We start from the raw sequence: 112,101 nt of genomic DNA, 5'->3' as shown, positions 1-112,101 counted from the left end.
TGCTGGTTTCCTCTTTCTGGCGCAAAGTGGGCGATAAACAAACAAGACAGACGATCAGCTGATCATTGATCAGTTTCATGATTGAAGTAGAAACAGGAGAGGGAGGGAGAAGAAGAAACAGCTGTGCAGCAAAGACACAGAATAAATCCAGCTTTGTGTCTTTTTCATTGTAGCTGAAGTCCGGGACAAACTGTTCCTTTTCAGCTCAACACAAAACGTGGAATATTTTCTCTGAATATGAGACGATTACGTTTTTTAGGGGATGGTTTGCATCATAATAATTAACCTTATGAACAAAATAAAGTTCAACATCAGTAACATCATAGCACCCGCCCAGCTGTATAGAAACTCCGTCATGCTAGCTGAAGTTCAGCTCACCTGACAAATTGGAAATTTGGATGAACAGCTTTGACACAAAAATGAAAGTATGTGTTTCTATTTGTTGCAATAAACTGCTGAAAGTGTGTTACTGTGTTTGTTCTTTCAAACATATTTGAAAAAGGTTTGAAGTAATGATTGAAAACGTGAATAAAATGCTGTTAAGTATTCAGCAACCTCAGTGACCCGAGTTATGATTCACAAAAGTGCAAACTGGTCTGATGAGCTGTCAGATTCAAGTGAGAAGTGCACAGTAAACGTGTGAGTAAAATAATAAAAGTGTGATTTGAGAACTGCGTTAAGTGTAGCTGTGAGAATCGCACGAAAGCTGTAATGCAGTAACTCAGATAAACAATATTAAAGCAGAACACCAGGAAATAAAAGCCAAAAACAAGGGAAAAAATTCCCCAATGTGCATATTCACTGAAAAAAAGGCTTGGATTTGGTTATTCCTTTTTTATTACGTATAAAAAACACTCATTTACAGCATTATTGGGAACGTGCTTAGTTTAATCTTAGAACTAGTGAACAATAGGAGGTGCTCAGGAGACGTTACTGTCATCACCTCACTACAAGACTGTGGCACAATGAAGACGTATGCAGAGGTGTAAAAGTAGGTCAGTGTTAGAAATACAAAAATAGAGTGAAACGGCAAATTTGTATCAATTTTCCTGTAAAACAAAGAGAGGTTGTAGTGATGAGTCATGGTTACTAGAATTTCTTGTCTTTTGTCTTTTCATGTGTGCTAATGTGTGAGAGTTTTATATGAGCCATGCACATATGCCACATCTCTACCAAACAATTTTATTTATTTTTAAAAAGGTCCGCAGATAGATTTGCATCCAGTTCATGAGTTTTATACAGTTATAGTTAATGAAAAACTTTATTGAACACGATTAGGAACATGTGACCCTTTTATGTTATTACTAAAAGCTCGAACTTCCAGGTCGTGTTACTGTCAGAATAATATCCCTGTTAGGATCCAGTGAATCTTTACATTTAAATTCATTGTCATTAGTTTTACCTCCTACCATTCACCTTGAGAAAATTTGTAGAAAAATAATTGATCTGACAGGTAAAAACACCTGGAGCATCTGAACATTTGCTGAAAGGTCAATGCAAAAACACAGCGTTCAATCACAACATAGGCAGGTCCAATATGAAGGATGGAAACAAGTGTTTTTATTGGTGCATATACTTTTTTAAAAGTTTGTCTTTTAAATAAAAATGAATGGATCAAAGGAGATAAAGTAATCACAAACATTTAGCTTGTTCAAGTGTATATCCCAAATGTGTATTTTTCATGTCATGTGGTCACCTCTAGCTATGCACAAAGAAATGTCCCACCAACAACCCAGAAAACAAGGCTGCCTGGGTTTGAGTCACTTATTGAACAATAATAAATAAGTAAACACATACATGCTCTTTGTGCACTGGAACACAACCAGCTGCTGCGATCAGATCTGCAAAGAATTTACACTCTTTAACCTGCAAATAGAAAACACACAAAAAATGAATGAAGGCCCTAATTCATGTGAGTGGAATGAGATGGTCGTAATAACATAACATATTCACCAACTGGGAAATCAGTTGTACCTTTTTAATTTTTCCAAATCTGAATCTGGGCCATCAACAAAGCAAGAGAAGAGTGTGCAGGGCTCACTCTGCCTGTTCTCCCTCGTGGCTCGAAGCAGTGAAAATTAGTATGTGACACATGCGTCCATACGAGAGGCTTGACAAGAGCTGATCATACAAAAGTGATATTGACAAATGATTGTTTAAAGCAGCGGTCTCCAACCTTTTTTGCGTCACGGACCGGTTTATGCCCAACAATATTTTCACAGACCGGCCTTTAAGGTGTCGCGGATAAATACAACAAAATAAAACTAGTACTGGTACCGAAAAAAAGAAGATTTATTCATAACACACGTGAAAAGACCCAGGAAAACCGAGTTAATGATAAAAACGATAACAAAATAACGCTGAAAACCCTGAAAACTATACATTTCACACCTGAGCCTCAACTTTTGCAGCCCTGTACCAAACGACTCACGGACCGGTACTGGTCCGAGGCCCGGGGGTTGGGGACTGCTGGTTTAAAGTGCAGCACCTGATATCAACTTGAAATCAATATATACCAGTACTGTCAAGTTCCAGATTTGCCAGATTTTGCCGTCTTCACCCTCAAACATTGGAGACAGGCACAAAGCTTCGATCAGAAGTCTGAGAAATGATCATCTACCTAAATCCACAGGAAAGCTGACAAATTGTGATCATCTGTCACTCGTTCGATCTATTAATGATGATTTTGCTGGTACAGCACAACCTGTGTTCCCGTAGGATTAAAGATAAATACATAAATAAAAGGATAAATCAGCGTTCACACACCCTGGTTTTAAAAGTCTGTTATTATCTGTTTGTTGCTTGTGATCACATATTTAGAGCTCAATACAAAGCTGTCATATACAAAAGATAAAGTTCTACATTCCCAGTCGCTTTTTATTTTTTAAGACAACAAGAAAACACCAGAGCACAGAAAAATCAGATAAAGTCTCAATACACACAGAGCACGTGTGAATATTGTTTAAATGGTTGATGATTCGGCTCTGCACAGCATTTCCTGGTAATAAAAAAGAAAGAAATACAAACCTGGCAGCATTGCAGCCTGATCCTCTGACTCTGTGCACATTATTCACAAACCAGTACTGCGAAATATGCGAGCATGTTGCACCCCGCATACACATGATCACGTGTCCTGGCCTCTACTTAACAAAGCAGAAACTATATTTCATATTTATTCATCACTTTTCTCATTTGCATATATTTAGACACCATCAGTTCCTTGAGAGAGTTGCTGATGTCACTCAGACTGACAGTTACCAGTGTAGTAGTGACCAGCTCACATGTTTATGGGTACAATAGCAAAAGCAATTCACAAAACATGATTTGACAGAAATAAAAATGCTTAAATTAATATCAGTCTTATGAACGGCCTTTGTAAAAAACAATTCCTCCACTGTTATCAACACAGTGCAGAGCAGATACCTGAACTCCCACAGAAGTTGCTCATCTTGTTAATAATTTAACTTCTTCACTGCGACTCTGGATACTGTAGCTCTTCTGAAAAAGCCTCACATCAAAAGTACTGTACTCCATGATGCAGCTCTCAAACACACACCTTAAAGCAGAGGAAATGGTGTCTGGCTAATTTCATCATCATTTAGCCTGGAGAAATAGTTTGTTGCTTTATAAGAAAGCCCTCCGCAAAGCCAGAACATCGTACTACGCCTCACTGATTGAAGAAAATAAGAACAACCCAGGTTTCTCTTCAGCTCTGTGGCCAGGCTGACAAACAGTCAGAGCTCTGTTGAGCCAACCATCCCTTCAACTTTAATTAGTAATGACTTTAATAACTCCTTCACAAATATAATTTTAACCATTAGAGAAAAAACAACAATTTCATAGATGTAACATTATGTAGAGCGACTTTAGACTGTTTTTCTCCAGTTGATAGTTAACTTTAGCAATTACTTCCTCCAAAGCATCAAGGAGGCCACAGATCTGAGACAATGCTGTTTGCACTGAAGTCCAGGAGCAGAACACCGCTCTGGTTCAGATCTGCCAGGTCATTCACCTCATTGGCCCTCCAGGTCTTACTGTCGTTGCATTATGAGCATTGAAGTCTCCCACTAAGACAACAGAGTCCCCATGTGGAGCGCTCTAAAGTACCGGTCGTGTACTCTGAACTGTCACAAACGCATGAGCACAGACAACAGTCAGGACCAGCTCACCGACTGCCGTCCGTTCAGCTTTAGTGAAGGTGAAAAGTGATCTTCTTATGGATGCTGATGGTGGAGTCATCTTATCTCTCTGACTCATTTTCACTGCTATGCAAATGATACCCAACACTATCTATGTTGAAGCCAGATAACACACACCAATTAATTGAACTGCAGGAATGTCTTAAAGTTGTAAAGGAAAGCCTTTTGGGAGGACCTCTAATTTTCTGCTTTTAAGTTCAGATCAAACTGAGGTTATTTTACTCGGCGCTGAAAATCTTAGAAATATGGTATCTAAGCAGATTCTTACTCTGGATGGCATTACCTTGGCCTCCAGTAACACTGTGAGGAACCTTGGAGTCATTGTTGACCAGGACATGTCCTTCAACGCACATATGAAACAAATATGTAGGACTGCGTTCTTCCATTTGTGCAACATCTCTAAAATGAGAAATATCCTGTCTCAGAGTGATGATGAGAAATTAATTAATGTATATATTACTTTTCAGCTGGAGTAAAAACTCCCTGAAAAGCCTTCAGTTGCTGCAGCAAGAGCAACAAAAGGTGACTCAATGCACTTTATAGAGGTAAAGACCCTGACATGGTGAAAACCCCAACATATGACCCCCCCCCCGCCCCCCACGCACACACACACTTGAAAACCTCCCTGGACAGGAAGAAACCTGCCATCTGCCATGACCAGTGACCATCTGCCTGGGGACCATAAATGGAGCTATTCCAGTTCTCTATTACTAATGAAAGGAGCACCAGTGCTTCCTTTATTGCCTCCTTTAGCATCAGACTAGCATTTATGAAAGGAGAAATGAAAACAATCCACATAATAAATAAAATGGTGCCGATCATCCATCCTCTTCCACTTATCCTTATGAGAATCACGGGGGGGCGGAGCCTACCCAGCTAGCATAGGCTGAGAGATGAGGTTCCCCCGTGGACAGGTCATCAGTCTGAGCACAGCTGTCGTGGGTCAAGTAAATGTAAATGTTAACTGTGACTGCTTTTTCCATTTTATGTGATAACTTCTATACTTTCTATGACTGAGGTCAAACTTTCTTCCATTTATTACTTATCCTAACTGACCTGTAACGAAGTACAAATGAACCCTGAAGACTGCAGCAAAGCTCAGCTGTAATGAAAACTGATTATACAAACCAGTGTTATCAGTTCATAGACCATAATCTTTCAATTCAACAACCAGTTTTTACTCCAGTAGTGATGGTCAGGGTTCAGCTGTGCGTTTAACACATCTTATAACATATCAACAGGTTATGACGTTAAATAAAACGCAGTTACAATGAATATTTACATCATCTGCGCCACTTTGTTCATTATGACGAGTTGTGCGCCGCAATGAACTATGGGACTGCGTTTTCTCCTCCCCTTTCATCAAGGATAGCGCACTGTATGATAAAAGAAGAAATAAAGGAAGCGCTGAGAACTGGAACAGCTGATGTGGATACTTTCGGTAGCGATTGGTCTTAAAGATCAAGCAAAACACACAGTATTTACTTACAGCTCGTGGATAAACGTTTGTAACTTAAACAAGTGACTCTTGTAGCCTAACTGCATGTGGTGACATGATCACCAGTGTTTTTAATCACATGTATTTCCTCAGCGCGAAGTGATGACACAGCCGTGACTCGTGACACACTCATGAACTCAGGAGGACAGAAGTTTCTGGAATAAAGGAAGTCTTCTTTCTGTCATTGTTTATTAACTCCTAATATAGAACTTGTATTTTATTTACAATGATAGCACTGCTGCGTGTGTCTGCTAGAAACAATCAAATAAATGTGCTGTCTGGGACGTAACAGCAGAAAGAAACATACAGTCGAGTTTATTGTCAAGTTTGATACAGTAAATCGGTATGTGACCGGAAGAGAGAATCATAACGTTATAAATAAACTTATATAGATCGTTTTATTCTTTGCTTTCATTGTACATAACAGAATAATCTGATAATATCGATAACACAATGGCAAACCAAAACAAGGCATGTAGCACTGCGCGTTGGTGCAGAGTGCGAAGCTGCTGGAATGCAGCATTCATGACCGCTCACTGTCCATTGACTCCATAAAATATTATAAGTTCTTCGTAAATAAACAAATAGTTCAACAGCCAGGTTTATGGTTTATACTGAAGTATTTTCCCGGAAGTTGTGTATCATTTGTAGTTTGACACGGTGCACAGGTTGACTCCTCTTTGCCACGTTTCACTAAATGATGTAATCCCTCCTACGGAGCTTGACAGTTCGCTGTTGCGGTAACGACACATACTCAGCTGGAGGGAGAGAAAAGGCCGGTTAGCCAGACGTCTGCCCATATCACCTGTTTGTTCACCTTAGCGTTACCGCTGTAAAACGAAATATAGGTCTGTTTTATTCGTGAAAGCGGGTTTCGTAATTCGTGTTACCCCTGACTCGGCTGACACAGTTGGCTAATGTTAGCTGTTTCCTGGTGGACGTTGCAGCCATTTTGGATTTTTACTGAGGAACAGCTAACCGGTTTTGGTTTGGAAACCAGAGTAAGCTAGTCGTAACGAACGCTGTTTATCTGCAGACAGAAACAAAGGGGACATTCACTTGAAGAGATAAACATTCAACGAGTCAACAATGAATCCAGAATAGTAAGTATCATTCTTACACGTAAACATAAAGTTGTGTTACATTTTGGTCAGCTAGCTAAGACTAGCTCTGCGCTAACAAGTAAGTTGGCGTTTGCAAATAACTTGATGTTAGGTTGTAACCTAGCAGTTGAGCTAGGTTAGCTAGGAACATCAGCTGACCCTAGCCGAAATGTCCATGTGTGTCCAGGCCGATACTGTACTCTTAACACTCTATGTTCACGTGAAGCAATGGTGTCTTATAGATTGTCACAGTGCTAGCCAGCTGTTAGGCCAGCACCCGTAGAGACTCTGGTGTTGGTTCCCGGTGTTTCAGATGCAGGAAGGAAAAAAGTAACCGCTTTTGTTATGCTTAACAGCTTCTTTAATCTGGTTAAAATTATATTATTGAGCCATCACCCGTATTTTTGCTAAATTCATTAACTTGTCATTACGGTTCCCTAAATAATTGACCTTAGCATACATGACCTGTTGCTGATCTGGTTATTGTATACAGCACGTGCTGTGTGAATGGATCCACTGTTTACGTGCAAATTGTTGGTTTTGGTCTTTGCTGTCTATGAGTCAGTTTTCAGTCTTATAGCCTGGTTGTGCTTTAACGCTCCTTTCACAGTCCCAGTCATGTGTTGGTCACATGATGCAGGACAGACTTCCACGCTGCAGTTTTGAGTATTAGTTCCTTAAGCTTTGGATCAGTCTTATGTTTCTCATTTGTAAATGTTCACATGGGCTGATTGTTGATATTTTCCTCTTTCTAATAAGCTGTTACACAGAGCTCCTGTTAAATATTTTAAAACTATAGTTTCAAAGTGACAGTTAAGTAATAACTGTGTACACCTCAGTTGAGTCCTTAATCCTGTGATTCACTTTCTTGGTATAGGCTAGATATTTGGGTCAAGCTCATCAGTTTAAAAATGAAAAGAATGTATCTTCACCCCAGGTTACGAGGAAACTTGGAATCCTATGCATGAATACAGACTTTCTGGTTAAAATGTCAAGCAAGTACTTTAGGAAGGTCTAAATTACACAGTTTGACTCTTTTAAGCAAGGAGACTGATTGTAATGGGAGTTAATAGTTTGAACCCCAAAGTTTTTCATATTCTTCTTTCTGGTCAGTTTGCTGCCAGAGTTGTGTTGAGCAGTGCAGTTAGCCTTTCACAGGAACCACCATTGTTCATAGTCACAGGCTTAACGAAGAGGGAATGATTGGAATTTATTACAATGAGAAAGTAAAGAACTGAGATAGTCCTCAAAAGCAGGATAACACTGACTGAGATACTGAGAGAATAAAGTTCTGCATTTATGCTTTGCTGTTGCTGTTCATGAAATATGAAAAGACTGAATGTGTAAATTGTTAATAACTTTGCTAAATTTTATGTTCCACTGAATGTAAGTGTTTTATCAATAATCCACAGATTGAAAATAATATAAAGTACATTTATTGTGTGACAAAAGGAATGCCTGACTTGATATCATAAATATCATATATATAGATACATAAGACATAGATCCTTTTTGAATGTCTTTTTCCAGTGGCTTCCTGCCCTCTCCTCCAATCACTCTTGACAGATGGCCCCACCCCTCCCTGATCCTGCTGGAGGTTTCTTCCTGTTAAAAGGACGATTTTCCTTCCCGCTGTCGTCAAGTGCTTACTCAGGGGGTTGTCTGATTGTGATGGTTTTTTCTGTGTTATTGAGACTCTTTACCGTGCTAATATAAAAACACCTTGAGGAGCTTTGTTGTGATTTGGTGCTGTATAAATTGAATTGAACTGGAAGGGTACTGGAGAGTCTCTGTTAAAATGGATGAAACAAAAAAAGACTGAAGCCTCCTGTTTAAAGTTTGCTTTCAAACCTGCCTTTGTTGCATTTTTAAGATGATTCGTTTGGTTGATAGGGGTTGAATTCTCTACCCATAGTATGTCGTTTGTCATGTGCCTCAGCAGGATTTTTGGCGAATGAAAATGGAGAGTCTGTTACCCACTCTCCACAGTTAACTTCACACGGGGTGGTTCGATGACTGGCTGCGCCAAGACACTAAGCCCAAGTTGCTTTTCAATGTATCTGTCAAAGTGTGAATGTGTGTGAAAGCACTCGCATAGAAAAAAGTGCTTGTGTGAATGAGGAGCTATCTAACAACCAGTGCATTTATTGATCCTGAGAGTTGGTTTCATGTGTTAAGTCACACAGTTACATGTACTTCTTCCACTAGTACCTACTCAACGCTGCACTACTCGGCTTCACTCGTTTACCATTAAAAATAAACACCATCTCAGTGTGTGTGGGGTTGTTAAAGCAAGGCAGCCCCATGACGTAATTTGTATGTGGCAATAACACAACACAGAGGATGTTGAGGCACCTGATGCTTGGTGTATGGCTTTTTGTGCAGCCATGTCTCTCTTTGCCGGGTTTCAAAAATGGTGGTGTAAACATGCATGACGGACCCAGTGGCGTTTTGACCATCTTTATTAACCCACGGTTACGGTTGCTAAACACACACAGCTGCAGCTGTCCCGCTGCCAGCTCAACATAACAACAACGTTAGCTCAAAACTCCAAACTTTTAAGCCAGCAAGGCGTGATTGCAGATGGCGTGCAGGTGCGTCCATCGCACATCGGGGTGTGTGGCAAGGCATCGCAAACACGCCTCGCGCTGGTGCTGAGGTGGGTTCGGGGGTCGCCCACGTATCCAGCAGCAGCCCCGGAGTTGGTCCGGGGGCCACCCATGTGGCAAGCAGTGGTGCAGCAGGCGTAGCAGTGAGCCGGGGCTCACGTGCAGCTGGGCAGGCTTCAAGCAGGCCGCACCACACCAGCGTGCTTGACACCGGTCTACCCAGCCCGCCGACCTCGGACTTAGGTTGCGCAGACACCCCTGGCACGGGCACCTCCATCTCCTCACGCGGCGCCTCCACCGCTGCGTCTCCCAGTTGGATCAGCTCCTCCCACGGTGCCTCCGCCGCTCCCGCCTGGAGCAGCTCCCCACATGGTGCCTCTGGCGCTCTGCACTCTGGCTCAGGCTGAGTTGGTCTCCTCGGCCTTCTTCCGGGGCGCAGGAACGGGCACCAGCCCCTGCCGAACACCAATGGCTCCCACGCAAGGGTTGGGAACGGGCGCTGCAGCAGGCTGCGTGCTGGCTGGTCACACCCTTGGGGCTGGCACAGGCGCCGGATCCAACCTGATCTCCTCCACTCCCACGCCGTGGAGCACACTGGTGGGGTTGGCGGTGGTGCCAGCGAGGCCCCTATCTTCCGCAAGTGGAGCTCAGTCTGGACCCGTAGTTATTCCAGCTCCCCGCCTTGCCCCCCAGTTGTGGGTCTGCTGTGCCCCCCATCCTGGGTTTCAGCATCACTGTAAACATGCACGATAGACCCAGTGGCATTTTGATCATCTTTATTAACCCACAGTTACGGTTGCTAAACACATGCAGCTGCAGCTCTCCCGCTGCCAGCTCAACATAACAACAACCTTAACTCAAAACTCCAAACTTTTCAGCCGGCTGAGGCATGATTGCAGATGCCACGCAGGTGCGTCCATTGCACCTGCAGCAGCATTGCAAACCACGCCCCGCCACACGTGGTTTCATTGAATGACACCAGTGATCAGCCAGTCGGTGGCACACAGTCTGTCGGCATCACATTTTCAAGTTGGTTCCCTTTGAACCCCAGTCGAGTAGAAACTAAAACCTAGCACCTAACAGAAAACCCTAAAATCAAGTTGAGTCGAGCTGAGTTGGTACTAATGGAGAAGAGGCGTTAGCACGCTTCTGTAGATCTGGGAGAGTTCAGCAGGCATGCTTGTCATGTTTGTTTCCCTTTGCTCATAAAATGTAACCTGTCATCTAAGAAGATGTTTAGATGGAACTGAAACTGAGTGTTGGTCAGAGCAACCTTATGAATAAGAAGCATGATATCCTGAATGGTTCTTGTGTGTTTCCTTACTATGACAGCATGAATAATATCTTTGGTTTTATTTGTGCCCTTCCCTTACAGTGACTATTTATTCAAGCTACTCCTGATTGGTGACTCTGGTGTTGGAAAGTCCTGCCTTCTTCTTCGATTTGCAGTAAGTTTTGCCCCAAAAGCAAATAAAGAGTGTTTCTTTAAGTCCATTTGACTTAAACTGTCTCAGTGTCACAGTGTTGGTTTCATGCAGTCCTTTGAAAAATGTTTTCACTTGGATAATCTTAAATCCTTCTGCACAATAGTAGTTTTATTAACTTATTTCAGTTTCTTAAAAGTATTTATTTAAAAATAAAAACAACTGTCTTGTTTGTAACATTCATTGTAACATGCTCCATTTTTTGGGTAGAGCAATCATTACTCAAAGTTACGATTTTGGCTTCCAGCGTTTCTAAAAATAAAAAAGGGTGAATGTGATGAATTCATTTTGATCATAACTCTGGTTTTAGTTGATAAATTTAGCAACCTTTTCTTATGGGGAGAAATTTACCTTAGAAGCGTTACAAACGCACACTAAATGAGCCACAAACATAAACTAAGATTACACATGTGTACACTGATTTGTGTGTAACTTTTGAGGACTCACAAATGAGTGTTCCAATTCGTACACAAACACACAGCGTTTTGACCACATAAACAACGTTTTTACAAATGCATACATCCAACCTGTTTATGCACAATTAAGTAACTTCATATTCATAAATCAGAAATCCCTCCACGCATGCAAATGTCAAAGACTACATGTAACATTTCTCTCACTACAAAACCTTCAGTTTGTGTGCAGCAATCGCCTGCTACGCACAGATCGCATCACATGCCTGTGTAAGGTTTTGAGATAAATGTCACACTGCCAACTTTGCACAGATCCTCAAATGTAGGTGTGTTTATGTCCCAGTCTAAAACTGGGACACCGGAGCTTCCTCTGTCCTACAAAAGTCTTGTTTGTTAATTGTGATCCTAATATTGTCTCAAGTAACAAGTTATGATTTTTGCCATAATTGAGCAGCCATGCGTTGGCTACTTTGTCCTAGAGTTAGATGGGTGTGTGTATATGTGTGTATCCTGAAGCACAAAGTGAGCAGGATGTATGGATCATCTAATTAACTTTGTTTCTTTTTGCAGGATGACACATACACAGAAAGTTACATAAGCACTATTGGTGTGGATTTCAAAATACGAACTATAGAATTAGATGGAAAGACCATTAAACTTCAGATTGTAAGTACTCTCCTTCATGTCCGTCAGTCACCATCTTTCAGTTCATTTTCATGTCTGTGTTTGGAAATGTGTGCAACCAGAAACATGAAGAGATTAGTCTGACATAACTGTGTTAATTTCCTATTATTTTCTTCTCGTATGAAAGACGGTGCGCTCTTTAGTCTAACTTACTGCTACGTCTTGTTTCCAAGCTGCTGCCCAGTACTTTTTTTTAGATTACTGACAACAACAGTGGAAAATCTATATTAGGCTTTAGAACAAACACGCTATTTTTAATTTCATTTTGTGCATGGATACTCACAAGAAGGAAAAACAAGAACATGGCAACTTTAATTACAAACCACATGACGAGTGGATGACCTAACAACTCAGGACGCTTGTATTTTTGTATTTTTGTTGCTATTAGAAATTCTTGTCCAGTGAACTTTTCAGTGTAGAGATAATCGTATTGTTATTTTGTGTGTTGTCTTTGTCTGTGTTCATGCAAAGTCAGTTACCAACCGGATAATCTTTATGCTTTCACAGTGGGATACAGCGGGACAGGAAAGGTTTCGTACAATCACGTCCAGCTACTACAGAGGTGCTCATGGTATCATCGTAGTGTATGATGTCACAGATCAGGTCAGTCAGACGACACATAATTCACACACGTAATACGTCCATGTTTTTCAGCAGCACTGATCATTTGTGCAGAATAAACTATGAAGTTTAATCATCTACTGTCTAAATGACAAAACACAATCTGACTGCTTTGTTTCTGGGCTCCTGAGGTCCAAAGAAATAAGACAACCACTGTGTTTGCATTTCATGAGCTGAGAGTCATTAAAGATGGCGTTGATCAGAGTATACAGTGTAGCCATGCTGTCCTCAGAGAAATGAGAAAGCATTCCTCTTTGTACACATTTGATGGCTGGCTAAGTTGAAATCATGTCTATCATAGAGCGTCGTCTGTGAATAGATCTCGATCTTCTGTCTAATGTCCAAAGTTCAAACCTCACTGCTCAGGTTTATCGGTTTCTTGTCCCAGGAGTCCTTCAATAATGTCAAACAGTGGCTCCAGGAGATTGACCGCTACGCCAGTGAAAATGTCAACAAGCTACTGGTTGGGAACAAGTGTGACCTGACGACAAAGAAAGTGGTGGACTACACAACAGCAAAGGTAAAGTTTCCTCACGTAGCTTGCCAAAACCATCTTGAGGTTAGTGTAACATGCAGGACATTCATTGAATGACTACTTATTTAAGATGGATTAGCATTAAGGTAAGGCTCTAATGAGAAATGCACTTCACAGAGCCCTTGGATGTAACGGTCTCCGTGAACCTTAGCCAAGTAGTTTGGGTGCTTTCAGCTGCATAAACAAAATCCCAAATGAATAAGTGACTTATAATTGTTTCACTGAAACCGGGTTAAAGCCCCGGGGTCATAGTTTATATTAATGGTGCACATAGATAACAGGCGAAGCTTCTTACCTTCAGACACAGACAGTCATTGCATAAAGTGGGCTTGACAGGCAGAGCAGATGTGTGTGTGTGTGTGTGTGATATGCATGTATGTATATATGACACACACACTACTTTCTTAGGTAAGTGACTCTGACTCTGCCCCTCTGTTGTATCCAGGAATTTGCAGACTCTTTGGGAATCCCCTTTTTGGAAACCAGCGCAAAGAATGCCACAAATGTGGAGCAGGCCTTCATGACCATGGCTGCTGAAATCAAGAAGAGGATGGGCCCTGGGGCCACAGCCGGAGGAGGGGAGAAGCCCAACGTCAAGCTGACTCCAGGCACTACTGTCAAGACTTCATCAGGTGGATGCTGCTGAGAAAGGAACCACTTTGTTTAACCCCCTCCCCAAGAGAAAAAAAATTGGTATGTGAGAACAAGATGAAGTTGCCTGTATTTGTACTGTATATAATGTAGCCACACTACCAAAAAACAAAAAGTGCATCATTGTTGTCATACTGTCTAGTTATTGACAACAAAGTCTAAAGATCCCCATCATCCCCCCTTTCAGAGCTGTGAGACGACTCTCTCTTATTTGGTCCCCTGAATACAAGTTCATGACAGCAGTGTGGGTGGACGTGTCTTTTTCTCTGCATTCCTACAGCAAAGTTGATACATGATTGAGGTTTCTGTTTGTACCGACCTTTTCTTTCTCTTCCTTCAGTGATAATTTTGCAGTCTTTTACATAATCTGTCTGTTGCGATACAAACGTGTTTCTTGTTTTGTTTTTGTTTTTTTGTTGGTTTTTTTCCAAGTTTTCTCACAAACCTTTGCACAACAGTGTCTCAACTGTTAAGCAGCTTTAGTCTAGTGTAACAGTATATGTACATAAACATTATGTATATATCTGTAAAATCAGATTTGGTTTTGTTCCAACCATTATTGAAACAGTTTTCACTTTCTCTGCATTAAATTTGTGGCTGAAGACAACTGTAAGTTGGTTGCTCAAAATGTAACACTTAAATTGAAAATAAATATTGTATTACTGGACTGTATGAAATGGGAGGATGTGTCTGGGAGTTTGAGTAAGATGTAAAAACAAACAAAAAAAAAACGTGGCTATTTATTTAAGGTTTATGGCATATCCGCTGCCAGATACACAGGGTCTGCAAATTTCTAGGTGTAACCACAATACTGAATACTGAGTTGCATATATAAAGTACAATGTTCCTTTCATAATAAAGGCGACTGGATTCAGTTTGAAGCAAACTCTGGATAAGAAGAAGTCACAACACAATGGTCATTGTGTGTGTCGCTGGATGCACATAAATTTTAAGAAATTCCACTTGCTGTATGGAAATAACCAGTAGCCTGATCCCATGGAGCATGGGTTAATGTCGGGTGAGCCAAAGCATTTGTGCCCTAAAACATGTCATTTTAAATACTCAGCAAAGAAACAAACACTGAGGCCTTTCTGATCAGACTTCGCACAATCTGCAAACAGGAGGGAGAAATCCAAGATAATTACTCTCAGTCAAAGCTTTGGACACACTTTCTCAATGAATGTTTTTTCTTTATTTTCATGACTCTTTACATTGTATGTTCGCATTGACGGCGTGAAAACTATGAATGAACACAGATGGAATTTTGTAAACAGAAAAATAACTCAAAACATGTTTTATATTTTAGAGTCGTTAAAATATTCACCCTTTGCTTCGATTTATGCTTTGCGCACTCTTGGCATTCTCTCAATGAGCTTCATGAGGTTCCATCCATTCGCTTCCGCTTATCCTTTTCAGGGTCGCGGGGGGTGCTGGAGCCTATCCCAGCTGTCATAGGGCGAGAGGCGGGGTACACCCTGGACATGTCGCCAGTCTGTCGCAGGGCCAACACACAGGGACAGACAACCATTCGCACTCACATTCATTCACACATTCACACCTAGTGACAATTTGGGTTATCCAATGAACCTATCCCCACAAGCTGCATGTCTTTGGACGGTGGGAGGAAGCCGGAGTACCCAGAGGGAACCCACGCAAACACGGGGAGAACATGCAAACTCCACACAGAAAGACCTGATGGTGGAATTGAACTCAGGACCTTCTTGCTGTGCGGCAACAGTGCTAACTAGCTTCATGAGGTCGTCACCTGAAATGGTTTTCCAACAGGAAGGAGTTCCCTGAGATGCTGAGCACTTGTTGGTCCTTTTGCCTTCACTCTACGGTCCATCTCACCCCAAACTTGGGTCAGGCGACTGTGGAGGCCCGACTCATCAGACCAAAGCACAGGTGTCCACTGGTCTAATGTCCGTTGCTTGTGTTTCTTGGCCCAAACAAATCTCTTCTGCTTGTTGCTTTTCCTCCATCGTGGTTTCTCTGCAGCTATTTAACCATAAAGGCCTGATTCACACAGTCTCCTCTGAACAGTTGATGGTGAGATGTGTCTGCTACTGGAGCTCTGTGTGGCATCTATCTGAGCTCTAACCTGAGGAACTGTTAACTTGTGAGGCTGGTGACTCGGATGAATGTATCCTCAGCAGCAGAGGGACTCTGGGTCTTCCTTTCCTGGGACGCTCCTCATGTGAGCCTGTTTTGTTGTAGTGTTTGATGGGTATTGTGACTCCACTGCACACATTCAGAGTTTCAGCCATTTTTAGGACTGACTGACCTTCAGTTCTTAAAGTCATGATGGGCTGTTGTTTCTCTTTACTTGGCTGATTGGTTCTTGCCATAAAAGGAATTGCAACAGTCAGATATGGTTGTCAGCTGTGTAACAACCTGACTTCTGCACAACACAACTGATGGTCCCAACAGCATTAAGAAGGCAAGAAATTCCACAAATGAACCCTGACAGGCTCACCTGTGAGGTGACCATGTCAGGTGACGACATCATGAGAGAAGGCCGAGGGTTTGCAGTCCTGTCAACAAAGCAAAGTGTGGCTGCTTTGAGGAATCTAAAATATAAAACATGTTTTTATCCATTTATTTATTTAATTATTTACCAATATTTTTTTCTTTGATACATTATTCCATGTATCTTGCTTCATATAGCTGATCTCGTCAGTGTGTATCTGCAACGTTTGACTGGTAGTTTACATGGAGAGGGAAATAGCTGGATTTCAAAAGCACAATGGGAATGAACAAAATAAAATGCAGATGAAAGAATAAGATAAATGGAAGACAAATGAACAAAAGTAACCAAGGTTACAAACAAGAAGATGAGAAAAGAATAATTACAGTAGTAGGAGATAAAAACTAAAAATGGTTCCCTAAATTCTCAGAATTGAATGTGCTGATTTCTGTAAAGGTTTAGTTGATGTCTAAATCCTGCAGCAGTGCAGAGTAAAGCCTCTAGTCACAAACTGTCAGACCTTCAAGGACAGAAGTTCATTTATCAACTGCTTACTTACACAGGAGCAGCGTAACCAGGTATGTAATGGCTAAACATGTTTTAATTAAAACTCTTATATTTGCAGCCACCACTGATCGGTGAAGTGAATAATGTTTGGGGTTTAGTTGCAGTGTTCATCCAGGAACTGTTGTCTGCTGCGATTTTGTGTGAATGTTAAACATACTGTCCACTTCAGTATGGCTCAACAACAACACAGCCTGGGGTAGCTGAATATTTTCTTGTGGACTGCTGTTTTACACTGAACTCATCAATAATGAGTATAGATTACATGGTTGTGTCACTTGTCTCAAGTCTGCAGCATGAATTAGTCAGAGACATAACTTTCATGCTAATTACCATTAATATAAAGATGCAGGTCATACAAACAGTTGAGAGTTGTTCAATATTGTAACTATTTGCATTGCAGTGAGTATAAATCATATCAGGATATAAATGAACCGGCTGCTGATGTACGACACACCTTGAATGGCTAACTGAAGGCGGGCCAATCCTGATTCTTGAAGTCACTTGTTTCATACAAGTATTCCATTTTTAAATTCAATTTTATTTATATAGTGACAAGTCACAGTTACGGTTGCCTCAGTGTGGTTTATACTGTAAGGTTCCTAACCTTATAATCAGACAACCCGTGAGCAAGTGCTTTTCCTAGGGAAGGGGAAAAATCCCTTTTAAAAGGAAGAAACCTCCAGCAGAACCAGGCGTTCTGGATGTCAGGCAATCACAGCGGCTTCAACAGGTTGTGGAGGATATTTTTGCAAACCATTCCATTTGCAAAAGAATAGCTAAAACACCATGAAGATACTTCACTACACATAACACAATGTATTATGGACACGTTGTATCCAAAATAAATAGTTATTCTGCAGAAAATGTTTCCCAACATTACTGCTGAAGGCTTCTATTTAATCCTGAGTCTGAGGGATTAAAAGCATTAATAAAAACAGCTGTTGCCAGCAAACAAGTGACCGTTTAGTTCCCCGTTTAGGTTTTTTTTTTAATCATTTGCTCACTGTACTATAATGCCTTACATTCGCGGGAAAAAATCACATCCGTTATAACACATCTTTCCACTCAGAGGGGTGACCGTCCTCTTAAAATAGTTTTGTCTATACATACGATATTCTATAATGTATGAAACAGACAACCTGTTAATTATTTGTTAATTAATTAATTAATTAATTATACTTTTTGTTGCTACGTTTCAATTAATTTCAACCCAAATGTTATTATCTTCTACCCTAAATCCCACACCACCCCGTTTCACAAGTGGTTTCCTCCGAAATGGCGCGAAATTGGAAAGCTCCGCCCATTATAAAAATCTTAGCTTAAGGGCTGTAGAGACAAATGGCGGAAACTACATGAATTTGCCTTCAAAATAAAATACAACCGTAACCTCAACTTAGCTTTTTCACGGACGCACTTTTTGTTTGAAGGGCTGTAGTCCGGAAGCACATTTCACATTTCTCTCCGCTTAACAACAACACGTTATTCGGGCTGCAGAGTACTAACGTCAAACTCTTTTCGTTGAATGTTTTTTCACGTTTTAGAGAAAGGAACATTTTCGGACATACTACTCCGACATTGCACAGCTAGCATAAACACAAGCAGTCAGCTAGGTAGAGTGAGTTGTATGACTGTTTGGATAACTTGCTTGTATAATTGACGAAGCTCCGCTGTTTTGAGCAGAAACAAAACGCTTTGAAAAGCTTCATAGAAAGCTGGAAGACCCCGCGTTAGTTGGACTGTCTGCTTCGCTGCCAACAACAATGAGCTGGTAAGTGTAACGATCGCTTCGCTCACCGCAGCAACCGTGTTTCACAGAAACTTGTATTTACGGTGCAGGAAGCCGCTGCAGCATTGCCCTGAACGATACCCGTCGCTAGGTGTCGCCACTCAGCGGTTTTTAGGAGAATACAAGACCGGAAGCCAAGACTTTGTCCATTGTTTTTTTTCCTCACAAACACTGCGCCAACATCTCCTTCCGTATAAGTGTGTATCTCTGAGCTCCTGTGCTGGAATATCATTAAACAGACACGATCGTACACTCGTGACTTCAATCCAGCTGCGGCGCAACGCGCCAGTAACAAAGCTGGAGAGGTACGCGACACGTGCCACGCGTGGAGCATAAGTGCACTGTAATAACTTGGCTCAAACACCTGTACAGGTGGACGCAAATACTGCAGCCCTGAGTCTCCTAACATAATAATTACAATTTCCGATAAGGTATCATTTTCTTCTCTGTAAAGCTTCAATGCCCGTTTCTGTTACCAAGGTCACCGTGTGCCCAACTCCCACCCAGACAATAAATAAATGAACAGCATGCATCCTTCCTGTTCCTTTCTTTATCATCATTAATTAACCAGAAGGACTCACAGATGTTCACTGATTATGAAGTTTTAGATTGAAACTGTCTGAAACTGCATCCTGTATGGTAAAGTATGGTATCTACAGTCACTTTTGTGAGCTTAGTATGTTACATGCAGAGTATTGAAATACTCATGTTGTACTTCATCCCTTCAAATCAAATGTATCCTTTCACCTGGGTTACAGGGCCTAGGAAAGGTCTAAATGGCGTTTACTCACCTCTGTAAAAATGGCAGGAAAAGTTTTACTGAGTCGATTTCATTGTTCTGCTGACAGCCTAAAAGAAGAAACTCGGAGTGTCTCCCCTCACTGCCCCAAACCTGACGAGTCTGAGGAGCCGCTGGGCACAGCCATTGAAACTGGTGCTGCTGCAGGTGAGGTCTGTTTTTGATGTAGAGCTGCAAAGGAAGCTGAGACAGACGGCCAGTTCATTAGGAACAGGGCTGCGTGTCACATGCTCATTAACTAGTAAATGCTAATTACCTCATAGTAACTTGTGTCACTGAAAAGATGCTGTGTGCGTAGTCTTGTTCAGGTGGTGTCAAGGTTGTTGTTGTTTTTAAGATGAGAGTGTGAAGTCTGAGAGTATGACGGCTGAAGTGGTGATTACTAAGGAAATGGAGGAAGAAGAGAAGAAGCTAATGGAGCAAGGCGAGAGGAAAGAGGAGGAGATGATGAAGAAGGTATGTTGTTTAATTTCTCAAGGTGGGAGTTGTATTTTTTAAACTATCAAAAGCTGGCACACTTTATCAGATTAAAAACTTCTCATTATTAAACTCATCATTAGTTTTAGTTGGTTTTTGTGTGGCTGGTGCAGATGTTAGGGAGTAAAAAGCGTATAGATGTGTGTCTGTAGCTCACCGGTCCACAAGATCAGGGCGTTCATGTGACGACGAGCCACAATTGAACTGTTTCTACATCACTGATGTTCTGGATGCTTCCGAGCCCACTCATGTTAATGTACTTGCTTCCAACTTTTCCCATAAGGCCAGGGAGTCTTGGGAGAGGGACTCGCATGACATGCGGTTCAAGAGGCTCCAGCATTTGCTTCAGAAGAGCAACATCTATTCTAAGTTCCTGCTGACAAAAATGGAGCAACAACACAATGAGGTATGGTGTAACATGTGGAGCGTACAGGCTGTTTGCACCTGTCCACTCAAGGCTAACACGTCACTTCTGCTCTATAATGACCGTCTCAGGAGACACTCAGGAAGGAGAAACTTGAGAAGAAGGCCAAGAAGGTGATCGATTTCCTGACAAAGTCATCATTCAGTTACAGTCATGTTTTCAGCCAAACTCACCGCAGTTTGTTTCCTTCTAGATGCAAAAGGCCAACGGTCCAGAAGCTGTCAAAGGTGGGCCAGTAGTCTAATATTTAAACTTCCAGTATGGCGCTCAAATCTCAGTTTAGTAGCGTTTACACTCTATGGACACTTTATTAGGTACACCTTGCTAGTACTGGGACCCCGTTTTGCTTCCTGTCATAATTCTGAAGAAGATGGCCCCGCCTCTGCTACGTCACCACAACCAACCTAAACCATTAATAGAAGTGAGGATGGGGCCTTCATGTATCTCTATGCCAAACGCCAACCCTACCATTCAAATATGGCAGCAGATATTGAGACGTAGCAGACCAAGCAATGCTTTTCCAGTCTTGTGTTGGTGTTTGGTGAGCACATGCAAATTGTAGTCTCAGTTTCCTGTTTTTGGTGGGCAAGAAGTTTGTTCTTTGCTGCTGCTTCAAGCTTTGACATGCTGGTCTGGTTCTTTAGCTTCAAGGTGTTTGTTTACCTTTCTTTTTAACCCTTGAGATGGTTGTGGGGTAAAATCCCAGTAGATCTGCGTTATTTAGCCGTTCCACATTCAAAGTCACATTCGTCACCACGTTGTCTAAAGGCACTGAGGTGCTGCTGTGCGACTGGCAGATGAGATGTGTGGTTCACAAGCAGGTGGACATGTGTACCTAATAAAGTGGTTGGTGACGTGTGACTGTGTTTCCTGTCAAAGCAGAGAAGAAGAAGAGGAGAAGAGATGAAGAGTATAAAATAGCAGATGTGATGTCAAAAGAAGTAAGTCTCGCTTTAGTTTGTAGCTTTAACGTTTATCTGTTTATCTTCATCTTCTCTCACGTTTCTCTTTCAGGAAATTATGTCGCAGGCAAAGAAAGCAAAAGTGGAAGAAGTGGTGAGGATAATGTTTTTCCCCGCCGTGGTTGGAAAGCAAAAGAAGTATTTGCACGTGATGAATCCAGTGTCATACACGTGCATGTCATATGTCTGATTGCAGGAAGCAGCACCTGCCCAGAAGAAACTAGAAGCTGAGGATATTGAGAAGATGAGCGATTCCAACCAAGATATAAAGAACCGGCTGTCGGAGACGGTGCGCGACAACGCTAAGCACCTCCTGCATCCTCATAGGAAGGTGAACGGGCAGCCAGTTCCTGTTCAGCAACCGCAGCTCTTCACTGGAGGCGTCATGAGGTGGTACCAGATCGAAGGCATCGAGTGGCTGAGGGTAAGAAGAGAGGCACCACATGGCGTTGTGCGAGCAGATTGTCTTTTGTGTTTGATCTTAGCACAATAAATGACGCCTAGATCAGCGCCCCCAACCTTTCTCGCTCCACGGACGCTTTAATGTCAGACTTTATTTTCACTGACCGGCCTTTAAGCTGTGGCGGATAAACACAACAAAATAAAACGACCTGACCGAGACAAAAACTGGTGTTTTGTAAATATAATAATAAACGTGAATTGACTCTGTGCACGAGAAAATGCTAACTTCCTGGTTTGAGACCAGATGTGGGGTTGTACATTTCCGGTAGCTTTACTTTGCGGTCAATCGCTACTGCGAAGATATACTCCAAAATCATGTCCAAACATCGAAAACGGAAAGATGGCGTTAAGTTACAAAGAGCAGAAGGTGGGAACACTCACCACTGTTGTGTCATAAAAAATCTAATGATCATTTTTGACGTTTAAAGAGTTTAAATCGATCAGTTGTTTACATCACTCAACACAAGCAGAACTGCAGCAGAAGACACATCGTCCACATTCAGAAGCACATCTCTGTATAGTGACTGGTCTCATGATTTAAACAGGCAAATGTTCAGCATTCAAACTACAGGTGAAAAATAGTCAAACCAGATGTTTCCTGTTATGTTGAGATCAGCTCGTCAAGTACACACCTACACAGCATGTTAACAAACCGTGAAAAAAGACACACAAAAAATGAATGATTGCTGGTTTCTATACATTAGTATCACGAAGGGTATGTTGTGACTTACCTTCAAATTTACAGCGGTCCCTCGCTGTAACGCGGTTCACCTTTCACCTCGCTGTTTCGCAGATTTTTTAGTGCAAGTTTGCATGCTTTTTTTTGTTTTTACGTCACATTGTGTCCTGCGTCCTGATCGCTGCAGACGATCTCCTCCGTGATGTCTCTCCTGTACAGTACAGAATCGCTGCATCGATGCTAGCAGTGTGACTCTGAAGTGCAGTGCTGTATGTCCACGATGTCCACGAAACGTTTTGCACCGTCAAAAAATAAAATTGGCTACTTGATTTCACCTATCGCTGGTTATTTTTAGAACATAACACCCGCGATAAACGAGGGACAGCTGAGAAATATAACATTTGAATCCCTTTTCTCTTTTGCTCTGAGGCGCGGGGGAAAAATATCAACAAGTCGATGAACATCATTTACAGATATATTGGGTAAATGCCCGAGACATCTATAGAAATGTAAATCGCCGCTTGATTCATTCATTTGCTTAACTTGTTTTGGACCGTAAACAGGGCGCGAATAGGACACCGGAAACAAAGCTCCCCACAGGAGTTTCTGCACCGGAAGTAGCATATGCTAACGTGCACACAGTCTATTCACCGTGTAAATGTGTAACTTTATTAGCAGCGTCCTCCTGAAATGCGCCGACATTGAGAGTAACGTCCTCCTCTCTGGTTGCTATGGTAATGTGTAAATATGTCTTTCAAAATAAGACGCACAACTACAACACGGGAAAAGACCCAGGGAAACCGAGTCAACGATAAAAACCTTGCAAACCATAAATTTCCAACCTGAGCCTCAACTCTCCCCGTACCAAACGACTCACGGACCGGTACCCGTCTGTGGTACCAGTCTGTGGTGTGAAATGTGTAGTTTTCAGGGTTTTATCGGTTTTCAGCGTTATTTTGTTATCGTTTTTATCGTTAACTTTTTTCCTGGGTCTTTTCACGTGTGTTATGAATAAATCTTTTTTTCGGTACCGGTACTAGTTTTATTTTGTTGTTTTTATCCACGACACCTTAAAGGCCGGTCCGTGAAAATATTGTCTGACATTGAAGCGTCTGTGGAGCAAGAAAAGTTGGGGACCGCTGCTCTAGACCACAATAATGTAGCAGTTAGTGCTGGAGCTGCTGCAGCCACCCAGCTCTGACAGAGGCAGCAGCTGAGGCCCATCAATAAAAGTGTTAACGATTAGATTACATGACGAGCAAGTGTGGTACTGACACGTGACGATGACGACGGTTAGTCGGCTAGATGACGAGTTGCGCACGTCCCTGCTACCAGTATGCCGCAGGACCAGTAAGGATTGTTTCATCCCTCAGTTGTAAAAGGCTGATGGTGTCATCACCCTGCTGCTAAGCAACGTGGACCCAAGTTTGTGAATATGAAAACTTAAAAATGAAGCGACGAGTTTCATCATAGACGTGTCTACTTAAACATCTCAATGACCTTGACCTCAGTACTTTTAGTGGCCGCCTTAATGGCCACTCCTCTGAGAAAAACAATTATTTACAAACGAAGCTGCTACACACACGTCAGAAGAGAGAGACACGAGGGACGCTGTGCAAAGTCGTCCTGTAGTAACGTGCGTCACACAGCATCAGGTTTAAATGAGGGGATAGTGTCTGAACAGAGGGGTCACAGTTTTCCCTAAACCATAAGTTCACCAGTTAGCTGCACCATTCTCACCAGTTCGCGTGGACATCATCGTGTTTACTGTCCCATCAGTCTGTGTTGTTGCTCTGTGCTGTCAGATGCTGTGGGAGAACGGCATCAACGGGATCCTGGCTGATGAGATGGGCCTGGGAAAGACCATCCAGTGCATCGGTCACATCGCCATGATGATAGAAAAGAAGGTGTTGGGCCCCTTCCTGGTGGTGGCTCCTCTCTCCACGCTGCCCAACTGGATCAATGAATTCAAACGCTTCACACCAGAGGTTAGACAGCGCGCTGCTCAGCGTCTCACCCTGACACACAAAGTCTGATTCACAGATAAGAATGAAAACCTATAAAAGTGTCAGCGGTGAATGACAGCAGCTGACTCTGAGTCCTGTTTGTGTCAGGTGTCCGTGCTGCTTTACCACGGCTCTCAGCCAGAGAGGACCAAGCTGCTGAAACAGATCTGCCGGCCTCAGGGGCCCCTCAGCATGTGCCCTGTGGTCATCACCTCCTTTGAGATCTCCATGATTGACAGGAAATTATTACAGGTACGATCCCTGCTGCTTCTGAAATGGCAGAGGGGACGTGACCATGAGTGTTGCTTAATTAAAGATTCCTTTATATCAAAACTTCCTTTCTAACTGATAAATTGTTTTGGATAATCACTCGGCTTGTGTCTGTTCTGCAACAGCGCTTCCAGTGGAAGTACCTGATAGTGGACGAAGGCCACAGGATCAAAAACCTCAACTGTCGGCTGGTGCGGGAGCTGAAGCTGCTGCCCACCGACAACAAGCTGCTGCTGACAGGCACGCCGCTGCAGAACAACTTGGCCGAGCTCTGGTCCCTGCTTAACTTCCTCCTGCCGGAGGTCTTTGATGACCTCAAAAGGTGACGTTTTTCTGCTTTGCTGCTTTCAATGACAGCCAATCATCTACTGTGATATGCACAGAAATGTGTGTCTGTGTTTAACATCCCAGTTAAGTAAAAATCAACTTTGAAAACAGTCGGTGCAGGACTGCAGTGGAGATGGTTTAAAAAGCACTTGATGCCTAAAGGAAAAATTCCTCAAGTCTACTTATGAAGCAACGTCTGGTAGTTTGGAAGCAAAATCAAGAAAAGAGGCTCACCACTTATTTTGTTACCAACACAGAACCTCGTTTGTTACAGTGTATCTGCTTTAACCCTTTAAAACCAGTCGGAGCAGCACGCTCTGTTTTGTAATTATTTTTAAATCCCGGTAGCATAGCAACCACGTGAGCTAGCGCAATAATTTTTTTTGCATATGAAACCGGAGGAGTTGTACTTACATCTTATGCCATCAGCTTGTCCTCGGTCACAGTTTCCTTCCACATATAGCTTTGCAAAAGCTGCATAAAAAGCACTTGCAGCAACAAAAACATAATATTCCAGAAACACACTTTGCCGATCCGATCAGCTGTTTGTAACACTTCCTATCGCATGTCCGCCATGACCTGCCTGAAACCGGAAGTGATGTCATTTAGCGAAAATGTCGTTTTTTACCATCAGGGCCTCATGAGCCTATACTGGTGTTTTTAAAAGTTATCTTTGACTTTCTGACTTTCTGTGTGGTTTCTGGGATGCTTAGGACTCATATTGCACTGCTGGAAATAGTTTATTTTGATGCATATGCTGCTTTTTTGCAAATTTGCATTATAATATTTATTTTCGTTTTTCCTGCAATATATAAAAATTGGTGTATTTCAAAAATAAAACTATGAAGACACTCAAAGTAAATTTCCTGTGGTGGGAAACTATTTTGTGCAACTTTTTCATATTTACAGTTTTGAAGGATAAGTCTCTTAAATTTCTCTAACTAGAAATATATGTTAAAAAAACAAAAAACATTTTCAATTTTTTTGTAGTTTATTGCACTTTTTTGCAATTTATGTAATTACTATGCACTTAATGCAGACATATTATTAAAATTTAGGCTGTAACAGTTGTATTGATGTATATCAACTTGAAATGCTCCCAAAAATGGCTCCACAGCATGTAAAAATATAATATAAGCTCTGGCGGACTTGGTTCTATGGTAGGTCTTAAAGGGTTAACAGCAGACTCAGCTGATATCTGTGCTCGATGTTTCTGCTCGGCTTTGATCTCTGACATATCTGCCTCACAGCTTTGAGTCGTGGTTCGACATTGACACCCTTGGAGAGGCCGACAGTATGGTGGTTGCTGAACGTGAGCAGAACATCCTGAGTATGCTGCACCAGGTCAGTCCGTCCCACATCATCACGGCCGTCTGTGCTGTGACCGTCTCGTTTCTCTGCTGTTAAACGTCATCTGCAGAGATACTGAGAACACAACCACAGTTAAGAAAAGTAATTGGGCACAAAGTTTAAACTTGGCTACCAAGAAACATTTGGGTTCCTCCTGTGGAAGTAAATTTGGTGTGAGCCAGCCTTTAAGTGTTAAATGTAAGGTTTTGTCTGCTAACGAGCAGCAGGTTTACCTGGATGTTTACGTTTTTAATAAGGAAACATATCCAGTTGTTCAAAGGCATAAACAATAATCTTAATCTTAATTCATTACTTACCTGGGGCCATAGAGTTTGTGATCCCTGAAACAGCACAGTTCCTCAGTGGGTAGCACTCGAGCTAATTCAGGGTTTTCAACCCAGATCAATAATTGCAGCCCTACATTATATAAAGATATTATAAATTATCTTTAAATATTAGATATCAGTTGTCTGTATATAGACGCTGCAGGTAAGCAGACGTGTTATTACAGGTTATCTGTTGTTTCAGATTCTGACTCCGTTCCTGCTGAGGAGGCTAAAGTCAGATGTGACGCTGGAGGTTCCTCCTAAAAAGGAGATCATCGTGTACGCTCCTCTGACAGCCAAGCAGGAGGCTTTCTACACTGCTGTGGTCAACAAGACCATTGCCAAGATGCTGGGCCAGGAAAAGGTAACAAGAAGCCAGAGCTGGGAGCTTGTTAGAGCAGCAGGAGTCGGCGCTCTGCGGCGCTTTAGTGCTCATACTGCGGCTCCGTGTGGTTCAGGAGAATAAATGAGTGTTTAGCTGAAGTGTGTTTTATTTATGTTCTTTCTTTTTAACTTGTAGTTCTAAATTAGAAGATTATTGTGATATTGAAATATAAAACTAAAATTATATTATTTTTTCATCGCTCAAAATAAGCGTCACACTCACAGAAGCCGGTGTACGAAACGCCGTGCATTTATCGAGACTTTCAACCCCAGGTAGGCCAGTTACGGACCTTCGGATCCACATTATGTCGGCAGCTCCACCCTGAACTATGTTAAAAACAAACACGCTCACGCCTCACAGACGACAGCTTACAGTCCTGATCTGCAGACGCTGTGCGCAGAGGTTCAGCAGCAGAAGTCTTATTGTAAACATATCACGCGACCCGACGATGTTTGCATGAACACGCTTTTCAGCATCTCTTCATTGACCACTTTTCACACACAGCCGGCTGTAGCTTTGCAGCTCACAGCCCGACACACACCAACACAACAGCAGAGAGAGCACAGACGTTAAGGTGGCGAGGCGTGATTGCGGGTGCCGCTCAGGTGCGTCGCCTCCCAGCGGCGCTGCAGACCACGCCCCCCCACACACATTAACCTGGTAAAATACATATTTAGGCAGAATTTTGCAAATAACTATTTTTCATTTTTCAGCAGCATCGAGCTTTTTTATTTTTTAAAAGTCAGGTCAAGGCTCCAAAAGCCCAAAGGACATATAACAGTTTGTGTTTGCTGGATCATTTTAGTTCAGCTTTCCTTTTGTTATATTTCTTTAAGAGTTCAAAATGTGTTAATTACATAAATAAAATGTAATTTTCTCTGTAGCACTTCATGGATTTAATAAGCAACTGAGTTGTTCACACAAAGCATAAAAGTAAAAACAATATCAGTGTTATCTTCTGTTTAGATGTCAGAAAGTATTTGCGTCTCAGAGTTTGCTTTTGCTCCAAGTGGCTCTTTGGCTCTTAAAGGTTGTGATCCCTGTGTTACCCTCATTATTGGACGCCACACGTCCAGCTCAGCTCGTGGCGTTGTTTCAAACGCCACATATTTCAGCAGCATTTCCACATCGTTATGTTGAGTATCTGCTGATTAGTGTCATTTTTTAAAAACATTAACAAACTGGGAAATGAGTCACTGGAACATCAGAATAAAACCTGTGAGCACTGTGACCTTGTGACCCCTGTGTGTCATCATAGACCCCTGATGTCTCTGATATAAACGGGCTGTAGCTTTGACCCCCCAAGAACAAGCCGGTGGTGGATTCATCATTTCTGGTTTGATCCTGGTGAAAGTTGTTGCTTCTCCTGGTGTGTTCAGACAGAGGCTCCTGTAGCCCTGACGTCCAGCGGCAGGCCGAAGCGTCGCAGCCGGAAGGTAGTGGACTACAAGGAAACGGACACAGACACTCCGTATGACCTGGAGAAATATCTGGAGAGGGTCCGCAAGGAGCTGGAGCCGAGGTGAGACGGCCCCCAAGCAGCGAATGCTACTGTGACAGGAGAAACAACGTTACTATGTTCAGCGTTTGCAGTTACCTGCCTGTTGTCCCCACCACAACGTAACAAATCCTCCTTTACAGACGTTTGTTCACATCTTTTGTCCTCCGCTCTGCTTCAGCTTCCACCCAGTGCTGGATGTCCAAAGCCCGCTGGACGCTCAGGTCAGTCTGAAGCTGCAGAACATCCTCATGCTGTTAAAGAGATGCTGCAACCACCCGTACCTGGTGGAGTACCCCCTCGACCCCGCCACAGGGGAGTTCAAGGTAATGCTGTGCTCATCTAGAAGCACTGATAGCTCAACTCAGTGTTTCACAGTTAAATAGAATCGGCTCGTGCTTGGGTAACATGTTGATCCCAATCTTCCTGCAGATCGATGAGCAGCTGGTGCAGAGCTCTGGGAAGTTTCTCATACTGGACCGGCTGCTGCCAGCACTGAAGAGACGAGGTCACAAGGTGAAACGAACATGTGACGTAGAGCTGGGACAGAAGTGTGTGAAAGGTTGTGCTGCAAACAGGAAATGTCTGTTAGGAAAAGTGCAACATATTCATGAACCTATGAAACGATCAGCTACAGTCAGCAGTTTAAAAATGACACAAAGTAACTGTGAGCACACAGACAGGAAACGCACGCGTTTAGTGAAGATTACAGGAGGAGTTTCAAGGCCGATGCTGCCGGCGTGCTCTGGCTTCTGGACAAGAACCGGCGCTCCAGCTCTGAGTGACAATAAGGACGCAACAGTTTTGGCTCCAGGAGCACAATTTCTGCCAGAGGTGACAAAAATCAACCTGTGGCAGAAATCGTTCAGTTACAGGAGGCCTGAGCTGTAGGACGAGTTGTTACAGTGAATCTGGACTAACGGGCGTAGTTAGAGTTTAGAAAGTTCAGAAACTACACAAGAACCGTGATGGCTGACGTCTGTGGCGATCGAAACTACTGAATGTACATTAAAATGTTTTGATTTTACAAATCTTTGCATCAAAATCTAAATTTAAAAAAAACATTCTCAAAACAAAATTAATTGAACTGCGTAATGTTTTCACCTTTACAGTGTATCATCTGCCACCGTCTCACCCAGCATCCTCCTGTCATACCTCAGCATTGTCTTCTTCCACCACATCCATGAACCTCCTCGTCTCTCCTTTGACTTCCTCTCTCTGCACATCTCAGCCTTGCTTCTGTCTCCAAACAGCTCGACCTGAGCTGTGATCTCACCCTGTCCTCCTGCTCACTGCCAGTGAAAGCTTAGCATCTTCAACTCTCCAAATAATATATTAGGAGAAGACATTAGAGAAGCAAATTTTAGATGGTTTGGACATGTGCAGAAAGGAGACGTCGGATAATATTAGAGAAAGGATGTGGAGTATGGAGCAGGAGGAACGGAGGGCGTTTATGGATGTAGTGAAGAGAGTTGGAGTGAGATACAGCAGCGAAGTAGTTTGTGACCTTTGTTCAGAGAAACATTGACAGATGTTGTGCTGCTCTCTCCACACTGCTCTTTTCTTTAGGTTCTCATTTTCAGTCAGATGACATCGATCCTGGATATCCTCATGGATTACTGCTACCTGCGGGGCTTCCAATACAGCCGCCTGGACGGCAGCATGTCATATGCTGAGAGAGACGAAAACGTGAGTTTTAGGCTACGTCCACACGTACACGGGTATTTTTGAAAACGGAGATTTTCTGTTTTAAAAAATAATCCCGTCCACACGTAAAGGCAGAAATGAAGGAAAACGCTGCTAGGAACATGCCAAAGCAACAGGTGGCGCTATATTCCTAACCGTGTAGAAAAGTAAACAAAGCTGGGGCATAGAAGCAGAACCGAGTCGTATGTGTGGAGGGACAGTAACTGTGTGTGTATATGTAAGCATTTAAACACTGCAGAGACAATTAACAGTAACAGTATTGTAGAAATTCATTTCACCGAAACAATAACGTGGCGCACAGTGTGACGTCAAAAAAGGCGCACACCTTTGACGCTGCGTTTTCTGCGTTTTCTGCTTTTTTCTCGTCCACACGTAAATGCACAAACTGAGTTTTTAAAAATCTCAGTTTTTAGTGACCGAAAACGCCGTTTACGTGTGGACGAAAGGTGCAAACGCATAGAAAAATCTGCGTAGCCTTAGATTGTGAACATGTTACAAAGGTAACAACCTCGTGCATAAAAAGCACATTTTTAACTTGATGGTGCAATCTTCTCTTAACTCCAGCGTTAGCACCCAAACTGCCTCTGAGTAGATTGTTGAGTCATTCTTGTCGTTCTTGTCTCTGAAAGATGGGCAGGTTTTCCAAAGATCCCGAGGTGTTCATCTTCCTGTTGAGCACCCGAGCAGGAGGACTGGGAATCAACCTGACAGCTGCTGACACCGTCATCATCTTTGACAGCGACTGGGTCGGTGCTGATGACGAATCTACAACAGCTGTTTCTCGTACGTATCTCATTGAGTCCATGTTTGATGCTTCTGTCATCTCTCAAGAACCCGCAGGCAGACCTGCAAGCTCAGGACCGCTGTCACCGCATAGGACAGACCAAACCAGTCGTGGTGTACCGCCTGGTCACAGCCAACACCATCGACCAGAAGATCCTGGAGAGGGCGTCTGCCAAGAGGAAGCTGGAGCAGATGGTCATCCACAAGAGTGAGTGTCTTCGCCGTGATGGGATTGCAGCTGTTCACAGCTGTTTCAGTTCATTGTGCTGAAATGTTTTGACATGTGGTCGATGGTGTCTTTCCTCCACAGACAAATTTAAAGGTGGGAAGGCGGAGCTGAACCAGAATAAAAGCTGCATTGATCTGGATGAGCTGCGGGAGCTGCTCAAAGCTCGAGGCACTGAGAAGTAAGCACTGAGCTCCGAATCAAAGTGGATGAGCCTTGGAACTGGAGGCTAATCTTGGCTGTAATGTTTGTCCCACTCAGGGAGGTTAAAGCTTCGAAAGGGAACGTCATCAGCGACAAGGACCTGGAGGTTCTGCTCGATCGCAGCGACTTGCTGGGTGAGGAAACACATCGTTTCATCAGTACAAAACCCAAGTGACGATTCAATCGTAGCCTCGTTTTATGACGAGTGCACCTGCGATGTCCTTTAACCACAAAATATGTGACGTTCACGGGAGTCGGATTTAGCGTTGCTCAAGACACACAAGCCCGTCTGATTCATCGCGACTCTTTTGTTAAAACCAGTTTAACTCGTGAGACAAGAAACGTGACAGTTTCTGTTTTTTGCATTTTTCAGACAAAGGAAAGGACGCCACGAAGAAGGCGAAAGTGGGAGTGTTCAGAGTGATCGACGCCAAAGAGTCGTCGGAGATCACGCTGGGCTGAGAACACTGACGCTGCAGCCATGTCTGCATCACTCACAGCCACTGAAAACCTGAAACTGCTGTTTGTACAGTTTGACTGTGTTTGTTATGTCAGGTGCTCCCTGTAGCCTCATGGAGGGAGGGTTTTCTTTTGTTATGACGGCCCGTCTACAGCGTGTTCAACTTTTAACTTCATCAAGCAAAACCAGATTCTCTCCAGCTGAGCCAATAAAACTGCCACGAGCTAATTCACGCACTTTAGTGTCACTGTGCGGATTTTACAGAGAAATATTTCACTGAGATGCTGCTCGTTAACAAAATAGTGACGAGGTCACTGACGAGGGTTTTTTTCTTTAAGGCTCCTTTTATCATCATTCCCAGAATTGTACTTAAAACACTTTGATGCAGCTGCAGTTGGATTTGTTCTCATGTCTTGAAATAAATAAAGAGACTTAATTACTGTTTTATTTTCATTCAGTTTCTGATTAAAAGTTTTTGTTAATCAAAAAATGCATCAAGTCAGTTAAACTCTGAGATCTTGATCTGTCAGGTAAGTAGCAGACTGAGCTTGTTAAACAGTTTCAGCAGCTTTGGTGTTAAATAATTATTTATTTCAATGTTTTTTCTCTTCAAATGTGGAATTTCAACCCGGCGCCCTGTTTGGGAGATGGGCTACAGTATTTACAACAATGTGTTTTAACCCTGTTCAATGGAGGTCATGTAAACAAAAGTATCCGTTCATTACAAAGCCGAAATCCTCCTGACATCGAAAAGCTGCAGGATTATTAACGAGGCAAATCCAGCAAAACAAAATGTCAAATCCTAACCCTGTTGTGGTTGTGATAGTTGTTACTGGGTTAGCAGGGCGGTGTCTTCTCAGAACAAGTCAGCACGGTGCTAAAACTTTGGCCGAAAACTCTTCAGTGTTTAGAGGCGAGCCCCCTCAGGAGTGCTGGGATCTTACTGAAAGTAGCTGCGTTGTCTCAGCGCTGCACACAGCAAGCAGTGTTTATCAGCAGTGTTGGGGAGTAACGGAATACATGTACCGCCGTTACGTATTTAAAATACAAAATATGAGTAACTGTATTCCGTTACAGTTACCGTTTAAAAAGGTGGTATTTAGAATACAGTTACTTTGTTGAAATAAATGGATTACACGGCGGTACTTCCCTGTTTCATATTGTGGCGGGTCAGGACTGTTTGGGTTTTGTTTGACAGCTACGTTCTGTTGTTCCAGGCGGCCGCGTTACGGTTGCCATGGTTACAGGGTGACGCTCTCTCTCTGCGTGTTTCCTGGGTGAGAGAGGCCTTTTTGTTGTTGTTGTGCTAAGCTAACAGGCAGAATGCTACAGGTATAGCTCTAAAGAATGTAGCATCATAGGCAGTGTAGTCCGTGCTGCAGGGAGAATGGACTGCCATACACGTTATGTGTCTGTGAGCGAGGGAGGGAGAAAAAGGAAACGTATGAGGAAAAGGAAAAAACGGGAGCTGGAAGCATGTAAATATAATAATAACCACTGCAGCCAAGAAGAGAGCCTGACGAGCCCAGCTGTAAGTAAGCTATTAAGACTCGACTGTACACCGTGTTCGTGTTTTCCTCTGAAACAATAAGTTCTGTTGGAGCAGCCTTTCAACGCCTCTCTCTGTCTCTGCTAGCAAAGTTGACCCAGACAACAAAGTAAAGCTAGTTTTCAGCTACGAGCCCGACACAGAACCCACCGTATTAGCCAGAGGTCCCTTTACTACGGTTCGGAGCCGCGGACCTTCAGTAACAGTAATAAATCACAGCAATAGTACATTCATGTAGTTGTAAACAGCATGATAATATATTAAGTAATCCAAAGTATTCAGAATACGGTACTCTCATTGAGTAACGTAACGGAATACGTTACAGAATACATTTTGGGGCATGTAATCTGTAATGGAATACATTTTAACAGTAACCTTCCCAACACTGTTTATCAGTAATGTCATCAGTATTACTGATGGTGCAGAACCTTCCTAAGCAAAGTGGACTAAACGCAGCCCTAATCCCTGATATGGACAGGCTTAGATGGAGCCTGGTTCAGCTGCTACTCCATTCCTCCAGATTTTGATCCTGCTTCCTCTTAACCATGCCTGCCAGGGTGGGCCTCTGCCCATTATTATTCCCTTAGGCAGCATCATTAGAAGACATAGCATACATTTTCACTGCTATGCAGATGACACCCAGCTCTATCTGTCCATGAAGCCAGATAACACACACCAATGAGTTAAACTGCAGGAATGTCTTAAAGACATAAAGACCTGGATGGCCTCTAATTTAATATGGTATCTAACCAGATGCTTACTCTGGATGCCAGTAACACTGTAGTTTGTGCTTATCAGAAAATATTTTAAAAACTCCCTGAAAAGCCTTCAGCTAATCCAAAATGCTGCAGCAAGAGTGCTGACAGGGACTAGAAAGAGAGAGCAGATTTCTCCTGTATTGGCTTCCTGTTAAATCCAGAATTGAATTCAAAATCCTGCTCAGGCTTGTATGATCAGGCCCCAGTTTATCTTAACAAGCTTATAGGACCATATCGCCCCAGTAAAGTGCTTTGCTCTCAGCCTCCTGGCTTACTGCTGGGTCCTATGGTATTAAAAATAGTATGTGAGGCAGAAGCTTCAGCTTTCAGGTCTCTTTTCTGTGGAGCAGGTTGTCAGGTTGGATTTGGGAGACAGACGCCTTTTTTAATTTTAACATTAGGCTTTCCTTGTTTCCTTGTAACTTTCCTGGTTGACGATGCATATAGTTAGGACTGGATTAGGTGACCCCGAATATATTAATATATCAATTATAAGATCAGGCGAATTCAAGCCTTTAATAAATTTGTCTCCATTGTTTGGGCTGAGCAGTAATTGGACAGTTTACTAAACTAGATGTAAGAACTGAGGAGAATCTCCCTACAGCCCCCTCTGAGCCTGCCTTTAATCATATGTAGTCCTAATGTTAGGCCACAGATACACCACCTCCTTGTCACATTATTATATTTCAGATTCAAGGTTGTTTCGGGGGGAGTGGTTGGTGCAGTAAGCAGGGAAGTGTTACCAAACACGTTTGTTGTTTTGTGGGTCAATTACATTAGCTTGAATTCCTGTTCTTCCATTCAGATCTCCAGTTAGAAGCGTGATGTGATTTACCCAAGGCCTCATCCACACCAATACCAACTTCCCCCAGTGTCTATTCTTATGTGTAGACATTGTCTTTAATTTTAAAGACAGCTGTGACATCATCACATCCTGTGACAGTGACTGAGCAGCTCGTTTTGATATGTTTCAGTTAATACAAGCACACCAACATCTTTAAAAGATTGATGAAGGCAGGAGGTTCCAGCTGTTTCTCAAAGAAGACTAACATAGTGCATGTACAGTGGGACAAAACTGAATTAACATAAAAACTACTTATACATTTATAATACTGAATATAATTCATTATGTACTCTATGGAGGCATGTACTTTCTGTTATATTAGCATAGTACAAACTGTTACTGTTGCCTTCTCATTGGCTCTTTAGTGGAATAATTCATTTTTTCCAGTTCAATTCAACTCCATGGTTTTAAAGGTAACTAGCTTACAACTGTAGCTCATCACAGACTGTACAGAAACAGCTGAGACCCTAAATATGGAAACAAAATGTGCAAAGACTTCTTGGTCTTTCTTTTGTTTGTATAAAAATCCCGATACAAAGAATAAACAAGAGGATCCTTATCACGCAGGTTTTCAGCTGACATTGATAACGATGTGAGGGGACAGCTGTGTGCGACTTCACAGCCTCAGAGTTGATTCAGTTTGAACAGGTACGTATCATTTAGACCACAGAATGAAATAAAACAACATTGTTTTATGATTTTTTTAATGACAACAAACTATTAACAATATTAAACATTTACTGTCTTAAAATCATACATAACTTACACCTGCTTCCTTGTCTCAAACCATCAGTTGTGTGATTAACACTCAGGCTGTTGCCATGGTTACATTTCACTGCTGCACTGGGTCGTTCACATTTTACAAAAGAACAAATGTAGAACTAAAAGATAAAAGTTAGTATGTAACAGCGAATCCAATCATCTGAATGTAACATTTTGTAGTAACCCATGTAACTATATTTAGTAACAAAAATATAACATTTCTGTTATTTCAGTGCTGAGAGGGTTAAGAACTCATAAAGGCCCTCATTTGTCCAAAAACACCCCAAAATAACCAAAAAAACATAAATAAAATCACTTTAAACAGCACGTTACATACAAACCTCTTAGTGCCCATTTACAACTGTTACACAGCAAGTACATAAGCAACAACTTGTCTGTTATTATTGCTTATGTTCAAATATTATTTACAACAAGGACGCCTCAGGTCTAGAATCAGTGAGTCTGTAAAGGATTAAGCAGAGACACCTGGCTCTTTGTCATTTGTATATCATCCAAAACAGTTTTACATTTTTTACCTTAGATTTGAGATTAACAGACGGAATATTGCTCAAATTAAAATGCTTTTTATTACGAGTTATTTCCTTGAATTCTGTCCTCAGTAACTGTTGTGCAGTGCAAACAGATCACAGATTTGTATGATGCAGATGCAATTAAGAGATCGAGTTTGGGACACTTAATGATTCTCCCTGATATTTATTCTCCAAATCTCTAAAATCCAGCATAAGTGATGAAGAGCATTCCTCCAAATCTTACTTCATCATTGTTAGTAGCGTAATGCAGGAGAGCACTGTCTAACTCAAAGGTCCAAAACCCCCCACGGGTGTTAAAATGGCTTGAGATCATGTGACTGTGGGTGAAACGTCACATGACTCACACACAGTAAGCCCTTATGTCCACAGATGGAGTTACTGTGATCCTGGAAAAGACCACAACCATCAGGAAATGTTTCATCCCGGGTTAGATGTGATCCCTCTCCTCTTGTAAAAGTGTCAGATTCCAAGTTTTTCTTTTCACCCACCTGGATTTTCTGCTTGGACAAATGTTCTGTTATTCTTTTTTCAACATCAATGCATTTTATACTGGAATGAGCTACAGCACATTTCATGTTAAAGCTTCAGGTTCACATCTTTTAATTGTTCGATCACAATATTAGATCTAAATATGCTATTTTCTATTTTTGACGTCCCGCTCTTTACAACCAGCTGCTTGCTGACCTGAGATCAGTTAAAGCTGTGCTCCCTGTTTAGTCACACAGGCCTTCACTCAGTGGGTGTTTTTGACTTTTTTCTGCTTTTTTAAATTATATTTTGTGGTTCTCATTGTAAACGTACACGGGTTTTAGCACGTGTGCTGCATAAATAAAATTGCCATATATATCAACACAGGTAGTTTACATCCTGTTACAACTGAAAACATGTCATCTTAAGGTAACAGCATTTAAAGATCGCACTGACAAGCTGATGCAATGTGTCCAGTATCCCCAGTTTAATCATCTAAGAAGCATTGAGTGCAGATACATGCAGAAGTCTCCTCTCAGACTCGTGGCTAATGTTGTTCTCAGCTCGCTACAGATCAAAAAAGATAAACAAGAATAACTCATATTCTGATCTCTGGATTGTAGATTTGTACTGTTTTCAGTTCACATCTATTTCACTGTTACAATAAAGGAGAGTCCAGCAACTCTGTGACATAACATACATTTTGATTCTAAAATGACCTCAAATGAACACAGCACGCAATTGATTTCTATTTATACAGAAAACACAAGAGGTCGCAGCTGACTCTAATAAAACCCACTACAATTTTTCTGTGTACAGTAAGTCAAATACTGATATATTAAAAGATCTACAGATATATGCACAGAATTCTGGGGAAAACGTCAGTAGACTCGTTTTAAACTCACATTAAGTGGGGAAAATAACTTTGATCCACTTTAAAATGTAAGAAAAATGTTTTCAGTCGATGTCAACGTCTCATTTTTTAACATGTCCAGACATGGAAACTCATTCCAGGCTCCTGTCTGCTTACTAATATGTCATTAGACAGGTTTCTGACGTGGGCTGCTTCGGGACACTCGAGGTGTATAAAATGTGTATCGTCCTCTGAAGTTTCTCAGCAAATATCATGACAGAGAGTGTTTCTTCTCTACAACTTAGTCTACATATTGGATTCATTTCTTTAGGTTAGGCTAAAATAAACCAGACGCGTTTTTTTTACAGGAACAATAAAGTTTTGTTTCTGATAAACATAAATAGTCACTGAAACCTTGATGACATTCCTAACATGATTCCTCCAGATGTCACGTGTCATTATTTTGATAGTAAACTCATAAATTAGCTACGCGTCTCATGCTGACCAGCTCGGTCTGTAAGCTGAGCTCCCACAGGGCAGCACGTTTATGTAACACTAAGAAACCTTAAATGACAGCAAGTTAAAATTGTTTCCATTTGTAATTTTTTTTTTAAATTTTTTAAACATAAAATGTGACTTCAGTTGCCTTCACAGACGTCTAAATGTAGAGTGGATTCCTCAGAGTGTCCATTACCACGCTCTTCTTTGGTGGCCATCAAACTCAAAGTGCTTTGATTGGTCAGTAAGACTAGAAAAGCACTCTATAAACACCCGTCCATTTCCATCCTTTGTTATTCTCATCCGTGTTTCTCTCTGCCTCACTCCTCTTCGCGTCTGCCTGTCACGCTCCCTCCTCGGGTCAGAGGTCAGCTATCAGCAGGTCCAGCAGCTCTCTGTAAGCTCGGTAGCTCTTTATAGATGTGATGAGGTGGAAAAACACAGTTTGAGTGTGTAGGGGTTGGACCCATCTGAAATAAGAAATACACAAACAAATGCAAACTTAGCATAACAGCCTGACGGTGTGTCAACTGTGATAAAGATGTAAGGGCAAAAGGAAAGGTACGGGTTTGGCTTGGCTTCCATGTATTTGCATTTAGCTGGAAAAGTGTGTGTGTGTGTGTGTGTGTGTGTGTGTGTGTGTGTGTGTGTGTGTGTATACCATTGTCCTCAGACCAAGTGAGGACAATGGTCTAATTTCTGTCCACTATGAGATGAAGGAGAACAACAGCCTGATACCTGCAGGCCTGACAGCAGCAGATGTGTCACTGCTGTAACACCTGTAACACTCAGCAGTCGCCTCATTGTTCTGACACACAACAAAACTTTTGACTGCACTACACACTAACTACACACTAACTACACAAGATTTGTGCTAAATGTCACAAATCTCTCACATCTCAAAACTCCTAAAACTTCCCTCCTTCCTAAACAACTAAATGCCATGTTGCCATATCACTTTTTGATTGGTCCACATGGTACATTTTTCGACCAATAGGAAACGGGCGGGGGGGGGGTTGGCGTTGTCTTTGCTCACAGGCTTTTGAGGTTTTCCTTATAAAACACCGTTTTTACCGTTTCTTCCTGCAGTAAATATAAACAACGACAGTATTCAGGAAGAAAAACAAACATTGCAGATATTTTATCATAACTCTGGTTTTACTGGCCGATCAACACAATTTAAAAACTGGTATAAAGTCCACACTTTTTCCATCAATTGTTCCGTCTGTCCTGCTCACATCTGCAATGGTTGTACACGTTGACATTAACGTGGCTTCACTCCACATCAGCTGCTTTGCTAGCTAAAACACCGGTGCACTGCAAAACATTGCAAAACAGAATTGTTAAAGTTTTAATTTTAATTTCAATTCAGTTTTTTTTTTGTGCGCAACGCAGATTTTCTGTGCGCAGAGACCGTGCCAGCAGTGTGCAATTGCGCATGCGCGCAGCTTAGAGAGAACATTGGTCTAAGAGCTCTTCATGTTAAAAGAGAGCCATGCGCTGCTTGTCATATACTGGGTTGCCTGCGTCGAGCGGGTGGGCGTTGCGGCTTTACGCCACCATGACATGCTTTGCGGCAGGGCTATCTATGTGCAGTTCTTCTCTTAGCTGCCACACCCGTTGTTGTGCTGTTATAACCCATGCTGGACACATGTTCAATAAAGCAACATCATAAGAAAGCTACCGAGTGGGCATTCTACACTGCTAAAAGGACAGTCTTAGCTCTTCACTTTACTATGGCAAGTGTCCTGGAGGACAGTTTAGGATTTGATGCCATGTAAATAAAATTACATTAATTTGAGGATGTGACAGTGCAGTATAAAATGTAAAGCATGGTTAGTACTGTATTTTCTGCACTATTAGGCGCGCTTAAAATCCTTTAATTTTCTCGAAAATCAACAGTGCACCTTATGTATGAATTCTGGTTGTGCTTACTGACCTTGAACCGATTTTATGTACACGGTGCTCAGAAATCTGTCAAAAATATTTTAGTGTGACTTTGGTCGCTACGCAGCCGCACCGCTTGGATTGTCGCAGCATTACGGCTGCCTCGCGGGGTAATCTGGGTCCTAAACTCCGTCCTCTTCAGGTCCCAAAGTCAAACGAACACTGTGGCATCACTGAGCATTGAAAACTGTCTGAATTCTTTCATCTTTAATAAAATGATCAGCGTTCTGCTTTACCAGGTGTAACAATTAAGTTTAACATCCATGAAAACAGGATTTATTACATTTAACATAGTTAGAGGTTAGCAGGAAGTCCACAGTGCAGACTTTCATCCTCAAGGAATTAAACTAACATTAACTGCATTAACTGTTTAAATTTCACAAAATAATTTTTTCTACTTCAGATGTATTTTCCAGCTCCACATTCAGGAATTATTTGTGAAGTTCCCAGCATGAGACTGACAGAGTGGGCAGGGATGGATGTTTTTCTCATGGACTTACTGGGAATCCTAATCTGGTAGTGGTTGAGAACAGTAAGAACCTCCACAGCCTCTGTCTTACTGTCAAACTCCAACAAGCCGGAGATGGTCTTAGAAGAGGCTGAAAAAACAGACTGAACATTAAAAGGCAGGCGATGACCACATTCATGAGACTTCATCTGTTCAATCAAATGTCTACTTACGTTTGGCATCAAACATCTTAAATTTGACAAAGCCAGGCAGATCATGCTCCGTGCACAGCTACAGAAACACAGACAGCAGCGTGTGAGCAGTTCTGCACTAGGCAACAATTAAATATACAACTCATCAGCATTTGTTATACAATGTGGGAGTGGATTTCTTTATGGCAAAGACTGCTCAAGAAATCAGGCTCAGCTCAAGAGAGGATCTTTGGGCCTTTAAGGATATCGTGTTAATTCAGAAAAACAGGGCAGTCTTCTTAATAAAAATGGGTTTTTTTGGAATTTCCAAGATAATAATCATATTAATTCAGGAAAAAACAAGACATTATGAAGTAGATGGATTACCCTTTGAATACATCTCTGTATGATAGGATAGAAAATGTTTTAGGAGGTTTGGAATACCTTTAAACAGTTCTTCACAGTTACACAGAAAAGACGGTGAACAGACAGAAGCACTTTACCCTCAGTAAATGATCCTGTGATATGCACGGAGGAACGTTATAGTAGTGCAACACTGCAGATGGAGGCTGGATGATGTTTTTGGAGGCTTGTCCGGCACTGCTAAAGCGATTGTTTCTGGTCATAGCAAAGTCCTTATAGCTGCTGCTGCCATCCTCTAACTCAAAAACCTGGCTGGGGATTACTGCGTGCTGCTTCGACACACTGCGAAAACCAAAAACATCAACTGTGTTACTTATCTTATCAAATCCATGCATAACAAATCTACTGATCATAAAGTAGTCAAGATATATAGTCAATATACACAGAAGTAAAGAAGTATATGGTGCCAAATTGCCTCAGTGCGGTTTATGTTGTAAGATAAACACAAAAAAAAAAATAAAGAAACCCCCCCAACAATCATATGACCCACTATAAGGAAAGCACTTTGGCGACAGTGGGAAGGAAAAACTCCCTTTTAACAGGAAGAAACATGCATACATACATGCTTCCCTTAGGCAGCATCATTAGAAGACATAGCATACATTTTCACTGCTATGCAGATGACACCCAGCTCTATCTGTCCATGAAGCCAGATAACACACACCAATTAGTTAAACTGCAGGAATGTCTTAAAGACATAAAGACTTGGATGGCCTCTAACTTTCTGCTTCTTAACTCATATAAAACTGAGGTCATTGTACTCGGCGCTGAAAAGCTTAGAAATATGGTATCTAACCAGATTCTTACTCTGGATGGCATTACCTTGGCCTCCAGTAACACTGTGAGGAACCTTGGAGTCATTTTTGACCAGGATATGTCCTTCAACGCACATATTAAACAAATATGTAAGACTGCGTTCTTCCATTTGCGCAACATCTCTAAAGTTAGAAATATCCTGTCTCAGAGTGACGCTGAAAAACTAGTTCATGCATTTATTACTTCCAGGCTGGACTACTGCAATTCATTATTATCAGGATGTCCAAAAAACTCACTGAAAAGCCTTCAGTTAATCCAAAATGCTGCAGCAAGAGTCCTGACAGGGACTAGAAAGAGAGAGCAGATTTCTCCTGTTTTGGCTTCCCTTCATTGGCTTCCTGTTAAATCCAGAATTGAATTCAAAATCCTGCTCCTCACATACAAGGTCTTAAATAATCAGGCCCCATCTTATCTTAATGACCTTGTAGTACCATATCACCCTATTAGAGCACTTCGCTCTCGCTCTGCAGGCCTACTTGTTGTTCCTAGAGTATTTAAAAGTAGAATGGGAGGCAGAGCCTTCAGTTTTCAGGCCCCTCTTCTGTGGAACCAGCTTCCAGTTTGGATTCAGGAGACAGACACTATCTCTACTTTCAAGATTAGGCTTAAAACTTTCCTTTTTGCTGAAGCATATAGTTAGGGCTGGACCAGGTGACCCTGAATCCTCCCTTAGTTATGCTGCAATAGATGTAGGCTGCCGGGGGATTCCCATGATGCATTGAGTTTTTCCTTTTTCCTTTCCAGTCACCTTTCTCGCTCAGTATGTGTTAACAGACCTCTCTGCATTGAATCATATCTGTTATTAATCTCTGTCTCTCGTCCACAGCATGTCTTTATCCTGTCTTCCTTCTCTCACCCCAACCAATCACAGCAGATGGCCCCGCCCCTCCCTGAGCCTGGTTCTGCTGGAGGTTTCTTCCTGTTAAAAGGGAGTTTTTCCTTCCCACTGTCGCCAAAGTGCTGCTCATAGGGGGTCATATGATTGTTGGGTTTTTCTCTGTATCTATGAAGCGCCTTGAGGCAACTTTTGTTGTAATTTGGTGCTATATAAATAAAATTGAATTGAATTGAATTGAAGAAACCTCCGGCAGAACCAGGCTCAGGGAGGGTGGCCCTCTGCAATGACCGTCTCGGGGTGAGGGGAGGAAAACAGTGAGTAGAAGGATTTTAAATTTGACTTTGGAGATAACAGGATCAAATAATGAGAAGCCAGTATGGGCAAAATATGCTCTCTCTTTCTAGTCCTTTTCAGTAATCATGCAGCAGCATTCTGGATTAACTGAATTCTGTTCAGGGAACAGTCCTAAAAAAAAGAATTTTGGGGGGAAAGTCTGATAATAATGAATTTGCGGAAGAGGATTAGGGTCACTGGAAAAAAAGTGGGCACGTCAGAATTCAGACTTTTTTCTCAGAATTCTGGAAAAGAAGAAGAAAAAAAGACGTGCCCACTTTTTTTTCCAGTGGCTCTAATCCTCTTCCGTATGAATTACAGTCGTCCAGCTTAGACGTAATAAATGCATGAACTAGTTTTTCAGCGTCACTCTGAGACAGGATATTTCTAATTTTAGAGATGTTGCACAAATGGAAGAACGCAGTCTTACATATTTGTTTAATATGTGCGTTGAAGGACATATCCTGGTCAAAAATGACTCCAAGGTTCCTCACAGTGTTACTGGAAATTTTAGCATACATTTTCACTGCTATGCAGATGACACCCAGCTCTATCTGTCCATGAAGCCAGATAACACACACCAATGAGTTAAACTGCAGGAATGTCTTAAAGACACAAAGACCTGGATGGCCGCTAACTTTCTGCTTCTTTATTCAGATAAAACTGAAGATGATGTCCTTAGGCAGCATCATTAGAAGACATATCCGTGCATAACCAAGGTAATTCCACCCAAAGTAAGCATCTGGTTAGACACCATGCTCCCAAGGGAAGCATGTATAACGTAAACAGAATTGGTCCTAGCCCTGAACCCTGTGGAACTCCATAATTAACCTCAGTGTGTGAAGAGGACTCTCCATTTACATGCACAAATTGGAGTCTATTAGATAGATATGATAAAAACCACTGCAGCGCAGTACCTGTAATACCTACAGCATGTTCTAATCGCTCTAATAGGATATTATGGTCGAACGCTGCACTGAGGTCTAGCAGGACAAGCACAGAGATGAGTCCACTGTCAGAGGCCATAAGAAGATCATTTGTAACCTTCACTAAAGCTGTTTCTGTGCTGTGATGAACTCTGAAACCTGACTGAAACTCTTCAAATAAACCATTCCTCTGCAGATGATCTGTTAGCTGTTTGCCAACTACTCTTTCAAGGATTTTTGATATGAAAGGAAGGTTGGAGATTGGCCTATAATTAGCTAAGACTGCTGGGTCTAGAGATGCTTTTTGAGTAAAGGTTTAACTGCAGCCAGCTTGAAGGCCTGTGGTACATAGCTGATTATTAGAGATAGGTTGATCATATTTGAGATTGAATCTCAATCTTGGAAGTAAAGTATATTATCAACACGTTATTAAAGATATGCACATCTTACCAGACATTCAGTCTTTTACCAAACACCTTAATGCTGTTGAGGTGTGTGATGGCCCTGTCCACGGCATACTCATCTCCCATCTCAACCAACGCTGTGCCAGGAACACTCTTCATAAACTTAACCTATAACAAGCACATAGATAACAGCTGTTCTAAAGAGGTACCATACATTGTGAAAGCAGTGTACATGTTTTACTGATGTAAACATTCCTTCATGTTAACCATTAGAAGACACAGTGTACATTAGAGGACATTTGGAAGGCTATCTAAAGTCAGGATATTTTACACTTGTGCTTTTTTGTGACATCAGGTAGTAATTTGCACAATCCACATTGGAGAATATAGCTATTCTGACTGTGAACACTGAACGGGTTTGATGTTTGGGGAAGTTCTCTAAGTGTTACAGGAGCAGCAGAATCTATTCGTTATAAGGAAGCGATGAGCAGATCATGGAAATATTATTAACCCTCTCAAGGCAGGCGTTGCTGATTTGCAACAGTTAAAAACTAACAACCTGATTACCAGGTGTGGGTTTTTATAATCAATTTATCGATTAAAATCGATTCTAGCTTGGATAACGTAAAATCGATTCATTAAGATCCTGAATCGATTTTTAATATAAATTTATTTTGCCCAAAATGCCAGAATCTCTGGTGAAACCTCACAAAATTTCAACAACCACCAAACAGCTAAAACAGTAAATGAGAGCAGGAACACGGATTCTGCACAAAGACTTAAACACACAGCGCGACCCGCGGATCACAATCAGTTAGATGTGACTTTCTCACAGCCGGGGCTGAAAGCCGACAGCTCGCTGATTCTGATTCAGTGCTTTGTGTTTACGCCCTTTTTGCGCTGATTCTAAAGCTGTTAGTTTGATCTCTCTCCAAACAATATTGACCGAACCAGCAGCAAAAGAAGATCCAAACTAAGCTCCACATAAACATCATTGTGGATTCACTCTGACTTTTGCTGTTTTGCTTCGACCACGATGCACAGCTCTCTCTCTCTCTCCCTCTCTCTCTGTACTTCAAGAACAGTTTCCCGTCTAAAAATCTGTTTTCTGCATTATTTGCTTGCTTGTTACGCAAGTTGTTTACAGCGCTGTCGGCCAATGTTTTTTTTTTCGTTTTATATACTTCCGAAAAGAAAACCTAATTTAAAATTATGCAAATGCAAAAGGCCGTGTCTCTAATAAAACCACTGTAACTTCAGAGGTAATGTTCATATGTTGATTAATGTTTTTCTTTTGTTTTTGATGTGCTGCAGAACATTTGTATAAAATCCAGGCCAGGAAAATCACCTTCATGTTTCTCTGTGTTTTATCTTCAGCTACTTTGACACAAAGGCCTCTGCTGTGATGCTCACACCTTTGATAAAGTCTTGCGTGTGTCAGCTTCCTTTTTATAGATACAAAAATATGTAAATGTACTGATCTGAATTATAATATTTCTGACTGTCAAAATTTCCCAGATTCAAATCGAATCGAATTAAATCAAATCGTGGATCAAATCGATTCGGGACCTTGTGAATCGGGAAAAAATCGATTCTAGAAATCAGTGACAACACCCAGCCCTACTGATTACCCCACATACATATTTTATGAGTTTTTTTTACTCAGAAGTACCACTGCAGGACTTGGTTGTGCATTAGCAACAAAAAGTTTAATTTGAGCCTGAGAGGGTTAAAGTGCTGGAAGTAATTTATGGCATACCGAAAGTGAACAGGAGGAGGCAGATAATTAAATCCTAAAGTTAAAATTTCAATTGTATGAGAAAACAATGTAAACAATCTCTGACATCACATTAAAAAAGGAGAATCAGACCTATGTTTGGTTTGGTTTGCAGGGGTACATCACAGAATTCAATGACACACAGGCAACAAGAAAACGGATAGTACATTTCTAAATAATGCAGTAGGTGTTGATGTACAGAGGTCTAATCCCATTCAATATACTGTCATTTACTTGTGAGTAGGACTGAAGGGCCAGGATATGATAGACACAAACACACAATTTCTGAGTTTGCTTCCACTCGAATCTTTTTATTGTTTTTACTAGCTTTTCCCTTCCAGCACAATTTCTACAACCTAAATATTAATTAATTGTTAATAAAATTAACAGCTGTTGCCTTTGTTACTACAAAAACACGCCAAAGACACATGAAGAATACACAAACAAACACTTACCTTCTCAATGTTGCCGTAGAGGCAGAAGAGGTTGAAGATGCGGGTGCAGTTCATCTTGGATGGATGGAGGCCACTTACCATGGCAACAGAACTGGGGGCATGGCCAGAGTATGACGAGGATGACTGTGGTAGTGGATAAGACACCATGTCTGGAACGTCCAATGAGGTGAGCTTGTACCTGCTGTTGCCGGGCAGTGGCAGCAGGGGACATGGTGGACCTGGGAAGGCACACATCGAAACAGTCGCTGTCTTGCAAGAACAATGAAAGGCTGTCTGCACCAATCCAATTCTGAACCACTTCATGCACTGCAGGTGAATAAGGCTACGTTCACGCTGCAGGTCTTTATGTTCAATTCCGATTTTTTGATCAAATCCGATTTTTTTGTCTGCTCGTTCACACTACAAATAAAATGTGACAGCAAACGCGCTCTGTTTAGACCCAGACCAACAGTATTGTTTGACTGATGGCCCTTAATATAAAGACTTCGGACTTCACGTTTCCCAATTTTTGCTTTAAGTTATTTTGTTATTTACATAATAATGTAAATAACCTAATAATGATCCTTATTGCTGTTTTAGAGGAGCGCTGCTTCAAAGGATAGTTGCAGATTCAGAATCTGCAGATTATGCAGTACAAATAAAATGTTCATGTTTCTCCAACGTTGTCTTCCCAACAGTTTCACTGGATGGCCAGGAAGCGTTCGCGATGTCTTATCGGGCGCTTCTCAAGCGCTGATAATCGGCGTCTGTCTTGTGTCAGTGACGTAAAAGACGGATTTAATGCGACATGACCATCAAACAGCAGTCGCTTTCTAAAACATCGGATATGTATCGGATTCAGTACCACATACGAAAGTGACCTAGATCGGATTTGAAAATATCGGATTTGTGCCGTTCACACCGTCACACCATGATCGGATATGGGTCGCATAGGGTCAAAAAAGTCGGATTTGATGCGCTTTCGCCTGCAGTGTGAACGTAGCCTAAGTGAGCGCACACTCACAGCCAACATGTCATTGGCATGGAAGCTCTTTACTGTGAGCGATGAATCAAAGTACGCCAAAGTAAACTGTGGGGTGACCACCACAACGACAAATGTATCAACAAAACTAATCAGACACTTAAATCACCCCCAACCAAGCAGCAACATAGGGAGACAACTGAAAATGAGAAAAGGATTGATGCCCTGTTATGACTTGATGTGCCGTAGTTTTGAGATGTGTCATCATCTCTGGATCAGTGTTGGCTTAGTGATGGTGATGTGGGAATGTCAGTCTGCTCCATCAGATACAGGTATGGCTGATTGAAGGTATGCCTCTACAAGTGCACACCCTCTGTTTGGCTGCCTTTTCCTTAGCTGTAGCCTGGATCTTGTTATAAAAGCAGTGAATGTATAACAAGATCCAACATCTGCAGATGATAGTTTCGGCCTGTCTCAGCAATGCAGAGCCTCCAGCTTCCAACATCAGCATAAAGAAGAGGAAGCCACTCTCATTGCTTAGTAATGACAACAACATTGTCACCCTTCAGACAGACATGTGTAGGTGCAAGGTTTTGCTAAACCAGAAAGACTATCATGAGAAGATTTTGTCACTGCTCAGTGACAAAAATACTTATGAGCCCAGGTAGTGGTCTCAGAAGGGGGTGATTGATTGTCTGAAACCAGAAGAACAGGGCGATGCTATTGACTGGACCTCATACCAAATGCTTTATCCAGGGGAAGCTACACCAAGGCTGTATGGTTTACTGAAGACATAAACAGGGTGCACCTTTAAGACCAATTGTCTGTATGATCAACTCTGTCCTCCGTTGGAGGTAGTTCGTAAGAGATTACAAGATGACCCTGACCTCAGCAAGAGGATCACTTTCAGCACCAACTACTGTAAGTACTACATCCAGAAACATGGGTGTGCCATGGGTTCCCAAGTTTCACCAATCGTGGCCAACTTATACATGGAATAAGTCCAAAAGAAGCCTTTGTATCCTACCCTGGAACACCACAAAGTCACTGATTTTCAGCTATGTGGATGACACCAGGGTGAAAATCAAATCTCAGGACATTTAACGGATCACATTAACTCTGTGGACCAACAAATCAACTTCACCAGGGAGGATATGAAAAGTGGCAGGCGAGCCTTCTTAGACTGTGAGATTTCCATCAGTAATGGGGGACATCTAAAAACTGCCGTGTACCGGAAACCTACGCATACGGATCAGTATCTAAGGTTTGACTCTCATCATCCACTGGAGCACAAACTGGGTGTCATCAGGACAAGCGAACACCATCCCCACTGACACAGCGGCCAGGGAAGCAGAAGAACATCACATCAGGAAGGCCCAGAGAATGTGGTTATCCCAGCTGGACTTTTGTCAAAGCGGGGATAACTCCTAAAGAAAGCTCCAGCCGATCCAGGAGAGAAGGACAACCGCTGCCTAAGCAAAAATCTTTAGTAATCTCTTGTTTGTCAGAAGTATCGGAACAGCTGAGGCGCATGTTCTCTAAACACTGCATCTCTGTGGCTTTCAAAGGATACATCTGTCACCATCTTACAATGCTGTGATTGCAGCCATTCCCTAACTCTCTGTGAATGGTACTCATGGCCATTGATCAGTTGCCCATTTTGCCAATGACAATTTACAAAATAATAACCATGAAACTGACCTTACGGCCTATTGTTAGTCGGTGGTGCTAGTGTCTGTCATTATGCAAATGTACCGTTGGGGAAACCTGCAGTCAGCTGAGACTGAAGAAGTCCCTTGAACTTTCTCCCACTGAAAACGCTACATAGAGATGAAGAGAATAGACTTTTGGGGATTTCCTTACCTGGATGACTGAGCATGCATCAAGATGTTTACTTGGACATTTTCCTACTAACTGCTCTACTGTAGTTCTGGCAGCACTAAGTGCTTGGAGGGACTTCTTGTTTGGAGAGCGCTCGTATTTAGCTAGAGGAGCTCAGTTTACTTAGAAAACAAGAGTAATTGTGCTGGACCTGGCTTCAAACCAATCACTGTTCTTAGAGGTCTTCCTCCCAAAGGTAGCAAAGGCTATTCTGTTTTCTGAGTTGTGCTGTTGGGCTACAGACAGAGCTTTTGTAATTTTGGGGGGATCTTGGCAAATTCATCTACTACTACTGCATCTGGGAATCGATGCAACCTCAACTTGCAACACACTAGTAAGTGGTCAGTGGCCAGCTATGTTCTTTGTCCTTGAAAGTATCTGAATTAGCTAGGCGCATTTCGTCCACCTGTCCACCTGTAGATGAAACCACTGACTGGCAACTGAGTATATCATTCCAATGACAAAAAAAGTTATAAAGTTAGACATATTTAATCTTTCTCGAAATATTTCTCCAGGTAATTTGAGTCTATTTATTGTTAAATTGCAGCAAAGAATAAAAACACAGAGAAGAAACTGAACTGAAAACATCTCAGCTTGATTTGAAATTAATTTTTGTCTGTGTGCTCTACAGAGTTTTTTTTTAAATTTGTTGATTTTGTTGATCTTTACTTCTGAGAAGTAAAGACGGACAAGGGTCCTAACCCAAACCCAGTCATGTTACTGACCTGTTATAAGCAAACCTAATTGGTTGCAAAATATTCCTCCAGCTGTTTCCTTTTAGCATTTTATTGCTCCATCCCAATTTTTTTTCATATGATGCTACTATGAAATTTCAAATGCGGAAATATTTCTCTTAAAATGGTAAATTTTCTCATTTTAAACATTAGATATGCTTTTTATGTGTAACTGTGAAGATACAAGGAGTAGAGATAATAATTCAATTCATTTCCATTCAAATTTATTTATATAGCGCCAAATCACAACAACAGTCACCTCAAGGCGCTTTATATTGTACAGTAGACCCCACAATAATAGATACAGAGAAAAGCCCAGCAATCATATGACCCCCTATGAGCAAGCACTTTGGGGACAATGGGAAGGAAAAACTCCCTTTTAACAGGAAGAAACCTCCGGCATAACCAGGCTCAGGGAGGGGCGGCCATCTGCTGCGACCGGTTGGGGTGAGAGAAGGAAGACAGGATAAAGACAAGTAAGTTTAATCATGTAGAATACATGTACTGGCGTTACGTATTTAAAATACAAAATATGAGTAACTGTATTCCGTTACAGTTATCGTTTAAAAAGGTGATAATTAGAATACAGTTACTTTGCTGAAATAAATTACACAGCAGTCTTTTCCTGTTTCATATGCTAGGCTATCCCCTCAATATCCCCTTTCTATTTTTGGTAATTCCACGCATTGCCGGAAACCCAAACAAAACACGAAATAAGAGTCTCTAATGTAAGCGTCCTGTTAATGTTGGTGGCGTCAGTTACACAATGGACCCAGAGCCAGCGCAACGTGCCAGCTGTGCACAGGCAGGAATGCATTTCTAACTTGGAAATTCCAACACCACTTCACATTTAAAGAAGAAAGGGATGAAGGGCGAAATCTGACCGTGCAAACTCTCTTTGCCAGCAACCAAGCTGCTCTCAGCGTCAAAAGACTCCAACCTAAAGAAACATCTGGAATTCAGTTATCTTTGATGTACTATTGCTGTGTGATTTATTACTATTACTGAAGGCTACTCACCACCGAGCTAACATTGTTAGCTACCGTTAGCTTAGGTCTACCTAGAAAAGAGCTGAGGAGAGCCCTGGATGGGCGTCACCTAGCAGCCACTGTGCAGAAGCCACAGAGGGCTGTAGCGACGAGCCTGCAGGCTCCACCGAGCCTCGGGCCCAGAAACCCAAAGGCCATCCACACCCCAGACGGGGCCCGACAGACCATGGAGTCTGGGAGTGAGCCACTACACACCTGAGCAACCAGCCCTGGACACCAAGAACCAGCCACCAGCGGGTGGGGGCACCAGCCACTGAAAGGGAGTGTGGTGAGGGGAAATATGTTCTGAGAGAGGTGGAGTCTAAGACCCGACCTGACATATAGACACAAACATGCATTCCCACCCTCATCCAACATAGAGACACACAGAACTGTATGCAGTACACATGCTCACACTCCCCATACAAACACTATACTCCCGGGTCCAGGCACCAGCACCCCCGGAGTGGAAATCCAGACCCAGGAGATACCCAGGAGATACCCAGGAGCACACCATTGTTTTTCTTGTGACATTACCAATAAGTTTGATGTGTCACATGGCCCTCTTCCTATTGAAAAAAGTTGTATCCAAGATGGCCGACTTCTAAATGGCCACCATGGTCACCACCCATCTTGAGGAGTTTGCCCCCTCACATATACTAATGTGCCACAAACAGGACTTTAATATCACCAACCATTCCCATGTTATTACGCTGTATCCATATAAACGGCCCACCTACTTTTAAACAGTGTTGGGCAAGTTACCTTGAAAAAGTAATTAATTATAGTTACTAGTTACTTCTTCACAAAAGTAACTGAGTTAGAAACTGAGTTACAAGATTCTAAAAGTAATTAATTACTTGAAAAGTAACTATTGCGTTACTTTAAAAAAAGTTTAACCCTCTGGGGTTGTTTTTGCTCATAAGCAGAGAGGTCTCGCTGCGCTGTCCTTAGACAGTAAACGTGACGAAACTATTGAGGAACAAACACTCGTATATTTTGTTTATCATGACTCTGGTTTTACGTGGCCTATCAACACAATTTATAAACTGGTACCTTGTTGCTTTGTCTTTAAGTGGTCGTGTGATTGGCTTACCACGACTACTTTATTCTTCCTCAGTCAAACAGCAGCACTCATGCGATCGTTTTGCCCCCTGAGCTACAGGTTTTGTGCCAAAAAATGATCGTCTGCAAGAAAGTGATCACCGTCCGCGGGAGCGCGCACAGCTGCTTAAAGCTGTAGCGTCCAGATTACTTACAGCTGCTTCCTGCAGCTGATATAAGAAGCGGTAAACTGAACACAGCTTCAACCGTCTGTTGTTGAAAAATAGTAACGCCACCGCATTTTCTTGTTAGTAATGGTAACGCCATTGTAACGATAGGAATAGTAATTAGTTAGATTACTCGTTACTGAAAAAAGTAACGCCGTTACATGTAACACCGTTATTCCCATCACTGCTTTGAAATACTTTAAGAACAACAAGTAGGCCTGCAGAGCGAGAGCGAAGTGCTCTAATAGGGTGATATGGTACTACAAGGTCATCAAGATAAGATGGGGCCTGATTATTTAAGACCTTGTATGTAAGGAGCAGGATTTTGAATTCAATTCTGGATTTAACAGGAAGCCAATGAAGGGAAGCCAAAACAGGAGAAATATGCTCTCTCTTTCTAGTCCCTGTCAGGACTCTTGCTGCAGCATTTTGGATTAGCTGAAGGCTTTTCAGTGAGTTTTTAGGACTTCCTGATAATAATGAATTGCAGTCGTCCAGCCTGGAAGTAATAAATGCATGAACTAGTTTTTCAGCGTCACTCTGAGACAGGATATTTCTTTGCTTTACAGGATTTGTAAATCATCACGTTCTGGGGTTTCTTTTGTTTTTTTTTACATTTTACTCAGCGTTCCAACTTTTTTAGCCCTGTGGACGTATCGACATAGTGGGAGTTCAAAACAGGTAGATTTCGAAGCATCAACGAGAGAAACCAGGTCACTGTTGCCATGTGCTTTGCCAAGAACTTCACAACAGTCGAAAGGAAGAACTCATTGTAAACACAAAAAGCTGTCTTCAGCAGAACCAGGTCAGACAGCTGACAGATGACAGAAAGACAAAACATCAACTACGAGAGAACGAAGGCAAAGAGTTAACCGAGTGTCTTTTTTTGCCATCAAATGAGTTTTTATTTTCTATTTAATTGTGATTATTCCTGTCTTTGTACTGTGCGTTGTGTCTTCATGCTTGTGAGAAATCCTTACTTACCATAACCATTATCACTGTAGGACGATGGGTGTTCGCCTAAAATGGCCTGTCTCTGTCTTCCCTTTCCACGGTCTGAAATACAAACAAATACAGATAACACAAACAAATTATGTGAATGCGAGAAGATTTTACATATACTGATTTAAATTACATTAAAGAACACTTGGAAAGTGTTTCATTCATTCACTGCCTCGTTAGAGATCTGTTAGTACCAATCAAATGGTCCATTAAGACCCAATGCTTGAATGGGCTGGGTCTGACTGTCTGACTGAGTCTATGTTTGGCAGTGCTTATGTGCCCCCAGATCTCAGCGATTAACTTGATGATTAAAGTCTTAATGTGTGACAAATAAATAATACTCGACTTCATTATACTGTTTGACAGACAGTCACAAAGTAAACAAACACAACCAGAAGACAAGAAAAAGTGTCCTCCACTAATCAGAAGGCTGACAGTTCAGTTCCCAGCTCCAAACAAGCAAGTTAATCCTAAAGACGGAAACACAGGAGGTTAACAACAAGGTGGGAACCATAATTCAAGAACAGGAAGGCCAGATTAGAAACCAGAAACCATCTAAAAGAGTCGAGTTTCAGATGAAACCCAAATAAATGCACCAGAATGATGAAAATAGTAAAGAATTCAAAAGAAATGGAAAGTGTACCACATCATCTATCAGACATGGTGGAAGGCAGCAGTGAATGACTGCGAGAGGAACAGGGTCACCGGCGTTTATTGATGATGTGTCTGCTGGTAAAAGTCTGAATTGTATGGTGCTAGAGTCTCTGCTCAGGTTCAGTCAAATGAATCGACACAGCGCTTCACAGTACAAATGGATCCTGCCAAAGAAACCCAAGAGTGTCTCCAAGCAAAGACGTGGGAAACCTTTCAGTGGTCAAGTCAGTCACCTGATCTCCACCCGACAGAGCGTGCTTTCAGTTACTGAAGGAAAGAGACCAACAAAAAGCAGCAGCTGAAGTCGGCTGCTCCAAAGGCCTCGCGGAGCGTCTACAGGGAGGAGACGGTATTTTGGATTCTTGACTATATCTTTAAAAATCAGAGCCAGTTATTAACAGTGCTACATTTAAAACGATGCAATGTTGCAATTTTGAGTTCGATCAATCACGACTCACATCTGGAGGATTCATGAAATGCACGTTTTACAGTTCGACAAAAAGGCCTCCTGTTTCTATCAGTGTTCACATTCCTGCAGAAACATCACAGAGGAAATCTGTTTCCTCCATCTATGTTTATTATGGGATTCATTAGGAACTGAGGCGTAGCTTCTATCTGATACTGTGCCCATGAAAGAGAACGACACACGGTCCTGCAGAGCCCTACGGCCACGGCAGATGTTGCTAATAGCTGAGATCTGAGACACTAACACACAGAGTCACTGAAATATTGCCCTGGCTTTCCCAAATATTACATTATATTACAGTATTATAATAAATATCATTATGACATTTTCTTGGACTGGGAATAACACAGACAACTAAGAATGCTGCTGCTTAACACAGTTTTTAATACATCAGATAAACTCTCAGTTTTAACACGAGCACAACAAGCATGCTCAGCGGCAGACTACATGTGAAGGTTATTAATGTCCTTTATGTGCCTTCATTGTGTTTCCGGTTGAGTTGAGTTGGCCAAATTAAAACGGTCGTGCTTTGCACATGACAACTCATGAGAAAGAAGATTTTAACGATGCCATCTGTCATGCAGAGATCAGAATTTCAAATGAAAAAGATCAGAAATGCCTGCCCTGAAGAAACGTGAGGTGATGAGCAGCTGCTGATTTTCTACAGTAGTTTTTTGTGTGTGTTTGTGCACATTTATTTCTATTTATTTAATCCCAGCTGCTCCCAAAAAATAACAACAAAACTACTTATGGTGGTAATGGAGGTGAAAAAATAAGAAAAACAGTTTTGTGGTGGTTTTATTCAGAGAAAAGCAGGAAAAACGATACAACAACATGTGAACAGAGATAAGAAAGAGACAGTACCTGTGAGGCATCAAGCTTTCTCTTTTTTCTCCCTCAGCACAAAAGAACATCAACCTGCATTACATTATCATCACAATGATAAAAACATGACCATTATCAAAACAGAAGAATTACATCCTGTATATGCTACACACATGTTGGAGGCACACTGACATGACACAGACTTACTGCCGGGATAGCGTCTAATCACAACACGTCTGTGTGCAGTGCTGTGTATCAATCCCTGTGTCACATGGCTGAAATATACACCCACTCAGGATAGTGGAGACAAACTGGACTCCATTTCAGTGACTCAAACTGGGATGACACAACCAGTTTTACGTTTACTTTCCACATGAGGCCAGGTAGGTTTGGAGATGTATGTTTGTTTGCTTTCCATGAATAAATGAAATCATTGTTTTATATCGACTGTATTTTTGTCAACGGCTAAAATCTGAAACGTTCCAGTGAAGTCAAGTAGGTGACAAACAGTTTTTCATTACACTGTAGAAATATGCACTGCAGTGAAATCAAAGCGTTCACAGGACTGTGACCTATCAGATCATTAAAGCAACATACAACACGCTTCATTGCAACTTTCCTTTCTCAGCTCCCAGATGGTGTTAAATGTATCATATAAATAATTCACGAACTATTTTTGTATTCTGGCAAGAATTTAACAGTAAAATACTCGTTTTGCTTTTCCCTGCTGAGCTTAGCAGATTTAGATCATTTAGTTTTGCCTGCTTGTGTATTAAAGTATCTGCTATGATGATAATGATGAGCTCGGTGACCTGACTGCATGAGTTTGGGTTGTCTGACAACAGGCAAAGATGTTGTGAGAGGATCTGTAGTTGACGAGCCAAAACAAACCAGAACATCCGACTGTATGATTGCAGCTTATGTATGTTTATGATGTCTGTACCCAAACGCACATCGTCACCCCTTCACCTGCTGATCTTTTGTTCTCCGTTTGCTTTGTTAAATGTTCAGCTTACATTATTTGCACATCACCCAAACGTAACATAAGATTCACCCAAATTTCTGTCTGTGATTGAATTTTGTTCTAAACACGGAATGAAGAATTTTCTTAAAGTGCTGCTAGCGACAACAAAAATATATGGTACTGCCTATTTTATAGAGAGTAAAGCTGCTTTTGTTGTTCCCTGCTTCACAGCAAGGGGGCCACATTTTGATTTTTCCACTGGATGCTTTTCCTGTTGCAGCTCTCCAACGGAGTTGCACCTCCTCCCAAGATAGAGGATCCCCTGGATGCTAATCACTGTGCTATGATCCAGTTTCTTTCATGGACAGTATATTTTTACAATCGTGTGATCTCACAAAAGCAAACCCCTTCGACATCATGTCCTCTTTATGATCGATTAATAGTAGCAGCAGTTATTGGATGACTGGACTTCAGAACCCGCAGAAGGGGATTCTCAACATGCATCTGATACCATCTACATGGGAGTGAAGCTGTTAATAATTGTATCATGCACTCCCAGATTTGGTCTGAATACAAAACGAAGAACGTCAAGAGACGTTTTCACCTGTGGTCTCAGGTGAGCCGAGAATGGTCTCTGCAGCGCATTAATTACACAGGATGTGAGGACAAGTGGTCAACAGTCACTAAGCTTAGGTGTGCAGTTCATTAAGTGCAGTTTGCAGACACAAATCAAACATGCAAAGTGTCCGTAGCCTCATTTGTCTGTGGCTGCTACAGGTTGTTGTTTAACGAGAGGACTACGCTGTGGTCAGACCTTCCAGTGCAGAGCATAGAGCAGCTCTAGCATCTTCTCAGGTGGGACAACGGACAAACTATTGATACAGTAGAATACCTTCCAACAGCTATCAATACCCAACCCACAGAAGCGTTCACAGGAACACGTCGGGGACTGACATTTCTATTCACCCAAAAACTCTGCAGGAACAAAATGATGAACGTGCAGAACATGGAGGAGTGAAAGCAGCAGAGTGTGACGGGTTGATGGGAATGCACATCGGCACAGAGAAGCAGAGGAAGTCAGAGACGAATGACGCTGAGGTCAAAGATGCACTCAGCTGTCTGTGGATGAAAGGTAGATAGAACTCACTGTGTGGATGTTTGGTTAAACGTGACTTGCTGTCTAAAGTGATGATCATTTCATCTCACTATTATTGTCATTATTATTTTATATCATTGTTCTGTTTATTTTTATCCTGCTGCTAAACTAATTTCCCCTCGTGGGACAATAAAGAAATTGAACTGAATTTAAAGTAGAAAAGTATCACATCAGTATCCACTTCCATTTCCATAAGGTTAATAACCTCGTGCTAAACGCAGCTACTAAAGTAAAAGGTACAAGCAATATGTAGGTCAGTCTATGAGCCCATAGCTATTTGCTCTCCTCTGGTAACAAACCCTTTGACAACATCAACCACTTGCCCTTATGCAGCCAGGGCGACCTTGTTTGGTGACGGGTAGTTTGACCATATCTATGAATGGCTCTGTTAGTCAGAAGCAACAAAACCTGTGTCTGATGAGCAGGTTTATTTTATCAGCAGTGCAGGGAAAAGAACTCTGTGCTCCTTCCAGCTGCTCCCTTATCACACGAGAACGCCACAGAGGCAACTTTGCATGTTTGAGTTGAGTTTTCAGTGGGTGCTCTTCCTGACATCACCTCTCCTTCTCGAACCAAACAGGATCTTTTACTCGAACAGAGTTTCAGACAACTGATGTTCTGGGTTCCTTAATGTGCTGGTGGTTCTCCTCAGAACACTGCAGCTTGAAACACTGTTGCATTTTCTCACGAGCACAACTAACAAAGGGATGCAGTCACTGTGATAGCGTGACTGGTCTTCTTCTGTGGTGTGGGTGGGACCCAAACGGCTCTGTGGCTTTACTCAGTTTTAGAGGCCGTTCACACCACCTGCTGCTGCCAGTAATGTGCAGAACTGCATCAGTGTTTTGGGCTGACACAATATATTACAGCCAGATAACCTGTGCCTAAAACAAATCTATGTTTGGGCCCAGGGCTGGATTCTGGTAAAAGCTGTGAGGTTATAAAGATAAAAATAAGAGATAAAACATTTTAAAACATGATTTGTTTGATCATCTAAAAATGTATTATAGATAATACTTCATATTTATGTGAATCTTCCCCACAGTGCCTCATTTAGAGAAGGTCCAAAGCAGTCTCCCAGTGATGGTTTACTGTAGCAGTCATGTTTAAATACAGTCTCCCTCAAACACATAAGTGTATATATAAAAATAACGTTCACTAGCTGGGCCCACGTCCTCATTTGAGGTTTGACAGCGTTTCGGTAGATAATGGTGAATGGCTTGGCCATGAATTGAGCTGTGGTTTGGGGAAGTCCTCAGAGGAGACTGGCGGCTCATCGTGTACTAAATAGAAGTTAAAGAATTGAAAAGGGGAGGGAGGGGCATGTAGACGAGAACGAACAGCTTGGAGAACTGGGGGAACACATGATGAGAACCAGAAGGAGCGTGTTTGGAGGCGTGGTCCCACTCCTGAAATTCAGATACTATAACTTCTATCAAAGGAACACAAATTCATTCATGTAGGTGCTGGATGGTGGAAATGATTAAAGCAGCACAAGACAAGAGCAGCTAGTACGGAGGGAATATAAAGCAAACTGAGCAGTAAAGATACTAGCAACCACTATTGTGGAAGCTAAAAGGTTAAATAAATAAATAAATACATTTTCAGACTCCACCAGAGACCCCAACACACCCCAAGTATCACTGGTGACTTGCCCCAGTCTGTGTCAATGCAGTGCACCCCCATGAAATCATATAACACAGCAGATAAAACTAAACAGAGTTGGGACCAGTTCATCACAAAAACAATCGTTTAATGAATCATTTTAAAACAAGGCTGTTTAAGGTTGTATTAGGCAAACTCAAATATTTAATGGTCGTTAATGGCACCTCGGGGAAGGTCAGAGTCTCACCGAGACTGTAACAAATAATAAATGAAGCTCTGTGGATATCAAAAGAACATTTCACGGTGAATCTAATACTCTGGGCAGCAGCTGTTAATGTTGCCATAGACCAAAGCCAGGGCTGTGAGCTTACCGCTTTCAGACGTCGGGCAATTTTTAATCAGTGCTGTCTGGAAAAAAAACAACAGTTTTTTTGAATTGAGTGAATTCAGGATGAACTGACTCCAACATCAGTCTCATCACACAGCTTCAGATAACGTAGCTATGGAGCACACAGGACTGCGATCACACAACACACTCATGCAGTAATACAACGTAACAACTTTTGGCTTTAAACAAGTCACTGATACATAGTAATGAATCTTTCTATCAAAATATACAAATCAAGGAAGTTTAGATGGCTAAACGTAGAGCTCCCGATTAAGGCTGTCACAATATACTGCCGTTCACAGTTAGTATTTCTTAGTTTGCAGATTCGTGTACCTTTGCTGGTTGGCTGATAGCAGAACCAGGCCGTGTGATTGACGGCGAGTCAGCACTTTTTCACCTGTTTGATTCTTTCCACCAAGAATCCAAAGGCTTCAACAGTTAACTGGCTTTCTTTGGTAATAGCACATTCATGCTAGCTAACCTAAATCCTTTGGTAGTTCTCGAGTTACATAACTGTTCACATTAATACTGATTTAGAGTCTTTTAGCCTCATTTGAGATTCGCTATTTAACGTTTCATATTTGAGGATCTGCAATAACACCAACACTGCTTTTTTAACCAAATGGCAAATTTAGACACTTGAACCCAGATGTGAAGGAAGCTGACACGCCTCCTCACAGCACCACTGTCTTTATTTATCTACATGCCTAACTACCAGAATATTTAGCTGTCATCTGAACAGCTACTGTATCTGCTTCTCTCTGTTTTTCACACCTGTAACAGCCAATGAAATTCTCAATTTAGTGTTAATCTTAATTATAAGCAACATTGTAAAGACAGTTCTTAGTTTATTGTTTTTAGATACCATGTTTGCAGTAAGGTGTCATTAAAAATCTGATATTGTGACAGCTCCAATTCAGACAAAATAAAGTAACAGAGAGCAGAGTTTTGATATTCATAATGTAGAATCACATAGCCAGAGACTCAACTTATTGCCCAATAAGGTGTTTTCATCAGATTTGAAGAAGAAACAAGGATTTGGTTTCACTTGTTTGGTAAAAATATGCAAGATTGCCTTAAAAAAGCAACACTGAAAGTTAAATCTAATATGTTGAGGCTCTGGAGAACAAAAGACGTTGTGCAGACCAGGTGTCGGGCTATGTGAGACTACTTCTGCAGACAAAAAAGGAGATTAAGAACACAGGGTAAGATAGGTGGAGGCAGTGCTATCCTGCAGCGAGTGGCAGGGAAGGTGGCTCCTGGGCATGTTGAAGCAGCAGCTGCATGGCGGTCAGCAGGAGTGAGATCCATCTCTTTTTCTCCCTCTCTTTCTCTCTTTGCTGGGTTGCAAAGGTGTAGATGGAAGAAAGTTGCTGTGCATGGCCAGCCTGACGTTCTCTGCTCTCTCACTGTCCCTCAATGTGTCTCTCTCTCTTTCCCCACAGTAGGCAGAGGTGCAAGATTGTCAGAGGTCGGAAATTGGCTGATATGAGAGTGTTTTGATTGGAGATGTAGAGGCAGGAGGCGTAGGAGTCTCGGTGTGATGGAGAACTATGTTCCGGGACAATTTTCAGGACTACACTGAATCCACAGTCAGAAACGGGCAAATAACAACTGAAGATTTGATTCACAAATCACTAAAAGGTTTCCTAAAAGAGCTGTAGCGAAGGTGAGTATGTCCCCACAGAGAAGTCATGCTGAAAACAGTCCTACCTTCAACATTACAGCATCTCAAGTATTGCAAAAAGACAGGAGCAGCTCAAACAGTCGACCTGTCTGAGTCTGACTGTACGACTGAAGTTAAAAGGGAGACTTTGACCTACCTCGTCTGACCAGGTATGGTTTTGTGTAGTCCCAGCTCTCGTTGTCATTCTTAATAACATTCAGACGCGTTGGCTGTTGAAAAGAAAGATGAAAAAAAAAAACGATTCAGGATCTAGCTGGATGGATCTGTGATACCAAGGAGAAAACTCCAAACACTGCAGTGCATCAACAGTTTATGAGTTTGTCACATATTTGTGTACCTGTACAGTCATTTCATGACAAAGTGCACAAAAAGAAATTAACCAATTTAATTTATTCATTTAAATTCTAAAATTTAAGAGTAACATTCGAGATTTAGTTCTGGTGTCCTACCATCCTACGAGTAAGGATCTGTTACTGGTTATACTATAAACAGGTTCAGTACACTTGATTTATTTGCCATATAAAACTAACTTTGGTAGAAAGTAGATTTAACATTCTGAGTATCGTTCGCAGGAAACCTTGCAGTCAGGGTAAATCAGTGCTGTCTACATGGCACAAAAACACTGTGGATGCTGCTGATGTTTCTCTTACCCTTGCATATTCAATCTTTAGTGTACAGCAACCTGCATAGATGTCAGCTCCATTCAGAGCTGCTTTCGCCTTCTGAGCACACTGAACTGACTCAAATCTGGAGAAGCTTGGTTAAGGAGAGGACGTTCAAACACAGATATATAAATGACATACATTTACAGATACTTATGCATAGCTACATTCAATAATCACAATGAAACACATAGAAACATTATTCCTTCCTCTGCATCTTCCTCACTCTTGTTGGGACTGTGGTTAATCCTGCACTTCTCCATGGCAACAGCAGCCTTTTGTGACTGTGAGGGCTTGTTACTAGTTTGGTTTGACTGTTGACCATGCAGCAGACCAGACAGCTAACCTGCCGGTTAATTAGACACATTTTGCTGCATTTATTTGTTGTTTCTTTCTCTTTTTCCGGCTTTTCAGCTCCACCTTGTTCAAAATACACTCCGTTCAACAAGTTGTGTGAGTGCACAGCAAAGGTAGGTACTGTTACACAGTGTCAGTAATGGAAATGAAAGAATGGGCTGCTGTAGCATGTAGGGCCGGTGTGCACCATCCCTTCAATTTACACATCTGACCAAAAGTGTGTCACCCCACTGGTCAAATGTCCAGTATGCCAGATTACCGGTCCAGCCTATCCAAGCTAAAACCTATCCGGGGTGGTATATTCAAGGACTCTCGTCTGATCTGGGAAGCTAAGCAGGGTTGGGGCTGGTTAGTACTTGGATGGGAGACTGCCTGGGAATACCAGGTGCTGTAAGCTTGGGTGGGGGTGGAGCAGGTCATCTACTGATTGGAAGGTTGGTGGTTCGATCCCTGGTTCACCCTAGTCTAGGCAAGATACTAACCCTAAGTTGCTCTCTGATGCATCCATCTGTGTGTGAATGTTAGTGAGCACTTAAAATCACAGAAGAAAGTGCTTGTGAATGTGGCACGCTGTATTAAGCTCTTTGAGGACAGTAGAAAAGAATCAGACCAGTTACTGTAGGACAAAAGGCCGGATACAAACTGGACCGGTCCCAGTCTGTCACAGACACTTGTACGGGCAATTTAGAACCACCCACAATCCAATTTACATCTAGTGACCAACAGAATATGAACATGGGTTTCTGTGTTGTGTCTAAGAGTCTTGTCTTCTACCCCCCTCAGAGTGTTTCCAAAACTCTCTGTTTTAGGATCCTTAAGCATGAGGGTTATGAATGATAAGAAAGAATGGATCCCTGCATCAGACTGGCGACCTGTGCAGGTGTACCCTGCCTCTCGCCCTGTGGTAGCTGGGATAGGCTCCAGCCCCCCCACCGACCCTGATAAGGGAAAGTGGAAAAGAAAGGATGGATGGATGATGGAAGACAAGCACTAAATGATTCATGTCAAATAATGTATGAAAACATATCTCTCTGGATGAGTGTCAAGGATACAGTCAACCCTTGAACTCACAAATTGTGAAAAACTGCAGATTTTGGATGTGGTCAGAAATGCCTGTTTTTATAGTTTAAACACTAAATGTGAATTTGGGCGGGATCCTAGGGCTTTCACAAAAAACATTGCCGTGTCCAAATTCATAGGCTGCATCCTCCTGAGGACACGGCCTTCGCGGTCTAGGTGCGCCGGGTCCTCCGAAGGCCGGGTAGGCCGGAAGTGAGCAGCTGTGAAATTGGACGGTCAAGCCTTCAGATCTGCGTCACCGCTGTCTCGGTGGCGTTTAATGACCTCGGCCGTCTTCTCCTTGCTGTCTAAAATATATCAGGACACTGGAGTAAACTCTCGACCATCTCACACTTCTGTTTAATCCGTTTTCCGTTTGACGTTTATTCAGCTGTGTGAAACTAGAACTCTAATCTCAGCCAAACCGATTTACTCAGGAACAAATAAAAGACTGAAAAAAGCCAAACAATAACATTTTGAAATTATCTAAGTGACTCATGTGTCATGTTTAACCCGAGTAGTGAAAGACGGCGGGGGTTTTGAAAACGATGTGCTGGGAGTCCACTGTTCTCGCCGGCTCTAGTGAGGCTTGAACCCCCGGCTAGCTATCGAGCTGGTGGCTAACAGACGTCTCAGAAAACGTCGGAGCGCTTTTACAAATATGTGATGTCTTGATAAACCGAGCAGATATTTGAAGGTTACACAGCTACATTCTGAAAATATCTTAAAAGTTTGTTTTGTGACCCAGAAACAGTAATAAGAGTAATATTAAAACTAAGTAGCTGCCGCCATTGTTGGAAACCGAAATGGGCTTTGAATTCTGGGATAGGTTGGGCCACGAAGGATACGCCTGTATCGCGTCACTGTGACGTAATCGGCCTACAAATGCAGCCCATGAATTTGGACACCCCCCATGAGAACACTGAAGATAGCTACATGTGGTAAACTGTTACGAACACACAAATTCACGCACTCAGTAAGGATACTCCACCATGGCTTGGATTCCATTTCGTTTAAAGATGACGATCCTCAGCACACTGCCAATGGGGTTACACACAGTGTACAGAACATCCTGCATCAATTTGGACACACACACACACACAAAGACAAAATGCAGCATTAGGGTTAATCTATGAGTTTCTAATGGTGAGATGAAGGTGAAGACATGTAACTGGAGCAGTAATGGTTTTGTTTTTGTATTTTTTACGTATATATTTCTTTATAGCCACATCACGATGGTAATCATGACAAATATAACTGAGACACCTGATGTAGCAGGAATTACACAAACACATTCTGGTGTAACGTTTTGGTTAAGTTAGGTACAGGCGACATATGTTGAACATAAATTTTAAAAATATATGCAAATGGAGATGGTAACACCACACTTGCAGGGATGATGAAAACAAAAATCTAAAGAATTGATGTTTGTTCTGCTCGGATTGCTCCTCCATCTAAAGAAGACAGACGGTACGACTTAGTTATGAGTTATAAATTATTAAAAAACACGCAAGGTATAAACCACATCCATCAGCTTATCATAAAGACTATGAGTTATTGTTCGAAGAAGAAGGTGCACTTAACAAGCTGAGATGTCCCTCTGGATGTGTGTTTACCGTTGTTATAGGGTAGAGTGGGTTCTGTATGGACAGCAGGAGGACTTTGTTCCCACTGTTGGGGTTGTCAGCATTTGTAGGCCTGGTGATTCTTTTGGATGTGGAATAATTAAAGTATGCTTGTTGACCTGATGACAAAATGAAAAATATAAACACAAACAGTATGCTACATTTGAGTACATGTTACCAATCAATTTCATAAATAATGTATCGCATTTAAAAGGAATGGAAGCAAAGACCTGCGATGTATACTGGCTCCTTGGCTCCACAGGACACACAGCGGTCTGCACTCTCCACTGCAGAGAATTCCACCAAGGCCTGACGCTTGAATGGCATCATCATCACATAACTGAAAACATACGCACAAACACCTGGATAAGACATGAACTGCTGAAAACTGTCTCCCCTTTATTCCCCCTTTATGGGGGATTCCCATGATGCATTGAGTTTTTCCTTTCCAGTCACCTTTCTCACTCACTATGTGTTAACAGACCTCTGTGCATTGAATCATATCTGTTATTAACCTCTGTCTCTCTTCCACAGCATGTCTTTTATCCTGTCTTCCTTCTCTCACCCCAACCAATCACAGCAGATGGCCCCGCCCCTCCCTGAGCCTGGTTCTGCTGGAGGTTTCTTCCTGTTAATTTGAGTTTTTCCTTCCCACTGTCGCCAAAGTGCTGCTCATAGGGGGTCATATGATTGTTGGGCTTTCTCTGTATCTATGAAGCGCCTTGAGGCGACATTTGTTGTGATTTGGCGCTATATAAATAAAATTGAATTGAATTGAATTGAACTTTATACAAGTTCATTTGATGGGTCACTCTGGCAGCTATACTGCAGTTTTCTAATCTTATAAACAGAACATTTGTACAATGACTGAAACCAGCTCGTTGAATGAACAATGGGCTGTGAGGTCAGTTCCTTGACATTTAATATGCACATTGTCATGACCATTGATCAATAAACATTGATCAATAACCATGAGTCCCATTGACAGAGAGTTGGGGAATGGCTGCAATCACAGCATTGTAAGATGGTGACAGATGGACCCTTAGGCCCCCTCCTCGATTCAGAGATGGTCTTTCCCTTTTCACGTAAATGGCCTCCTTGACTCAAACCAGCGTTCCTCCCTGTCCAGGATGTTACATCCTCATCATTGAAAGAGTGTCCACTGGCTTGCAGGTGTGAATAGACTGCAGAGTCCTGACCTGACGAGGTGGCTCTTCTGTGTTGTGCCATCCTCTTCACCAGAGGTTGTTTGGTTTCCCCGATGTATAAATCATCGTCCTGGCACTTAACAGCGTACACTATGTTACTCTGTTTGTGTCGGGGGACCCGATTCTTGGGGTGGACCGGTTTTTGGTGCAGCGTGTTTTGGGGTTTGAATTGAGGATCAAAGCCAGAAACGTAAAGATGTTATAGGTGACAGAGTTGATCACACCCTGTTTATGTATCTTCAGTAAACCATACAGACTTGGTGTAGCTTCCTACAGCCTGTTGTATGAGGTGCGGTCAATAGCCTTGTCTTGTTCTAACTGCTTCAGAGACCCTCTTCCTGTAACCACTTCCTAGGTCCCCTTTTAGGGGCTCTGAGCAGTGACAAAATTTTCTCAGGAACATTTTGTCACTTTGTCTGGTTTAGCAAAGGTTGGGGAAACCTGCAGCAGATGATCCTGAAGAAGTCACTTAGATAAGTGACAAAATGTTTCTCCCACTGAAAACGTCCAGATGAACCAAATCAACCTTTTGAGACTTACTTACCTGGATGACTAAGCATGCACCAAGACACTGTAAGCTTCAAGCTTCCCCACAACAGTATCATTAGAAGGGATAGCATATATCTTCACTAGTATTAAGATGATACCTAGCTTTATCTATCCATTAGGCTAGATAATACACATCAGTTAAACTGAAGAATGGTCATAAAGACATGGGTGACCTCGAATTTCCTGCTTTTAAATCCAGATAACATGGACGTTATTGTACTTGGCACCCAAAATCTTAACCAAATGCCTTCTCTGGACGGCGTTACCTTGGCAACCCTTTACAGACAACATCCAGAATCAACTTTCTGGGATTCTGGAAAGAATATTCACAGAAACAGCCCAGAAATAGTTATGACAACTTTTTAGCATGATACTCAAAAAGAACAAAGGTCAGAGTTGCTGCCATGATTCCTTAGATATCATCACTGATCTAAAAGAAGTAATTGATGCTGTTTGAGGACGGTTATAAGGCCATTTCCAAACAGCATGAAGTCCATCATTCAACAATCAGAAAAATTATTCGCAAATTGAAAAAAATTCAAGACAACTGGCAGTCTTTCCAGTCTTCCAGATGTATCTGCAAATTCACCCCAACGTCAGACTGTGCAGTTCTCAGAGAAACTGCAAAAACCCAAGGGCTACATCTCAGACTCTGCAGGCTTCAGAACACATGTTACATGATTCAGTCCTATCAGACTGTCATGAAAAGACTGTATAATTATAGCTTGGAGTGATGGTTTGGGCTACTTTTGCAACCACAGTAGCTGAGCACTTTGTGTATGTCAAGTATGTCAAAGTATTGTATAATCAAATAAAAGGCCATCTGACCAACAGCTGAAGTTTAGTCAAAATGAGGTCGTGCAGAACAACTACAGATATGTTACTGATGTAGATAGGGGACGGCTGAAAAAAGAAAGGTCTTAAGATGTTGCAATGGTTCAGTCACTATCCAGAGCAATGCTGGAGCCCCATCAAAGTGACCATCAGGTTCTTGGTCACCTTCTTGACTAGGACCCCTCTACCCTGTTTGCTGAGATTGGCTGAGCAGGCAACCTTAGGAATCATGGTGGTCCCAAACTGCTTCCATTTACAGATATTGTAGGCCGCTATCCTCACTGAGACTGTCGATGCTGCAGAAAGTTTTCTGTACCCTTCCCAAGAATCCTGCATCAATACAGTCTTGTCTCAGACATCTACAGACAGTTCCTTGGACTTTATGGTTTGTGCTCTGACACATCACACACCTGATATTAAAGACAGGTGTGTGCCTAAATTTGGTAAACTAAATTTACCACAGATCCCATCAAGGTGTATAAACCGACAGCTGATCAGTGGAAACAGGATGCCCCTGAGCTTAATTTTAAGTGTCATGGCGAAGCCTGTGAATGTTACATCTTTGTTTTTTATTGTTAATAAACTGGCATTTATTTCAATTAACCTTGTATATAATCTAGTCACCACATAGTCTTTTAAAGGCACGCAAACAAAGACACACAACCTCTCTCATTCACTTGCACACTTAAACACCCAGATGCACACACGCACACACACACCTGTATAGGCAATCTTATTCTGTGCCTTAGTGTAGCTTGCATGTATACCTGATTTGGCATTACTGTACTTGAGATCATTTCTTTATTTATGCATTTGAGAAAACGGTTTTTTTAAAAAGAAAAAATTGCAGTTTCAATATGATATGTAAATACTTCAGTAGTTTTTTGACAAATGCATGGAGTTAAATTATTGAAAAATTGTAGTTTTTAAAATGGAAACCAATGACCAGTTCCTTTTGAAACTCCTGTGATTTTCTCTGTTGAATATTTATTATTGCTCATTAATTACGCAAGCGTCTTTGCTATCTGATTACCTGATTAATCAATGGAGAAATCCCCAGAATACTCAACGACTAAAATAATCGATACCTGCAATCATCAAATGCATTCAAGGATACTTTCAAGTTTCAGATATCGTCAAAGCAGAAACACTCGAATAGTGTACACACTAGTTGCTGTCTCACCATATGGGTCCAAACTTTTCCAGGGCATCTATCAGGTCTGCCTCCACCACAGCCTCACACAGACCCCGAACGTGCACCACAGGACTGGGAGAGATACGATGGGAGTCCTCGCCATTATCCTGGAACACACACAGCCAGTCAGCCACAGTTATTCAATGATAGATGGACTGGTTCTTATATAGAGCCTTGCCTCGGAAATGGCCCATCTAGAGGAACACAATTAAAAACTCTGTATCTGATAACCCTTCAAATACAGCAGACGTTGGTAAAAATGTACAGTTTATCATCGGACAGAGACATCCTGACCAAACTGTTTTTAATGTCCAAATTTAACACATCCACACATCTTTATTTTTAAATGATGTGTGGAAATCTGTGATTATGTAAGTTTATGCACATGGACATGAATCACCACATATGAAATGTCATTTTCAAAGATTAAATACAACTATTTCACAAACTGCTGTGAGACCACATTGAACATTTCACATGTGTTTCCTTTCTGGAAGTAAAAGACTGAAGAGTGATACGAGGAAGTAAAGTGTGTTGGTCTTGTTGCTGATTGTTTTGCCCGTCATTTAGTCAATACAGGTCTAATACCAAATTGAATAATGAACTACAACAAATTTAATTCAAATTCAATTTTATTTGTATAGAAAAAGTCTATTAACACAAAGTGAGTGAGAAAGGTGACTGAAGAAGAAACACTCAATGCATCATGGGAATCCCCCGGCAGCCTACGTCTACTGCAGCATAACTAAGGGAGGATTCAGGGTCACCTGGTCCAGCCCTAACTATATGCTTTGGCAAAAAGGAAAGTTTGAAGCCTAATCTTGAAAGTCTCCCAAATCCAAACTGGTAGCTGGTTCCACAGAAGATGAGTCTGAAAACTGAAGGCTCTGCCTCCCATTCTACTTTTAAATACCTTAGGAACAACAAGTAAGTGCGAGAGTGAAGTGTTCTCTTGGGTGATAGAGTACTATAAGGTCTATCTTAATTTAGAAGCCTAAATTAGAGGTTATCCAGGTCTTTGTCTTTAATACATTTCTTCAATTAGGAGGTAACACATACCTCCTAATTGCTATGTGTTATCTGGCATTATAGACCGATAAAGCTGGGTGTCATCTGCATAGCAGTGAAAATGTATGGTATGTCTTCTAATGACACCGCCAAAAGAAAACACTGAATGTAAACAAAACTGGGCCTAGCACAGAACCCTGTGGAACTCCATAATTAACCTCAATATGTGACTCTACATGAAAAGAGGAGTCTATCGGATAAATGTGATACAAACCACTGCAGTGCAATACCTGTAATACCTACAGCATGTTCTAATCGCTCTAACAGGATATTATGGTCAACAGTATCGAATGCTGCACTAAGGTCAAGAAGGACAAGCACAGAGATGAGTCCACTGTCAGAGGCCATAAGAAGATCATTTGTAACCTTCACTAAAGCTGTTTCTGTGCTGTGATGAACTCTGAAACCTGACTGAAACTCTTCAAATAAACCATTCCTCTGCAGATGATCTGTTAGCTGTTTGACAACTACTCTTTCAAGGATGTTTGATATGAAAGGAAGGTTGGAGACTGAAAGAAATCCAGAAAGAAAGAACACCACAAATAAAAATCACCAACCCTGCAAACGGTGTTTGCATGTCAGGTCCTTAGTGTTACAGTGTTGCTGGAAACCCACTGGTGGGATGACAGACCCGTGACCAGTTCAGCCAGTGACACTGACAACGCCTCCCAGGCGCCTCAATATATGGCAATATATGGCGCATATGGCATATAATAAAACTTTGTAGCGAATAATGGCTTAATTTTAGTGGACAAGCATTTTTTGCTTTTTTTGGAAACCGAATTTCCCAGAGGAACCCACCCGAGGGATTAATAAAGTTTTATCTTATCTTATCTTATATCAGGCTACGTCAATAGCGGTTGTTCTTCAGGGTTTCTACCCCACGGCCGTATTTCATACAGGTCCACATTTCCAATGCACGCTATTTTCTGCAAGTACCGTCTCTTTGCATCCGGACGCAATCTGTCTCTGTACCGTCCTTTTTCCTTTAAACTGCTTTTAAGCATGTTTCTAGCAACCGTCCTTCTAACACAGTGTCTTCGTTTTGATTTGTGGCCCAGAAAAATGGCGCCACGCTCCCACAATAGCTTGCGGCGTGACTTCAACTACAAAGCCCTATAAGGACCACAAATGGCACCTGTAAGAGACGTGGTTACGAAGCGGATTTCAAACTCCAGGCTGTCGGTCACGCAGCAGAAGTTGGGAACAGAGCAGCTGTGAAATTTTTGTTATTATGCACAGCGTCTGTTAGTTTACATTTTGACTGCACAAAAACAACATAGTTTTCTTTTATTTATGGAGCATTATTATTTAATAAATGCTGATAATTTATTTCTGAGTAATTTTTTCATGTACATGAACTGTATGTTAATAAAACAGCTTTGACTAAGAACTCTCTTTTCGTATCTCGCCATCCAGCTAAAGAATATCAAGATATGAATTTTGGGCCATATCAACCAGCCCTACCTACAACTTGTCTGACAGAGTCGATTAGCCTGGAACTGATTCTGAGCAAAGTTGCATAAATCAGTCTGCTGAAGAAGTTAGACCTATTAGGGTTCATTAGGATAGACTAGAGAAACAAATCTGCCTGTTCAAAGATGAAGCTAAAACTCAACAATGGTATAAAGTCTGGAATATATAAGGTTTATTTCCACAGTCAGTGTGTGGAATGCAGGAGAAAACAATCTAAATGTAACGAACTTAAACGTCTCACCTGTCAGAGGTGTCTGATTCCACAGCCGGTGCTTCAGTGTGTCAGTTTATAATGGATGAACCTACTTGCAAAACCAGTCGGTGCTGCCTGTACGAAATGAATCAGTGGAAGTTTGAAACAGTTGGAAATATCTTAATGTTTCGCTTTGAATGCACAAGATGTGAACCAGGAAATCACGGGTCAGTGAAGGGCAGCAGCACTGGGATAAGCCAATCATGGAAGAAAGGTTTTGCTGTCACTGCTGAATTAGGGGTAAGTGAAAACCAGAGAGAGAGACAGATGGGAAATTCTAGTCACATGTTCAGTTTTCTCAACTTTTTGGTATCTTGTATATTTCCTCAGACATTCTCTTGTAAATTGTAATGTGCTCCCTGCTATATTTATATCATTATCTTCCTACTATCCAACCCATCCCCCGTCCTTCCTCTTTCTGTCCTTCTCATCCACATTGACATTCCTTTTAATCTATTTATAGAGGCAGATGGCTCATCTAAGTGTTTGGAGAGGAAAAACAGGGCATGAGACTAAATTTTCTTTCTGTTGACCAGGCTGCTGGCTTCTTTCTGTCAGCCATTTGAACAATGACGCTATTATGTCTTTAACTACATGGCATGTGAACTGTTAAGGCTTTTATGAAGAAAAACAGAATTATCATTTCTAAACTGGACTATGCAATATTCATAACTGTAAAGGATTATATGCACACCTGCAGCTTGTTTAAATAAAATATGAAATAGCTATAAGTTTCTCCTCTGCAATGATTTTATTTGCCTCTGACCCTGTGGATGAACTCCAACTCCTGTTTGTAGCAACAAAGCTAAATATGCTACTAAGAATAACTTTGCAGGTTATCCTCCCACGTCTTGTAGGAGAAAGCGTACAGCGTTTAAGGTTGATGTTCCCATATGTGTTTTATTTCCCAACTACTCCAACAAAGACGTTCAGATTATTATTGAGATGCAAAATGCTTCATTGCTTTAGTGACTGCATGAAGTCTTCATAATTCACACATGTACATTTTCCTTCAGTGGGTTTTCTTGATAATTACTGTTGCAGCCCAGTCTCTGCTATCCTCCTTACACTCAAACCGAACTGTTCTGAGCTTTGATTATGATCTGTTAAATAAAAAGTCCAGACTGAATCCTCAGTAATGTTGCTGTTTAATGTCCTGTGTACTATTATCAAATATTGAACAAGATCAATAGAACTGCTTCACTTACTCGACAGCCTGGTTCACTTGCTTTACGATCTCTGACTGCACACTGTGGCTTCACAGCTACAGCTTCCAGATTCAGCTGCCATATCTGAAATCAACTCCAGAGCTTTTTATTGGCTTAGCTGATGAAGAAATAATCAAGCACCACCCACGGCCGCCCGTGTTACAGGTTCGGAGTGAACCGTCCACTGAAAGGCACTCTGGGAACTTCAGATGCTATAATTGTTCAATGATTAAGACGATGTTTTTGTTCACCCCCTTTAATTAAAGCTGAGATGTACGGAGCCCCGCAGGGGACATGGGAGAAAAAAAAATTAAGACCAACTTTTGCGAGATCTCGCAAAAACTTTTGCGAGATCCCGAGTTTGTTTTGGGAGATCTCGCAAAAGTTTTAGCCGTATTCTTCGGAGGCCGCCAGCTCGAAGCCGACCGGGAGGTCGAGGCACGATGTGCCGGGAAAGCGATGTTCCTCCCGGCTGTAGTAGGTCTCGACCTCCCGTTAGCTTCGAGCTAGCGGGTGTCAGATCTCCGAAAACGTCGGAGCACTTTTGCAAATATGTGATGTCTTGTAAACCGAGCAGGTAGCTGACGTTTACACAGCTACATTTACGCCTCAAAATATCTTAAAAGTGTATTTTGTGACCCAGAAAGAGGAATATTACAACTAAGTAGCTGCCGCCATTGTTGGAATTCAACTTTTGCGAGATCTCGCAAAAGTCCATCTTAATTTTTTTTTCTCCCATGTCCCCTGCGGGGCTCCGTAGAGATGAGCAACACAAGAGCAAGATGACATCTATAACAATGATGCTGTAATAATATTTAGTTAAACAGCACATTTAACAACACTGCGTTTGTGTTTTTAAACCAGGCACCATGTTTAGTGTACCAACACGTTTGGCCACAGTCACTGGGAGGCTTCAGGTGATACTTTTCCTGGTGTGACATGTACTTTAGTTCTAATTCAGTTTCATGACAGTTTTGTGCACAACTGCTCCCTTGTTAGTTCAACCAGCTTTGGTGCTTAGCAGCTAAGCTATCTGGCCATTCCTAATGTTGCTCTCCTTTTCTTGTTTGCATTTCTCCTTGTGTTTCTTGCCTATTACTCCAGCTGAGTTTGCTTGGTAATTCAATATTTGTTTTATTTTGTTTTGGGCTCCTCACCTTTATTTGATAGTGCATTGATGATTAACAGAAAAGTAGGGCGAGAAATTGGAGGAAGATATGCAGCAAAGGGCCTTAAGTCGAACCTGAGCTGCTGCATTCACGTTATTATTTAGTTTAACTGGGAAACGGGCAGCCTGCTGCTAATGAAGCATACTTTGCTTATATCACGCAGGGGTGTTTCAATATAACACAGAAGGCAATTAAGCCACATGAGCATTGCTTTGATTAGAAATGGATTCATGTGTAGGAACAAATTTACAAATAATATAATCCTAAAAGCCCAGTTAAACACCAAACTCAAACTTAGCAATTCAGCACACAGTCTCGTTGTTGGACTCTACTAGAAGCTTCCAACAGTTTTCACTGAGCTCCTGAGACTCAGCCATTCCCTCACAGATGTTTGCAGCTGCAGTCTGCAGGCCTACGTGCTTGACCTGTGGCCACAGAAGTGACTGGAATTCCTCAACTTAATGATTTGGATGGGTCAGCGAATACTTTTGACAATGTAGTGTAACATTTACCAACACTTTGAGCCACTTGTTAACCACCTCCATTGCTGTGGCTAACACTGTAACTGCATCTTACAGGCTTTGTCCACCACGTGCTGCACAGCTGCTCATCCCCTCGAAGACACACTCACACACACTGAGTAATAAATAACCAATAAATATCCAAATGTTTATGTGCACGTTTTTGTGTAATGTGTTCTTAATTGTGTGAACGTCGTAAGGCAGCCACACTTTTGTGTCCCTGTTTCTCTTTATACTTTATTCTTCAGCCTTATTCTAGTTTTTCACCATTCAAATTTCAAACTGCTCTGCTCTTTCTGCTAATGCCAGCTACATCTCTTTGTGCTCATAACGTTTATACTTTTGGAAATATTTAGCTTTTTATGCACTTTTTGGCCCATTGAAATGAATGGGACCACACTACAAGTGTGATAGCTGGTTTAGCTCACCAGAGTGAGCCATGTTGTAGCTCAGTGAGAGGAGCAGCTGGGTTTGAATCCCGCCCATGGCAGCATGTTTTCAGCAGACAGTTCAAGCTGACAGAATTTCAGCTTCTGCAGCTTTTTTTTACCTGACTGTTTTGCTTTGATTACAATTCTGCAAAGTTTTCATGATTTCAGCAACTTTTCCGATATCCACTTCAGCGTCTTCACCTCCATTTCCAGCCTCTGAGATACTGCAAGATACTAGTGAGAGGAGCAGCCACCCTGAGCCGGGCGGCGCAGGTTCGACACCCTGAGCCGGGCGGCGCAGGTTCGACACCCTGAGCCGGGCGGCGCAGGTTCGACACCCTGAGCCGGGCGGCGCAGGTTCGACACCCTGAGCCGGGCGGCGCAGGTTCGACACCCTGAGCCGGGCGGCGCAGGTTCGAATCCTACCCGTGGCTGTTGCCACACATCTTCCCCGCTCACGCTCAGCCTGCTTTCTTAACAGTCTTCAGTCTTTCAAATAAAGCTGTCTTCAGCAAACACTTTAGCTTCTACTCCTCTTTTCAGCAGATAGTTGTGCTTCTTCTGCATTTTTCCACTACAAATGCAAATTCTTCCAGTGTGAAAATGTTCTTAAACTGTGGATTACTAGCTAAGTGCAAATATGGCCAAAAAAGGCAAATTTTACTTAAATATTGAATTTTTTTAAAACAGTAATGTGATACCTATTTGCACCCGACCCAAAGCAGAAGCTTCTTATCCAGTCAGTACAAGGAAGGTTTTTCCAGCCTAAGAAGAGCCATGAAGGCTGTTCACAGTTGTAGTGTCAGCTGACAGCTGACTTCAGCATCCCTGGTCGGCCACCGAGGCTGATTTTTGACTCCTATCTAGAGTGGCCTTGCTAACAGACCATCATCCTCAGATTCTCTGTTTTCACCCTCCCACCTGCACTTACCCCGTCCTCCTACTGCCAGGCTGTCCTTCTGACAACGTTCACTCTTTTGCTCTTGAATGATTATTACTGTGGACTTTTACTACAGCATTACTGATGTAGATAACAAGCAGCCTGCTCTTGTATAGCACCTTTTCATTTTTAAAGCTATACAAAGCATTTTAGCAGAGCTGTGGAGCAACATACTGGAACTCCATCCAGTTTCACAGAGGTTAATGAGGTTAACCTGGTACAGTTTATATGTGTTTTTAAAATATTTGACTATTGTAGATCAAAGTAAAGAAATGCTTCCTGGACAAAACTAAAGCACACTACAGCACAAAGTGCGACATGTTTGTATTTTTCATCTGTGGCTCTCGTCTGTTTGTTTATAATTAATGTTTTTATTCAGCAGTTTTATTACAGCCTTTTTCTTCTGTGCTGCAGAGTCTGTGCTGCAGAGTCTGTGCTGCAGCCTGCACAACTCCCACTACACGCCACCATCTTCTCACTGCTCAGCCTGGCAAATCATGTTCTTAGTCATCAGCACGCACACACACACACACACACATACACACACACATGCACACACACACACACACTTTTAATTCCCCTGGCTTTGGGAATTGAAAGTTTCGTCTTTAATAGAAAGTGAATGAGTTGTAATGTAACATTTGTAACTCCAGTTACTAAGAATATAAACTTGAACAATGAACTGCACCAAGTGATGATTCAAGGCCATAACGAAAGGCTACAGCATACTCACTTCCACCCACACACTGTACACTCCTTCAAAAAGTAATTATTGTTGCTGTCAGTCAGTCTGGGGGGAGGATATGAGGCCATTTCCACACAATGTGAAGTCCGACTTTCTATAGTAAGAACTAACAAGTTCAATATCAGGAATTTAAATACTTTTCTCAACCTTATGGCTTTAGACTGAGTCAGAGGTGAATGTCATCACAAACCTAAAGTTGCCTTTTTTTCAAGCTCCTAAAAAACATTAAAAGTGTTGCAATGGTCCAGTCACAGTCCAGACCTCCACCTGACTGAAACACTGTAAGAGAGATACACATGATTCTGACAAACCTTAATGACCTGAAACAATGTTGTAAAGAAGTGTGTAAAAATTACTACACAGCAGCGTGACACTAATGAAAGGGTTCAGTTCAGTTGTTAGTTTAGTGTCTATATCAGGTTTTAATGTCCTGAGTGTTTCCTGATGTAGGCAGTGTAGATACGAACTGAAGCAAGCACTGTAGCAAAGACAATATTGATGAATGACTCTAAATATTATATTTTAGATTCCTCAAAGTAGCCACACTTTGCTTTGTTGACAGTGGTGCAAACCCTCGGCCTTCTCTCAGACTACGTCCACACGGTCAGATTTGAAAAACAGCATTTTCGTCTGAAAACGCTCCGCGTCCACACTAGTGCACTATATATATATATATATATATATATATATATATATATATATATATATATATATATATATATATATATATATATATATATATCTCGATACTCGATACAGTGCTTTCGGTTCGCATATGTATCAAACAATACAAAATTTGTAATTTATTTTATCAACTTTTCTTCTGACGATGCTGTCTGTGTTGAGAGCTCAGTGGATCTGCGTTCGACTACTCCACCTAGGCTGCACTGTCGAGTGCAGATCCACTGAGCGCAGCGCAAGCTAGCAAGACAGAAGCTAAGCTCGTTGCAACATGGCAACTGCCTCAACGCTACCCAAACCTCTTCACCCTCATTCAGAGTGCGTCATGGACAAAAGTAAAACAGTATGTTGGATGTGCCAGCAATGCTCAATTACATTGGTGGGAACTAGTGTGTTAGCGCAGTTAGCTCGTTAACGTGTTGGCCGTCCAGCCCCACGCACGGGGCGATCCGCGGTAGCTCGTTAACGGAGATTTGCCGTGTTGTGGCGTTAACGTCATTTCAGATTAACGCTGACAGCACTAGTGGGAACGCAACGAATATGACTGCACATTTACTCCGACATCATCCTCGTGCAAAGACAAGTGGAAGCAGACAAAAACAACAAGCACGCATGCTACAAACTTTACCCGAGTCATTTAGACAGCCGTTAGCACATGATTCTCCTTATGGGGACCTGATATGTTTAATATGCTGCTGAGAATATAGCCCAGAAGAAGCGTATAGTAGAGCTTTTATTTTGGAAAGAGACATTTCTCTGTAATAAACTCTCTTTTCCAAAGATGAGGGATTCCTCGATCAGATAGATTTATTATTTATGACTTTTTTGTTTCAGCAACATTAAATTTAAAAACTGTACTTTTGAGTTAAAATATATATTTATAATTTTAATAAATGACAAATTAAAAAAGCATGAACATTTTTTTGTATCGAAAAAATATCAAACCGTGACACCAAAGTATCGAACCGAACCGTGAATTTTGTGTATCGTTGCACCCCTAATATATATATATATTTCTGTTTAAACTTGTTCTTATTTCATTTATTGTTTCTTTTACTGGGATCCTATTTTTAGACTTTCAACTGTATACATGTGCTTTGTTCTGACTCTAATTAATGGCTGAAGTAACACGCAGTAGCAGCGCATCCATTTTCTTAATCACCCTCTAATGATGAAGTGACGTATGTGTAACCGTGTACGTGCATGCATACCTAAGTATTCGGAAACTAGACTACAAGCATGTAATGCTGATTACATGCAAGGTGATCCCACCTTCACTCAGAACCCAGAATGCGTGTGTGTGAATGTTCCACTCTAATACCCCTGCACGCTGTAATGGTGAGACAACGAGAAAGGAAACAGTCATATACATTACATCCTTCTACCCAATTAAAAAAAGCCCTTCTCACTTCTCTATTTACTCTGTTGGTCTCTCAGCAGAGAGCCCAGCCCACACAGTCAGCAGACCACAGACCCACTTTAATAACATTCGTCAGCTTGCTGGGAGTCCTTTAGCCGACACACGGCTAATGCAGAAAAATGTTTGTTTGTTTTGTTTTTTAACATTTTAAAAACTAGGTTTGCAGCACGGACATTTACATGAAATGATAAAAGCTGGAGTTACTCAATTATTAAAAAAAGTTCTTGATCTGCTTGAATTTTAAATATATTTCAACTACAAATATAGCAACGTCAAGTCTTCCTTAGCAACAGCTTCCCTACAAATATAACGTTTCAAATAGGAGAGAAACTAATATAATCTGGCTTCATCACAATCTCACAGGAGATACTGCTGCAGCGCTGGCTCCTCAATCAGCAGATGCATCAAAGGCCGGACTTACTAAGGAGGCCAAATTATCAGTCTCAATAAAGATGTAAGTGCAAAATTCAACAATAATGGACCGACGTGTAAATGGTGATACAAAGAACAGTGCAATGTAGCAGATCAAAAACATACAGCAGTGATGAGGCAATGAGTGATGTACTAATATAGGTACAGCCTGTTATGTTAGCACTCTATGTATGCATTTTATATGAAAAGGAAGGAGCAGTTCATTCACTTGTAGGTGCTGCTGCCTGCAAGCGTTGACAAAGCATACAATATTTTTTAATACTGTGTCATCAGAAATATAGTTATTGGAAATTGTCTTAAAATTTTGTCTTGTCACGTTATAAACCTGAAGTCTGTGTAACTTGTAGAAGAACATTTCCTCCAGATTCAGGACCCGACCCTGACCGACCCAGCCTCAATAAAGGTCCTGCAGCTGTGGCACGTATGTATTTGTGCATATTAATTTTTAATTTCCTGCACGGTGTGTGATACTGCAGGTATTTATTATTGTTGATGGACGAGGACACACAGCCAATTGTAAGTAAAACACAGAATCTGCAAACTTGTACGCTGGCGAGAGCAAGTCTTCAAATCAGATCTGATCAAGTTAAGGCACGAGGCACCGACCCAGCTCAAATACTGGAAGTCAATTTACTTATAATGCACCAGTTCAAAACAGTCATGAAGGCAAAGGTGGAGACTGGGATAGTAGAACTTAATAAATGATGTTCACATGGTCATGAAATGTTGCGTGATGTGGTGACCGTGGCCATGTGACTGGAAAGGTTTGTACTCTACCTGATGTCTTATTTCTTGCATATTTATCATCAAATGTTTTAGATCAAAAAAAAAATTTATTAGACAAAAGTAACCTGAGTAAATGCTAAATGCAATTTTAAATACTGATTGTATTTACCAAAGAGGAAGCGCCATCCAAACCTACCAGGCCTCATGTGAAAAAAACACTATGTTACATTTTGAATCACCTGTTTTTACCCAATAAAAACCTGTGGCCGGTGTATTCGCCGGAAAAGCTTGCCGGAGACAGCTGCTCCTCTTGTTAACATTCGGACATCACGTCCACTTGAACTCATTTGTATGGATTTCCTCAGTCTCGAGCCCGATACCAGCAACACCAAAGACATCCTGGTACTGACAGATCATTTCACCAAATATGCCCTTGCCATTCCAACACCAAACCAAAAGGCAAAAACTGTGGCTAAATGTCTTTGGGAAAACTTCATCGTTTATTATGGAATTCCAGAAAGACTCCATACAGATCAAGGGCCAAACTTTGTGTTGAAATTGATAAAGGAGTTATGTGCACTGTTGGGAGTCCAAAGGTGTCACACAACACCGTACCATCCAAGAGGAAACCCAGTAGAGAGGTTTAATCGCACTCTACTGGTCATGTTGGGAACTCTTGAACCCAAACAGAAATCCAAATGGAAACAGTTTGTAAAACCACTCGTCCATGCATTCAACTGTACCAAAAATGAAATGAAGTTCATCTGGATCCAACTAATCCTGGTGGTAATCTGGTGTGGATCTTCATGAATGAGTCTGATTTTGAAAGGCTAAGTTCAAATTTGATTAGCTACAAAGCTAATTTGACAAAGTGAAGTAGGCTAAACAATCAAAAAGCAACACATCATGTCACGATCTAAAAATAATTTGAGAACAAATAAGAAAAAAGTCATGACGTCTATTAGTCAGGAAAATGTTACGAATCCATTTCTAAGGCTTTGTAACTTCAAAGAACCACAGTGAGAGTTGTTATCAAGAAAACCTGCCGAGAGTGGCTGACCCCAAGAGCCCCTCACCAAATCAACCAGGAGGTCACAGAAGAACCCAGAACAACATCTGCAGAACTCAGTCAGTGTCAGAGTTCACGACTCAACCGTAAGAAAAAGACTGGGCAAAAACTGCATCCATGGGAGAGGAAACCAATACTGACCATTAAAAACCAAAAACAAAGGTTCATCCTCACATATTCAAAAGCCCATCTTGCTCCCCAAGACTTTGGGAAAGTTTTCAGGGGACTAATAGAGAAAAGCAGAACTTTTTGGAAGGCTGGTGTCCCGTTACAGCTAGCATAAAACTACCCCAGCATTTCATAACAAGAACATCGTACCAACAATCAAACATTGAGGTAATAGTGTGATGGCCTGGGGCTGCTTTGCTTGGAATCATGAATTCTACTCTGAAAATCCTGAAGGAGAATCTCCAGCAATCAGTTCATGGCCTGATGATGAAGAGCATTTTGTTTATGCATCTGAAACACGTCAGAAACTCCACCTTAAATGGCTTAGAAATAATAATAATAAAGCTTTGAGTGGTCTAGTGAAAAGTCCAGACTTAAATCCAATTGAGATGCTTTAGCGTGACCATAAACAATTCCATTCAGTTTTATTTATATGGTGCCAAATCACAATAACAGTTAGGGTTCATTCATTCATACTCGAAAAACGTCCAATTTGTCTGAATTCACACAACTGTGCAAAGAAAAATGGGCCAAAATTCTTCAGAGTGAAATGAATGTCTTGCCAGCATCACTTGAAACAAAGGGGTAAATACTTTTTCATGGCACTGTAAATATCAGATGGACTCAACATGAGCAGATACAGGAGACACTGGCTGAATAACCAAAGAGAAACCAGGACATCTGTGTTAAACCCAAATTTAGGCTTCTGAGTTTCGTGTGGGAAACGTTAACAAGTCGATGATTTGTACTGAAAACCTGCGTTTGTTAATTCAGTGACCTGAGAGGAAACCACAGCATTGCAAGGAAATACACAAACCTTAATAACAGACACCATAGAGTGGAAAGAACCGAATATTCAACATCAAAAGTAAAAATTTTGCACATTTATCAGCACACATTTGATCGGATAATTGCTTTGGCTGCATGAACACAGGCGTTACATTGAAAAATTGGCCTGGTTCATAATTCAGGCTCCACTGTGTCGGTGATGTCGGCGCCGACATATGTGTGACAGGTAGATGTCTATTGGCACAGACTGCATGACAGCGCGCGCGCACATGCGCGCGGTGTGATGCTGTGCCGCAGGGTACCGTTAGGTAACATTTCTGCTCTCCTTACCCTCGGTCCTGCTCCGAATTGGCTCGCGCTCCACCGGGCCCGATTGTCTGTCGCCGACTCTCCGTTACCGGGTAGCGATCCGGAGTCCGAATCCTCTCCTTCCTCCAGCTCCTCTTCCCCCTCCTCTCTCTCATCCGCCTCCGTCTCCTCTGTTTTGAGCCGTTTAGCCGCCCTTCCGTACTCCCCTTCCTCACGCTGGCCGGCTTCTTCTGGAGTAGACATGCTCGGTGGTGGATCCGGTGGACGAAGCGACAGTGTCTGCAGCCGGTCACTCTGATACGTCCATGCCGAGAAGGATCCTTTGGTACCTGTCTCGTCTCACGGGTCCTTTCCACGGATGCGTCTGTCTCTCTCCAGCGCCAGTGATTTTCTATATATATGTCCCGCCCAGTGCCTTCTGTTATTGGTGAAACTGGTCCTGCGCCTTACAGACACGGCGTGTCATTGGTCGGAATCGAGTCGTCAACCGACAGGCTCTCTCCAGGCTATGCAGAGGAGTGCATGGAGGGAGCGGAGAGGAATGGTGGGTAACATACAATGCAGGGAGAGGCAGACTGGAAACCACAGAGGGCTGGAAAAAGCAGAGAGAGGGGAGAGAGAGCATCAGTGTGAATGTGCAGCATCATGAAAGGAAAAGTCATCTTTATCCTCTGTCATGCCCGGATTACCCAGAAACATGATGGGATTTAGGAAAACAGCTCATTGTCGCATAAATATGTTTTTAATTTCCTTATATTACATTTACATTCAGACAGGTAAAAGGTCAACCCTAACCCTTCTGTAGCCCCCTGAGACCAGCGTAACCTATCCTGACGTGGTCTCTAGCACAGGTACTCACTGAAATCCCCAAATCCAGCTGAAGAGCCTTTTTGTTAGACGCCTTTCCCACTTCAATCTGTCAAAGTTCACACGTAACGGTTAGTTCCTCTAAACAAGAGCAGAAAGCGGATCTTCTCAGTTCCTATCTTGGGTATCCTTTCTGCACATAGTTCTGGTTTTGTTCCTTTTCCATTTCAAGCAATGACAATAAGTGTGCCATTACATAGGCACACTTATTAATACTTATTATTATTATTATCAGTAGTAGTAACACTTTATCACATTTTCCAAACTATTTGTCAGGTCTTAATCACAAAGATTCTAATTATTGTGCTAAACTCAGTCTGCTATTTTATTTTTAACTGCAAGTTTTCTGTCAGCAGATCTTGAACATATAAAACTAGATAAAAACAGACACCCTCATTCAGAGATATTATCAAATCATAACATCCCGTCAGCATTGCCTGATGCATCGATGTGGTCAGCAGCCTTATTTCCTGTTGTTGCATGGGAATGTACAGTCACCAACAGCCCCCCCCCCCCCCCCCCCCCTTAATTTGTGTCTGATGTAACCGATGAGAGATACAGAAGTAGAAAGAAACAGTCTTTCTGTGCAGCAGTCACTTACACACTGTTTTGGTAAGAAAAGAAGAAATGAGGTTTTACAAAAAGCATTTGCTGTTACAGGTTCTGTTCTATTCAAGAGTGCCGATAAACTAAGCATGACATTAACTCTTTTGAAGCCTTTCAATACCTTCGTGCACAAAAACGCAAAAAAATCTCATTTTCAGGATTTTAACCCTTTAAATGCCGTCAATGCAGTCGTTCAAACGAGTTATTTTACATATAATATAGGGATGGCACATTGGTGGTGATTAGAGTCTTGGACATGTCAAAGATTAGCCACCGAACTGATATGATTGGATCATTATTTTTTGTGTAATAGCAGATACTCCCTCTCAACACCTTCGTGGTCAAAACTGCCCCATTGAAACCAAATGTTTGAATCTCTCTGCTGTTCCAGTATAAAACCATAGACTCTGTAATGTCAGCATTTCATTTTGAAAACAAAAACTAGTCATATTTGACATTTTTACTGCAACCCACCAGATTCCCCATCGTAGGCCAATGCAGGGAATTCTTGTATTTTTGCCAATTATATTATGGAGCCGTGCGACCACCAGACTTGTATCGATGCGTGTCTGAATTAGTGAGAATATACGTGCATGTGTGTGTGCATGTGTGCGTGCACGTGACACTGTGTAAATGTGTAAACGTGCACTGATCGTTTCAGGGGTGAACAAAGGTCATCTTGGAGGGATGTGCTGTGAAGTGGCACTCGAGCAGCGACGTGACCTCCTGCCCTTGCTGTACTCCAGCATGCAGCTTGGCTGAGGGGTCATTTCATTAGTGAGCAGAGCAGAAGAAAGACCTGCAGCAAAGAAAAGGAGAAAAAATGAAGAAACAGTTTAGTGCAGAAGAGGGTTTAGAGAAGGTCATGCAGCCTTTACCTGTCAGGGAGCTGCAAGCTTAAACGGAGAATGCACACTGCTCAGCGGAGAGCTCCACGTCTGTGAGCGCCGCTGACACTTCCCATGAAAGTGGAGAGGACTCAGAGGATCCTGCCCATCTCATGTCCAGATGTTTGATCAGAGGGTCTATGAGATACGCTGTCTGTCTTGACCTTTTCTTCACTCCTGACATGATGCAGTTGATTTTGCAAAGGACGAGCCTACACAGGAGGCGTTCAGTGAGTGTCAGGATGACGTGATGTGGATGTGCAAGAGATATGATACGTGGAACTTCTCATTTTTTTTATAGTTGTAGGAGGCAGGCCACATGGTGGCCTCTTGACCTGCTCTTCAATCGCATTGATGTGTCACCTTCAATGCTGTTCACTGCTGTGGATCCTGGGGATATCCATGGTGTCCTCTGGGATCGTGCAGAGAAAACACCTGCCATGCTCAGTATCTGCTGCTGCTATAGCAGAGTTACAGCCCGCTGCTCCTGCCTGCACAGAAAACATAGACACTGCTGGCTCTGCACAGGCCTAAAAACACGGTCTTTTACCAACTGCACAAACAAGGGCATCTGTACAGGATTCAGCAGGTCAAATACTGCAAGCCTGTTAGCCTACTGCTGGGAATAAGCACACACACACACACACACACACACACTCCTCGTGCCTATGGTACGACAACTTTTCTCCGTGCCCTTGGTACACTGCGTAGAAGCACTTTGCCACCCACCCACACACCCACACACACACACACATGCACACACACTCCTCGTGCCTATGGTACGACAACTTTTCTCCGTGCCCTTGGTACACTGCACAGAAACACTTAGCCACACACACACACACACACACACATGCACACACACGCACACAGATACATATCAGATATAGATATATATGTATAGAGTAGAATAGAATAGAATAGAATAGAATAGCAATTTATTGTCATTGTGCATGTACAACAAAATTACGGGTGCTCCATCTGTGCAGGCAAACAAAGTGTTTGAAGTAGTCCAAAGGACAACTTAAATAGCACATCCCATTTGGGATTTGGTAATAGGACACACAGAAGAGCACCAGTTGAGCAAACTGGGGAAATGGATTGGGACTGAGATCAGCTGCAGGGTTGCTGATCTTGACTATGAAGTTTGCTAGAACAGTATTTCTGCTACGCTCAGTATTTTTTGTACGCATGGTGATTTTCGCTATGTGAGCTATAACCATAAACCGCCCTCTGTCCACGGTCTGTCGGTCTGAACGATGTGCATGCCTTCACAGCATACTGGTTTATGACCGAAAGTATAAAGTGGGGCAGACTTGTGAAAGGTTTCGGTTACATTCAAGAGCCAATGGTCACATTATGTGCAAATTATTTGTGATTTTCATAATTAACTAAAAAAAATAGGGCAAAATAAATAACTACTAGAATCGCTTCACTAATACCAATGTTTACTGCTGGCAAGCTACTGAAATATCTAGTTAAACAACTAGTTTAATGTCAAGAAGTTCTCTACTCTGCACCACAGAGGTTGTGCTTTAATTCTAGTGACATTGTTCTTCAAGTGATCCTAATGTTTGAAAGGTGTGAGAATTGAATCATATCTGTTATTAATCTCTGTCTCTCTTCCACAGCATGTCTTTTATCCTGTCTTCCTTCTCTCACCCCAACAGGTCACAGCAGATGGCTGCCCCTCCCTGAGCCTGGTTCTGCCGGAGGTTTCTTCCTGTTAAAAGGGAGTTTTTCCTTCCCACTGTCGCCAAAGTGCTGCTCATAGGGGGTCATATGATTGTTGGGCTTTTCTCTGTATCTATGAAGCGCCTTGAGGCGACTTTTGTTGTGATTTGGCGCTATATAAATAAAACTGAATTGAATTGTGAGGCTGAATGAACCTAGAAAGTTATTTAATCGGACAAGTCGCTGGTTAAAGGCCCATGCACAGCCCTGCCCTGCTGCGCTGTGGTTTGTAATTTCTCTCTTACTACATGTGTGCTTGGCTGCCTGCCTATGCGGTCTGAAACTAACGTCACAAGCAGAATAACACAATATAGCCATTTCCTGTTCCTCCTTGTACACACGCTTAATCATAAGTGTGTGGTCCTTCATGCAGCCTGTTTTCACACTCGTGCTGTGATTCAGATCAGCTTTCAGGCAATTCAGCCCGCTGGACAAGACTAAAGCTGAAAGACGAGACTGTTAATATGATCCTTTCACTTAATACTTTTAATAGGGTGTGATTCCCTCGCTCACATACAGACACACACATTATTATTAGATGGGAAGAGGAGACACTAATGGTTTCAGTAACTATATCGGCTAGCTTACATAAATACAAAATGTTACATGTATAATGTTAATTATTCTCATTCACACGTTGGTTGGTTGTGGCAAAACAAGTTTTAAATGATATGTTTGATTTCTTGTCCAAGTACAGACTGTACATGAGATACATGAGAATAAACGTGCTACACATTTGTGCTAAAGCCTGCCTGCTCAGGTCAGATGACAACGGTGAATAAGGATTGTAGAAAAAGTTGGGTTTGGGTGCTCAGTCAGTAAAAAAGCACTAAGTATCAAACCCTGTAAATAGGACATTCCCAAAGTTTTGCACTGTTCCCTCACAGTAAGATGCTCCTGGGCTAAAAACTGGGATTGTACAGTCAAAGGCGCTTGCAAAGAAAAGTGTCTGGACTTCTTTAAGTTGCTTGAAGACGTTTCACCTCTCATCAGAGAAGCTTCTTCAGTTCTGAAGAACTGAAACGTCTTCAAGCAACTTAAAGAAGTCCAGACGCTTTTCTTTGCAAGCTCCTTTGACTACACTGACCTGGATGACTGAGAACCTTCACAGATATATCTGATTGTACAGATTTCCTTCATAGATGTTTGTTTGCAGGCCGAATGACTCCGGGGAAGAAGCGGTTTGTGAGTCTGGACCTGAGGAACCTGATTGACCTGAGGTGCCATCCAGAGGCGAAACAAGTACTTGGTGAGCAGGGTGCAAGGGGTCAACTGTGATGGCCCCGGTTTTCCTGAGACAGGAGGAGCTAGCAATGGCCTCCAGGGGTGGCAGAGGACAGCCAGTGATGTTTTGACCAGTGTGATGGCTGACCAATGTGTAGGTTTACGTTCTCAGTTGTGGCAGCAGCAGCTATTTTTCCTCAGGACACGGTGGAAGTGCAGCCATCACTGTGCCTTCTTTAGCAGGGTGATGGCTTTGTGGGTGTCCGGAGGCGGAGATGTGGGTGCCCAGAAATGAGAGGGGACTGGACCTGTCTGTGCCTCCTGGAGTCCATGATGAGTTCTTTCAAGCATGTTTATTTTCAGGCCATTTTCTGAGCACCAGAACAAATTCTCTACCTCTGCCCTGTACACAGTTTCATCTCCATCAGAGACGAGCCAACCACAGAGGTGTCATCGGCACGCTTGACGATGTTAGGCGGGTGGCAGTCACAGCTGTATATGGCGTAAGGTAAGTGAATGAGAAAACAGCCCTGTGGGGATCCGGTGCTGAGTGACAGTGAGGGGGAGAGGTGGAGGGAGAGGTGGAGGGAGAGGTTAATTGGTATTTCTAAATTGGCCATATGGGTAAAAATGAGCGTAAACGCCACTATGTCCATGGGGTACCCAGCCTTTGCCCCCCTGCGTACCTGAGAATGCTAATCTGTTATCTGTGTACAGTGCATCATATATAATACACAACAAAATATGATGCTGGTCAAACATTTCCAAATAAAAACAAAATAATTCTGAAGCCTAGCAACCAGCCTAAATATAGCTTAGCGATAGATATCAGGAAGAAGAACGTGGAGTCTTTCTGTCTCTTAACAGATCCAGAATCAGGTGAATCGGTAACCTCCTGATTCTGCTACAATCTGGGGTTCAATGTTGCTGTTGACGGTTGCCGCTGCTCTTGCTCGTGATAGAGCCGGAGGGCGATCTCAAAGCAGTAACAGTAAAATGCAAAGACTGGTGACAGCGCTTGAAACCATGAGGCAACAGATTTTAAAACGTGTAGGAAATAAACTAGACTCTGCCTGTGACTCACTCTTCCTCCTTCCATCTCCTCCTCTGATTCATCACTCTCCACTCGCTGTCCATCTGAGAGCAAGGCACAATTTGCTATTGCATCCATGATAAATTAGTGATAGAAACATTTTATACATCCAAAACACAGCAATTGTGTTTATTATTATTTTATACTTGAATACCTCTGCAATGCAATGACTGGTACATGTGTTATTGTTACCTGTGCCTTTAAACTAAACATGTTCCCTTAAACGGTGACAGAGCTTCAGAGCCCTGACAGCTGTACCCAGTTAGCTAGCAGCTAATGACCAGCTCACCTGTGCAGGTAATAAAAGGACAGGTAATGTCTGTCGCGCTGTTGCACACACAGCACGCTCGTTTGTTTCAATTCTTCAGTTGCAACAACCAACAGTTGACCAGCGTGTGCATAATAACCTAATACTCCTGTGTGCTATAGACTACAGTGTACGCTGCACACTCAGTGGTTTCATTTGCATCAGTCTGCGTCTCCCAGTTCATTTGTGTTTTTCCCCTTCATCTCTGCACTGCTCAGGTGGCAAAAACTGCGCGTGGTCCTTGCGAGCTCATTCCCGGCTCATTACCACCGTGCTCTGCTGTCAAGGGCGAGTTTTGGTTATTATTCATCATGTGACTGATGAAAGCCAAATCCTTGTATTTAGCAAAATTGTGATTAATACTCAAACGTTATTGTTGAAGGGCACAGACAGGACTCCACGTGCACACAGGGCCCTGGTGCCTATCTACTTCTAATTACCCTCATGTGTATACATACTGCCATCTTCCTGTGAGCCTTTGTTCCATTGTATGTTGGCCCACTCATGCTCAGGAAGTTGTTTGGATTCTTTGCATTCATCTTCATTAACGGTATGTTTCAGTTAATTTAGCCTTTTTCTGCATTCACACCTTACATCCAGAGTTCAAATCACATGTAATGAGGATGTCTGCAGCAAAATCACTATTAACCAGAATTTGAAATGAACTGTACAGCTGGATGCTTTCAGTGTGGAGGAGCAGCCCCTCCTTAGTGACTGAACTCATCACCCCTCACACAAACTCATTTTGCCCTTTGTATGTTTGTGTGTGTTATTCTTACGCATTTAAAAGAACTAACAATAATTGTTTCTCAACAACAATGCTCCATCCTGTGGCTTCAGAACATATTGGACACAACAATTTAGCAGCATTGGATATTAATTAAAATGTAAACTATTAGAATAAATGACTAGTGCGTTTAATACTGAACACATCGCAAATATATATATTTGCCCTTCAAGCTTTAATATATGCTTTACTGTATTAAATATAATGTAAAAACTGAAATAAAACTACTGATAATTAATGAACAGATAAAATAAACACATGAACAAGAGGAGCCTATGGAGAATTTATAGAGCACATCTTTTCATCAAGTCTATTTACATTTATAAGACATTACATGTAAAAATAACCCAGAAACATCAGAAACAGCTTTTTCTTTCTTACAAAAGTCTTTTTATTAGGCAACGTTTCAGTGCAACGTACAATACAGAATACTCCAGAGTGTTCACATTATGGATTCCTCCCCGACACAGAGAAACAAAAAACCAAGCCCCTGCTGGCTACTCACAGACAATAGTTGTCGGTCTTTCAAAGAAGTCCAGAAAAGGAGACCACAATTTATAATTTTTTTTTAATCCACGAACTGTATATCTAATTTTTTCTAAATCCATACAAGTCATTATTGTAACAACAATAATGACTTGGCCTACTTGTTGTTCCTAGAGTATTTAAAAGTAGAATGGGAGGCAGAGCCTTCAGTTTTCAGGCCCCTCTTCTGTGGAACCAGCTTCCAGTTTGGATTCAGGAGACAGACACTATCTCTACTTTCAAGATTAGGCTGCAAACTTTCCTTTTTGCTAAAGCATATAGTTAGGGCTGGACCAGGTGACCCTGAATCCTCCCTTAGTTATGCTGCAATAGACGTAGGCTGCCGGGGGATTCCCATGATGCATTGAGTTTTTCCTTTCCAGTCACCTTTCTCACTCACTATGTGTTAACAGACCTCTCTGCATTGAATCATATCTGTTATTAACCTCTGTCTCTCTTCTACAGCATGTCTTTATCCAGTCTTCCTTCTCTCACCCCAACCAATCACAGCAGATGGCCCCGCCCCTCCCTGAGCCTGGTTCTGCCGGAGGTTTCTTCCTGTTAAAAGGGAGTTTTTCTTTCCCACTGTCGCCAAAGTGCTGCTCATAGGGGGTCATATGATTGTTGGGTTTTTCTCTGTATCTATGAAGCGCCTTGAGGCGACTTTTGTTGTGATTTGGCGCTATATAAATAAAATTGAATTGAATTATATCTTTTACCAATTGTGCATGTGAGGGGAGAGAAGAATATTTCCACTTGAGTAAGTTAACTCATCTGGCCAACAGTTAGTTCCAAAAGTTAGCCAATGAAGGACAGGACCACTACATATGAATCAGTGTACTAGGAGCACCCCTACACCTTCCACAGGTTGGGCCCATCTCTGGATATATGCGCACTGACTTGGCCCTGGACCAGTGCACACGATGAGCTATCTTAAACTGAACAATATCAAGTGTGTAGCGAGCACACACTTGATATATTGTGAACTTGGTCAAAGACAGAATCCCACAGTTCATCTGTGATATGAAAGTTAAGGTCTTCTTCCCATTTAGATTTGATGCAGCTATTGAAGAACATTGTAAATTGTAAATTAAATTGCACAGAACTGATATTGTGCCCCTAGAGGTTGTTTTGACCATTAAAAATATCATCTGGAGGTTTTGGGGGGAATTGTACTATCATAGTCTGCACATAGTGTCTGACCCTTAAAACTGAGCAGCTGCAATGCCACATTTGGTAGATAGTTGAGAAAAACTTGCAAATTGTCCATCTACATATAAGTCCACAAAAGATTTAAAAAAGGATTTGGGACTCAGGATGGGAAGGCATTGAAATACATATAAAAATTTTGGAAGTAGCATCATTTTTACAGAGGTAATCCTGCAATAGTCAGCGCAGGAGGTCACAAGACTATGAAAACGAAGATGAGACTGGGTGGAAAGAGAAGGACGTAATCTGTGTTGCGCAGATGGAAAGAGGCAGAACGGGTGAGATTACTGATGTGAGATTTATATGATAGTGAGCTGATGACACCAAGGCTCTTAACCTGAGTCATTCTAATTATCAGAAACCTCGAAGCACAGGTCGAGGGGGAGGTGTGGCAGCAATTTTCCAAACCAGCCTATTAATCAACCAAAGACCCAGACAGACTTTTAATTCCTTTGAAAGCCTGATGCTTAGCCTCGTCCACCCCAGCTGTAAACTCAGAAACCAGTCTTACTTGTTATCATCTATCGTCCAGCTGGGCCTTACACAGAGTTTCTGTCTGATTTCTCAGACTTTATATCTGATTTAGTTCTGAGCTCAGATAAAATAATTATTGTGGGTGATTTTAACATCCATGTAGATGCTAAAAATGACAGCCTCAACTTGTCATTTAATCTGTTGTTAGACTCAGTTGGTTTCTCTCAAAATGTAAAAGAACCCACCCACCACTTTAATCACACTCTAGATCTTGTTTTAACATATGGCATAGAAACTGAACATTTAACAGTGTTTCCTGAAAACCCTCTCCTGTCTGATCATTTCCTGATAACATTTAAATTTACATATCAAACATATATGTAGGGCTGCTTTCCTCCATTTGTGTATCAATCATTAAGTCATGTACTAACAGAGACTTGGAGGAGAGAGACCTAATATTTAATAATCCACATTTCACTGTTTTACTCTTTGGTTCAGATGTGGATACTGTATTGTTCTTTCTTTGTAATTGTTTATGTTTAAGTTGTTTGTTGCTGGTTTTTAGTTTGTTTTTTGTCTTTTTGGAAGCTGACACAGTCTCTATGGAGATGGGTTTTTGGGGGGGTAGCAGGAGGAGAGAAGCTGCAGAGAGGCGTGTAAGACTGCAACTCTGCTTCCTGGTCCCAACTCTGGATAGTCATGTTTTGAGGGGTTTAATAAATTTGTCCATATTTCTAGAAATGAGAGCTGCTCCATCCAAAGTGGGATGGATGCCATCTCTCCTAACAAGACCAGGTTTCCTCCAGAAGGTTTGCCAATTATCTATGAAGCCCACATCGTTTCTGGGACACCACTCAGACAGCCAGCAATTTAAGGAGAACATGCGGCTAAACATGTCACTCCTGGTCTGATTGGGGAGGGGACCAGAGAAAACTACAGAGTCCGACATTGTTTTGGCAAAGTTGCACACCGATTCAATATTGATTTTAGTGACCTCCGATTGGCGTAACCGGGTGTCATTACTGCCGACGTGAATTATGATTTTACTGAATTTACGTTTACCCTTAGCCAGCAGTTTTACATTTCCTTCAATGTCGCCTGCTCTGGCCCCTGGAAGACAATTGACTATGGTTGCTGGTGTCTCTAGCTTCACATGTCTGAGAACAGAATCACCAATTACCAGAGTTTGACCCCCAGCGGGTGTCTCGCCGAGTGGGGAAAAACGGTTAGACACAAATGAGTCTGCAGTCTATTCACACCTACAGGCCAGTGGACACTCTTTCAAGGATGAGGATGTTCACATCCTGGACAGGGAGGAACGCTGGTTTGAGCGCGGAGTCAAGGAGGCCGTTTACGCGAAAGGGGAATGGAGGAGGGGCCTAAGGGTACATCTTACAATGCTGTGATTGCAGCCATTCCCCAACTCTCTGTGAATGGTACTCATAGCCATTTTTCAATTGTTGTTGATCGATGGCCATGACAATCTGCATATCAATTATCAAGAAACTGTTCGCTATTGGTGCTGATTGCTGTCATTATGCAAATGTGCTGTTTACTGTTTGTACGTTTATAAGGTTGGAAACCTGCAGTCAGCTGGATGAGTGATGAAATGTTTCTCTCACTGAAAACTCTACGTTCAGATGAACAGAATCAACCTTTCTGGGATTTGCTTACCTGGATGATTGAGCATGCATTAATACATCTATACAGAACGGGACCAGCCTACCAGTGGATTTAAACCTTCTTGGTGCGAGGTGACAGCAGTAACCAGCCATGATGCCAGCCTCTTCAGAGAACACATTGAAACAAAGCACGAGAGAAAGCTCTTGATCAATATTGTGTTTAATATGACAAGTATGGCACATCATCATAAATCTAATTATAACAGTTTGGTCATGTTGAACTGTGAAGGTTTTTTCTTTACCTCATCAGTTCTGTGATGCTCAAACTAAAACAATCTTAACAAAATATTGTAAAATGTTAACAAACATTATATTCAAAATAAAAAAAGCAGACTTTTAGGAAATGAAACAATCTGCTGCAAACGATGAAATCTTCTTCTTTTCTGTCTGTCAGATCAGACAGTTGTGAAGGTGTAGCGAGTTATGTGATGGTAGTTCTCTCCAGGACGCAGAAGGCAGTCAGGAAATGAAGGCTGAATACACACACACACACACACACACACACACACACACACTCTCTATTTTAATTCTCATTAGTCTGTTTAACCAAACAAACAGCCAAACAGTAACGAGGAAACTTGTTTTCACTGCTGTTCAGTAAGCGGTTAATGAGTGTTTGCATACTGTTTGATTTTGGGTATAGATTGGCCGGGTTTGATGGACTGGTGGGTAGGGATGGGTATCGTTTAGGTTTTATCCGATACCGGTGCCAAACCGGTACTTTTGAAACGGTGCCGGTGCTTAAACGGTGCTCAAACCGGTGCTTAAAGAATGGAGAACACAAAATTGGTCCAAAAACCTCTCATGTTCAGCTGTTTTTTTTGTAAAAAGATAACAATGTTAGCCTTTTCTGCAGCTATGGGGCATATATGGTATCACTCTTGGCTGGAAGCAGTGCTTAAACAATGGAAAAACACAAACTTTGTCCAAAAACCTCTCATGTTTAACTGTTTTTTTGTAAAAAGATAACAATGTTAGCCTTTTCTGCAGCTATGGGGCATATATGGTATCACTCTTGGCTGGAAGCAGTGCTTAAACAATGGAAAAAACACAAACTTTGTCCAAAAACCTCTCATGTTTAACTGTTTCCCACTTTTTCTTTGGTCATTTTAGCCTTTTTGTCCAGGGTGAAGGGAGCATCTGCCATCAAACAAGAAGACAGCCGCATGTAGCTATGATGGTGTTTGCTAGTTCACCTTACATGCATTAATGTAATAACGTGGTTAGCCTACTCAACGTAAATTATACACGAACAACATTAAGCTACTCACGCAGAGAAGAACGGCTGCTGCTGCATCATCATCCTCATCATTTCTGCTACACTGGCAGGGCTAGGGGCCAGGACTCTCCTCTTCGGGTTTTTGGGGGATGTTGCTAACTCCGGGTCCGATAACAGGCACCACACCCGCAGTAGATGTGCTCGGTGTGAGGTCTCGCAGCAAGCTATCAAATACGGCGCATTTCTCGGCTTTAAAAAAACGCTATGCGTCGCCAGGTGTTTCATCGGATTTGAGGTGTTACCTCCTTTGACAGCATCACAGTATCAGCTTAAAGCACTTGTTGCAGCTGCTGAGTTTGCATCTTTTGTTGTGAAGTACAGCCAGACTTTGACCGCTTCGCCTTGGGCATTTTAATCTGTAGCTCTGCTCTAAAAGAACTACGTACCTGGACCCGCCTACTATCCTCGGAAACGTAAAATGATTGGCTAGAATCTAAAGTGTATGACATGACTGAAAAAAAGCACCGAAATGTGCGCAGCTTTTCGGTCTGGTTACTACCGTTTATGTCAGAACCGGTGCCATCATGGCACCGGATACCGGTACCCATCGCTATTCAAGAATTTAGAAGTCAATGAAAAGTAGGCGTGAAGGAATTAAAAACTATTCTGGAGATGGGAGCAATCAAAGAGTCTCAGACAGACGAGTCTCTAGAGAGCTCTGCAGATTAAGGTGAACGATATGTTACATGCCTATCCATGTCGGCCAGGAAGTGAACTTGACCGAAGGCTAACTTCCATCTACAAGAGAAAAAACACTGAGTTTCTATTCATCATACCTGGTTAACAGCATCAGGCCAGTTCTGCGTCTCCAGACAGAAGGAGCTGTGCTTCCTGTACCTACAACCACACTTTCCTGCGATGGAGCCATCCAGGAAGTTGGCAGTGTAGAACTGGACTCCTGGCTGGTTAGTAGAAACCTCTAAGACACGCCCACTTGCTGGGTGACAGACTCTTTAAAATGAATAAATAAATAAACAAACAAATAAGACTTATTTGTCCTCCTTAACTTCAGTGGATGTCACATGTGTCTATGTTTTAGAAAATGACTTCTGTGTCAAACCTGGCAGCGCGTTTCTCTGTCCGTGGACCTCCGGGTGATGACAAACAGAAGTTGTGGTCAAACCCTGGGCCTTGAAGTTCCTTCAGACGAGGGCCAATGAGAACTGGTTCTCTGAGGTCAAAGGGTGTGTCTTTCACCTCTCTGATCTCTCCTGTTAGTATTTAGCTAATTAATTCACGTTAATTCAACGTTAAATAATGTCACAGAATCAATTCTATAAAGGTGAATTATTGCAGTTACGAGTTATTTACTGGAGCATTAAATGACAAAAAGTCCATAAATAACATGTTTAGCAAATTAAATCATTTGCTAGTGAGCGTTCTGCACAGTATCTTTGCTGTTCCTAGTACTGCGCTTAGCTGCATCTCGCACTACAGGCACGTTCCTCTGCTTTTTCACCATTGTCCAGTGGTTTCCATCAGGAGCTTGTCTGTATCTGAAAATCCCACGGGATCTTAGCTTCCTCATTCTCATCCCCACAGTGACCTCTGGGAGGTTTCTGAATTACTGTGATAGGACGCCAGCCATACAACAAGTCCAAGAGCCAATCAAAGGCCTCCAAACATCATGTGACCTTCACATGAGTCACGAACGGTGGGTTTGGTTTATATAGTTAAGCACCTGCATACTAAAGAGGAAAATAACTAGAATTTGCCATTTCTGGAGACACTGCAGTAAAAATTCAAACTTGCATGCACCAGATGGGTCAGTTGTGAGAGTGCCACAAACATGGAGAGCCACACTATGGTGAGACAGACGAAACCATCCACAAATGAAACTCAAATGAGGGAGGCAGGACATCAGAAAAGACCCAGTTTTCTCTCTGTCAGTCTGTGAGAGCAGCGTTGCACCAAAATAGCTTGTTGCTGTAGACTGAACAAAAGTGTACCTAACAAAGAGGCACAGTGTTCTTTTACTGTCAGTAACATCCCACGCAGCACATAGCTCTATGCTGAACGGAGGTCAGGAGTTCAAAACTGATGTCTTTTTCTTTCTTTCCAAAACTGGTTGGAAAAATTAAACAGGGAGTAAATGGGAGCAGAGGATGACTGAACCAAATGGCTCCAGTTACACATCTCTGGGCTTTGAGTAGGGATGGGTATTGATAAGATTTTCACGATTCCGATTCCATTTTCGATTCTGTTTAACGATTCGATTCTTTATCGATTCTCTTATCGATTTTTTTTTTTTTTAAAAAGGAGAACACTAAGGTCAATTAGCTTAGAACTTTGTTTTATATCTTCTCTTTGAACAAGATAGAAATTTAGGAGTAACATGGCCTTACAAACCCAACAGTGACATCTTAACAGATCCAACCTATGGCTCTTCAATGGGGTGTCACAGAGTCCCCAGGAAAAAAAAAATTGTGAATGTAAAATAATAAAATAAATATTCTTCTGTAGCAATTACACAAGAATATCCAGTAATGTCCCTGCCTACAATTAAACACATTCACTTACCGAAAATCGGGGGCATCTGCTGTGGCAAACGGCTGCAAACCTTTTACCACAAACTTAGTCACTGCTTGGTGACATTCGTCTATCCTGCCTGAAAGGAGACGCTACGGTAGACTGCAGCGAGAACTGCCAGCATCTGAGCCAGACTCTGTCTGTCTCTCTCATCATGGTCACTAAACGCACAGTAATGGCAGGTTTTGTAATAAGGCAGATCGCGCTAACATAATCTGCACTGTTAGTTGATTATTTACCTGCCGCATTAACGGGAGAGGACGTGCAAACGTTACCGCTGCTGCTGGGTTGAGATTCACGAGTCCGGAGCGGAATTAAAAACACGACATTTATTTAAGGTTATCGCGTGTTTTGTGAGCAAATGCTTTTGCATATTCGTAGTGTTTCCTCCCTTAAATGAAATATCTACTTTGCAAGTATTGCAAGTTGCCCTGTTGTCATCCGTTCTCGTAAAGTAGAACCAAACTTTTTAGCGTTTGAGCCGCCATGTTTCCTGCCAGGTAAATGACGCTCCGCAACGTGGTGACGTCATTCGGGGCGACTGGAATCGATAAGGGAATCGTTTGCAAAAATGGCAAACGATTCCAAGGAATTGAAACAGTGGGAACCGGTTCTCAACAAGAACCGGTTTTCGATACCCATCCCTAGCTTTGAGGAAGGACTCGTTGAAAAAAAAGACACATGTAGCTACGTCTTGAGGGTAAAATGATCACTGTAGGGTGAAAACTGTGGTCACAGCGGCAGGTTAAAGAGAGAATTTTCAGCCGAGATTTTCTGCCTGTCTCACACTAACTCACAGGTGTTGAACTCCAGTTATGGGCTCAAAATGTGGTCATAAATATCTTGTACTTGAAAATAAGGATTTGTGTGTGTAAAAAGATTTGTGTGTGTAAAAAGATTTGTGTGTGTAAAAAGATTTGTGTGTGGACTTAGCCAAAAAAAACCCTGCAAGTGACAAGTACGAATTTTGACCCTATTTTTCTTCCTTTCATCTGATTGGTCAATGTCATGTCAATCACAAATGTAACAATCCAATGAGAGAACAGATGGTTTGGCTGTCGGAGGGGCGCTTCTTTGAACTGCAGGTCCTTGAAGGGTAGCAGTTAGGTCCCCTAACTTTCAGCAGCTGTTGAAAGGATAAAGATAAGATAAGATAAGATAACTCTTTATTGTCATTGCACAGTCATACATAGTACAATAGTACAATGAAATTGGAAAACTGTCCTACGTCGGCACTACATATAACACAACACGACACGATATGACACATCACAACGCAACACAAACAACACAACACAGTATATTAACTTAGTAATAAAAAAGAAGAATAAGTGTATTTTTATTGCACACTGTTATTATTGCACATTAATTATTATTGCACCTTGTTATAAATATAAATATTATTATTGTTATTGTTGTTTTAAACATTGTTACCTCCCCCCTAAAAAAGTCCAGGGAGGTAGCCAATCAGGTCAGCTGTTTGCATTGATCAGGGCTATTGCCCTGTTGTAAAAGCTGTCCTTGAGTCTATTTGTCCGGGACCTCAGCAGCCTGAACCTCCTGCCGGACGGCAGCAGCTTAAACACCCGGTGTCCTGGGTGTGTGCAGTCCCGTAGGATGCTGCGGGCCCTCTTGAGACAGCGAGTGCTGTACAGGTCCTTCAGGGAGGGAAGAGGATGTCCAATGATTTTTTGGGCCATATTGATGACCCTCTGGAGTGCCTTTCTGTGTGCTGTGGTGCAGCTGGAGAACCACACACCGATGCAATACGTCAGCACACTTTCAATGGAGCAGCGGTAGAAGACGGTCAGCAGCTCCTTCAGGTCCATTTTTCTGAGGATTCTCAGAAAGTGGAGACGCTGTTGGGCCTTCTTTAAGACTGCAGAGGTGTTAGAGCTCCATTGGAGGTCCGTGTCTATGTGCACTCCCAGAAACTTGAAACTGGAGACCCTTTCCACGCACTCCCCGTTGATGCTGACAGGCTGCAGCTCGGACTTCCTCCTTCTGAAGTCAACTACCAGTTCTTTTGTCTTGGTGGTATTAAGGTCCAGGTTGTTATCTACACACCAATCTGACAGCCTCTGAACTTCAGCTCTGTACGCCGTCTCATCTCCCCCTGAGATGAGCCCCACCACGGTGGTATCATCTGCAAACTTGATGACTGTGTTGTCTGGGTGGGAACTAACACAGTCATGTGTGTACAGAGTGTACAGTAGGGGACTCAGTACACAGCCTTGTGGAGAGCCGGTGTTGAGGCTGAGGGCTGAGGAAAGATGAGGCCCCACTCGAACTCTCTGTACACGGTCTGAGAGGAAGTCTCTGATCCAGCGGCAGGTGGTAGAAGGAAGTCCGATTTCCAGCAGTTTAACTATTAGTTTGTCCGGGAGTATCGTGTTGAAAGCAGAGCTAAAGTCAACAAAGAGCAGCCTGGCGTAACGGCCCTGCACTTCCAGGTGAGAGACGCTGTTGGGTGTGGAGCGTTGTAGCAATGGCATCTTCAGTTGATCTGTTAGCTCTGTATGCAAACTGGAGCGGGTCGAGTGTGGGTGGCAGCCAGGACATGATGTGACGTCGGACCAGTTTCTCAAAGCACTTCATTATAACAGGTGTTAGAGCAACTGGTCGGTAGTCGTTGAGGCTGCTAAAGTTGTGCTATATCAGTGGTTAGAAACACCATTATTACTTTAGGATTAGTTTAACACAAAGTCAGAGCTGACCCGGGACCATTGCTGTGAGTCACAGTGCGCAGCATAAAGGTCCTTTCACATCGGACGCAGGATGTGCTGCTAATGCTAATGCTAACTAGAAGCAAAGGATCCAGAATTTGTTGCTGGCTGCTGAGCTCTGTGGGTTTTTGCAGCAGCTCTACCTGTACTAGATGCACCTGCTCCTCGTCGTTTCTATCTCTGACTTTATGTCCTCTACAAGAGTTTCTTTTTTTTTTTTTTGCTAGTTCTTCAAATGTTCAATAAAAACATGTATGCTAATTCATAACGAAGAAAGCTTTGTAATGAAGACTCATTTCAAAAACATTGGATTGTTACATTTGTGATTGACATGACATTGACCAATCAGATGAAAGGAAGAAAAATAGGGTCAAAATTCGTACTTTTTTCTGGCCAAGTCCACACACAAATCTTTTTTACACACACAAAACTGATTTACAAGTACAAAATATTTATGACCACATTTTGAGCCCATATCCAGTCCTCGAGGGCTGCTGTCCTGAAACTTTTCCATGTGTCCCTGCTGCAACACACCCGCCACCTTCAGCATTCAGTCAAGTTCTACAGAGTCTTGCTAATAACTAGAGATGGCACATACCACTTTTTTATGTCCGATACAGATACCGATATCATAAATTTGGATATCTGCCGATACCGATATGAATCCGATATAGTGTTTTTTAATCAATAAAACTGTTTTTTTAATATCTTGCTGCTTTTTGTATAAGTTAATACTCAAGTAAAAAAAACCAAAAAAAACACTAAAGCTATTCTGTTATACCTGTATGCAAAAAATACACTGCACCCAAAATATTTCATAGTTCAGCAACACTGATCAATCTAATAAACTTAAACCTGCACCATCCTCCCTATTCTGGTATTTTAAAGAGTAAGCAACCTAACTAACAGGGTTACAAACTCCCAGCAAAAGAAAAATAAAAAAAATAGGGAACCACCCCCCACCTCATGATGCTTAATCGACGTAATCAACTTTAATTTGATGCAGTGTGAAAAAAATGCACAGAAATTAATTATTTTTCAAGAATAATTAAATAGATTCAACATCTTTCTTCAACAGAACTGCAGAATTCACAGATGGTACTTTCCCAAAGGAGAAAGTACTACAGCTTAATAGGGTATATCAGACTTAACAGTTACTATATACAGTAATGGACTTCTATACATTTTACATCAGATTAAAACTTTGGGTGTAAGATTCAGATAATTATTTATTAAAAGCTCGACATTTTAAATGAGAATAAGAAAGAAAAGTATGTCTTTGTGCCCCCTTTTCCCTGTTCATGCCCTATCGGCCCCCCTGGCTAAACTTTGCTAGATCCGCCCCTGCACAGTTACAGCCGTCAGCTATGTAGAAAAAGATCCTGGTGTAGAAATAATATTAAATAAATTCTAACAACAGCTTATCAAGCTTAATAGTGCTGCTGTTGTTCAGCCGCTGGTTTCCTCTTACTGGTGAGAAGTGGGCCAAAAACAAAGAAGACAGACGATCAGCTGATCATTGATCAGTTTCATGATTGAAGTAGCAACAGGAGAGAGAGAGAGAGAGAGGCAGTCGCTCCATATATCGGGATAACTCTGGGATCACTTCCTCGGAGATGAAATGCTGGTTTGCTAGCAAGGCTACAAATACACACAGCCGCTCTATCACGTGATGCATACTGCTCCTATGTGCTACGGTTATGAGCCGAGTTACGTCGTGTCGCAAGTTTTGTGAGGTGCTTTTTTGATATTTAATGGATTGGATTACATTTTTCATTTCTCTCCGATATCCGATCCAGTAATTTACGTCAGTATCGACCGATACCGATACGTAATATCGGATCGGTCCATCTCTACTAATGACCTACTTGTATTCAGGTGTGTTGCAGCAGGGACACATGGAGAAGTTTCAGGACTGGAGTTCGACACGCCTCCCACTAATAAAAACACATACTGGAATCATGGCTTTACAACAATCCCACTAGAAAAAGAAGTTGCTGATATCCTGAAATCCTATAAACGGCTGGACAGAGCTGAAAGCTGACAGCATAGAGAACAACCCTGGAAGCACAGGAACAAGCCCTTTCCCCCAGATCAACAGAGGCTGGGATCTACCACAGGAAAGACCCCAGATACTGTGCAAAGATGTCCCTGAGTCGAGCACATAGCAGCAGGGAGCGAGATGCTAACAGGCAGGGCATACGTGGAACGCCAGGAAGAACACGAGAAGCTCAAGGACTGAGAGGGGAGCTAAAGATTCAAATGGATATGTACTTCAACTGATTATAAAGTCTGGAGTTCCCGAGACAGTGTAACTGAAGTGATTTGAAGCACTTTCCACCAAACTGTCAGAGACTATCAATATGCTTGTATGCTTTTGACAGATTGATTAATTCTCTTTGCTTATTTAATGAGATTTTTCCTATTATATCATCCAGTTTGACATCTGTTAAATAAACGACTTCATTCCATCGACTTTTGCAGTTAAAGATGATTGCAGTAAATCTTTACCTGTAGGAATTGATGTGTCATCCACAGGCAGGTAGGACTGTGCAGAGATGGACACCTGATGGTCGTAGATATCTGCTACACCCTGGAGCACAGATAAGAGATCATTGTCCTCCTCTCCATACATATACCCACGTTACGCATCTCGATGTGAGGAGGAAGAGGTTGATCTGTCTGAGACTCAACCAACACACTCACCAATACCAGAACATCCTGCCAAAATAGGCCCGCCTCCTCCTTTAACAGTTTAGAAATAAAATTGTGAAAAACTGACTGAGAGTTTCAGTGTTTGATATCAAGAGTTTACGTTAATTTAGGGCAGAATGCTATTTTAGATTTCTCATTGGAATCACCTTTAAATCCATATAGTATGTAACAGGAAATGATGTCATCAGTAAACAGGAAGCTAGATGGGAGGTTGGGTTGTATTAAAGACGGAGCTCGTATGTTTTCATCGTTATATCTGTACATCGTGAAGAAGTAAAAGTGTTGCAGATGTTGCAGTTTAGCCTCTCCCTGTGTCGTTACTGTGGATGTTGGACTTTTTTAACCAACAGGACTCAGAAACTCTCTTTCTGGTCTCCGTTCCACCTCCACTGTTCTCCTGTCACTGCTGGCCCCTCACAACACCACGGGCTCGCTCTGCAGGAGTTTGTAGAGTGGTGTGACGGCTCCAAACTTGAACTGAACGTGAGCAAAACCAAAGAGATGGTGGTGACCTTCTCCAGTAGGCAGAGGGATCTGGCTGCTTCAGTCACCACCATCCACGGGAAGCCAGTGGAGGTAGTTGAGGAGTATAAATACCTGGGAACCATCTTTGACAACCTCCTGAGATTCTCTGCTAACACTGAGGAGATTCTCAGGAGGTGCCACCAACGGCTACACCTCCTCAGGAAACTCAACTCCTTTGGAGTCAGCACAGCCATCATCATGACTTTTTCCTACGCCTTCCTGGAAAGCATCATGACCTTCTCCATCAGCTGCTGGTTCCACTCCCTCAGCCTTACAGGAACAGACTGCAGCACACTGCATCAGTGCTCTACAATCATTGGCCTGTCAGAACTCTGGCTCAGGTTTTCAGCAACAGGCGCTCAGACAGGCAGCCTGAATCATCAACGACCCCTCTCACATTCTTCACCCCGCATTTCAGTGGCTCCCCTCTGGGCGACGCCTCCGCTGAGGAGCGCCACCTTTGTCCCCAAAGCAGCTCTGCTTTTTAACTCCAATAAGACCCAAAAACACCAGAAACATAAACGACTCTACACTCTTTTTATACTGCCGGCACTTTATTCACTTACAGTTATTTATTCACCTTTCAGTCACTTTAATTTAACAACTGTGTAATTTTAAAACTGTGTACATACTGTATATTCTGTGTATTTATTATCTCACTCTTATTGCCTGTTTATGCCCTGTCCTTATCTTCAACGTCATGCTGCTCTGTTGGATCTTAATTGGGGATAAATAAAGTCTCTCTGATTGTGTTACTGTCGTTACACCAGTGAACCAAGAATCAGAGTGTGGATGTGGGGAAGGAGTTTAGAGGGCTGCCCGTTCATAGCAGAGGCAACACACTGAAACCACACTTCCTAGTAGGGCTGGGCTATATCATACCTTTCACGGTAATACCGGTGTAATGTTGGGCAACGATAGGAAAATGAAATATGGGTAAAACGCGCATGCGCGCTGCCTTTGTTTTCATACGCACATGGAAGGAAAAAGCATGGCTGCGATGCAGAATGAGAAGAGCGAAAGTGGATGTTGAATGAAACGGATGAACCAGAACTGGTTTGTAAAAATGCTGCAGGTTCACTGGTGTGGAACTGGTTTAGCTTTCGTCCCTCAGATACACAACAAAGCACTATTTTTGGTAGCGCATGCTAGCGGGCCGTCGTTATTACCGTGTTGTTTGGAAAATACGGCACACTTAAAATCATCCTTTGATTTTTCTGAAAGTCGACAGAGCCCCTTATAATCCCGTGTGCCTTATGTATGAACTCTGGTTGTGTTTACTGACCTCGAAATGATTTTATGTCGTACACAAAAATCTGTCAGATGTTTCAGGACGACTTTGCTGAGCTACGAAGCCGCACCGCTTGATGGATTGTCGGAGCATTACGGCTGTCGTAGGCGGAGCCTCGTGGAGTGATACGTGCTGTGCTTCTCCTCTTTTTAAGTTTTGTGGATATTATACATGGTTATGCTGAGGATATGTCGGCCAGTTTCCACTGGAAATGTCTTTTAGTTAAACTGTCAGCGAGGAATTTGCATTTGCACTGTTAAATGTTTATATAACTTTAATGCACATAAAAAACAGCTGCTTGTTTAAGTGAAAATACATTGATGGGGTTTGTTTTGCACTAATAAAGTTGTGGAGTTGTAAAGTATTTTGTCTCGTGTGAATTATATCGTCAGTTATATCGTTATCGCAAATTTTCAAATGTATATCGTGATAAATATTTTTGGTCATATCGCCCTGCTCTACTTCCTAGTGGGCAAAATCTTGTTTTGTTAGCCAGGAAACAGCACTGCCAACTACCCAGGCTTCAACTTCATCAGTCAGACAGACTCTGCGAGGACTGAATAGTTAGGATGGCAGCCAAACAAACATGGAACTAGCTCTGGAGGATACCTGTGTTTTACAGACTGACACTCTTCTGATTACAAATGTGATGATTGCGACAAAATATGTCCCATTCATGGGAAACTACACCCATCACACAAATGCTGCACGTTCACAGACAAACCCACTGAAGAGTGTAAGATCTTGGAGGGCTGTGGGCTTCTGTTTAAGGATATGATTCAGTAGACAGGGATAAATCGTGTTTAGGTTAAAGTATGAAATAAGTAGCTACGTAAAAGTTTGAAATGATTAGAGCGCCACACACTGAACCACACAAACACCACTGTGCAGAGGCACCCAGAAACGTGTCCGTGGTCACTTACCTGTCCGGCCAGGTTGAAGTAGGAATGGTTGGTGAGGTTGATGGGGGTAGTTTTGTTAGCCTGTGCTTGGTATTCAACAGTCAGTTCTTCCCCCTGATAAACAAGTTCAAACTCAATATCTTTATGCCGCATATTCACATAAAACCAGTTACATGTAATTGGAGACTCTGTGCTGGCAAAACAAATGCCTGAGTATCACTAAACAGCGACGTCGAATTAGCTCTGCCAAAAGGACATTTGGGATGCAGTAGTATGAATTCATAACCAGATGTGTCTACCTGCAGCGTGTAGGAGACAGAGACCTGAACTTCACCAGGATAACCCTGGTCTCCATCTGGACTGGTAAGACTCAGCTGCACACCACCTTCCACTGCTGTAGCGCGCCAGATAGCCTGCAGAAGCAAACACACATGAACACACAGGATACATAAAGTGCAGGTTACAGTAAGTAAGTTGAAATACAAAATCTACAGCTGCCAACAAGTAGGTGTTGTGAAGTGATGGGTGTATATTTCACTCTGTGTGAAGGTTTTCCTGTGACATGGATTGCACGTGTAAAAAAGGGCGTCCAGTCTTCTTTTCAGCCATTCTGTCATTTGTTCAAATTACAGTTGGAGCCAGAAGGAACTCATCAACATGAAGGACAGAATCGGCAAAAGCCTAAGAAGAGCCCTGTATGGTAGTTTAGTGTTAAAAGCCTGTGTGAATCTGTGCATACTTTAAATGTTTCAGTCATTTTAGTCTAAACCAGAGAAGGAAGCCCCTTACAAAAAAAAAACAAAACCCAAAAAACAAAACTAGTTGAAGAATTATGGCAGTCTTTGAGCAGTCTTGTAGGACTGGGGTCTAAAAGACATGAGAATTTGCCAGGAGAATAACCTCCTCCTAAACATCAGCAAGACTAAGGAGCTGATCGTAGCAGGCGAGGAATTACAAACCCCTCATCATCAGTGGCACGCCAGTGGAGAGAGTGGACAGTTTCCGATACCTGGGTGTCCACATCACTCAGGACCTGTCATGGTCCTGCCACATCAACACCCTGGTTAAGAAAGCCCATCAGCGTCTCTTCTTCCTCAGAAGACTTAGAGACTTCCATCTGCCACTGAAGGTGCTCAAGAACTTTTCCTGCTGCACCATCGAGAGCGTCCTGACGGCAAACATCTGCACCTGGTTTGGGAACAGCGCCAAGCAGGACAGACGAGATCTGCAAAGAGTGGTGCGCTCAGCCGAACACATCATTCAATCAGAGCTCCCTGACCTGCTGTCCATCTACACCAAGCGGTGCAAGTCCAAAGCTAGGAAGATTATGATGGACCTCTCCCATCCCAACAATGGACTCTTCTCACTGTTGAGGTCTGGGAAGCACTTCCGCTCCCTTAAGGCCAAAACAAAGAGAATGAGGAGGAGCTTCTTCCCCCAGGCTATTCGAGCCCTGAACCAGGTGTAGGACTGGACTCTCCCACACATCACATCACCACACGCACCACCACACATTTCCTATAATCCTATAATTCCTATAATTTATAATCTTTATAATCTCTTTCTGCTATTTGCACATTTTTACTGTAAATTTCTAAGTTAATTTGTAAATTTTGTAGTAACCTGTAAATTGTAAATACTGTAAAACTTTTTTCTGTCATTTAATGGTCGGGCATTGTACAGCTACAAGCATTTCACCCCCATGTCATACTGTGTGTGGTTGTGTGTGTGTGACAAATAAAATTTGAATTTGAATTTGTAAAGAAGTCATTACTAGTTAATGTTAAAGGAAAAGTTGGCTCAACAGAGCTCTGACTGTTTGTCAGCCTGGCTACAGAGCTGAAGACAAACCTTCTTATTTTCTTCAATCAGTGATGAATAGTAAGATGTTCTAGCTTTACGGAGGGCTTTCTTATAAAGCAGCAAACTATTTCTCCAAATGATGATGATCTTCTACATTTGTGACACACCATTTCCTCTCCAGCCTACGAGTCATCTGCTTTACATGTTTGACAATTACACCGCTGAGTCCAGTTTCACAGCAGCTACAGTATCCACAGTCGTACGGAGTAAAGCTGTAAAATTATTAACAGGATGACTGATCCTGTGGGAGTCGTGTTCAGGCAGCTGCTCTGCACTGTGTGCACAAATTGTCACACATTACGAATAATGGTCAAACTTACCTGTGATTGGTGAAACACGTACAAAGAGGGAAAACACATCATTTATACAGTTTTGCTCCATGTTAAGACTGGAGCACAAACAAATATTAACCAGACCTCACCTTGTTGAAGCCTCGCAGGCCTCCGTGCAGCGCATTTGGTCCATTGTTAACATCCAGCTGGTACTCCTTTCCCTCAAGGACAAAACGTCCCTTTGCAATCCTGTTTGCCACACGGCCCACCACAGCGCCCAGGTACCGCTTATCTGATACATAACCTGACAACAAAGCACAATACTTCTGATTCATATATGGAAGCTGATATTGTAGTGGTAAGACTACACACCTTTGGAGCGCGAGTCACAAGTTCGATTCCCACCCAGGACTGAAAATGCCTGAAGAACTTGATTCTGTACTGGACTTGTCATCCAGGGAAGGACAGATGTTGTTTTGCTTTGCTGTGTTCTACTGTGAAGTGTGTTTATTTCTTTTTATATTGCATGTTTTGGTTATATCTGTCAATTTGTCCTGGAGAGACTCCGCCCTTTTCCCGTTTTACTAATTTGACACACCTGAGAGGAAAGGAGCGGGCGGTGATTTACAGAGAAGGTTGAGTGACACATAAAGGCTGGAGGAGGTTGGCGTGGAGTGAAACGAGGAGACGACGCCAGCGAGCAGGGATCGGAGCGAGCAGTCCGGCTGCTGGAGTTATTGGAGGCCAGATCACGCTTCTGTGGGGAACTAGAGGCGGCGAGGCAGTGTTCTACATCCACGGCGAGACGGGCCGGTGCCGATTGCTTTGCCTGGATATTTATTTTTTAGTGACTTTTATATCGTGGCGGACGCCACTGGGTTTTAATGTTGTGTTTTATTAATGTTTATTGTGTTGTTCCCTGGCCAGGGTTGTTTTCATTCATTTTACATTTTTAACTGTTTAAATATAATAAATTATATTTTAATTATACAGTTTCTAATTCAGTGCATTCCCTTGGCTGCTCCACTGCTCTATCCGTTTTTGAGGAGGGTTTCCCTCCTTTAGTAACACTTGTGCAAAAAAATCACCTTCACTCCATTACAGACTCAGCTGTGAAAACTGGGGACCAGAATAAGGACCAGACTGGTGCACTCTTGCCTATTTCATGCAGACATGTTAGCTGGATCTGTGATGAGAGGTGCAGGATGCAATGTTGAAAAGAAACTGGAGTCCTCGAAATCAAGACAAGTGATGATGTTTCAGCTTTCATATATTTATAGATAAGACTTATAATGGCCGCTATTTTCTTTGTGAATCTTTGTTACATGGCAGTTTATTACAAGTACCATTAGTGTGAAAAGAGACATAGGAAACACTGAACACTTGACTCACTGAGCAGGAAAGTGCCAGTGAGACAGAACTGCAGGCCGCACTGCTAGTGACACAATAAGTATTAGAATATAATGTGCACATTTTTGAAAAACACTACTGGGTGTTGTAAGAGGTTAAGATCAATGATATATAAGTGATAATCATCTCTTTACTACTAAACAAATAATGGGTGTTTCCAGGGTGGGAAAAGACACAGAAGTTCTACTGCATGAGCTTCAGTTTAGCCTGATGTTCAGATTCATGTGAAGCAAAAACAAAACAAAACATGACGTCTGCCTGCACGAGAGAACCTGATATGTACAACAGACATCATGTTACGTGCCTGTGTTGGTGGGTTATCTGTTTCTTAATGTGTGTATGCAAATTCACCTGTGCAGGGGCCCAGCTGTGACTGGTGGACCTAAGGAATGGCCTGATGTAACTGGTTCCTGCTGTGGACGTGGACTATAAAAGGGCGACCGAAGAGCTGCGGTGCGAGGGGGTGTGGCAGACTTCCCGTGCACTTGCCTCAGGTCCAGACGGAGCAGCCGTAGCAATAGCTATTTGGTTAAAAGGTCGGGCATGTGTGTGAAGTGCGGAGCAAGTAGGGGTGAGCTGCCGATTATTTTGGGAAGCCTTCTTTTCTCCTGTGTTTGTAGACCAGACTGTGTTATTTCTTTCTTTTCCTTAAGCAGGTCAGAGGGGAACCGAAGCCTGGGTTGAGTTTTGTTTGTTGTGTTGGCCTTAGCTCACCCCGAAATCATACACTCCCACTACCGTGAGCACCATTGTTGTCAATAAACTGTTGTTAAAAGTCCGATGCTGTGGCTGTGTCTGTTTGGGCGTGGGAAGTCACGGGACACCCCGCTCTTGTTACGGCTCGGGTCGTAACACATCACTTTCAGGAGTTTGTGCTTAAATTAACCACTTTAATCATCTTATTGCTTTTTATACAATTAAACCGGTTTATGTGCAGATAACTTTCCCTCCTACCTTCCAGGTTATCATAGCCAAGGACTACATCCTCCATTTGTCCATCCTTCCCTCTGTAGCTCACTGATCTGATAATGGCGCCTAAGGTTAGCACTTCCACCTTCACCTGAGGAGACTGGACAACCCACAGGTCCACGGTGCCCTGGCCAGGCCACTCTCCCCATGGATGATGGCTTACCTGAGTCATCTTGGAACGAGCACAGGAACATAAGCTTAAAATAATGGTTAAAATGTTACTTCACATTTAACTCAAATAAGTTTGGTCAGCTCTTACATCCCCACAGGCTCAATATATCTTGTTCTAGCTTACAGTAGAGTCAACAGCTTGTACAGAGGCTATGGACATCTGTGTCAAGCCTATTAATGCTCACTGGACTGTGCACAAAAGAGTCAAAATACCAGCTTACAGTATTCCCACGTGTCCCTTACATACACACCAACACAGATAGTAAAACCGGTGTTGTGCCAAAAAGTGATTGTCTGCAAAAAACTGATTTCCAGTATTTGCCAAAAAGTGATTGCTCGTATTTAAACTGCTATAAGTAACTTGTTGGGCTATAATATGTGAAACATATGTCAACTGCATCCCTTATGGATGACATAAAGTCATCTGGAGCCACAAACAACATTCGTGTAACAAGGTTGAAGCCGCAATCAGTTTTTGGCAGTGACTTTTATATAACCTTTATTTATGCAGTTAAAAAAAACAAATCTCATTAATATTAAAAATGTCTTTTGGCCAAGAGGACAGCAGCAAATATGACGATAGTTCTGTAAAAATATTCTAAGTGGGGATAAAGGACCGGATTGGTTATAATGTAAGTACAATAACACAGAGTTGTAAAGACACTTGAAAAACAGATCATTTTTAATTCCATATATAGCCCCTTTGTAAACGCTGTTCACCGAAGTCTATTTACCAACATACGTAATGATATTACACATAAAAAATACACGGAAACATTGGAAATCACTTTCTGGCACAACACCGGCACAAAAAGTTTGCTCAGTTAAGCGTACACAGGATATGACGCTAAACACGTTACCTGTCTTTACAGTCAGCAGTTATTCAGCACGACACACGCTCTAATCAGCGACCTCTCCAGCAGCAGGACACCCGCGCGTTCTCGTTTCTTACCTTGAATACTTCACGCACTCATTACTAGACTTTGGACCTGGTCGTGTTTTCCTGCTTCCGTTACTGATGACGCAGACGCGCAATGGGTGACGTCAAAGCTACTGAGGCACGCCCACGTGGCGGGCAAAAACGATTTGTTCTTTAGTATAATATAGTTTTTTTTTTAAAGCGTGCACGTAAACAGTCGCTCATTAATGGTGTGTTTATAACAGAAGAAGTATTACTGAGAAGACTGAAAAGGTTGTCACTGTGTCAACTTTACTCACAAACTGCCTGTAACATCAGTTCCAGGTTCCAGCTGATATGTTTGTTAATAACAGCTGATGCCCACAAAATGTAAGAAAAAAAAACAGGACTAAAGTAGCGAAGCGCTATATTTATGTGCTAAAACCAAAATGATGGCATTCGGGTGCTAATTAAAAAAATGGCATAATTTTTCCACAGAGGAATTTTTCAGCACTGACTTTTTACATTTATATATTGTTTAGTTTGTTTAAAATATTCAGGTTAAAAATAAGCTTTAAAGAGGTATTTTTCAAAAAGTTACTTATTGATGATAATGTTAGTCTTTATTGATTTCATTATCATCTGCTTATGCACACACGCTGATGACTGAAAACATTTCAGCTAATAATTTTCTCCACCAGTTTACTCCTTGACACCTTTAAAGGTAAGAAAAATACGTATAATTGTAGCTATATTTCAATTAACCTCAGCACTCTGGAGGACGCAAAGAAGACCCGGACAGTTTACAGTGGTATAACAAGCACGTCGAGCACATCT

The 112,101-nt window shown here is 42.0% G+C and overlaps 4 protein-coding genes across 8 annotated transcripts; 2 read left to right on the top strand and 2 right to left on the bottom strand.

The window, feature by feature from the left end:
* Positions 1-6,341: 6,341 nt before the first annotated feature.
* On the top strand, positions 6,342-14,462 carry LOC102783297 (ras-related protein ORAB-1-like). The gene is made up of 6 exons (XM_087837513.1): positions 6,342-6,800; positions 10,785-10,857; positions 11,877-11,972; positions 12,498-12,593; positions 13,000-13,131; positions 13,592-14,462. Exons 1-6 carry the CDS (start codon positions 6,787-6,789, stop codon positions 13,790-13,792), a joined length of 612 nt encoding a protein of 203 aa, XP_087693639.1. The 5' UTR covers positions 6,342-6,786; the 3' UTR covers positions 13,793-14,462.
* Positions 14,463-18,251: 3,789 nt separating this feature from the next.
* Positions 18,252-32,389, top strand: hells (helicase, lymphoid specific). Of its 4 annotated transcripts, none has more exons than XM_087837512.1 (23): positions 18,252-18,599; positions 19,466-19,563; positions 19,754-19,872; positions 20,177-20,299; positions 20,389-20,430; positions 20,511-20,544; positions 21,200-21,258; positions 21,332-21,373; positions 21,476-21,703; positions 24,226-24,408; positions 24,535-24,678; positions 24,822-25,018; positions 26,274-26,367; positions 26,902-27,063; positions 28,464-28,606; positions 28,764-28,908; positions 29,015-29,098; positions 30,152-30,271; positions 30,919-31,035; positions 31,121-31,280; positions 31,383-31,479; positions 31,560-31,636; positions 31,876-32,389. In XM_087837512.1, the coding sequence occupies exons 1-23, from the start codon at positions 18,592-18,594 to the stop codon at positions 31,962-31,964; spliced, it is 2,565 nt and encodes an 854-aa protein (XP_087693638.1). In that variant the 5' UTR covers positions 18,252-18,591; the 3' UTR covers positions 31,965-32,389. The 4 variants fall into 4 exon arrangements, with proteins under 4 accessions (XP_087693638.1, XP_087693636.1, XP_087693635.1 ...); XM_087837510.1 differs by having other exon boundaries at positions 21,197-21,258; XM_087837509.1 differs by lacking the exon at positions 18,252-18,599 and having other exon boundaries at positions 19,419-19,563.
* Positions 32,390-38,259: 5,870 nt separating this feature from the next.
* hnrnpll (heterogeneous nuclear ribonucleoprotein L like) lies at positions 38,260-82,693 on the bottom strand. Its single transcript, XM_087837444.1, has 14 exons — positions 82,341-82,693; positions 68,903-69,021; positions 65,359-65,468; positions 65,120-65,247; positions 64,490-64,575; positions 62,076-62,172; positions 61,562-61,634; positions 53,663-53,734; positions 46,804-47,021; positions 44,618-44,739; positions 41,335-41,536; positions 40,874-40,931; positions 40,693-40,791; positions 38,260-38,715 (listed from the first exon to the last, which is right to left on the bottom strand). Exons 1-14 carry the CDS (start codon positions 82,560-82,562, stop codon positions 38,660-38,662), a joined length of 1,662 nt encoding a protein of 553 aa, XP_087693570.1. The 5' UTR covers positions 82,563-82,693; the 3' UTR covers positions 38,260-38,659.
* An 11,168-nt stretch (positions 82,694-93,861) lies between these two features.
* Positions 93,862-111,391, bottom strand: galm (galactose mutarotase). Of its 2 annotated transcripts, none has more exons than XM_087837477.1 (9): positions 111,319-111,391; positions 110,181-110,367; positions 107,966-108,120; positions 105,981-106,094; positions 105,703-105,795; positions 102,760-102,841; positions 96,054-96,204; positions 95,770-95,944; positions 93,862-94,187 (listed from the first exon to the last, which is right to left on the bottom strand). In XM_087837477.1, the coding sequence occupies exons 2-9, from the start codon at positions 110,365-110,367 to the stop codon at positions 94,110-94,112; spliced, it is 1,035 nt and encodes a 344-aa protein (XP_087693603.1). In that variant the 5' UTR covers positions 111,319-111,391; the 3' UTR covers positions 93,862-94,109. The 2 variants fall into 2 exon arrangements, with proteins under 2 accessions (XP_087693603.1, XP_087693602.1); XM_087837476.1 differs by having other exon boundaries at positions 111,227-111,369.
* Between the last annotated feature and the right edge of the window lie 710 nt (positions 111,392-112,101).

Source organism: Neolamprologus brichardi, unplaced genomic scaffold (genome assembly GCF_056152115.1).
Source record: "Neolamprologus brichardi isolate AB-2024 unplaced genomic scaffold, ASM5615211v1 NODE_ptg000033l+_length_6344489_cov_1, whole genome shotgun sequence".
Taxonomy (NCBI): Eukaryota; Metazoa; Chordata; class Actinopteri; order Cichliformes; family Cichlidae; genus Neolamprologus; species Neolamprologus brichardi.
This window is presented reverse-complemented; position numbering and strand designations above follow the sequence as displayed.

What these genes read in the sequence shown, in the direction of transcription:
- LOC102783297 (XM_087837513.1), top strand. An exon ending in TGTATGATGTCACAGATCAG is followed by an intron (nt 12,594 to 12,999) that starts GTCAGTCAGACG and finishes TTCTTGTCCCAG; the next exon opens with GAGTCCTTCAATAATGTCAA. An exon ending in TGGACTACACAACAGCAAAG is followed by an intron (nt 13,132 to 13,591) that starts GTAAAGTTTCCT and finishes TGTTGTATCCAG; the next exon opens with GAATTTGCAGACTCTTTGGG.
- hells (XM_087837508.1), top strand. Translation starts at nt 19,419, where the DNA reads ATGGCAGGAAAAGTTTTACTGAGTCGATTTCATTGTTCTGCTGACAGC. An exon ending in GTCTTTGATGACCTCAAAAG is followed by an intron (nt 25,019 to 26,273) that starts GTGACGTTTTTC and finishes TCTGCCTCACAG; the next exon opens with CTTTGAGTCGTGGTTCGACA. An exon ending in TCCTGAGTATGCTGCACCAG is followed by an intron (nt 26,368 to 26,901) that starts GTCAGTCCGTCC and finishes CTGTTGTTTCAG; the next exon opens with ATTCTGACTCCGTTCCTGCT.
- hnrnpll (XM_087837444.1), bottom strand. Translation starts at nt 82,562, where the DNA reads ATGTCTACTCCAGAAGAAGCCGGCCAGCGTGAGGAAGGGGAGTACGGA. An exon ending in ACCATACCTGGTCAGACGAG is followed by an intron (nt 53,735 to 61,561) that starts GTAGGTCAAAGT and finishes TTTGTATTTCAG; the next exon opens with ACCGTGGAAAGGGAAGACAG. An exon ending in CTACCAGATTAGGATTCCCA is followed by an intron (nt 38,716 to 40,692) that starts GTAAGTCCATGA and finishes TTCTTATTTCAG; the next exon opens with ATGGGTCCAACCCCTACACA.
- galm (XM_087837477.1), bottom strand. Translation starts at nt 110,367, where the DNA reads ATGACTCAGGTAAGCCATCATCCATGGGGAGAGTGGCCTGGCCAGGGC. An exon ending in ACTTCAACCTGGCCGGACAG is followed by an intron (nt 102,842 to 105,702) that starts GTAAGTGACCAC and finishes TCTGTGCTCCAG; the next exon opens with GGTGTAGCAGATATCTACGA. An exon ending in ACAGAGAAACGCGCTGCCAG is followed by an intron (nt 95,945 to 96,053) that starts GTTTGACACAGA and finishes TTCATTTTAAAG; the next exon opens with AGTCTGTCACCCAGCAAGTG.